This window comes from Magnolia sinica, chromosome 4 (assembly GCF_029962835.1).
Source record: "Magnolia sinica isolate HGM2019 chromosome 4, MsV1, whole genome shotgun sequence".
In the NCBI taxonomy this organism is placed as follows: Eukaryota; Viridiplantae; Streptophyta; class Magnoliopsida; order Magnoliales; family Magnoliaceae; genus Magnolia; species Magnolia sinica.
In genome coordinates, this window is record NC_080576.1 from 22503904 (window position 1) to 22648082 (window position 144179).

The following is a 144179-nucleotide window of genomic DNA, read 5'->3' on the forward strand; positions in this document are numbered from 1 at the left end:
TCACAAATCAGATTCACGATTTTCAAAGTTTAGTTCACGAACTATCAACGGAAGGAATTAAATTGGATGAAGTGTTTCTTTCAGGAGCACTAATAGAAAAATTACCGCCCTCCTGGAAAGAATATAAGAATAGAATGAAACATAAAAAGAACGGTGTTTCTTTGGAAACCACTATCGTACACATACGAATAGAGGAGGCCAATAGAATCAGGGACCAAAAAGAAAATAAAAATGAGATAAATTCAAAAGCGAATCTTGTGGAATCAAGTCGGGCAAATAATAAGAAAAAGGGCAACTGTCATAACTGTGGCAAACCTGGACATTATGCAAATGAATGTAGGCTCAAAAAGAAGAATGCAAATAATCAATTCAAGAAAAAAGGAAACTGCTACAACTGTGGAAAGCCTGGGCATCATGTCAAAACCTGCAGGCTTAAGAAAAACAAAGATAAGCCGCAAGCTAATCTTACAGAAACAGACAATGAGTCTGACATAATAGTAGCTGTGGTGTCAGAAGTCTTCCTTGTAAACAACTTGGAGTGGGTGCTAGACACTGGTGTAGCTAGACACGTGTGCAAGGATCGTAGCATGTTTACCTCCTACCAAGTATCAGGAGATGATGAACAGGTGTTCATGGGTAATGCTAGAACGTCTCCAGTTGTAGGGAAAGGGAAAGTACTTCTGAAACTCACTTCTGGAAAGACTCTAATGTTGAATGATGTCCTACATGTGCCCGGCATTAGAAGAAACTTGGCCTCTGGTTCACTCCTCAATAAGGCTGGTGTTAAGTTAGTATTTGATTCAGATAAGCTTGTAATGACTAAGAATGGAACTTTTGTTGGTAATGAGTACTGTAGCGATGGTTTATTCATTACAAATGTATCCAATGATGATAATAAGAAGACATTCAGTTCTGTTTATATCGTTGAACCTTTTTATTTATGGCATAGTAGATTAAGTCATGTGAATATAGCATCTTTGAAGAAAATGAAAAGATTAGGTTTATTACCTAATATATCTAATGAAGAATTTGACAAATGTGAAACATGTGTCGAATCAAAATTTATTAGAAAATCCTTTAAACAAATAGAAAGATCATCTGTTCTATTAGAGTTAATACACAGTGATTTAGGTGATTTTAGAAATCACATGTCTAGATGTGGAAAAAGATATTACATAACTTTTGTAGATGATTACTCTAGGTTCACTAGAGTCTATCTGTTAAGGAACAAAGATGAAGCTTTAGATGCTTTTTCTAAATACAAAATTGAAGTTGAAAATCAGTTAAATATAAAAATTAAAAGACTTAGAACAGATAGAGGAGGTGAATATGAATCTTCTCAATTTAGAGAATTATGTGAAAAGAATGGAATAGTTCACGAAACTACAGCTCCTTATACACCAAAACAGAATGGAATAGCAGAACGTAAGAATAGAACTTTAAAAGAGATGATGAATGCTATGTTAAATAGTTCAGGCTTACCCTCAAATATGTGGGGAGAAGCAATTTTATCTGCTTGTTATATTCTAAATAGGATTCCTTCTAAATCTTCTGAACAAACACCATATGAACTATGGAAGAATCATGTTTCTAGTTACAAATATATTAAAGTGTGGGGGTGTCTTGCTAAAGTAGGATTACCTGAAACTAAGAAAAGAAAGTTAGATCCTAAAACGACCAACTATGTATTTATAGGTTACGCACAAAATAGTGCGGCTTATAGGTTTTTAGTTTTAAAAACTAAGGATAATATTCTAGATCCTAATACAATTATAGAAGCTAGGGATGCAGAGTTCTTTGAGAACATCTTCCCTATGAAATCTAAATCTATAGGAATAGAGGAAGTCAATGAATCAGATATTGCATCTACTAGTAAAAATGCATACGAGAAAGTAGTAGAAGAGATACAACCAAGAAAAAGTATTAGGGTTAGAAGAGAAACTAACCTAGGAGATGATTTTTTCACTTTCTTAGTAGAAGATGATCCTACAACCTATATAAAAGCAATTAACTCTCCAGATGCAACCTTTTGGAAGGAAGCAATAAATGATGAGTTAGAATCTATTATATCTAATAACACTTGGAAAATTGTAGACCTACCACCTGAAAATAAACCAATAGGTTGTAAATGGGTGTTTAGAAAGAAACTAAAACCAGATGAGACTATTGATAAGTTTAAGGCTAGGTTGGTAGCGAAAGACTTTAAACGAAAAGAAGGAATAGATTACTTTGATACATACTCTCCTGTAACTAGAATTACAACTATCAGGGTCTTAATAGCGATAGCCTCCATATATAAACTGGTGGTACACCAGATGGATGTTAAGATGACTTTCCTAAATGGAGACTTAGAAGAAGAAATATATATGGAACAACCTGAGGGTTATAAGATATCAGGAAAAGAAAATAAAGTATGTAGACTAATTAAATCATTATATGGTTTAAAACAGGCTCCTAAACAATGGCATGAAAAATTTGATGGTGTTTTAAAATCAAATGGTTATCATATAAATGATGTAGATAGATGTGTATATAGTAAAATTTCTGAAAATGATTATGTCATTATATGCCTTTATGTTGATGACATGCTTATTTTTGGAACTAATATTAAATTAGTTAATACAACTAAGAAATTCTTGTCATCTAAGTTTGACATGAAAGACTTAGGAGAGGCTAGTGTAATCTTGGGTATTGAAGTAACCAGGAAAAATGATGTTATTATATTATCTCAATCTTATTACATTGAGAAGATATTGAGAAAGTTTAACCATTTTGACTGTTTACCTGTCAGTACTCCTTATGATTATAGTGTGACTCTCATGAAGAATACAGAAAATAGTGTCTCAATTGGAGTATTCCAGAATAATTGGTAGCCTTATGTATCTAACAAACTGCACTAGACCAGACATTGCTTTTGCAGTAGGTAGGCTAAGTAGATATACACATAACCCTGGAAAAGAGTATTGGAATGCTTTGTCTAGGATTTTGAGATACTTAAAAGGCAGTATAGCCTATGTTTTATATTATAATGGTTTTCCTGCTGTATTAGAAGGATACAGTGATGCTAACTGGATTAGTGATTTAGATGAGACAAAATCCACGAGTGGATATGTCTTCATTTTAGGTGGAGGAGCAGTCTCTTGGAAGTCTACCAAGCAGACATGTATCGCTCGGTTTACTATGGAATCCGAGTTTATTGCCTTGGAAAAGGCTGGAACAGAAGCCGAGTGGCTTAGAAATCTCTTAGCTGATATACCATTGTGGCCAGAGCCTGTATCAGCCGTATCTATTCATTGTGACTGTCAAGCGGCTATAGCGAAAGCAAAGAGTAAAATATATAATGGAAAGAGCGGGCATATTAGACTCAAACACAACATAGTGAAACATATGTTGCGTGATAGAGTCATATCTATTGACTTTGTGAGGTCAGAAAAGAATCTAGCAGATCCTCTGACTAAAGGACTATCTAAAAGGTTAGTCAATGATACATCGAAGGGAATGGGGCTGAGCCTAATATATGAGCTGCCAGTGTCGGCAACCCAACCTATACAAGTGGAGATCCCATGAGATAGGTTCAATGGGTAAACAACAAGACACGAGGTAGACGATTGCACTGAGTTGTATGAGCCTCTTCTATGGTGTACAGTGCGAGCAGCAACGCAGAAGGATGAGTTGTTAGAACTCTTAATGAATCCATAGCCATATATTTGGTGGTATATACAGTTGCTGCATACACTTGATGAAATTCACCTATATGGGTGTGGAGGTGGAGACCGCTTCCTATGAGAATCTAGGCGAATTCTCTAGAGCACTCATGAAATCTAGGTTATGGTGTATGGCTGAAACACACCGAACCGCAGAATCACTTGCAGAGGAAGAGTTGTGTGAGTGGCATGTACTTGCGATCTACATTAAAAGGATTCAGGTTCAAGACTATAGTGTCACCTGATTCCTGTAGACCTGTCTTGCTTACTCTAATGTCGATTCAAGTCTATGGTGACACCGGCACCATTGCACAACTATTACGCTTTAATCCGAAAGGGTTTATTTTAAAACATGTGGGGGATTGTTATATTTTGTTTTAAAATAGTATTAAAATTTGAATTTTCAAATTTTCGGTAATTTTCTTCCAATTTTGAAAAGTTGTAGTACTTTTGAGTTGTAGGTTTTATCCCACATCGGATTTGACATAGTAAACTATCTTGTATATAAGATAGTCTTTTTGCCTAGGGTTTGAGCCTCTTTCAGGGGGCATGTGAATTTGGTCCTGTGGGGGGCTATGCCAATAGCTCTAATCTATGCCATTGACCACACGCGCGCGCGCTGAGCCGAGCGGTGCCTTGCCGTGCCGAGCCGAGTCCGAGTCCGAGTCCGTGTCCGTGTGCGCGTGCGCGAAGCGACGCGACTGGACAGGACGGGATGGGCTGGGCGTGGGCGTGGGTGCGGGTGCGGTGTGTGTGTACTCGTGTGGGTGTGTGTATGGGTACTCGCAGGACTGTATGTGCTGGAGTATACTCGCATTTGCGCTTTTTCGTTTTAAACCAGAGAGATGCGTCCCTTTCAGTTGGTCGCACCTGTTGGGTTTAAACCCAACGGACCTAACCTTTTATAAAGGGTACTTATGCACCACTTCGGAGTCTATATAAAGACAACCGATTCCAGTTTCATATATACGAAAAAATTCATCTCTTATAAAACGCTCTCTGATATTCGGTTTTAAACATTTTCTACTGAGTTCATCGCTGAGTCAACTCAGCACTTTCGGTTTAAACTGTAAGTGGTTCGAGCCCGTGTACAGTGAGTGCACCGCTGGGATCGGGTCATAGTCGTTATATCCTGGAGGTCGATTGCTCTGGAAACCTGTTGCACTTGGGACGCTGTCCAAGGGGAGCAAATTCGATTTCAAGCCGAGTGACTCAGTCACGCCTCGACTCAATTCAATAAGTTCTTCTTTCTCAAATTTTTTTTTTTTTTTGGTTCTCGATTTTTAATAGTCTATTTAATTCAACTAAATATTCCAACATGGCTTTCACTCCTCGGTGGGCCAGAATGTACAGATTCAGATCTCCATTGAAGCAAAATTTTCTAGCCGCCTATTTGAATTGTACGTTATGGCCCACTAGAGCTGTGAAATGTACGATTGTTAGGCCAGAAGATTGAAGTTATATCTGATCCCACACACGTGTATCATGTGGTAGCGTGTGTAACCAACAAACAAGTTTGGATGGTTGGCTTTCACTCCTTGGTCGGCCAGAATGTATAGATTTAGATCTCCATTAAAGTAATTTTTTCTAGCCGCCCATTTGTTGCAAAAAATATTGATTTTATAAATATATATTTTAAAATAAAAATAATATAATATATAAAAAGTATTTGAAAAACACCTTTTTGTAGGCTTTGGGAATAGTCCCACATTGGAAAAAGAAGAGAAGAAAAGTGGTTTATATGAGAATGGTTTAGTATTATAATGCTTACCCGCATGATCCAAAGGAGAATGTACGCACTGGAGCACCCGTGCGCGTGCGCTCAAGCTTTGTACGAGGGTGTGGGCATGTGAGATAGTGCGGTTGTAGAGGCGCTAGTGGCACACTTTGCACATCCGCATCATGTCGTTCCTTCGCAGTTAGAAAACGACCATAAAACGGCTAGTTTTCTCCAACAGCTAGAAAACGGTCATGTGATTTATTTCCTTGGACCATAACCCCAGCCTATATAAATAAGGCCTGAGTGGGTTTCCAAACCATCTCACCACACTCCAGCAATACCAATACGAATCAAAACATCTCCTCTCCTACAAACCAAAATATCAGCAATATAGCAAGGTCAGTCAGAGCCATTGTTCGAAGAATAGACCAACGGTGTGGTCTAGAATAGTTCAACTGAACCAGTGACTGAAGAACTAACCAGTGCAGTGGTCTAAAATCACATATTCTCTTCTCTTCTCTTTTGGAATTTTTTTTTATTGTAATTCTATCAGATAGTATGTAATAGAGTTCCATTTGGTGGGCTGTCGTGTTTGCTGAACGTAGACTCACACCAGGCTCGTCGTATCCTAGAAGCGGTTTGTCTGTAACCTATTAGCATACTCAATCTTTTGAATAAGGGCAAATAACACTTTAAGGACAACATCTCAGACGTGTTTCAGCCTGTCCTTTGTGCAAATCATCTTGATTTTTTGGGTTCCATATTTTACAGAAATATTATTAGTCTATATAATTTTCAACACCATTTGATTTGTACGTTATAGTCCACAAGAGCTGTGAAATGTACGATTGTTAGGCTAGAAGATTGAAGCTATATCTGATCCCACACACGTGTGTATCATGTGGTAGCGTGTGTAACCAGCAAACAGATTTAGAAAAGAAATCAAAATTCCAAGTTTTTAACTATACCTGCCGAGTTTTCCTCACCGAATCATTGAACAGTTACAAATTTCGTCGGTGCTAATTTCTTGGCTAGAAAATTTATTTGAATATTTTCAAATTTTGAAATTTTTCTCAAGATATTGTCAATAAATCGCCAAAAATAAAATATTTGAAAGAATTTAGTGTAAACTAATAAATAAATTTCAAAATTTAAATATGTATTGATATAACAAAATTTTGAATTTTTTTACTTTTTTTTTTTTTTGTGATAAATACACGGTATTTTAAAATCTGCCAAGATTCTAAAAACATGATATTGCAGTAACATCGTTTAGAGATTTTTGAATGGCCGGGTTTCGGGCTTAATTTCAAAACCGTTTTCTCTAGCGTAACACAGATGGGTCACCCAGTCAAGAATTTTGTTGTAGCATCTTATGGTTGAAGTGAATTTCATATAATTATTAGGATGAACTTGTAAAAAACAAATGTAAATGTCTTTCTTAACTATTCTCTTTGGTTTAGCTAACTTGAATTTGCATTGAGCATTTTGTTTTATTTTTACACCCGTACTCACACCCATGCACTTACATAATGCAATTTCACCACAATGGGTACTTGAATCCATGACCTCATGTTGAAACTCTGAGCCTAATGGTCTGAGTGAATTTCACATACATCATGATAGGCACGTAAACATTTAAAGGCAGCAGTTATTTTTCTAGTTGATCCTTTAAAAGTATAAATTTCTACTGACATATTTAAAAAAGAAATTTGATGAGATGCCTACCCTTAACTTTTTTTGGAGCTTACTTTTATGTGTACGTGAAATCTACCTTCTAACCATTAAATGTGTAACATGCTAGGCCCAAGGTCAAAACATTAGATTGACCAATGATTTAGGTGGGCCACACCAAAGCTAACATCTAGAAGAGTGCACCCACATTTAATTTTTAAAATGCTTACGGGATAATTTTATGAAATCCACTCCAACCCTTAAATGCTCTAGGCTATGCCTAAGGAATTAATTTGAAGGGTGAGAGTTGTCTTATACATTATTTCCAATCATGTGGTCAATCCTAATGATGAAGGGACTGATTTATGGCTTTAGCCTAGATTACACATTAACATCATGATGGGCTCAGTTGATCCTCCACTCCTTTGGTCTCACAATAAATCTAATAATGAGATGGTATGATAATAATTATTTAAATTAATGAACATATAAGATAAATCTAATAATGAGGTTGTATGATGATAATATTAGAAATGGAAGACTCTTTGCACGAAGAGAATAGCGAAAAAAGATAATGACATAATTAGATCTATCGAATTCAAAAATTACTTAAATAGCCAATATCTCAAGATAGAAATAAAAATCCCTTCTCTTATCATTTGACTAAACACTTTGTTTATAAAAAAATTTAATTATCAATGTATTTATTTACTCATTAAAATATTATTTTTTTTGAAAATTATTTTCTTTTTATTTTAAAAACTATAATAAATAGTTATTTAAATTAATGAAATAGTTTATTGAAAACCTGAAGATTAGTAGTTCGTGGTAAAATTCATTTTTCAAAATCTGGGCCGTATTTGGCCGACTGTCACCGAAAGCAGCCGTTGTAACGTGGTGCGTTCCCTTGGGCAGGTATGCACCTTGGCCATTTTGAATATCGTAGGGAACTGAATTAACTTGCATGAAATCTACACCGTCCATCAGCTGCATCACCCCTTGTTTATGCTGTATTCTATTAACTATGTTAGTTCAAAAGTTATATAGGCCACATCGTAAATTTATATCGCAAAGCCTTTAAATTCACGTGGTATGGCTCACATGAGTTTTGGAATAATTTTTTTATTATTTATTTTTGCTAATTCTTTGGTATCATGAGTCACGCGAGATGAATGGATTGAATGGCATGTAAAAACCAATGTGGGCCCTAGACAAGACTAATATGGTGCAGACTACCAGAGTTCTGGTTTTAATTTTTTGGTTTTAACGTATAAACGTGGCAATCAACTGATGGACGGCGTGGATCTCATGAAAATTACATCCACGTGGCTCTTGAAGCACGAGGCACATGGGGAGGTATCCAGCCCTGGTCTTTTCCTTACCACTCCATAACGTGCGTGGATTAGGTGAAGGATGGGTAACGGGCCCGTTTGGCCGGGTGGATTGTAAGGGATTGAATGGTACTAAGGTGGATGGCATGGATTTCTAGGTAATGATGATGTTGTCAGTGGATTGTCTTGAGATCCATGGGATTGTTCTATCCCTGGATTGCTATATCCGGCCTGTTTGGCACGCCCGGCCAATCCCGGGATTAAACCTTCCCATCCCTTCCAATCCTTCCAACCAAACACGTCCAAGGCAAATTTGAACGGATTAGGGTGAATTGGATGGGATTTAAAGGTAATGATGGTGTTGTCAGTGGATTGTCTTAAGATCCATGGGATTGGGATCAGATCACCGACTCTGTTTGGCACGCCCCACCAATCCCGGGATTTAACTTCCGATCCCTTCCAATCCCTTCCAATCCGACCGGCCAAACGGGCCCAATCCGTTCAAATTTGCCTTGGACGCGGATAAGCTCCTGCGGTGGGAACCTATGTGGGGCCTACCATGATGTTTTTTATAAATCCACCACGTCCTTCCGTTTTGTGAGCTCATTTTGGGACCAGAGACTAAAAATGAACCGGATCCAATACTTAAGTAGGCCAAAAACATGAGAATTAAACGTCCACAGTTGAAATATTCGTGGGGACACAGAAATTTTGAATGAGGCTTGTATTTTTGTTTCCAGTTCATCTCAGTAGGAATGACGTTATGAACGGTATGGATGGCATGTAAGCATCACTGCCGATCCCACGGAGGTTTCAACGGTAGGAATTTCCCTGTCCACCTTTTCCTTTACTGCAGCCCACTTGAGTATTGGGTCCGGTTTATTTTTGGACTTTTGCCCTAAAATGAACTCAAAGAACGGATGGACGTTGTGGATTAATCAAAACCATCACGATGGGCCCACGTAGGTTACCAGCGGAGGAGCTTCCTGCGAAAGCCTGCGAAATCCGCGTCCCTGACTCTAGGGCCACTTTGATTAATTTTTTGTATATCCATGCCGTCAATTCGTCTTTCCATCTCATTTTAGGTTGTTGAACTAAAACTGAGGCACATCCAAATCTCAAGTGGACCGCACAAAAGTAAAACATGGTTGATTGAATGCTCACCGTTAAAAACTTCCTAGGGCCCACTGTAATGTTTATTTTCCACCCAACTTATTAATTAGATCACACAGACTTAGATGAAGGGGAACACAAATAACAGCTTGATCGATAGCTTTTGTAGCCCCAGTAAGTTTTTAATGGTAGGAATTTAATAACTAAAGTGTAGTCTATCTAAGAATTGGACATGCCTCATTTTTTGTACCATGCCGTAAAATAATCTATTAAAAGGATGGACGGTTTGGATATACAATACAGCCATCGAAGTGGGCCCCTCAGGATATCAGCCACTGAGCTGTTACCTGCCTCACCTTATCCGTCGCCTCATTTGATAGTCTGGATGTATGTCATGATTCACATGAATGCCCTCATATATTGGACACGTGGCCTATTCTAACTCAGATAAACCATAACCCAGCACTCAAAGTGGCGGGACGATCCTGAACGCAACTTGGGTGACACCCGGAACCAGCGATGTAGGTGAAACCCTGACTGTAGGGTCCACTTCGATGTATGCATGGCATATCCACTCCGTCCATCTGTTTTTACAGCTTATTTTAGGATACTGTCCCAAAAATGAAGTAGATACAAGTTTCAGGTAGACCTCGATACAGTACGCAGTGGTCATTGAACTTCGACCCTTAAAAGCTTCATGGCCTCCACCGTAATGTTTATTGACCATCCAACCTATTGATAAGGTCGTGAAGATAAGGATAAAAGGAGAAAATAAATATCAGCTTGATCTAAAACTTTTTGGGCCCACGAAAGGTTTTCAATGGTCATTAACAACAGAAAATCTATAGTGTGGTACACTTGAAATTTTTATCTCCTCCAGTTTTTAGGATCATGGCCTAAAATAAACTGCAAAAAAACGATGGAGGTGGAACTTTACTGTTAGGTTCTCACCCACGTGACCGCGTCACTGGTTACGGTCTCACTCAGTTGCGCTCTACCATCGTAGTCTCTGTATTAATGGACATTTATTTCGTGGATACGGACCATTGACTAGTTTTCATTTAAAACTAATCAGCCAGCCATTAAGCTAGTTCAGTGCAGTTGTGGGTTAAAGACATATCTGGTTTAGTTACACGGCTTCACAGTGAGAGTGCACTAATTATTAATTTAGAGCTGGGCATCGGACCGAGTCGGATCAAATTGGGTCCAACTCGATTCGGTTTGAAATCTACATGAGCTGATCCAAACTTGATTCGATTCAGGACCGAGTCCGGGACATCTGACTCGAACCGATCCGATGCACATTGGTCCGACTCGGTCAGGCAAACCGATTCGGATCGCGTTACGATTGATATCGGGTTGGGTAAGATTCGGATCGAGTTGGGTCTGTGGGTCAAACTATGAGGTATGTGTTATATCCAAACCGTCCATCCATTTGTAGAGTTCATCTAAAAGCTTGAGCCGAAAAATAAGACAGATGTAAAGAGCAGTTGGCCCATGCTGCAAGAAACAGTGGGGAATGAATGTTTACCATTGAAATCCTTTTGGAGATCATGGAAGTTTTGCATTAATATGAAATTTGTTTTTCCTCTTCATCCATGTATTTTTAACCTTAATAACAGATTAGATGGAAAATAAACGTTATAATGGGCCCTACGAATTTTTTAACAGTGAAAATCATCATTCTCGCTACTCTTTGTGGTGTGGTTCAGTTGATCTTTGGACATGATTCTTTTTTTATATATATAATGCTCTGAAATGATCTCGAAATATGGATGAACGTTGTGGATATAAAAAATACATAACTATGGGGCCCATGTAACTTTGATTTCATTTGAGCCGTTCGTACAACTTGGAGCTCGATGTGCATCTCTGCTCATCTTTGCATGACACGTATCTAAACCAGCGTCTTGACGTGCTAGGCACGAAATGGTGACACAGATTAAATACTAACAGGTTGAGTTGGCGTCACCAAGTTTTGTGGGCCCCACTATGATGTATGTGTTATATCCACACTGTTCATCCATTTTTAGATATTATTTTAAGGTATGAACCAAAGAATGAGGTAAATAAAAATCTATAGTGGACCACACTAAAGAAAACAGTGGGGAGAGTGATTTCCACCGGTGAAATTATCCCAAGGTCCATCATAAAGTTTATTTGAAATCCAACTTATTAAAAAGTTAAAAAAAGACATGAAATGAGGGAAAACACAAATATCAGCTTGATCTAAAACTTTTGTGACCTTTAGAAATTTTCAATGGTGAGCGTCACCGTCCCACTGTTTTCTGTGCTGGGTTCCACTGGAGCTTTGGATTTAACTCGTTCTTTGGATATTGCCCTAAAATGATGTCTCCAAATGGAGGGAAGATGTGGATACAAAACATACATCATAGTGGGGCCCACAAAACTTGTTGACATCACTTCAGTAGCTAGTCTCACTACTCAACTTGTCACTGACGTGCTGTGCACGCAAGTGGTTGATGTGTTGTGCACGTCTCTTAGTAAACTCTGGTGAGGCCACTGTGAATGCATGTGGTTTGTCCACGCCATCTATTCATTTTTCCAATTTAGTGGTTGAACCCAAAATTGATGTATATCCAAAGCTCAAGTAGATCATACCATAGGAAAAAAGTAGAAGTATTGATTTCCACCATTGAATCACTCTGGATCGGATCCATTCGGTTCAGATCGGTCCAATTTGACCATGATCCAAATTTGACCCGATGAACGATCGGATCTGACTGATCCAACTCGAACTGCACCGATCCAGGCCTTCGGGTCGGATCCACCGGATTGGATAAAAAATGGCCAGCTCTAATTATTATACTCTGCCAGAGTACCATCCAACCGACATGCACTGCTTGCTTGCGAGGGATGCAGATTGCGTCCTACCCTCGCCCCTCTCTAGCTCAGAACGGGCAGTTTTGTGGGCGGGCCCACCGTGGTGTATCTGTTTATCCAAGCCATTTATCCCTTTTCTCAAATCATTTTAAGGCATGAACAAAAAAATGAGGTAGATCCAATGCTCAAGTGGACCACACCAAAAAATAAACTTAGTTGCATTAAATGCACAAAACATTAAACGTGAGTTGCATTAAATGCAAGAGTCACCTGGGATGTGGTCCATTTGAGCATTGGATCTGCCTCATTTTGTGCTTATGCCCTAAAATGATCTATAATAGGAATGGACGGCTTGAATAAACATATACATCACGGTGGGCCCGCCCACAGAACTGCCCGTTCGAGTCTAGAGATGGCGGGGGTAGGAAGCAATCCAGCGTATTGAGTAACTCAGTACACAATCCGATTTCCACGACAATTTAACAATTGGGCCCAGCTTTAGTGGACCTCTAGCTGTGGGCCCCAACGAGATGTATGATCATTACATTCATACCATCCATCCATTTTGACAGCGCATTTTATGGCATGCTCCAAAAACGTTGGTGATTGAATATCAACCATTAAAAACTTCTCGATGCGGCCAGAATTTTTATCTGCCATGCAACTTGTTGATAATGTCAGAAAGACCTGGAAAGGGCTACACAAATATCAGCTTGATCTAAAACTTTTGTGCCCGCAAGAAGCTTTTAATGGTCAATCATCGCTGTTTCCTGTCGTGTGGTCCACCTGAGATTTGCATCAACTTCATTTTTTGGACCATGTCCTAAAATGGATGTAAGGCACATGCATCACGATAAGCCCCATAGTCGGTGGATCCACTGAAGCCACGCCCTAACAATTGGTACTCACCTGCCACGTGTAATGCGAAAACTGGCTTAGTACCGGAAACGGATTGGCTACTTCCCCTGCCACCAGCCATGATGTATGTGTTTCATCCATTCGGTTCATCCATTATTACAGATCATTTTAGGCTTGATCACAAAAATGAAAGGGATATAAATCTCAGGTGGACCACACCACAGGAAAACAATAGTGATTGGATATCCACCATTAAAATCCTCCTAAGGCCCACTGTACTGTTTATTTGACATTCAATCTGTTGATTAGGTCATACAGGCTCAGATGAAGGGAAAAAACAATCATCAGCTTGATCCAAAACTTTTATGCCACCCAAAAGGTGTTTAATAGTCGACGCTCACTCAACACTGTTTCCTGTAATGTGGCCCATTTGAGATTGGGATATATCTCATTTTTGGTTCCATACTGTAAAATGATCTGAAAAAATAGATGGACGGCATGGATGAAACACATACATCATGGTGGGGCCCACAGAGCACCGACCACCAGCCATTGGCTAGTGGCAGGGGAGTAGCTAGCCAATCCGTTTCCCCCTATTACCTAACCGAGGTCTGTGTATGCGGGGTACAAGTGGGGTCCACGGTTAGGTGACCATGATGTTTACCTTGTGGACCTATTTTGGTCGCGGATGCCCAAAATATTTTAGAAGGTTCCAGCCGTCCAATATTTGGACTTTTCAGGACAATTATTGTATTTTTCTCTTGGCTGTCTTTTTGTTAGTCATCGATTGTAGGACTAGAAACTTCTAATCCAGGAGGTATTCAGGACATCGATTGGAATAGCCTACAACACGTTTTAGGTTGCGTGTAAAAACCCAAGCTCTGTGGGCTCCACCGTGTTGTATTGCAACATCCACTCTTTCTATCGGATAACCGTACCTAGAAAGGATCATTTCCTCTAGAAAACTGTAGAGCGACGTAGATGTGAGCTATGTTACATAGGGAAGCGGATTGCGTCCTACCCCCGAGCAGAGCTCTGTGGGGTCCACCTTGATGTAAAAATATTATCCACTCCGTCCATCACTATTTAAAGATCAAAGATCATTTTACAGCATGAAAAAAAAAAATGAGGCAGAAAAAAGGCTTAAGTGGACCACAAAGTGGAGATTGAACGATCACCATTAAAAACTTCTTGGTAGCTTAAGAAGTTTCGTATCAAGCTGATATTTGTGTTTTCACTTAATCCACGTCTAAATGACCTTATGAATGGGTTGGATGGTTTAAAAAAATCACAGTGGCCCTTAGAGAGGTTTCGATGATGGATGTCATTATAACTGCTGCTTACTTTGATGTGGTCTACTGGAGATCTAGATCTTCTTCTTTTTCTGGATGATGCCGTAAAATTATCTGATAAAAGGTATTAACGGTGTGGATAAAACCCTTAAATCACGGTGGATCCCATGGAGCCCTGCCCGTATGGATTACCGTCACGGTGAGGTGGGACGCAATTAGCTTCAGTAAAATATTTGCTATTGTGAAGGATTAGGTGGGCTGGGATTTAAAAAAAACGTAATTATTACTTATGGCATGGCAAGAAGTGTCCCTCCTTACTGTGAGATAAGCTTAATTTCATACTATGTTTGTAATACGGTGGTACATTGAATGGATATACCCACCATCATTTGAAACTATTGAGAATAACACGTGTGTTATATTTAAACCATTCATCTATTTTGTAACCTCATTTTATGGCACGGGCTTAAAAATGAGGCACACAACTTGCTAACATTGAGTGAAATATGCACAGGACCCAATGCAATTCCATCTAATCTAATTCCAAGCTTTTCCTTTCTTTGCATTGAGTGGAATTGGTGTCAGTACACACTGCACTGTTAGCCACCCCCACTAGGGATTGATACCAAGACCTCGAGTGTTGAAACGAGGTATCTCCACTAAGTCTACCAGTTGAGCTATCGATCTAGGTGTGGAAGTTAACCTAACTTACACTCGTTTTAGAATCAACCCTTGAATCCCTTAATGTGATCATTTAAGGTAATTTAATAAACTCTAAAGAAATACCTAAAGGAAGATATTTAGAAATTAGACCAGCCCAACTTAGGCCTGAACAAAACCAAACCTAGATGTTTGGAAGTATGTTGGGGAACTAATAATCATCATGACCTAAAAAGTTGGGGAACTTGTTGTTGCCAATTCAATTAAATAAGGCCATGCTTATAGCGAAGGCATGGATTGGTTGGTCATGTGAGAGTAAGATACACAGACATGCCAGAGTGTACTCAACTCAAAGTTTTTGATTGAATCACTAGTGTCCTCTATGTTGAAATGTTCATATTGGATGTTAGATCGAGCTCCAGCTATCCTCTCAACCTCCAATTTGCATTCCATTCAGGTGATTTGTGAAAGGGTAGGAGGTAACCACTCTGAATGAGTTATTTTTACCTTATGGACAATAGACGTGAGTTTACAAGCTTAAAGACTTTTTCTTTCACTAGTATTTAGAGTTGTATGCCTCTCAAATGAAAAAGAATGTATAAATAAATAAAATTGGGCCAAATAATGTCGCTTTATTGATATTTAAAATAAATGGTCCATTACAATCAATAAAGTAATAATCAACCAGAAATATAAACAAAACAAAATAAAGATAAATACATGATTCGTTGATCGAACTTAAGGGTTGACAACCCCAAGTACAGGGCTGCGATGTAGTAATAACTTAGTGAGGTCGAGGTCGAATTCTCAGAAAATGGAGAACACGACTTAGAACTAATATACAACTAATGATTTGTCTGGATTTTTAATCCAATAAGATAAGTTAAAGGATTTTTAAAAATAATATAACAATAAAAAACTAATGGTACATGAATTTACTCATAACAATCACAATATCTTGTTCATTAATTTAATATATAACTCAATTGAATCGAAATTCTATCATATCCAATCAGAAAATAATTTTGTTAAACCAATTATCTGTTATTGCACTTATCTATGCACTTTATTTGTCAATCATGTGAGTCCTTATATCATGTAGTCAGTTGAACCCTTTGAAGTTGAAGACTAAAGACACAAGTGAAGGTGGAGTTGTGTGAGTCCTATCGTGATTTGTGTCTAACATATATCCCATCAATCAGATGCACCATTCCATAGTGGGCCATAGGCTTAAAAATCAATTCAATTCATGACTTGAGTGGGCCACACCACAAACAACAGTTGAGAGGGGCCACACCACAAAAATCAAGTCAATTCATGACTTGTGTAGCACACAATATATTTAGGAGAGAGAAATCCACTGTATCTTGTTAGAAATGGACCAATGAAACCCATTACGTTCAAGTTAGGTCGAGCAACCAGAGACCCCAACCAGAGCCTGACCGAAGTTTTATTGGGTTGGTGTTTGCATAGCCCAAACCTCAGACAGAATAAACCCGCCCGACATTCAGCCCTACCCCTCGTACTTTATACCAGTAATGTTCACATTATACGAACTTCCACACAACCTTTCCAGAAACTGTGTCACTTGTGGATAACAACCTAACTGCGCTAGAGGTGAGGCAATCATGATGGTGCGTTGTTAACGGACTTTTCATGGTTTGGCTCACACATGGGGTCCATCTAATGAGTGTATTTTTCCAAATTTAGCTCTACAGAATCTTTATAAGTATACCCCAGATTTTGCATGGACTGGGATGTACAGGCATGCATTTGATCGTGGTGCAGACCAAGCATACAAGCGTACGTGTTTATGTTCATCTCTCTCTCTCTCTCTCTCTCTCTCTCTCTCACACACACACACAAACATGTTACCAGAGACTACATGCCATGTATTGAAAGTCGGGGTTTGGCAGTTCCCTATCAATATTTTCAAATTTTACAAAAAATTAACAAAAAAAAAAAAAAAAAAAACCTTACATGTACTGAGAAACATGCATGCATGCCACTTCCAAACATGGTCCCCAAAAAAGATGTAATGATCTCCATACATGCAGATATAATCCAGGCGTGTACCATCAAAGTGACACACCATGCATGTCTTTCTCTCTACTCCTTCATAGATACCTCCAGTTCTCCATTTTCTTGGTGCGTTTGGATGTACACCCAAATCAAAATGTGGTCGAAAAAGAAACTGAACTGAGTGTGGATTATCAGTGGCTGGTTGAAACGAATGAAATTGAAATTGACTCTCCCCGCCTGGGATTCCTGACGTAATTCCAAATGTAGCCTTTATTAATCACAGGTTTCTGTGAAGTTTTGTAAGTAGACCACCATGACTGTTATATCATCCTTGCAGCCTCTACTTGAAGAAATATCTACCAGCGTTTTGCAAGATTCAATGGAGTTTTTGTGTCTCATCACCACATCAACTGCCTCCTGATTAGTTACCTGATTAACCCAAATTAATTAAAATTAGATACTTAAACGCATCGAAAATGAACGTCTGCATGGAACGTAAGGATGAGTTCTAGATCATTCGTACCTTTTCCCACAACCCATCAGAAGCAATTATCAAGAACGTAAGGATGAGTTCTAGATCATTCGTACCTTTTCCCACAACCCATCAGAAGCAATTATCAAAAACTCGCAATCCGATGTTAGCCGAAGCTGATTAGTTTCTGGCTCTGAAATTATCCAGTCCTTTAAATGAACATCTCCGATCGCTCGAGAAACTGCGAGTGAACCTTGAACTCTCCAGACACCATTGCAGCAGTTGACGTAACCTCCCTGAAACAGATTCATGCACAATGTGTTATTATTGAACTAATGCAGAGAAAAGAATGTGGTTGTTTGTAGAGATCAGAACCATTGATTTGCAGGGCTAAGATATGTATGGACAATATCCCGAAAGGCCAAGGTGATGGGACTGGTGCCCATATGATCAATGGCCTAAAATTGACAGTTGATTCAAAAATTAGGCCATTATCTCACAACAATCAATTGTCGGAGCTGTCCAATGTTCTCAGGGTGGCCCACCAAATCAATGGTTCCTGTCACTATGTACATTTGTCACATTGATTGTGAGGATGATGGAATTTCATAGAACTGTATCAAAGCACCCTCGTCATTCCCATCACTCGAATCATTTCTGAAAATGATTTTATGGATTACACCAAAGAAATACTTGTGCAAAAGCCTACCGAGTTCTCAATCCGAATCCGCTCATCTTCACTCTCGGGGCGGTGGTCCCTCGTGAGTGCATTCGCTATGCCATTCCTACTCAAAACCACTCTACAATCACCGACATTAGCTACATGTAACTCCCCATCCTTCAGAAACACAGTGGATGCGCAAGCTCCACTACTCACGCCCTGTTAACAAAACCCAATCAATGTAAATCACGTTAATCTTTCAATGATAGAAAGTAAATCTATCCATCTTAACCATGCCCCTTGAATTATGTAGGGAGTGTTTGGATGGTCAATTGAACCAAATTGCAATTCACTCAACTTGTTACCTCCCAAAAGAAAAAAAATAAAATAAAATGGGAGTAGCATCATTTTAATTCATAATTGTAAGACAAAGAAAGAATTAGAAATGAATACCTTCGAGGGAACTTAAAGAGTAACACCAATATATAGGTAATAAGATGGGGGAACATAGGCTTTGACAATTTCTCATGTGCAATTGTTGAAGGATCTAAAGGGCAAGAGCAAGGCACAAAAGGTCAACCATGGAGGTTGCTCAGAAGGCCTAACTGAAGTTATGGCCCTTAATAGAGAGTGGAACAACGAAACAAGATTTATGTAGCCGAACCCAACAAGCCATAAGGCTTAGCTGATGCTGATGCACTTGTTGATCATGATTAATTGAAATTTCCAACTTGAACTTTAGCAACCACAATTGGGAGGCTAACCCCACTTTGGTCATTTACTCTAAACTGATTTTTTTTTGCGATTCAATTCAATTGATGATCCAAACACGTTCAATTCAATTGCAAAATTAATTTCTTTAAGAAGTTGAAAATTTCAAATGGAGTTGGTGGTTAGGTGCCATACCTGACTAAGAAACTCCTTATCTGTGGTCAAGTAGCCTGCCCTAATTGCTTGTTGTACTTGGTCTTCTGCCTCTTCTAGATTCCTAATAGCTGTTATAATATTCTGTCCCAGCTTCTCAGTGACATAGTCCACGGCTGCACGCCCTCCGTGCCCGTCAAAAACACCAAAAAACGCCTGGTAGAAAATTCCAGAAAACTATTAATATAATTTTCTAGTAATCCATTTTTAAACGTTAGGGTGTTGTTATAAGACAAAATCCACAATAAGATTAAAAAATGTTGTGTATGAGAAAGAAAGGTCGGTTTTTCCTTTTCTTTTACCCTTCACAGACCTAACAATGGTAAAAAAAAATAAAAAATAAATAAATAAATAAAAAGAAGAAGAAGAAGAAGAAGAAGAAGGTAACATAATCCACAAATGCATTTCAAGAGAAATTTGAGAAGGCCCATGTGAGGAAATATCACACGTTTCTACAATTACCGGATATTAATCAAACCCCACAATAGAAATTGAAGTACCTGTGTGACACACACGTCTCGCATGGCACTTTTTTATTTTTTTTTACATGCCTCATGATCCACCTGATGAGTGGAACAACTTGATTTCTGGGCCAGGGCATCTAGATGGTACAGCCCACCTGTTGAGCTGCTTGGATCGAGTAACTCGAAAATAAACTCAGCATGTCTAGACCCAACTAGCTTTCCATGAATTCTTATTTCTCATTTGGGGTGTGTTTCGTTGAATCAAAATCATATAAAACTTCATGATATTTTGCAGCCTTAGTTAGAATTATGTTTGATAAAAATAAAAAGAAACCAAGATATTATATGCTTTTCTCTTACCTGTTTGGAGTCTCCTAAAACATCTGTTATAACACCATAGCCATCTTCCATGGCCTTCCTCCCTCCTCTCCTAGATACCATATAGAAATCTCTCCCTTCAGCTTGAAATTCCTTCTCACCCAAATCTACACTCACTTCATCAAAAACTGAACTTCGGTAAGACTCTGGTATGGCAATCCTTGCCGGCCTTTTCCTCACCTTGCCGAGGACATTAACTTCTACCACTTTGCTTGTTGCCGGAGAATTAAATCCTTGAGGCATAGAAACCATTTTCTTTCGTGGACACTCGCTTGCTGCAAAAGTAGCATCATCTCTCATGGAACTCTCCTCTTCGTGGCTTCCACAATGTAAATTCTCTTGTTGGTTTTTCTCCGTGGCGAAAGTTATACCTCCTGCCACGTGATCGAGTGGCCAGGAACATGAATTCTCTCGCAGGCACTTCTCAGAACATGATACAAGAACCGGGCCTCCGGAAGCCAAGGTGGGTAGCTCAAATCTCGAATCCTCAATTGGGTTTGTTTCTTTACCTGAACTTTCTTGCTGGCGATTCACAGGTGCGAAAATCACACTTTTCGGAGCGAACACTGGTGATCGAAGGCCTGCCCATGAGAAAGTAGGAGAAGAAGATGATGAAGAAGCAGAACTAGAGCTTAGAGCCATGGAGACAGCCTCTCTAAGGACTGGTAGAGTGTGCAAGATGAGAGAAATGAGAGAGAAACTCCATAGAAATTCAGCCAAATCTATCATCTTGGGAAGTCTTCCTCTCCTTCGTGCTCTCTCTCTCTCTCTCTCTCTCTCTTACTAGCTTTGGTTTTTTGGGCTCTCTCTCTCTCTCTCTCTCTCTATTACTAGCTTTGGTTTTTTGGGCTGAGAAGTTTTCAGACTATGGTTTGGGTTGTTAGGGTTTTTGTTTTTATAAGGAGTGGGAAAGACCCGTGAAATCTTAATCATACTGAAAAGGATTGGAGAAGGTATGGTTTGACTGGTCAACGGTGAAAAGATCATGAAATCCAACGGATTTTGAATCTGTACAAGACATGAATACTTCCATGCGAAGGAATTGGTCGAAAAGCAACCCTTTCTTACCGCTCAAAAAGGTTATGTCCTTCTCCCTCGCCGACTATTTGCCGATTATTTGAGTGCTCTTAATCTCTCCTCGCCGTACATGGCGACAGCTCGGATGGGCTGTCCCACCGTACACGTGGCATTTATCTCCAATCCGAACCGCCCATATAGTGGGACCTGCTGGAGATTGGGTTCGTGCTCAAAATGAGATTGACTGGGCGATAATTCTGGTTAATTAGTGGTTGGTTATCTTGTTGAATTTGGACCGTAAACTAATTTTCACAAATCAACCGGTTTAGATCATGTGTGGGATTTTTAGCTGTGTATCATCTAAAGTAGGTCGTACTATTTGGACGGTTTGGATATGATGGGCAAGCCGCGTGTATGGTTGGACAGGTCACGTGTATCCTCGCTAAAGGAGATACCATGGGCCTGGTACGCTGGGAACCTAGGTGGGGCCCACCGTCATGTTTTTGAGAAATCCACTCCGAGATTATTTTTTTTGAGCTCATTTTAGAATATAATGCCAAAAATGAGCCGGATACAATACTCAAGTGGACCGAAAACGTAAGGATTGAACTTCCACAGTTGAAATATTCGTGGGGCCCAAAAGTTTTGAATCAGTCTAATATTTGTGTTCTCAGCTCATCCCAGTAGGAATGGCGTTATGAACGGTATGGATGCAATGTAAACATCACCTTCCACCCTAGGGAGGTTTCAACAGTAGTATTTTCCCTACCCATCTTTTCCTTTAGTGCGGCCCACTTGAGTCTTGGATCTCTCTCATTTTTACTCTCAACACTTAAAATGAGCTCAGAAAACAGATGAACGGAGTGGATTTCTCGAAAACATGACGGTAGGCCCCACATAGGTTCCCACAGCAGGAACTCCCCGCGAAAGGCTTTGGACCAAATCCGCGTCCCATTGCCCAGTATGAATTTCAGGCTGGTCCATTCATCTTGCATGCGTTCACATCTAAACATTCAATCCAGTCCCTGGATAATTGTTTAAGCCGTCCATTTTTTTATATTAAATGTACATAGGTGGACCGATCGACTGATGGGCCACCTTGTAATGAGCAGATAGTTAACAACAACTGCCGATATAGGCATTTTAAAATCGTTCGATTAAAGATTTGTCATGGACCGGACAAACATTATGCGATTGATTGAATAGTTATCAACATCCGATTGGTAATTTTTTTGGATGGCTTTGGCTCATCCAAAAGTGGCCCACTAATTAGACGGATCAGATCCATCCTAACATTGCAAAAATTAAGGGTTTTGTACGGGTGATGCATTGTATACTACATGGTACTCCCAAGCTTTGGATCCTTAACCTCAGAAATAAATTATAATACAGTTTCGGGTATCAATCGTTGTCATTATTTTCAGATCTAAGAGCGTTTCATTTGTCTTTCGCATGCGAGTAAGGAGGCTTATTATTAAAGAAGGCATGAAACACGCATTGCATGGAAATATCGAAGGAGTCTTAATGTGAATGGAATTCAATAGTTGATACATATGGGGCCCGTAGTTTGGTGAACTAGACCATTGAACTCGTGGCTCCCCTCATGGGCGGACAATGCCTAAAGAATCTCCTAGATCCAAAAGCTCTTAACCATTCAATTGTGGGACCCACGTGCATGATCGAGAGTGTTCCTATAGATCTATAGCCAGTAACCCATGGTTAGAAAATTATAAAGTAGGTTCTACGGGCCTGTTTGGCCGGGCGCATTGGAATGGATTGGAAGCGATTGGATGGTAAAATCCCGAGATATGCCAAACGTGCTAAACAGACCTGGTGAACTTGTCCCGGGATATAGCAATCCCATGGATCTTAAACCAATCCACTGACATCACCATCTTTACTTAAAAATTGATCCCATCCCTCCTAATCCCGTCCAAACGTGCCAGGGGCTTGTTTGGTTGGACGGATTGGAAGGGATTGGAAGGTAAAATCCTGAGATATGCCAGGCATGCCAAACAGACTCGGTGAACTTGTCCCGGGATATAGCAATCCCATAGATCTTAAATCAATCTACTAACACCACCATCATTACTTAAATCCATCCCATCCCTTCCAATCTGCCTGGCCAAATAGGCCCTTAGGAAAGAAAAAAAAAGAATATAAAATTCTAATGGTTGATTGATAAATCTTATGGTTTTGAATTCGGTTGCATGTTTGGTATGAGTTATGCATGCTAGAGACGACAATGACTCAACTCAAACTGAATGCCTTATGACCTCAGGCACTAAAATCAATATATTAAGATCGGATCCGTGACAGTCACCATGACTAGTTAACCACTAATTGCTTAGAATCAAGCAATATGTGAAGAAGAGAGTCAATACTTCTAATGAGTTCTTTTTATCTTTGGAGAAATAACTATTAATTAAGCACGTTATAAGTCACACTCTTTAATATAAAGCAAATATAAGTAAAATTAATAAAACTAGGCTAAAACTGATCAATTAAGTAAATAAGTTTTAACTATGGTCAGTTGAAAAAGTAAATGATGAAAGTTAATTTTTAAAAAAAAAAGGATAAATGACACCAATTTGTTCATAACAAGATGGTTGTCACGAATAACTATAAATTCATATCAAGAAAGTCATTGAGCACAAAAGCTGGATCGTCTCCTCAACTAACTTCATGGCTAGACATAACAAGAAAGTCGTCAAGCATGAAAGCTATATTTCATGTTCAACGGGCTTCATGGTTAGATAGTTGTCAATGACGATAGTCCATTCATCAAGGATTGAGCTTCATTATGCAAGACAATCATAGTTCGTAAGAAATGGTGGACGTATGTTCATCACACGGCTAGCTTGGCGGCTGGACAATTGTTATGACAACTGCCTATTTGTCACAAAGGACCAAGTTCCAGGGCAAGACTGTCGTGGCAAGCAGAGATCTTTGATTGTTGTTGGAAAATGACAACCTTCTTACTTCAATCAATGGAGTGACAACCTATTCATTGCTTCGAATCCTCACTTCATGGTGACTAGTCATTGGAACGACTATCTATTCATTGCTTGGATCCTGATTCCATAAGCAAGGATGTCATGGAATAGCTATTTGTTCGTCGCTCGACTAGGTTTCATGGCGCGACAGCCATAGTTAAACGACTACCTGTTTATGGTTTGATCGAACTTTGTGGTGAGATGATAGAGAGAAATTTTTAGGCCCCCAGTAAGATGACCTCGCTAGTCATTCATTTGAGATGTAGAGATCTTCCTAAGTCCAACGACATGAACATGGGCCGAAAGTCTCTAGCTATCATATTTTAATCCAATCGATCCTTACTGATTTGCAGCATTGTGCTAGTTAATAGATGGGGAGTTGGATTGAAGAAGAAGAAGAATGGTAATGATGATGACAAATGTCTATTGTAAACAGAGGAAAGGCAAATTTGGAGTCAAATAAGTAATGTTGTGTTGTATTAGAATATAGTGGGCCTTAAGCTCTTTATTCTCCGTTGAATTTATGTGTAAGGCGGTTTGTTAGAGACACCATTTAAAATTAGCCTCCAAAATCTTCTCTTGATTAATTGGCCAATTAATAGATGTGACTGATTGCACTTCTAACTCAAGATAAGTTTACCAGATTTTCTTCCAATCAGTTAAAATCCGGGCCTATACTTACCTTGGCCAAGCCTCCGACATCCCTAATGGAAATGGCTTGTAATAGGAATCTTCATCTGACCCTGACGCCATGTAAGCCAAACATAAAACCTGCAGTTAAACGTAGCTTTCGTGAAATTTTGCCCTTTTCATCCCGCCTACAGCCACATTCATAGCTTTTTTCTTTAGCCATGCAAGGGTCGTGGTCCACCCTTCAACCATCATTTCTAGAGGTGAATTACTTGCCACCCCATCATGAAAGTTAGACTGGTGGTCCAAAGCTAAGTGGGACCCACTGCATGTTTGTGAGAAATCTACTCCATTCATCTATTTTGCTAACTCATGTTAGGGTATGTGCCTAAAAATGAAGCCAATCCAAAACTAAGTATGCCACGCAACAAGAAGATGGTGGGGATTGAACGCTCACCGTTAAAATATTTATAAGATTAGAAATTTTGTATCAAGATAATATTTTTATTTTCAGTTTATATTAGTGGTAATGATGTTTTAAGAAGTGGACCTTGGAAATGTTTCAACGGTAGTCATTTCTTTCCCCACTCTTTTTTTTAATTGTGTGGTCCACTTGAATTTTGAATTTATCTTATTTTTTTACTCACTAACATAAGCTGGCAAAATAAATAAACGGATTGGATTTCTCACAAACATTGCAAGCAATCTAAACCCCATTGCTATATGATCATTTAATCTTAAAAATTCTTTTGAGCGTACCCGATCCACAGATATACCCATCATGTGTTTGGTTTGGGTTGGTGAAACATGACCATCCAACGGTAGATTTCCAACATAAAATAAAATAAAATGGAAAATCAATACGTTGGCGTGGATCGTATCAAACGAGAAAACTTCACCGATGTATTCCGATGACTGACACACTTAAAAGAATCGCCGACCAATAGCGCGAATAGAACGAGAACATAGGAGCTGACCGGATCCTGTCTTTGTCAGCCTATTTCCTTTGAGCTGCTGACGTTGCAGGTTGAGTTCCTGATAGCTCCATGTCGGCATCTGCAACGGCCCCATTACGCGAGAGAGAGAATATGTTGACTTGGTCGGCCACATGATGAATTGGTCAGGCTCCTCTACTTTTGATTTTTTCTGAAGGAATTACTTCATAGTGTTTTGTCGCCTTCGGACGCGGATTAGGTGACCATGCTACAGGTGGAAACGGATTGGCATGCTCTGTGGGGCCCACCATGATGTATTTGTTTCATCCATGCCGTCCATTGATTTTTTCTAGATCATTTTATGGTATTGGAGAAAAATGAGATATATAAAAATCTCAAGCGGACCACATTATAGGAAACAGTGATGAATGAACTTTGACCGTTTAAAACCTTTTGAGGGCTATAAAAGTTTTGGATCAAGATGATCTTTGTTTTTTCCGTTCATCTGGGTCTGTATGACCTAATCAATAGATTGGATGACAAATAAACAGTACAGTGGGCCTTCGGAGGTTTTTAATGGTGGATATCCAATCACTATTGTTTTCCTGTGGTGTGGTACACCTGAGATTTATATCCGTCTAATTTTTGGGATCAGGCCTAAAATGATATGTAAAAATGAATGAAAGGAATGGATGAAATACATATATGATGGCAGGGCCCACAGAGCACCGACCATCAGCCACCGGGCTGATGGCAGGGGGAGCAACCAATCCGTTTCCGCTGGCGGTGGTATGTTGAGGACGTGGATTTGGTGGTGTTGCCTGTGGTGGTGTGCGATGTGTTGGGCGTTGTGGGGGCCAGTATGATATGATATATTTTATATCCATGCCGTTCATCTATTTTGTAGCTCAGTTTAAGGACTGGTCCCAAAAATGAAGCAGATCCAATTGCAGGTGGACCACACCACAGAAAATAGTGGTCATTGAATGCCCGCCATTAAAAACTTTTTAGAGCCCACGGCAATGTTTATTTGCCATTCAACCTAGTTTTTTGGATAAAAGGAATATACAAATATCAGCTTCATCCAAAACTTTGGTGGCCCATAAAATTTTCAATGGTTTTTAAGTTTATGTCCTAAATAACCTGACAGATGGCCCACTTAAGTTTTCGATCGACCTCGTTTTTTACCGTATGAGCTTGCAAAACGGATGGACGGAGTGGATTTCTCACAAACATCTTAGTGGACCCAACCACATTCACAGGAAATCCGCGTTTTTTGGTGGATTGGAATATGGCTCAGAGACTGTGGTGAATGGCAAGACCATCTATCACGTTACCCCTACTGACCACCTGTCACCATCAAGAAATGAAAATGACAGGACAATTCCAACCATTGGATCAGCAGCCTGTGTTCAGATAGAAAGTAAAGAGCAACACACTACATTTTCTGCTGTTCACATGTTAAGTCGTTCACTGACTGAACTTTTGGCTAAAATCCATTTACAGCAGGGTTCAATCAAGGTATTCAAAATTGACTACGTAATTGAAATGGTCATAACAATTATTCGTCACGGGATTGAAACAGCTCGTGACGGCCATTGCGAAAAGGAAAAAATAAAGTAGTAATGATCCGTGACGGCTCGTAATAACCTGTAATAGCGCATAATGGTAACAGTGGTGGCCGTAACGGTTCTTAATAACATGTAACGGCGCATAATGGTGACAGTGGTGGCCGTAACGGTTCGTAACTCGTAACAGCCCATGATTGTAATAGTGGTGGTCGTTACCGCCACCGCCGCCGTTGCGATCTGCAAACATGGTTTCATGACTCAACCCAGTTAGTTTCTAATGCAAGCCAGGCCTATCTAGCTTGCCGCCTTGAATCTTATAGCAATGGGTTAACTCGGCTGACCCAGCCTGACTCGGATGATTCAGCCAAGTTGACCCATACGACTCGTCTGGCCAAGAAGTCATGGTCAGCTGTCATGCAGAACCCATATGGGTGTGCCTCGATGAGTTACTAGTTCTGGCATGTGGGGCTTATGGCTGGGCAATCCAGACCATTGATATGTTATGGATAGCTCTTGATGGACCATGCTCCACATAATTTCCAAACTGAGATAATATACGTTGATAGATTGTTCCAAGCTGAAATTTTTGATGGGCATGCTCTGCCGAAGGTGCAAATCAACAGATCAATGGTCTGGATTACCAAATCATTGGCTTTATTTGTAAGAATTGGCCATCAGGGACGAGTCACACCCTACTCAACCGGTATAACTCGGCCCAAGACCATATGACTCAGTCCGAGTCACTAAGTCATAGAGCCATGGGCGAAAATGCTCCACACCAGACATTGCCTAGCATTTGTCGTCGTGCTTGAGTCCGTTGGTCACAACTTAGGCTCACCACAACCCACATTCAGAATGGTCCGGTGATGTTGAAGTGTGCATTTTCAGCTACACTGTACATGAGTTGAACTGAGTCGAGCTTGGCACAGCTCGACTCGGCTCGGCCACTAGCTGACCTTAGCTCGAACTCGGCTCAGCTTGGTCCTCGAGCCTAACTAGTCAGCTCGACTTGGTTCGATCAGCAGATCAGGCCAATTCATTCTGAGCTTGAGCCAAGATTGAGCATGTGCAGCATTTTCTCAAATTTATAGTGCAACTTCAATTTCTCACTGTTTTTGTAGCAGTTTATAGGTATTTCATCAAACGCTCCGTAGGCAACATCAAAATCAAAATACAAGAGTATTTGTTTCATATCTATATCTTCCTCACCGCCAGACGACACTTGGTTGAGTCATTTCATCAAACACGTAGTGAGCAACATCGATATTAAAATAACCGAGTCATCGAACTAGTTTGATTTGAGTTCGATTCGAGGTGAGGTTCGATCCTAGTCAATTCGATCTCGGACAAATTCAAAGCTCGAAAATTTTCCAAGCTCCAAAAATCAGCTCAACTCAGCTCGAACTCAGTTTCAAACCAAGTTGAATTGAGCTTTATTAAGTCGAGTCGAGCGAGTTAACTAAGCTAACTGGGTTCATGTACAACTCTAATTTTTAGGCACTACACTGGATAAACAGATGATATGATCATCCACCGACCGTCACTAATAAGTAGAATTGAATGTGGGCCCATGAAATTAAAGTTTTAATGGATCAGATTCAACTCCTCAAATCAATGGTCTGGATCATCCTTTCGGTTAGATTATTTAAGTTGGTCCCAAAATCTCCTAGATGGAATCATGATAGTTCCAACCATATGTGGTCGCTACGGGGAGATGCATGGAGAACAAACTCATCAACATCGGACGAGACTTAGCTGCCACTCCAGATCCAACTATGTGCGTGCGACCCTGAGCGCAGGGCTATATATCTACGCCGTCCATCCATTTTGCCAACTCATTTTAGTGCATGAGCCCAAAAACGAAGCAGATACAAATCTCAGGTGGACCACACCTGTGGTTGATCTTTGATCATAGTTGAACGGATACTATGTTCAATCATCACTGTTCCTGTGGTGTGGCCCACCTTAGGTTTGGATCTAAATGAGCTGGAAAAATGGATAGACGGTGTAGATAAAAAAACATACATCATGGGAGCCCACAGAGAGCTTATCCAAAGCCCACGTCTCTATCGAATCCGAGTCCAAAAACGTGAAGCGTTGAAAGTGAAACAGTCATCCATGAATTAATGCGTTGGAATGGGTTATCCTACACAACACGTCTCAATAAATAAACGGCCGGAACGAGAGTTGAAACAGTCTCAATGAATTAAATCGGCTGAACTGTGTATTCTAGTATGGACATGGACCTGTTTGTTTACTCTGAAAAATCATACTTGACGTGGAATTGGAAAAATGCTCAGTATTAAATGTTGTTTGTTAAAGTAGAATTTGAAAAGCACTACGATTTTTCATTGAATATTTTCCGCAATAGGAGTTTTGGCTTAATGGTGAATACGGAGTGCCTTTCATAAATTTTTCTATATTAAAATAAATAAATAAATAATTGCTTCCAAAATTACCTATATTCAAGTTACTACGGAGATTTTGTATCTTTGAATTGTTTGCCTAATACATAACCAACTTTTAACATGTGAAACTTTTTTATGCCCCATCAAAGTTTATGTGTTTGATCCATACCGTCTATCAACTTTTTTAGGTCATTCTAGAGCATGAGCTCAAAAATGAGGTACATGCAAAGCTCAAGTGGACCACACCATAAAAACTAATGAAAATTGAATAACTGTTATTGAAACTTTCTAGAATCAAATGTGATGTTTATTTCCCATATAACCTTTTCATAAGGTCACACGTACCTGAATGAAAAAGGAAAAACATAAATTTCAGCTTGATCTGGGCCTTCTAGCCAACTTAGCCTTATATCTACATCATTTTTTATTTTATGCCCCCAAATGATATGAAAAAGTGGATAGCCGATGTGGATAAATCATATACATCACCGTAGGCCCCGCAGAGCCACTAACACGGACACCATTCTCTGCCACCATCACTAGATTGCGGATGGACACGGATTTCCTGCTAAAGCCTTTCCCACGAGGTTCTTGGGCCAGGATGTAAGTGGGATCCACCGTGATGTTTATGAGAAATCTAACCCGTCCATCCATTTTTCGAGCTTATTTTAGGCCATGAGACTCAAAAAGAGGAGGATCCAAAACTCAATTAGGCCATTGGAGATGAAACAATGAGAAAGGAATGCATCTAGTTGAAACCTTCTTACGCTCCACCTTGATGTTTATATGCCATACAACCCATTTATAAAATCATGTTCACTTAGATGAAGTGAAAACACAAAAACTGATATCGATACAAAACTTTTGTGGCCATATAAATATTTCAATGGTGGTCACTAATCCTATTGTTTCCTCTCGTGTGGCCCATTTGAGTTTTGGATACTCCTTATTTTTAGTCGCATGTCCTGAAATGAGCTCCAAAAATGGATGGACGGGTTGGATTTTCCACAAATATTGCAGTGGGCCCACCTAGAATCCTTAGGTTGAAACTTCTTCTGAAAGCCTTTTGCATGAAATCCGCATCTCATGCAGATTGCACATTCACTCTGCATGAAATCCGCATCCCATGCAGATTGCACATTCACATCCCACACTATTCATATATTTTGAAAGATCATTTTAGGACATGATATCAAAAATGAATTTAATAATTTCAAATTTTATTTTGTATGGTTAAAATTATAACTTGAAATTTTGCTAAAAATGTCATTTGTTTTTATGTAGATAAATATTATTCGGTTGATGCTGCTTACACTCACACAAAAGGATTTATGGCACCATACCGTAATGTTCGGTATTGGTTGAGTGACTTTTATAGTGGTGAGCAGCATACTAAGAAAGAAAAGGTTTTTAATCATATGCATGCGAAGTTACTAAATGTAATTGAAATGGCTTTTAGCGTGTTGAAGGCGCGTTTTGCAATTTTGAAGTAGATGACACGATATTCCTTCCCGACGCAAAGAGACATAGTTATTACATACATGACACTATATAACTACATCAGAAAAGAATCCATTTCCGATTCTCTCTTCCAACAATATAATGATGAAAATGTTCTTTTGGAGATGAATATCAAATCAAAGAAGGATATGCCCGAAGTGAGAGTATTAGGAGACTTTGAATAAACTATTATGTCTAGTATGCGATAAGAAATTGCCACCACACTTATACATGCAAATCATTGATTTTTTATTTATTTTTTATATAAATAATGATATTTTAATTTTCTAATAAGTGCTTTATTTTATTTAAATTAAATATACTAATTATATTTCATTTAATAACAAATAATTTATTTTTAATGTAAAGCATTTCCAAACAGTAGATGGGGGCAAATGTGTCAAATTAACATATTTTAGACATTTTAGATGTTTGTTAACAAATAGGTTGTTTCAAATTCAGTACTTATTTTTCAGACTTCAGTCATAATTACCAAACAAGTATTTTGACTTCAGATTTCAAATTTTAGATTCAAGCTTCAGATTTCAGATTTAACAAACGGGGCCTAAGTCATGGTTTCAAAATTAGATTGGTTAAAAAATCTTGACCGCTTATTCGTGGATTTGTTAAAATGTGACCGTTGGATATTTCACATTTTTAATTGTCCAATGTCCATCAATTAGAGGGTCATCTAACCAAATTTTTTTAACTTATGGTCCATGATAGCAAATTGCATTTGTGTGGTGTGTGTGTGTACCTCCATCGTGTGTTGATGTGTCAAAGTTTTATGGCCCCACCATGATGTATGTGTTATATCCGCACCATCCATCCATTCTGAGAGATCATTTTAGAGTATGAGGCAAAAAACAAAGTGTATAAAAAACTCAAGTGGACCGTCCCATAGAAAGCAATGGGGATGGAATGCCTACCATTGAAAACTTCTTAGGAGCTATGGAAGTTTTGAATCAAGCTGATATTTGTCATTTTCCTTCACCCAGGTTTGTGTGAACTTATGAACAAGTTGGATGGCAAATAAACATCACGGTGGGCCCTATGAATATTTCAACAATGGGTAGAGCTGGACAGAATCTGACTCGATCTAATCCGAACCGAAGGCCAGGATCGGGTCGGATCGAGTAGGCCCACTCAGATCCGACCGTACATCAAGTCGAGTTCGGATCAGTGGTCAATCCGGACCAATTCAATCCGCACAATGTTCATTCAACACTATTTACTATAATGTTGTCCACTTGAGATTGGGATATACCTCATTTTTTATTTAATACCATAAAATGATCTAGAAAAAATAGATATATGGCTTGGATGAAATAAATACATCATGATGGGGTCCATAGAGCACCGACCACCGACCATTGGCTGGTGTTAGGGGGAGTAGCCAATCCGTTCTCTCACTCGTGGCTCAAGGTGCATCGAGCACCGAGCTTTGAAAGGAAATCATATTGCCTACTGAGTTACTCATTATGCTCCTATTGTACTGAGTAAACACTGTTGGGCCCACCGTGAATGTACGTGGTTTATCCATGCCGTCCATCTGTTTTTCCATCTTATTTTAGCGGTTGAGCCCAAATTTTAATCATACCCAAAGATCAAGTGGACCATACCATAGGAAATAGTTGAAACAATGATTTCCACCATTGAAACCTTTTTAGGGCCCACAGTGATGTTTATTTCTCATCAAACCTGTTCACATGATCACACGGACATGGATGAAGGGAAAAAAACAAATACAATCTTGATCCAACACTTCTGTGGCCCCCAAGAAATTTTCAACGGTAAATGTTCAATTCACATTGTTTCATGTGGTGTGGTCCACTTGAGGTTTATATACACTTCATTTTTATGCTCAAGCCCTAAAATTATCTGTTAAAATGGATAGATGGAGTGGATAAAATACATAAATCACGGTGGACCCCACAGAATTTGCACAGTACGCTTAGGGTACCGAGTTACTCAGTACGCAATCCGCTTCCCTCTTATAGACGCCGATTTCATGCAAAAGCCTTTCGCAGGAAGTTCCTGCGTAGGATGCTAGGTGGGTCCCACCATGATGTTTGTGATAAATCCACATCGTCCATCCATTTTGGGAGCTCATTTTTGGACATGCAGCCAAAAATGAAGTGTATCCAAAACTCAAGTGGCCCTTACAAGAGGAAAGTGTAGTTTTAGTGACCGCCATTTGAAACATTTACATGGCCACAGAGTTTAATTGCAGAAGAAGTTTTTAGTGTTTTCACTTCATCCGAGGGGGAACGACCTTATAAACGGTTTAAATGGCATATAAATATCAGGGTAGATAACAAGAAGGTTTCAACGGTCGGAAACTCTTTCCTCAGTTTTCCCTCTCGTCCGGCCCACTTGAGCTTTCGATCTACCTATTTTTTGGTATGTCCTAAAATGAACTCCCATAATGGATGGTGTGGATTTCTTACAAATATCATTATGGGCCCACATAGCATCCCAATGCAGGAAATCCGCGTCCCAAGAAAAGAAAGCCAGAGGCAGATTGGCAAGTGTACCACGCACCAGGCCAGCTAGTCTGGTGTATTGACATCAACAAGTTTTGTTGGTCCCATCACGAGGTATGTGTTATATGCAAACCGTTCATCCATTTGGCGGGCTCGTGTTAAGGCTTAAGCAAAAAAATAAGACAGATCTAAAGATCAAGTGGACCACACTGCAAAAAACAGTGGGGGTCGAACGTCTACCATTGAAACTCTTTTAGGGTCATAGAATATTTGATCTGAACCGTACCCAACCAAATCCGACTCGGTTTCCCTGACCGAATCAGGCTAGCAGTGCAACGGATCGAATTGAGTCAGAGGACCCGGACTCGGTCCCGCATTGAAAATTTCAGACTGAGTCGAGTTGGGCCCAATCCAGTCCAACTCGACTCAATGCCCACCTCTAACGATGGGCATCATTTTCCTCACTACTTTTTGTAGTGTGGTTCACTTGAGGGTTAGATCTACTTTATATATGTGATCCTGCCCTAAAATGATCTTGCAAAATGGATGGACGATATGGATATAACACATACATCATTGTGAAGCCCACATAACTTTACCACATCAACACACCACGGATGTTCGGCACACCACGAAGATCCACTTCCCTAAATTGCTACAAGTAACTTGAAGAGTTTAATTTGAATGACTTGTATGTTACGTGTCTACGTACTCTATTAGAGAATTAATGTTGTTTTATTTTCAATCCCTATCAAAATGTTTTATTATTGTTAAATAAAATGAGATAAAAATCAATTTTAAGTGGCAACCAAACATGTCCTCATGCAGTTTTCACAATGAAAGATTGAAGAAGTAACTCCATCCAAAATCCAAACTCTACGGTTGACGCACTTGTCTAAGATCCTGGCCATTCATTAGGTGAGCCCACCCCCAAGCATTCCTTGATTTTTTATTTTTTTTTTAAAGGCCACTCTATCCTTAATTAGACCGAGGGCGCCAATTAAGGTAGATTGATGGTTGTTTTCTCCACATCTACCATTTTTCTCAAATAGTAAAAGATTATCACTCCATATATAGCTTGGTGATAGAAAGACTGTTTCAACACTTAGATCATGAGATGGAATGTCCATGTGGTGTGGGTTTTATAAATAAATAAATAAATGCTTCTTTGTAAGTGGTTATTTTTACTCTATATATTATCTTTTACAATAGTTATATATGCTTATATATAGACAATTGGGATTCATAATTGTTTATGTTTTTACTCGTTTTCAGCTGGAATCGCCGACCTTATTTGACTACTTTCCCACACAATTGGATTTATCCTTGTTATTGCGTGAAACGTTCTCATTTGAGATAGAGACCTTGATCAACTATTTAAGAGATAAAATAAGATCATATGGCCACACACATGTACATGCATACATGTGTGGCCCACCTCATCAATGGGCTGGCCAGATATTGGGCAACAAAATGGTCAAGGGTCAAGGTAGCCTCGGCTGATGTTTGGACGTGATTTCACACAAATATTTTGGTATGAGTGCATAAAATCAATTTTTTTTTTTTGGGGTTAGCTTGTTAGTACACACCCATGTCAGTACACACACTCCATGTTAGCCACCCCCACTAGGGATTGATACCAAGACCTCGAGTGTTGAAACGAGGTATCTCCACTTAGTCTGCCAGTTGAGCTAATAATCTCATTTAAGTGTCATACAAAAATCATTTTCATGCAAATCAACTTGGTGAAGTAGAGCTAAGTCAACTACAGTAATCCCATTTGGCATGCAAAAATCATTTTTGCAAAATAATTTTGGAATTTTTACCCCAAAATGCCTATGTGATCATACTTTTTCAAAGGAGATTTACATTACTGCCTTTGCCTTTCTTTTTCTTTCTTTTTTTTCCTTTACATAGTGGAGAATTGAGAATTGTTGGGTCCATGTGGTTTGTGTTTGACATACAAAGCGTCCAACAGGTTCACACCAACATTATTATTAGGTGAACCAAAAATTTTGGGGATCCGATCACAATGTGAGCCAATCCAAAAAGAGAACACACACAAACCACTCAAATACAAATTCAAGTGTGGCCCATCTGATAATTTGATTGACCTGGATTTTTGTTAATGCCATCATCATGGTGAGGTGCATATGTTAGATCGCTTGGATGCTATACATACCACTTGGTCCCAAAAGTCTCGACTTTTACTAATTTTTTAAAGAAAAATGGGATGAAGACATTTTTTGTAATTTCCTTCCAAAAAAGTTGCATCTACATAATTTCTAAAAATCAGAGGCATTATTTGGTAGAATGTTGATTCCTAATGAATTTGCCAGTAAAATTCCCAAAAATTTTCATGAATTTATGTGTCATGAAAAAAATATTTACAGTGTTTACAATGTTGAAAGTCGAATCCCTAATTAGAGTTTTAACGTTGAATGTTGAGCTCCTAATTAGAGTTTTGCGGTGTTGAATGTTAAATTTTCAATTAAGATTTAACAATAGTGAAACTAATTTGGAAATTTCAATTTTCAATCCCTAATTAGGGCTTCTTTGATTTTTTAATTCCCATATAATTCACTATAAATGGATAATAATTATTTCCATTTATAATTCTTGATTGTATTTGCCTCTAAATTTGAGGTAGAAATGCATAAAAATTGTGGAGCCCAGCATGATGTATGTAACCTATCCACGCCATCCATCCCTTCTGCCAAGTGCCAGCTCGTTTTAAGGCCTGAGCCCAAAAATAGGTCAGATCCAAAGCTTAAATGGACCACACCCCAAGAAACAAATGAGATAAATTCTTACCATTGAAACCTTCTTAGGGATCCAAAACTTTGGATCAAGTTGGTATTTTTGCTTTCCTTTTATCCATGTCCATGTGACATTACAAATAAGTTAGAGGACAAATAAACATCATTGTGGGCCCTAAGAAGAAAACAACTTTCAACAGTGTATGTCTTTAGGGCCACTATTTCATGTGGTGTGGTCTACTTGAACTTTAGATATGCCTCATTTTTTTGGCTCATGCCCTTAAATGTGCTAGTAAAATAAATGGGTAGCATGGATAAGTCACATAGATTATGGTGGGGCCCACAATTTAAGTTAAACTCGACAACTCCCTTTTCGAACTGATTTTTAAGGCGAAAATGTTAACCGATTTTCATTTCTTGCAAACATCGAAAATGAGTTATTATTATCTTTTTAGTTGTATTTACCAAGACAAACAAAAAATCAAACATGTCTTGATTTTGTAACGTCAAAACTTTAATTAGAGATTTAATCCTTATACAATGTGGTTAAAAAATGGATTAGAAATTCAAAACTGAAAATCCTTAATTATGATTGAAGATGTAAATCATGCTTAAAGAAATTTAACAGCGTAGATCTCGCACAAAGACAGTGGCTTATCCTGGGCTCATATTAAACAAATAGCACGGCTGCATAATGATCATGAGTTAGGCTTGGGCCTATTTGTTTTGGCCCGTCATAGGCTTGGGCTAAGCTTAGGTCTACGTCTTACTTTGTGAGCTAGGCTTAGACGGACTTTAATCTAACCTGAACCTAGCCCATTGACAACCATAATTCTATTTGCAAATGTGAAAAATGGCCAATGGTGAATACATTTGTGAAATCTGATGCTTGATGTTTTCTTAAGGATTAAGGTAAGTGAATTATAGTAGTGTGGGTGAAGTGAAAATGTATTTAGTGTCATATGATTTTTGTGTATCTATGTAATTAAAGGAAAATTTTAATAAAAATTCTATTATTTAGGCTCTGCTTATATAGTACATGTTGGTTGTGGTTTATACATATTCATAATCTATATTGTTAATTATGTCAACTAGTAGTTTAGATTCCTATTTAATAATCTATCTATGCATTTAACAATTCATTTAGAATTATTTATATTGTCTAATCATTATAATAAGCTTGTGTAACTCAAATAAATTTGATGTACAAGAATATTTTTTTAATATATTTATTAGATTGAAAATACTTGTTTTATATGAATTCTTAAAATTTTCAAATTTGTGGATAATTTTATAATATGTGTGTGTGTGTGTGTGTGTGTGTGTGTGTGTGATATTATTTACCTTATTTTTACATATAATTAGATATTCGACAAATCACCCCTTATATTTTCCTAACATATAGTTCTTTACTAATTTAATGCCCCATCAATGAACAATAAATTATGTTGATGTCAACAAATCACTAGAAAATTATTCATATATTTAAAGAATTATAAGAAGTTTCTACCGAACGTACCTAAATTGTATGAGTACAATACATAATATGTTACTAAATGGAATAAAAAGTAAAACTAAATCCATAAAGATATTAAATAATTAAATTCCTTCATGCATATTATATATTTCAAGTAGTTTATATTTGAATGATTTAAATGCATTTTATTTTTTAATATTAATTAGGAAAACGAATGATAATACCTTAGAAAGTCACGAATTTTCTCTATCATGCTGAAGTTTAGAATTCAATAATGAATCAATTATCAAAAAGCAATTTAGTAAGTAGATGATCAAGAAACAAGTGAAAACGTATCGGTCAATATAAATAAGAAGTTAGATGATTAATAACCAAAAGTAAGAATAGAGTTTACTTCTAATAAAAGTGCATTTGAACTTTACAATAAGTATATATACTAATAAGATAGGTTTTAGTGCTCGAATATCTTTATAAAAAAAAACATATAATATTATTGTTATATGTGAGAATATATATTACAATAAAGAATGTATGTATATATATATATATAAGAACAAATAAATTGTTTAGTTAAAGGTTATCCGTGGGATTACAAGAACTCAATATCTAGTAAGCATGGAAGTTAAGCTTCAGATAAATGAAAAATACAATGTAATTAAATTTGTGATAGGATATAATTATAAGATTGCTACACCAATAAAGACCCACTTGTTAATTTCATATACTGGCTTGACTATACTCCAAAAAATTAAACAAATATGAGAGATAATTTAAGAACAACACCTAAGTAGCTATAGAATTTTTTAAGCATACAATTTAGAAGTTGAGAGAATCAAAGTTTCTTATCCATTAACTATAGAAACTATTTACAAAAAAAATAAAATGAATAAAAGTGATGGAAAATGATGATGTGAACTCATTCTAAATTTTTAGAAAATAAAGGTAGAGGATCTTTCTTTCTTTTATGTGATACAAGTAAATGAAGATGATCAAATATTAAGCATATTACGAGTATATGAAAAGTTAATGGTGGATAGTATTTTTTGAAACATGGTTTACTTTAATACTGTATACATAATAAATAATTACAAACATTCATTTGCCCCATTTCTAGGGATCGATCATCATAAAAAACTGTAGTATTTGATATGACGATGCTATACAGTGAAATAATAAAAAATTTCAAATGGTTATTTTAAACATTTTTTAATGCAATGTCAAAAAAATAACCAAAGACAATCCTAACATACGAAACTGTTGTAATAACCAATGCAATAGTTATAGTTATGTTGGAAATATGTCACCGTCTATATATTTAGCATATCTACCAAAAACTCCAAGTACCTTAGCCATATATTTAAATGTTTAAAACTTTGAATTTAATTTTAATATATGCATATATAATTATGAAGAGTTTATAACTGCGTGAAATAATATGTTTAAGAACTATAAGTTAATGCAAAATAAGTAATTACCTGATCTACTTGAAGAAAGAAAAATAAACTTTACTTTATCAATTAAATACATTTTGTGCTAATTTAAAAAGCCAATAACAAAAGTAGTGGTTGAACAACAATATTTAAAATTCATAATAAATTTCATAACAAGGCAAAGTACCGCGATAATTTCTTAATGCGAAAATATCAAAAGAAGTGACAAAGTTGTATATTATAAAAATGTTTGAAATATTTCAAGATGAGTATAAGAAAACTCTTAGTTCTTCAATTTTCAATTGTAGTGAGTTTAGTATGGTTATAAAGTTTTGAATTGTAGTATATATGGTTATTGAGTATTCCCTTCAGCAATCCCACCATTATCAAATTTATGTTAAGATTTATTTAAAAGAATTGTCATCTTTAGATAATGAATTATGTGACATCTTATTTAGTAAAGTGTAAATTTTTTATACATTTATTACCACTATCTAATAACAATATACCGATGGACTCCAAAGACAGTCATCTATGTTCAAGTAATTTAGGAGAAGTATTGAATAATGAAAATACTTACATTCATTCATTTTCACCCAGGTTATTTGGACCATTAATTATTCTCTCTATATGGCAGGAAAATATTTGGAGGTGACAACGATAATCCTCTATTTTCTATTTTCTTATAAGAAAACTAGTTGCAATACAACTTTAATACATCAAATCAACTGCAATATTTTGAAAACTATGAGATATCTTAAGAAGCAATTACTCAAGTTTGTGTTGTTGTTCATGTCGCATTATTGATCAATTGACAATTACACTTCTTATTAGTTTTACATTGGACCATGTATCGGTTAGTAACTTGTTTCGCTGCTAAGACATTTAACACCTATTCTTAAGCAATACTTTAGTTATTTTTATTAGTCTTTTTTCCTTCTTATTATTTAAATGTGGTTAATGTTTCATCGTGGTTGACATTTTCCTGTATATATAGTTTTGTGTAAATTGGGGCCTAAAGCTACAATGGTTACTAAAATATTTATACTTAATTTTTCTTTTGCTTCAAATCATTCATCAGCACTCTCTTACTTACTTTTGATGACTATTTATATAGTTGAAAGCACTATCAATTTATTTATTTCTTTATTTCATGGAATGGAAATTTTTTTAGCCTTTTATAAAATTTTCATGTATTTTTTAAACCATTTATATATATATATATATATATATATATATATATATATATATATATATATATATATTCTTATTTTTACATAACTTCTTATAATTTATTGGAAAAAAAATCAATATAAGCCTACACCATCCAGTGTAGATTTGTGTGGTCCAAAACACCTTATTGGATTTGTTAGGATTTTATTTTTTTGTTTTCTTGTTATTTTCATGAAGTTGTGTCTTGTGCAATTAATCTATTGTAAATAGGAAAAAGTGTAAAATACTAATAATAAATAGTTTTTCTCATTTTGTAACATTTCACTAATTATACTGAATTTCTCCCAAACAAATTGTATATAAAATTTTTGAACTATATTTTATCATTTTGCATTTCATGATTTTTATATTATATATATTTACTTTAAAAAGCAACTAAGTTATGAAATTTTATTGTCTTTTTAATTTAGAAGAATTTCTTTTGCCTTCTTAATTTATTTTTCTTTTTTCATGTTTGGATCCATTATCTGTTTTGATTTTTCTGTTAGCTTGTCTCCAATAGTATAATGCTATTGAGCTTGACTATTTGATTGTCATTATTGTTTTTTTTTTTCTTTCTTTTTTAATTTTACAATATTTATTTGTACTATCTATTTAAAAAAATAGTCCTCCACAGTGATCTAAAGACATGTGTATAGACTGAACCACACATTTTAAGATGGTGTCATGCCACTTGAGTATAATATTATATCAAGTATAAATGCAAAATTCACATATCCATTTGTCACGAGTAAGTAAGATCAATAAAAAGCAATTTAGATTTGTTAATAGTGTGAACTATCTTCATTATCATTCTTTATCTTGTTCATTTTAATTTGTTTACTGTATATCTCCTGATATGTTTAGAGATTATACCTCTGTATACTTTTTTAGGACCGATTCTTTATTTCATCAATTTCAACTATGTTGCAATTCAAGTCGGTTGTAATACCGATTCAATAAACTATATTGGAAATGGTATAGCTCTGCTTTAAATAGGTCAAGCAAAAGTATCAAAAAAATAAAAGACACATCTACTGAGAAATAATTCTAACCTTTAATGGAGTGAACACTCCATGTAACTCCCCCCATACTTTAATGTGTATATGTCGTTATTTATCCTTTGATTATGGATATCATCTTGTAGACCAGTAACGACATTTGCATTGTCTATACTTTGTGCATCTAAACTTTTCATGCCACCATCATCCACCTGGTAAAATTACTCATAATCCCTCTCGCCCTACCAATTTTATCCAACCAACAATATTATATTAACATTATAGAACTTTTGCAACACTTTAACAAATATGACATTAATTAATATAAAAAAAACACCTACATTAGGAGTTACACAAGTTCAAAATCTCACATTTAGATTTCATGGTGTCTTCAACTCCAGATGCACTCATACTAAATGATGTCATTACGAATATTACAAAATCAACCTTCATAAAAGTAAGCAACACATGATACTAGTTATGTCAAAATAGCAACCCAAAACATGTCATCTTTACTTAAATACTAACAAAAAACCAATCACCCTCCCAAAAATTAAATAATAAATCATACTAATTCAAATTCCAACCTTTAAAATCAATACAACCTATCACGAACATAATTACTCAACCTTTAAGCATGATTTACATATTTAGTTCTTAATTACGGATTTTTCATTTTAAATATTTAATTAGGATTTTTTACTTTTGAATTTCAAATTCATTTATTTACTACATTAGTTAGGGATTGAAAATTGCAAATTTCCTAATTGGGGATTTGACATTGCAAAACTCTAATTATGAATTAAAGATTGAAAATTTTCAATTAAATTCAACATAACAAAATCGTAATTAGGAATTTGACATTCAATACTACAAAACCCTAATTAGGGATCAAAAATATAAAATCTTCATGTGGAACCCTGACCAAGGAGGTTCTTATGGTTGGAAGCGAGGTGGGGCCCACTATGATGTTTGTGAAAAATCCACCATATCCATCTAATTTTCCAGCTTATTTTGGAGCATGAACCCAAAAATGAAGTAGATCTAAAACTCAATTGTGGTAAATGGAAAAGGTGGGGATTGAATGCCCACTATTGAAACATTTGTGGGGCCACAAAAGTTTTAGATCAAGCATTTTTTGTTGTTGTTACGTGTGTTTCCAGATCATTGCAGTGTAAATGTCCTTACAAACGGTTTTGATGGTTATAAACACCAAATTTGACCCTACAGTAAGTATTTTCCACCCCACTTTTTCATGTTGTGTGGTCTGCTCGAGTTTTGCATTTGTTTCATTTATTGGATTATCTCCTAACATGAGTTTGCAAAACAAATGGATGGGTGGATTTCTCACAAACATCACGGTGGGCCCACCTAGCTTCCGACCCTAGGAGCATCCTGCATTGGTGGTTGCATGTGACCTGTGACCATTGCTTTCGATTGATATGGTCATGGCTTTAGTGGATCACCAACATCGATGGATCCCCAACTCTGGAGTCGACCGTCCACCGTTATGTACGTGCTTTACGTATCCTTTGTCCATCCATTTTTGACATCTTATTATCGTATTTAGGGTATGATCCCAAAAATGAAGCAAATCGAAATCTTATCTGGATCACCCCCAGGAAACTGTGGTGATTGAATACCCACCATTAAAAACCTTTTAGGGGCTACCGGAATGTTTATTCACCATCCAACCTGTTGATCAAGTCACAAAGACTTGAATGAAGGGCTACAAAACCATTGGCTTGATCCAAAACTTTTGAGGCCCAAAAAAAGTTTTTAATGGTCAATCACCACTGTTTCTCATGGTGTGGTACACCTGTTTCCCGTAGTGTGGTCCACCTGAGATTTGGATACCCTTCACTTTTGGGATGGTGCCCTAAAATAAGCTGTTGAAGCTTTGCTGGGACCACATAATGTTTGTGTTATCTAAACATATTGGGGAGGTCACATGGATATGGATTAAGGAAATAGCCTATTCATAAGGTTTGATCAACATGGATGAATGGAAAATATAAAGAGCAGATTGATCCAAAATTCATGTGGCTCCCAAGAAGTTTTAACGGTGAGTGTTCAGTTCCCACAGTTTCCTGTGGTGTGGTCCACTTGAGCTTTCAACATGCTTCAATTCTAGGCCCATGCACTAAAATGAGCTGGAAAAACGGATGTGCGGCGTGGATAATTCACATACATCGCGGTGGGCCCCACAGAGTTTACTCAGCACACCCTTCAAAAGCTTCTCTTAATTCACATACAAACGGATGAAGTGAAGCTCGCCCACCAGTGCCAGAGCTGCAGCCATGAACTCAGAAAATCCCCCCAGAGTCCGGCCATCAAAACCTCCAAAACGCCTCTTATTTGACAGGCGTTACGGTTGGGTGTACTCTCTCTCTCTCTCTCTCTCTCTCTCTCTCTCTCAGGGTTTCTGATAAACCCTAAACTAGGTTTCTGATAAAGCTATTTCCTTTTCTTTTTTGTGTAATGGCAGGTTTGATGAATGGAAGGAGCCTTCAGAAGAAGCTTTATCCGGTGGCAGAGGAATGTAAGGATTTTCCTAGCAAAACTCAAGAAAAATCTTGAATTTTCTTCATTTTTTTCTTCTTTATCTGAAGCTGAATTGTTTTTTTTTTTTTTTCCCTTAAATTGTCTTTTTTCATTTCTTGAAATAGGTTTTGCATTTTACCTCTTGCGAAGGCATTGGTAAAGATCGCTACACAATCGGTATGGATTTTCAGTTCATTGCGTTCTGATTACATGTGGTAGAATGCAGAGATGGAGCATTTTGTTTCAATTTTCTTATGGGTAGAGCTGGTATTATTAATGCGTATGAGTTGCAAGGGTAGATTAGGATTTGGCATATTTATTTGGGGGGTTTAGAAAAACTACATTCTCAGTCATTCTGAAGTACAACTCTCGAATACAGATTGGGATTCCTAGTCTAACATTGATAGTTCTATGCAATGTCATTCCCATTCTACTGCTAGAGGAAATTTAGAAACACCTTATCTCTCCTTGAGAAATGCCTTAGGGATCGTTTGGATGCCTGTAAATGGTTTAAGCTCCTATCCTGCTTGTATTTATGCTGTAAATGATTTACAGGTTAATCATTGTCTATGTTTGGATAGCCAGCCAAATTTTCCATTTATAGCCAGTAGGCTGTAAATGGAGGGCCTGTAAATGAAATCCATACTTTTTCCCCGTAAATGAGATGGGGGTAAATGCTGTAAATCATTTACAGCATGTAAATGATTTTCAGGCAAAAAAGGCCATCCGAACGCAAAGTGTAAATGATTTACCTTTAAGTCATTTACAACATGGCCCATTTACAGCCATCCAAATGACCCCTTATTTACTTTTTGTATTATTCTTGATGTGTGTGTGTATTTTGAAGATTTATTTTCTTCTAATGAATGGAAATTTCTTGAAAACGAAGAGAAAAACCCAAGGCATTCCATAACAGTAACGGTGACCGTAATGGCAAAGCCGTTACATTACAATACTGTCCGTACTGGCTCATTTTATTTTTTGAAAAAAAAATTTTTATTTTGACCTTGTAATGGATCATTACAGGGCTGTTATGGGCCATTTTTTCTATAATGGCCATTATGACCCCTTAGCGCGTAACGTGTACCACCATCACCGTAACTGTTTTGGAATACCTTGGAAAATGCAGCAAGTGAAAAAACTAATGCAACATGAACAGCCAACCTTCAATGCAGATAACACAATCCACCCACTAAGATAACACAATGATGTAGAGCGGGTCGCGAACAGTTTCATGGCCAAGATGGATTAGAAAAGGCCCGGTCGATGACAGAAGTGATCCAGATTGTTGGACCTTAGATCGGGCGTATCGCACAATCCGAAATGAGTTATCGGGCGTAAAATATATGATTTTGGGGTAGAACGATCTACTTTAGCCAGCCAGCCCAGCTACGCCGGGTTGCACAAGCCGGATTTGCGAAATACCCTCGGATCAACGGTCGTTTCCCTATTTTAATTTCGTTTTAACTATAAATAGTAAGTTTTAGTTTGATTATAACTCTTCATCTGTCGGGCTTTAGGAGTTGCGCCCAACGTGAAAAGAGCTTAGAATAATTAGGAGGACGGTTTGGTGAAGCCAAATAGGACACTTACTATTTTTGGCCGAAAACCTTGCGCACTAGTAGACATCACGACCGTCTATAAATAGTAAGTTTACTATTTATAGTAAGTTGCGAATCCTAGGAGTTTTAGTTGTAGTTTGCTTCTGATTTTTCTCCCATTGCTTGGTATCCCTATTTAAAGGGTTGTGAACTCGTTTATTTGATTCATTAATCAATTTCAAATTTTATAGAATTTATTTTCTATTTTGCTTGCTTTCTTTCTCGTGGATTCGAGAAGCCTCTGTGAGGAGTCCAGAGAAATTCCGTGGATTCAGAATAGTTATCCTCTTGAGGAAGATGGTGCTCGACCTCATCACGTTCATCCCTGCGTCACACAACAATAGAGCTGGCCATTTGCAACTTTGCCCGAAACCACAGCCCCAGACTTGTGAACTCTCCCTTTAGACAAACCGTTTGCATGTGAATTCGCATATCTATGAACATGGGAGAAAACAACCAGGAGAGAAGCATAAATTTATGCTGATCCGTCAATCAGATTCGTGGGTCTCCAAGGAGGAGAACCTTCTTTTATCCATTTGATAACATTTATAGAATTCCCATAGGTTTGTAGAGGGCTTAGACTAGACTTAGCAATAGCTCCCACTCCATGAAGACCAGTTGTTGTTTCAGTGTAATTGAAGTCATGAACTCCCAATGGTCCTTAAAAGACCAAAACTACAGACCACAATCATTCCTGGTCAACCTTCGAAATCCAACTGGACCAGGATTGCCAAACTAACAACCATCAAAATTAAGCTTGAACCATCCAACTATTCCAACTAGAGAGGGATGATCATCTGTCCATTCCTTAAGTGATTGATCGTGAGTACTTGTTTGTACCAAAGAGTCATGCAAAAGCCAAGAAGCACGGAGGCCTCAAATACTTCAAAATGTATTGAATGGGATTGGGAACTCCAAAAGGGGAAGGCGGGAGAAGCATTTAACTGAGAAGGGCAATAATTTAATTGATGCTAATTTGTGTGCATATAAATTTTTTTGAAGGGTGTTTAGTAAGAGGTGTCAAGTCCAACTAACTGGACCACAAATATTGGTCCACCCAGAAGATAACTTCCAACCTGTTAAGTGCATGTGTGATAATGATGGCGCGACGATGGTGTGCGACGATGATGTGCGACGATGATGTGATGATGACAGCGACAACGATGGTGTGACGATGACAGCGACGATGATGGTGCAACAGTGGTGTGCAACGATGATGGTGCGACGATGACAACGACGACGATGGTGCTACGATGACGACGGTGACGAGGATGACTCAGTCAAAGAAAACAGGGAAAGATAAGGTTTCGGTAGTGGAATCGGAAAATCAGATTGAGAAAGATGGGGCACTCTCACAAGATGCTGAGACTGAAGGATCATGGCAAACCATGCACAGGAGAAACCGGAAAGCTTCATTAGATAAAGGCAAAGGGTGGGATTACTCTAGATATCCCACTCTTTGTGAAGGGAATCCCAGACGGATGGGCTCCTGTAAATTTTGCCAGAGTTTTTGGTCGTGCAGGGGCTGTGATGGATGTTGTGAGACCAAGGGATAGAAAACTCGGTTCTTACAGGGATTTCGCTCTGGTTAGAATGAGTTCTGAAGAAGAACTTATTAGAGCAGTTTGGATGCTTCACAGCGAGAGCTTTGGAGGTGCTAAACTCCTTGTCCAGAGAGCTAGGTTTGGACCTGAACTCAAAGTTAAAAAAAGCCGTGGAGAGCTCCATTTCAAAAAAGATCATCGAGCAAGGCCAGAATTGAACGCAGCAGGAAAAACCGGCATCATTCAAAGAGGCGTTAATCTGACCTATTGAGATAGCTAGGAATAAAAAAACTACCACCCTCTCTCGGGGGATCGACATAGGTAGAAAATCGGTGGAGAGGAATCAAGGCCCCAAATCGGTTCTTTGCATTAATCAATCTTGTATTGATCAATCCAAAAATCATCTGGCAAACTCAGTGGTAGCGATAACCAGAGCTAACGTCTCCATCCCCCAAATCAGATCCTGGATAGACGAATGTTGTAGAGTTACCCCGGAGCAATATAGTATTCGCCCGATCAGATATAGCGATCTATGGATCAAACTAAACCTGGGCATTAATTCAGATATCCTAGTCTGGGCAGGCGCTCTGCACAAAGAAGGCCTTGTCCTTCGTATCCAATACTGGGAAGATTTCTCTCTATTCGGCTTGGAAGAAGTGTGGATTCTCATATGGTCGGTTCCTCTAGAGCTATGGTATGAAGAATTTTTTCTAGAAGCTGCAACCACATTAGGTAACCTCATTGAGATGGATCCAAAGACCCTTCTAGGCGAGGAGAAAGGTGTAATCAGAGCAAAGGTTAGACGCAAGAAAGGAGATGTGCTGCCACCCCACATCCTAGTGGAAGTCGACAACAAAATCGTCTCTCTTCCGATTTAGTTGGAGAAGAAAGATGATCCATCCCCTCGTTGGGGAGATCTTTGGAGATCTAGGGAGCTCCTCCCTCGGCTGCTGGAGACGACGATAGCCATGGATTCCAATGGCGGAGCACGAGACTCATGCTCCTCTGGAGCTCCATTCTGATCGCTCATCATCCTTCCAGAGACAGTTGTCCTCGACTGTCGAGCAGCTATGGCTTCGACGAAGCAAGCGACACGTGGCCTCGAGATTCGTAAAGATTTCGCTCGTGACTCTGATTGGATCTCTACGCAGAACCTTCGTATGGATGTGAATCGTCCACGTCGCCCTTCCGATATGGGTAGAGACCCGATTAGCTCAGCGACCCGATTCGAGGTGTCTCATCCTCGTCGTCCTCCCAATACGGGTAGAGACCCGATAAACTTAGCGACCCGAATTGAGGTGTCTCGACCATGTCTCCTACCAGAAGTGCACAGAGACCCGTGTCGAGAGATTCGACTTCTTAAAAGGTCATGTGACCCATCTATTGCTCAAGTTGACGTTCCGATAGTAGCTTTCGAACCGCAGGCAGAGTTGACTCTCCAACTCATCCCAGTTCCTCAGGTATTGGATCTCCCGACCCCAACTAGCTTCGATTTAAACCAATCCCTCCCTGTCCCTCTTTGGTGGATAAATCCTCACCATCCATTAGAGACGATGCCTCTCTCTGGGAATCTGAAGACCCTCCTGAGCCCGATCTCCGGTCATCGAGTCCAGAATCTCTGGCTTCTCCCTCTAATCCTTCTTCTCCGCCCCAATCCCCCAGAAGCGGGATCTCCCAGCTGGCCCTAGCTACTTTATTCCGTGAAGATAGTCCTGCAGGCCTGATTGAAGCAGAACCCCTTCAGATTTGGCAGGAAGGTAACCCAGATATTACAGGAAACTCTCAACTATCGCATCTGGATCCTGAATCTCAAAGGGCAAATCTGATCAAAGCTATTCAAAAAAAGAAATGGGTTCGAGATGCGATCGGTCAGGCAGATCTCTTGGACTGTCTTTCGGGGACTGTCTGGAAGATTTCATAGCCCTGTTTCAATGCGTTGAAGATAGGGGTCGCTCGCTTCTTGGTACCAAATCCCCAAGGCAGCGATCTCCCTGATCTCGTAGCAACAGAGAACTGCACAATCTCTCTTCGTCTCTCAACCCTTCATTCGGCTTATTATCGGGAGTAGGAAACGTCATTAACCAGGGTAGCTCAGTTTCCCTATGAAGATCTTATCGTGAAATGTTAGAGGAGTGGGATCGAAGCAGAAAAGAAGATTGATAAAAGATACTTGCGGGAGGAACAATCTGGACGTCATCTGTCTTCAGGAGACAAAGGTGCCAGTATTCTCCAATCAGTTGATGGACTCTCTATGGAACACCCAAGATGTTAAATGGCCTTCGTTGGATGCCAGAGGTAGTGCGGGAGGAATTCTCGTGGCTTGGAATTCTTCTAAATGGTCTCTGGAATTGAGCTGGACAGGGGAGTTCTCTATTTCAATTATTCTGAAAAATTATTCTCTGAATTTTCTTTGTCTCATCAGTTCTGTTTATGGCCCTACTGCTAATAGCAGCAAAGTCAATTTCTAGGCGAAGCTCAATGCCTCTAGATGCAGGTTCAATGGCCCTTGGTCTGTTTGTGGAGACTTCAATATCACTAGATATGCTGAAGATAAATCCCATGCTAGCAACGTCTCTCCTGCAACGAGGACTTTCTCCTCCTGGATCAACGATCAAGAGCTGGTGGATCTCCCCCTTTTTGGTGCCAGATTTACCTGCACGAATGGGAGAATGAAGCCGACCTTAGCTAGACTGGACAGATTCCTCATTTCTACTGAATGGGCTGATGTATTTCCTTTCGTCTCTCAATCGGCCCTTTCGAGAACCACCTCAGACCATTCTCCTCTCATCGTCTCAGCTGATAATCATAGTTGGGGTCCTAAACCTTTCAGATTTGAAATCTCCTGGACAAAGATTCAAGGATTCTCGTAACTTGTAGAAAATTGGTGGGCAGAATTTGAGGTTGAAGGATTTGTTGGATATAGGCTAAGCTTCAAGCTGAAGCTTCTGAAGGAAAAGATTAAACAGTGAAGAGAAAAAGAATTGGATACAAGGTCAAAGGAAATGGAAGCCTTATTATCAGAGTTGCAATCTATCGATATGAAAGCGGAAGAAGGAACGTTTTCTCCTGATCTGATCTCAAATAGAACTCAGATTGTTCAAAATATTTCAACCAGAGTGCTTGAAGATGAGATTGCCTAGAGACAGCGGTCGCGGTCTAAATGGATTAAGGAAGGGGACAAGAATACTAGCTTCTTCCACAGCATCGCTAGCGCTCGGCTTAGGCTCAACAAGATCAGCAACATCGAGGTTAACGGCTCCATAACTGAAGACAGAAAGCTTATTGAATCAGAGGCCATTAGTTTTTTTAGCAATCTCCTTCAGGGAGAGAAATGGATCAGACTGGGATTAGACTTCTTGCAGTTAGATAGGCTAGCAGCTGCAGATGCCACCTGTCTTGAAGCCCCCTTCTCGTTGGAAGAAATCAAGGCGACGGCGGACTCAGTGAGGGGGGACAGGGCCCCCGACCCTGATGGCTTCCCTATTTTTTTCTCCCAGAAATTCTGGGATACTATCAAGGTTGATTTCATGGCTTTTTGCAGAGAGTTTCACGACAGAGGCCGCCTCTCTAAAAGCCTCGAGGCTTCTTTCATCGCCATAATTCCCAAATTCCAGCGGACGTCAAATTTCAAGGATTTTAGGCCGATAAGTCTGAGTAGTGGGCCATACAAAATTTTGGCAAAAGTGTTGTCCACTTGGCTGAAGAATGTGATCGTGAAAGTCATCTCAGATAATCAAATTGCCTTCATCCCGGGCACGCAGATTATCGATAGTGCTCTTATAGCGTTCGAATGCTTAGATTCCATTCACAAATCCAAATCTAAAGGCATCTTATGTAAGTTAGACCTTGAGAAGGCTTATGATCACGTCGACTGGGCCTTCCTCCAGTATATGCAAGCTCGTATGGGATTCGAGGAGAAATGGATAAGATGGATTGGAGAGTGCGTCGGGTCCGCCCATTTTTTAGTCCTCTTTAACGGTAGTCTGAAAGGTTTCTTTAAGAGCTCTAGAGGTCTTCTCCAAGGAGATCCTGTATCTCCTTTCCTGTTTCTTATTGTGGTTGAGGCCCTATCCAAAATGATTATCAAAGGCCAAGAAGAAGGAATTCTAAGCGGCATCAGAATAAAAGGTCTCGATAATCCGATCTCTCACATCCAATTTGCCGATGACACGTTGCTTTTTAGCGAAGCCAATCAAGATAAGTTGAGTAACCTTCGTACTACAATTCGCTGCTTTGAGGCAGTTTCCGGTCTTAGGGTAAATCTGGCCAAATCCAAACTGTTTGGGGTGAATATGGATCCGGAAGTCAGCAGGACTTATGCCGATTTTTTTGGTTGTTTCGAAGGCAGATTCCCGACATCTTTCGTTGGTCTCCGTTTGTGCATGGGTCTTCCCCCTAAATCTTTATGGGATAAAGTCATTGACCGATTCGAAAAATATCTGGCTAAATGGAAGTGTAGATACTTATCGTTTGGGGGTCGCATCACTCTTATCAAATCAACGTTATCTAATCTCCCTCTATACTTCATGTCTCTATTCAAATGCCCTGCTTCAATTCTGGCTACCCTTGAGAAATTGAGACGCGACTTTCTATGGCATGGGAAAGAGGAGAAAAAGAAATTCCATTTAGTTGAGTGGAAGGTAGTGTGTCAGCAACATAAAGATGGTGGTGCATGGCTAAAAAGTCTTAAATCTATGAACAAAGCTCTCCTTGGTAAATGGACTTGGCGATTGGGGAACGAAAATGGGCGTCTTTGGAACAAGCTAATCAAAAGCAAGTATGGTAGCTCTTGGGGCGGATGGTGGTCTAAAGATTCCTCTTCTTATAAAGCATCGGCTTTATGGAGGGGCATTCTTTCTTTGAAAAAAAAAAGGTTCTTCAAGGGGTTGATTTTGCTATTCGTAACGGTCGCAAAGTCCGCTTTTGGGAAGATTCTTGGGTGGGAGACTCTCTCCTCAAAGATGACTTTCCAAATATCTATCGTATTTCTCATAATCAGAACTCTTCAGTTGCTGATTTCTTCTCTGTTTCCGATGGAAATGTGGTCTGGAACCCAATTTGCAGGAGGAATCTCCAGGACTGGGAGGTTTCCGAGTTCGTGGCCCTCCTTGAACGGATTTCTAAGAGCAAACTGAACATCCTAAGTGAAGACAAAGTAACTTGGAAAGCTGAAAAAACAGGTCTCTTTTCGGTCAAATCCTTTTACAAAATTCTGGTAAGCTCTCGCTCCCTTGAAGATGATATCTCTACAAGCCAGATTTGGTATCATGCGGCCCCTCCAAAGGTTTCTTTCTTTGGGTGGTTGGTTGGTAAAAACAAGGTTCTTACTATCGACAACTTGAGGAAAAGGGGCATGATCCATCCGAATATCTGCCCTTGTTGCATGGCGAACGAGGAGATGGTAGATCACTTGTTTATCCACTGTCCCTTCATCCATCATATCTGGCCTCATATCTTGGGTCCCTTCGGCATCAATTGGTCCTTTCCTTTCTCCTCAGCCCAATTACTTATGGCGTGGCATGGTGTCAGCCTAGGTAAACAGAGGACCCCTATTTGGAGACTAGCCCTCCTGGCTACCTGGTGGACAGTTTGGGAAGAAAGAAATGGAAGAATTTTCAGAAATGAATCTAAGTGGAGCGAATCTCTTGTTTGAAGAGCTAAACAGTTGATCATAGATTGGGTTGTTAATGTTGATTCTCTTAAGGGTTGTAATGTTTTCTTCTTAGGAGACTAGGTGGTTCGCTTTCTCAGCGTCCCCTCTCCTTTTGTCTTGTTTTTCTTTTCTGCTTTTAATGAAATCTTTGTTATCCTTCAAAAAAAAAAAAAAAACCTGTTAAGTGCATGTGATATACAACTCTTCCAAGGGTTTGGCCCCACCATGGGGATTTGCAAAAATCAGCCCCATCTACTCATATGGTGAGGCACCATTGAAAACAATTTCTAGCCATTTGATAAATAGCAAAATACAAGTGTGCCCACTCGATGAGTATATGTGGCTGATTTTTGCATAAGATGATCCTCATGATGAGGCCAACCTATTGGATGGGGTAGCTGTCACACACACTCGATAAGGTTCGTAGTTATGCACTGGGTGGACCGTAACTTATAGTCCAACCAGTTGGAGTCATTAGTTGATTAATGCATATTATTATGGCTAAAACTAATTTATTACCAATTGGGTACTGTACTGCATTAGGTACCCGACTTGACTTGTATTAAATGGGTCAAAAAGAGTTGATCCAAATCCGATCCAAATTTTTAACAGGTCTGAAAAAATGGATCTGGTGCATTGGCTTTTGCATGTTTTTTTCCTAATTCCATTGCATTGCTAACAATATCCTTCATTTTCATGTCCATACTGACCTCATCCATCTAGACGAGTGGGTCACAAAAGGTTTTCGATGTCTCTATGGCTGGTAATTTTTGCATGTTGTGTATCAGTCATCGTTTCCAGGTTGCTGGTCTTACAAGTTAATGATATTTAGGTCGTACCTTGTTTTTGTCTTTATTTGTTTCCCTCGCTCAGGTAGATTTTGTTCATCATCCTAGCCATGCCCCAGCCGTTTGTAGTTGGCTTTGCAATTTCCTGTTTTCCCATTTGATGCCCCATCCTTGGTTTCTGAATGAACCTTCATATCTCTCCTCACCATGACCCCTTAGGTCCTACTCTCATCCTCCGAAACTCCTCCCCAACATGACTTGTATTGAATGGGTCAAAAAGAGTTTATCCGAATCTGATCCAAATTTTTAATTGGCCTAAAAAAAGAGTTTTTTCCCACTATAAAATTCACTTTTAACCCACCAACTTTTTTTAACGTCGAAAACTTTACTTTCCAATTCTAAACTGGTGTTGTACAGATTGACTATTTTTAGACAAAAATACCCTTGTTTTTTGGGTTATTTTCCTTTCATTCAGATATACCCAAAAACCTAAAAACCCATCTTCTTTTCTTCGTTTTTCTTCCTGAAATATCCAGTTATTGTCATTTTACATCTGCAATCTTTCTCAGGGTTCTATTCATTGCTTCAAATCGGTCGCATTGATAAACTTGGAATCTTCCGGGTTTTGTCCATAAGGGTTTTCTTCAATCTTTCAAAGGGTTCTAAATCATGTTTCACTTCAATGCACTTTTCTTCTTTTTCTTCTTGAACTTGGGTTTCATTGGTATGGTGGCTATGGGAGGTAAGGAAGAACAATTAATGTATTTTTTTCGCAGTTAATGAAAATTTACCGAGTACATGTGCAAATTCACCTAGTACTCGGTCAAATTCACCTAGTAATCAGTCAAATTCAACTAGTGATTCTCCGAGCACTCGGTCAAATTCACCTAGTACTCGTTGAAAATTGACTGACAACTCGCTGAAATTGACCAAGAACTCGCATAAATTAACTGAGATCTCATTGAAATTGATCGAGAACTCGGTGAAATTGACCGAGAACTCGTTGAAATTGACCGAGAACTTGCTAAAATTGACCGTGAACTCACTGAAATTGACAGAGAACTCGAGAAAATTGACCGAGAATTCACTGAAATTGATCAAGAACTTGGTGAATTTCACCTAGTAATTCACCAAGTAATTGGTCAAATTCATCGTACGCTAACGTGTTTGTTCTCAGTTAATGGCTGTGATAATCATCATCTGCTCTTATGGTAGGGAGTTATATGTGAAAACAATGGATACATGTACAAGGGTGGAAAGTCAAAAAGTATTGCTTTGAGTGTCGGGACTACATATGAGGAGCATCTATCTAAAATGTATATGATTATTAAGAGTACACCGAATGATTATGATATTAGGATGAAAGTATTGTACCCTTGCTCAAACCAATCAATCTCTCCATTTAAAATTGAAAACGACAAAGATGTGCGAGTTTCTTGGCAGCATAGTTGGAACATTCAGATACATACATCCAAATGTGAATAGATGGCATCACCTTTATCTACAAGAGTACATGCGCCTTCATCATCCACCACCGATGACAAATGTGTACGTCTAAGTGACATTCCACTGCTCGAGTTGCCTTGAACATCAAACTTCATGATTGGTTAAGTTAACGTGCCTTTCGAGGATGATGCATTCATCAATGCAGATCTGTCAGAATATTCGGATTTATTGGATGACCTGATTGAGATAGTCGTTGGACAAATGTTTAAGTACAAGAGACAGTGTTAGTGTGTTTTGAGCCAATATGCAATTTGCAAAAACTTTCAATATAGGATCTTATACTCGTCATCAAAGAGATTCACTGTGTTATGTTTCGAAGATAATTGTGAATGGAGGGTTAATGCATCTAGGGTGAATGATGCGGGGATATTCAAAATAAGGACTTACATGTCCTAACACACATGTGGCATGTCATGGATGAAGAGCGATCACCGGTAAGCAAGTAGTAAGTTAGCCAATGAATTGGTTATTAGTCGTATTGAGCAGCGCATGAGATTAAGGCCGAGTGACATTATATTGGCTATGCATGAGAAATATAATATTCTTATCAGTTATAAGAAGTCATGGAGGGCTAAGGAGATTGCAATCAAGCGCGTAATGGGATCTTATGAAGACTCTTACAATGAACTCCCTTCCTATTTGCATGAGTTGAGGAGGGCCAACCCGAGGACGGTGACAGCCGTGCTTGTTAACCTAGAGACGAGCAGGTTCGAGAGATGTTTTATTGCTCTTGGACAATGTGTTAGAAGTTTTCAAAATTCTTTACGAAGGGTCTTGGCTATCGATGGGACACACCTAAAAGGTAAATACAATGGCGTTCTATTCGTTGCTACAACCTTGGATGGAGACAATCATATTTTCCTAATGGCCTTTGGCATCAGGGAATCAAAAAACAATAACAGTTGGAATTGGTTTCTTACCCACCTCAATTGTACGTTAGGATCTCTTCCGAGTCTTGTCATTATATCAGACCGCCATAAAGGTTTAATGAAGTCTCCGAAGTCTTCCAAGATGCAATCCATGGATACTGCGCATACCATATTTACAGAAACTTGGTTGACACATTTAAAGGCAAGTCGTTGGAAATTTATTGTTGGCGGGTTGTAGAGATGTGCAGGAAGTTGCCTTCGAAAAGTTAATGCATGATATCGAAATAGCCAACCCCGCGATACATGCATGGTTGACAGAAATAGGATACGAAAGATAGACATCTTCACACTTTCCAAGAAAAATATTCAACTTGGTCACTACAAATATACTGGAGTGCGTTAATGCTTTGTTCAAAGAAGCTCGAGAATACCCTGTGACTATACTGATAAAGACGATCAAATTTAAGATATAAGAAATGTTTTACAAGAGGAGAATCTGCATCATCATTTACTGGACCGTTGACTCCATGGGCCAAGGAACAATTAAAGGGTCTTATACCGAAGGTGCGAGATGTCCGTTGTCATGCAATTTCTCGAAACGAGTATTATGTTGTGGGAGATTATAATGATACAATTAAGCTCAGTGAGCTTTCGTGTACATGCCACGAGTTTGACATCAAATGGTTCCTTTGTTTGCATGTTCTTTCAGCATGTATAAACTATAATCTTCCTTATTATACCTACTGATCCCCATTATATACGGTACAAAATTACCAAATCACATATAGCGAATCAATGTACCCAGTACGTGACAAAAGCCAATGGGAAATATCAAACGAATTCAGAAACTATTGTGCGAAAATTAAACCCACACAACTTAAGAGGTCAGCAGGAATGCCAAAAAAGATAAGAATTCCTTCACGTGGAGAGGAACGGAAAACAATAAAGTGTGGAAGGTGCAAACAAACGGGGCATAATCGATGGAGGTGCAACTTTCCAATAGCAGAAGAATAATGTATTTTGTAATGTATTTTATGTTTGAATGTAATGTGATGGTGAATGATTCAATTACAAGACGTCTCTAAAAATGATTGAAATTATGGATTTACTACTACAATTGAGACTTGGAAATAAAAGTAATAATCATGAAAGGGGATATTGACCCTGAATATGACTTTGACGAATATGAGGAAATCAACCCATATTCCTTTTCCTCATCCTTCACATAGATCGACATGTTTTATTTGCCATGAGAACATTGAATGATTCTTTCAAGAAGTCACGCATTGCAAGTATAATCGAATAAATTCACCTTTGTAAAACCTAAACCCGATGATTACAAGTACTAAGTCAATTTCATCGAGTTCTCAATCAATTTCACAGAGTTCTCAGTCAAATTTAGCGAGTTCTCGGTTAAATTCACTGAGTTCTCGGTCAATTTCACCTAGTTCTCGAACAATTTCATCAAGTTCTCGATCAATTTATCCAAGTTCTCGATAAATTTCACCGAGTTCTAAGTCAATTTCATCGAGTTCTCTGTCAATTTCAACGAGTTCTTGGTCAATTTAACAGAGTTCTCGGTCATTTTGACAGAGTTCAAGGTGAATTTCACAACGCCAAGTGCAAACATCCATTTTGATCTCACAATTCAAGTAAAATTTGTGCAATTGAAGTGAAAAACAGGAAAGTGCTTCATTAACATTAGCAAACGTGTCTATTACATTGTTTCCTTACAAAATAACCCTGGTAACACCTAAGCTACAACACGACAATACATGAAAGGAAAAGAAACACTAACTCCTAAACATCATGCGAAGAGTGTATTTAACATCAAACGACCCCTAAGATCTACTGATCGGCGGAGTCAGGCGAGGGAGGGGGCGCACCTTCCTTTTGCACGCAACACAACGCCGTCTTTAGTGTGCGGTACATCTTACACACCTTGCACTTCAGGTACTGCTAATCCTCTTTCATCTCGGCCACCTTGGCCTCGAGTGCACCTAGATGCTCCTGTATGCCCCGAGGTGCAAGTGGCCCCACGTCTTCTCTCTCGACTTTAGCTCATGTCTCATCCCCACCCTCTTCGTCTTCACCTTCCTCTTCTTCCTCACTCTATCCTTTTTCTTCATCTATCTCATCCCCAAATTCTTTGATCTGTGCCCTCTGTTGCTTGGGGCCACATCCCATGCAGTTCAATGTATCTTTGATTACCAACTTAACCGGTTCAGGTTCACTGCTGGATCCCTCGAATCCATGCTGTCGGGCCATCCTGCAAACGAGGTGGCCAAATGAGAGGCCCAACCCATCGCGATGCGATGCTGGGGCCGTCACAATTTCGTAAAGGATAACTAAGGTAAGGCACACATCCTCCCCCCGCCCTACCTAGTAGAGAAGCTCTACCATGTAGGTGAAGCACTCCGTTTCCTGCTCTTGGATACACTTTATATGTGAAGATGTGGTGGAGCAGTCGGTGCATTATTGTCATACATGAGGCGAGTATGCTACTCTCTCTCCTCCACTCAACTAGCTTGCCACACAAACTCATCGTACGCTCATTCCAGCGTTGCATTGTCTTCAAGTTCTTCATGCCAATCTGGACTCTTCCCCATGGCATGTTAAGTACTTGTCCGATGGCTTCTACGTCGATGTGGACTGCTCGCCCACCGTAGTTAATGTCAAATCCCAGAGGGTCGAGCTTTGGATTTCGGATTTGGGTGTAGAACAACCGTACTTATCCCGCATCGGCCCGATAATTCCCTTTAAATATGGGTGCCCAACCGAGGTGCAAGAGTCGGTCTAGCACCTCGTACTCGCCAAATAGACTGTTGTCCACTGTGACTTCGAAGACTACTTTTCGGCCCTGATATTGACCCGCATCCACTACGGGCTGAGCCGGTTGATCCAACGTAGCTCTCGGTGGGATCCACAACGAAATCCCCGCTTGCCGGTCATTGGCCCTTTTCGTCCCCCTTTCACGGCTCGGCCCCGCCTCATCGGGGGCTGCTCTCTTCTTCCCCATGAGGGAAAGAATCAAAGGAATGACCAAATATGAGAAAAAGGTTGCAATAAAACCCATTTTCTTGCTAGGGTTTTCGGATTTTTGGTGAAGAATGAAAGATGGAGTGGTGGGGAAGGAAAAATGAGCTTGGGAAGAAGAAAGGAATGCATTTGACAGTGGTGCCGCTGTCATCTGACTCTTTCTAACGGTGGTGCCGCCGATCCGGCGATGACACCTCCGTGCGTCTGTGCTGTTTTGGCAGTGTGCTGCCAATGGAGCCGTGGTGCCACTGCCCACTGTCTAGTTTTGGTCTATTTTGGGGTTTTTGGCGGTGGTGCCGCCGACTTGGTTGAGATCTTAGTCATTGATGCCCATATAGGCATAACAGGCGTCTGGAAGAAAGAGTGGGCAATGCTGTAAGGCAGTGGCATAATTACATTGCATTGCTAACAATATCCTTCATTTTCATGTCCATACCGACCCCATCCATCTGGATGAGTGGGTCACAAAAGGTTTTCGATGTCTCTATATCTGGCCATTTTTTGCATTTTGTGTGTCAGTCATCGTTTACAGGATGCTGGTCTTACGAGTTAATTATATTGATTATACCTTGTTCTTGTCTTTATTTGCTTCCCTCGCTGAGGTAGAATCTGTTCATCATCCTAGCCTTTCCCCAGCCACTTGGTGTTGACTTTGCAACTTCTTGTTTTGCCAACCAACCCCATTGAAGGCCCCATCCTTGGTTGCTGAATGAGCCTTCATATCTCTTCTCACCATGTCTCCGTATGTCTTACTCTAATTGTCCTTTCAACCCCCTCAACCCTGTTCGGTGTTCACCTTCTTGCTGTAGCTGTCTCTAGTTTTCATTGCACATGACTAAACTATCTAAATATCCCCTCCATTTAATCTCTTACTGGGACTGCTCTTAAGCTGCTATGGATGATTTAATCCTTATCTTTGTAACACTGAAGTACTCAATCCCTGTTCATGCTACCTTCTAACCGCTCAATCCTCCGTATACAACTAAGCCTGTCAAATGACTTTCTAATATAATTTCATTTAAGTTTCATAGGTATTCCATGATCACAAAGCACTTCAGAGGCACATCTCCACTTCATCCGCCAAACTATATGCCTATTGGAAGAAGCAACCTCATTGATGTCTTTTTTAATAGAGTAGGTAACAAAATATATTGCATTGAGGGATTTCTTGAATTTTGATTTCAACTGTAACTGTTCCTACAGCTTTCAAAAAAAAATGTAACCATTCCTGCTAAAATTGCATTCTAAATGTTCCATTTGGTCCTGCTTTTTTTATTTTTATTTTTTATGCTCTAGATTCTGGAGCTTTCTTCCAACCTCCTATTTAGCATTTATCTGCTTCTATGGTCTCATCAACCAAAACCCCATGTCATATGCAAACACTGTATATCATGTGACTTGATCCTTCACATTAGCAGTTAATTCATCCATATCCATAACAAGTGCAAAAAGGTAGGGGGGCTTAACCTTAATGTTAGCCCTAGATGAAGACCCATGGCTACTGGGAACCCATTTGTCTCACCAGGGCCTGTTCTTACACTTCCAATGGCACCGTCATGCATATGATGTCGATATGTCCTCTTGGGACCCTTTTTCTCCACATCACCTACCAAATAACCTTTTGAAGTACTCTTATCTTCCGCTTTCCCCAGCTGTATAAAAACCACATCTTGATTCTTCCTCTTTTCTCTATACTCCACAATCAATTGTCCAAGTAGAAGAATAGCTTCAATTATTGCTCTCCCTACTAGAAAGACGAACTGAGGATAACCTTATTTCTTGTCTTAATCTTTGTTCTACCTCCCTCCTTGAGGTCGAATTTAGTTCTAAACTTGAAATAAAATGCCCATAGAGTGTTAACTTTGTTCCTGCCATGTACACTAGTGAAGCGACCTTAATAAATCGATTAGTTGCAATGGCATGTGCAATGTATGTGGAGACACTTCCCTGTTCATGCACCCCTAACTTAATAAATCGATTAGTTGCAATGGCATGTGCAATTCCAACAAGCACACAAACTGTACACAGACATTGTGTTCTCTATGTCCTGGCACCTTTACTTGTTTTGATAGCATAAATCTTTTCTTATTGTTCGAATTTCATCTCTAACCCTTATCAAGTGCATTAATGCTGGGCATTTGAGCCTCTGGGCATTTGAGCCTCTCTCTCTCTCTCCCTCTCTCTCAATTTTCCATCTATGTTAGGTGGCATCTCTCGTCTAATGATAGGACCAGCGACATCAATAGTCTGGGTCACAGACACAGATCAGGTGGTGTTGCCCAACACCACCCCCAGCAATGTTGTGTCGATGTGTTGTGCACCATGGGGCACAACATGATGTATATGTTTTATATCAATGCCGTCCATCCTTTTTGGCCCCTCATTTTAGGGCATGAACCCAAAAAATGAAGCAGATCTGAAGCTTAAGTGGTCCACACCACAGGAAACAGTGGTGATTGATCAGCCACTATTAAAAACTTCATAGGGGCAACAAAAGGTTTGGATCAGGCTGATATTTGTGTTTTCCCTTCATCCAGGTCTGAGTGTCCTTATCAACAGGTTGGATGACAAATAAACACTACAGTGGGCTCTAGCAAGGTTTCATCAGTGGGTGTCATTAACCCTACTGTTTCCTGTGGTGTGGTCCAGGTGAGCTTCGGATCAGCTTCATTTGTAGATTCATGCCATAAAACAAGCTGAAAAAATGGATGGGAGGGCATGGATATAAAATATGTATATTGCATTGGGCCCCACAGTGCCCAACACATCAACATGCCACTGTTGGGGGTGGTGTTGGCAACACCACTTAATCTGTGTCCCCGGATCCGCCCACTTTTTTAGAGTCCTGTGTATCAGCAAGATATACGTTTGATGAGGCTGAAGACCCTATGAGATTTCCCACATCTGGAACATTTTCTTCTTGATTTTACATTTAAACACCTGTGCAGGTCAATTTTGCAGTGGTCTCTGTGGACCAATTTCTCAGAAGGCCCAAGCAGTTCTCCCCTCAGGCGTTGAAAGTGGCTCTAAATGATCAGTTTCAGAAATTCATGTGCTCCATAAAAAGAACCAATCTCAACTTATTAACCCCCAAAGGGAACTCTTCCATACTCTCCGAGGGTTCCATCCAGCATGTGCATCTGAAGAACAATGGTTCAGAAAATGGGTGAAGTATGGCTGTTGGAACAGCTAGTGTATGATGGCATGGTCTGGTTGAAGTGGATCACGGAGGCGTCTTGATGCCTTGTTGCACGAGCTATCCTGTATGCTAATGTACCGCAGTAAACCCATCCAAGTGTAAGCAGTTTCACAAATGTGATATGTTCAACTACAGAAATAGTTATGTTGCTAGCTCAAAAACCACCGTTTTGAAACCCAAGTTTGGGCCTGTTTGATGGGAACTAGCGAGCTTCCTTGCCACCATAATCAGGATTTTGGAATGTTGAAACAGCTGAATTGGCCATTCCATCAAACCAGAGTGACAATGGGTGGAGTATGAAATATGATCTGTTATTCAAGTCTTTTAATATGATTTTAACATGGTAGTTAAAGGTCCTTTTGGATGTGCCCCAGATCTCCATTTGAGCAGATATCCATGGGTGAAACCACATCCCAGCGGGGTGTGTTATACCCCAACTTGAAATTATCGGAACACTGGAAACTGCAGAAGATTACACTCATTCCCCGGTTTTAACTTGCTCAATGTGAAATCGCAACAGTGCTCAAAGCAAAAATTGGAAACCTGGGTTTATTTGTTCAACTGATAAACCCTAGGCCATTGAGGGGATCCCTGCATGCTTCCGCTCTCCGCTTTGTGAATGCACTGACAAGTGGCCCCAATCCATTGTCATTATATTCTCATTTTGGTGCTGATTTTGCTTAGTATTGCCTTTAGAAAAATCTATTTTATTGGTCTGGGTTCAATCTTGTGTCGCATGTTAGGCTGTTAACAGGTTGGGTCCTAGAGTACTCATACGGGGAGTGATTGGATCTGGGTCCTGTAAGGTTGGGTCTCATTCTGTAAGACCTGGATCTGATGGGTCATGGGTTCCTGTTGGGTATCCATTGGGTCTTTGGACCTTGGTTTAAAGTTGGGTTCTCTGGATCGACAGGCAGGCACTTAGAAATTGCACACATCAACTTAAATTAAGCCATCTGAATTGTGGGATCCACCAAAAGTCAGGTTTGTTGAACAATTCTGACCTTGGATTAATGGGCATTTGTGTGTTGAATTCATGCAGTTGAACATTTTTATCTCGGCCATCCACTGAATATTCACAAATCAGTTAGTTTTGGAATAAAATCAGTGTGATTTTTGGTTTGCAGGCCATCTAAATCGGGTCCCACAACTTGGACAGGTATATCTAAAGATGCCAACATGCTGCGTCCAAATGGTCATGCCACTCTGCTGGAGGTGTCAAAGCTTTTCTCTCTTTCCCACCCACGTCCATGTCTAATGTAATGCGGTGCAATGTTCTTACTAAAAACTCAATAACAGCCATCGGCTAGGGCACACACGCCACACTTATGCCTGAAATTAGCATCCAGTGACTCATTAAAACCAGTAGGTGGGCTTGCACATAGATGTAGACCCGAGTCTTTATGGCCTATGTGCTAACTGGCTTAGTTGTCACCGCCTTGACTGTAAAGCCATTTGAGACAATGAATCACTGAGCTATACCCATTGCATGTGGCTCTAATTCCCCACTATGGTAGAGTTTATAGTGGAGATGTACACGAACCAAGTTAGCTTGGTTAACTTGCTTGACTTAACTCAGCTTGAAACTGAGTTTGAGCCAAGCCGAGGTGATTTTTTGAGCTTGAAAAAATTTCCATCAGAGTCCGAGCTAAAAAGAGCTCGGCTCGACACAGATCGGGTTCACTTAATATAAATATTTTGTAAATATTTATATATTTAAATAAATTATATTATATTATATATTATATACTTTAAAAACCCTAAAACTTAAACTCGAACTCACTCGTAGGCTCGAAAGATCGAGTTCATGCTCGGCTCGAGCTGGCCCAAGCTACTGACCAAGTCGCCGAGCTCGCCAGTCAGGTTCAAAGACTGTAGAGCCAAGTTCAAGCTAGGATAGCCTGCTGGCTGAGCCAAGCCGGGTCAAGCTCGGCTCAATTTGGCTTGTGCACAGCTCTAGTTTATAGCCATAAGCACAGCTTGTCTTAAAATTTTTGTAGCAGTCTAGGCAATGAACAAAAGAACCAAACCATTTCAAAGGAGATGATTGCATCACATGTTAAGTATTTGGGTAGATATATGAGATGAAGATGAAATGGCATATCATTGACAATCAGATGTAGCAACGTACAAGGACGAATGTAATCAGATGTCCGAGTTTAGGATAAGTTCCAACCCACATAGGTGTGATGTTTCTTACATCGGAATAACCCCATCATCAAACAGTCCTATAATATTATCCATGCCGGTTGCACTACCAGATCAAGCAAAGTCACTATTGCTTGTTGTTTGCTCGTATAAGAATGGGAGAGAGAGCAGTATAATATATTCCCATTGAGAGAACCATTACGGTTTCTCGTTAACCCACTTTTTAAGCTACAAAATCTGGTTTTCAGAAAAGAACATTTATAAAGATGGACTGAGTCAAGAAACATTACAAGAAGTTAAAAAAAAAAAGCATGTGTACTCTTTCACTCGTGTGCACATTCACATGCTTGAGTTCGCACACACATGTGAGGATCTAGCTTAACACATGGAAAGGCGGATCGTCTATGTATCAATAATAAAGATTCAACACAACAATCTTAAGGCGTATTTGATTGGGAAGATATTCCCGATGCCTTAATATTGCTGATGAAAATCTTGCTCTTCCACACCTCACACCTCTTAGTAGAATTAGGGTTTTCTCACTTATGTGGGTGAGTGGAGCAAGACATCTATTTGTAGAAAAGATTGCTAGAGAAGCTTACACATCATACTTTTCTTTTTTTAGAGTCTCCACACCATAAGTTTCTATATCCAGCTTAATAACCGTGTATCGGGACCATGGTTCAGGTGTCTTGTCCCAAACCTATTAACAATGATTACAACCATAGTGGGTTTCACTGAATCGCTCAATCTGAATAATCTAAGGGTCAAATCTAAACATGTGATCACGTGTGGTCCGCCTTATAAAAGTTTTAGAAAATATAGTCATCATATAATTAGTTCAATATTTACGAGTTTGTATATTTCAAAATATAGGCAAAAACTTTTTGGCAATCGAATTAATAATCGACATCTATTGGTGGAAGTTTGAAGGCAAAAAGTTTTAGGGGTCATTTGAATGCTTGAAAAATCCGGCTTTTTACATCATTGAAGCCAGTTGGATGTTTGTAATTGCCTGTAAATTCATTATAGGCTGTAAATACATTATAAGTTATGGAGGATTTTAAAATCCTGACATTTTATGATATTTTGTATTACAAGTCATCTGTTTACAAACTCAACCATCTCTTCTTTATTTATGTTTTTTTAATAAAGAGATTTGCAGCTGGTGGCCTTTCCCGTCACCCCATTGGTTGCAGCCAATAACTAGTTATAAACGCTTTACAACTAAGTTAAATGAGACAAACTCTGCACACTTTATACTCGAAAAGAATTTTAGGTGTAAAATATTTACAACTTAAAATTTTATAAGCATCCAAATGAATTCTTCCCTAAGTGAAGATATCATTTACATAAAAATTACTAAAAAAATGAAGGATTTGGAGAAATTATGAATTATTTTAATGCACTATTTGATTAGGTGTGTACGTTATTTATTATTCATGTTTGTAGATAACTTTCCATTTTAATTAAAATTTGTATTTTAATCTTATTTATATGCTACAATACCACCAGGATGCATGCACACACATTTATATAGTTGTAGTTTTTTCCTCTTTTTTTTGAGTCAAAACTATATTAAACCCAAACCTTTCATTTTCCCCATTTTCAACATTTTCATTGTCTTTATGAAATTTTGACACTCATTTTTAAACTTTACAACTTCGAACAAAGCACAAAAAATCCACGGATGGTTGTTTTGTCATAGAACATTTCGTAACCTAACCCATTATCGAACGGCAATGTCCTGATTTCTCCCCTGTCAATAGGCTGCTAATGCCCTAGTTCTCAGCTCGGATTTTGAATTGTTTTGCTCAGGAATATTCAAAATTTTGATTTTGCTTGGCCTGAGATTGGCCCATTGAGAGCTCTACATATCAATCAGTCTTGGCAACGCGATGAATTGTAAAACGAGGGATCAACAACCAATTGTCTAAGATTAGTGGGGTCCAAAATTGGATGGTGAGGATCCTCTGATGGGTGAGATTTTCCATCATGGGTCCCACCAAATGAATGCTTGCAGACACCCGGAGGGAGGGGTTCACGTAAAAGCTAAGGGCGTGTTTGGCCGGACCGATCCCACGGTAATGGGTGGGATGGGATTCAAAAAACATCATTATTACCCATGGTAGGGACTGTTCCTTGCTACCATGGGATGAGCTTAATTACCTTTTTTGTTTGTAATACGGTGGTACATTGAAAGGATATACCTACCATCATTTGAAACTATTGACAATAACATACATGTGTTATATCTAAACCGTTCCGTTGTTTTGTAACCTCATTTTATGCATGAGCCTAAAAATGAGGCAGATTCAAAACTTATGTGGCCCCAAAGAAATTTTCAACGGTAAGTATTCAATCCCCATTGCTTTCTATGGTGGGGTCCACTTGAGCTTTAGATCTACCTGATTTTTTGGCCCATGCTCTAAAATGATCTCAAAAAATGGGTGGACGGTGTGGATATAGCCCACACATCATAGTGGGACCTACAAAACTTTCTAACATTGAGTGATATTAGCACGGGACCGATACGATTCCATCTAGCCCACTTCCAAGCTTTTCCACTCTTCCCAAACATGAAGTGGAATTGGCACAGGACCAGATGCAATTCCATCCCACCTAAGCCCATCTAATCCAGCCGGCCAAACAGGCCCTAAAAGCTTTCATCAAGCATTGGATATTTCTTCCCACAAATGGGGAGCCTATCACGTGTTACCTGCAGTGGGTGTTTCCCTGACCGTGGGGCCCACCTTGACGTATGTATTTCTTCATCAGTTTTTCCACCACATTTTAGGACAAGGTCCCAAAATGATGCAGATCCAAATCTCAAATGTCTGCACAGAAACAGTGGTTATTGACCGTTAAAAACTTTCTGCGGCTCCAAAAGTTCTGAGTCAAGCTAGTATTTATGTTTTCCCTTCATTCGGGAATAACCTTTTTTATGGTGGGGCTTAGGGAGTTTTTAATGGTGGACGTTTAATGACCACTGTTTCCAATGGTGTGTTCCAATTGAGATTTGGATCTGCTTCATTTTTGACAAAATGTCTAAAATGAGCCGAAAAAACTAATGGACGGTGTGGATATATAACACATAAATCAAGGTGGGCCCCACGGTCAGGGAAATACCCGATGCACCTAATCCGCTCCGCATCCCCACAAATGTAAATTTATTTATTTATTTATTTATTTTTATTATTTTATTTTTATTTTTTTTGTGGTTAGCTTGTTAGTACACACCCATTTACAGTTCACACGAACCATGTTAGCCACCCCCACTAGGGATCGATACCAAGACCTCAAGCGGTGAAACGAGGTATATCAGTCTGCCAGTTGAGCTATGGATCCGGGTGTCCCCACAAATGTAAATCGCAGGCTATCCAGCGAGGTGGGTGGGACCCTGACTGTGGAGCTGACTGTGATGTATTTGACTACATCTACGCCGTCCATCTGTATTGAATGCTCATTTTAGGGCATGATCCAAAAAATGAAGTAGTTCTAAATCTCAGATAGGCTATAGTACAGGAAACAGTGCTGATTGACCATTAAAAACTTCTTGTGGGCCACAAAAGGTTTGGATCAAGATGATATTTGAATGGCCTTTTTATCATGTGTTTGTGACCTTATCAACATGTTGGATGGCAAGTAAACTTCTCGATGGAATTCGTGAAGTTTTTAATGGTAGGGATTCAATCATGGATGTTTCCTGTGGTGTGGTCCACTTAAGATTTGATTCAACTTCATTTTTGGGATCATGCCCTAAAATGATCTTTCAAAACGGTTAGACGGTGTGGATTTAAGACACATACATCACTGTGAGCCCCACAGTGAGTCTCACCTAATCCGCTCCCTAGATCACGACGCGAATACGTAACTCATATACATGCCACTTGTCAACGTTGACTTTCTGCTCAGGGACTCAGCACACCTCTTCACATGTTTCCCACGCGAGGGTCCGATAGGGACTGGAATGGTCTACAGCAACTGTTTTACGTAGCTGTGTAAAACACCCAACCTCTGTGGGGCCCACCCTATTGTATATCTAAATCCACTCTGTCCTTTACTTGAGAACCCTAATTTTAGCCGTACATACAAAATATCAACCAGATAAAAAACTCATATGCACCACACCAATTCGAACACTAAAATTACTCCTAAAACCTTTAAATCGGTGTGGCCAACCTAAGTTTTGGGTCAGGGTTGTTTTTGTATCTTCACTTAATCCTCTTTAGCTACACCTGATTAACGGGATTTGATGAGAGATAGACCCCGTAGTGTCCCCACGCGCAAACCTATGGTAGGCATTCCATCTCTATTTCTCCCCCTCGCGTGTTCGACCTGGACTGTGGATCTAAATGAATTTTCTCTCCGGAGACTAAAATAGAGTATAGAATCCGATGGACGGATTGGATTTTAAATATAATATTGTGGGCCCACAGAGGCGCTGCGAAAACAGGTATTGTAGAGAAAGAGCCGTAGCGCAAAATCGTCACCCTCCACCTGTCATATCATGCAACCAAATGGGGAAGGAATGAGCCTCCCTTGTTTAATAAATGGAAGTTAGGTGTGCGAATCACATGAAAGTGAGCACAAGTTGCCACGAGACCGTTTGGACATGCAAGTCAGATAATTCCCAATTGTCAGCGTGGCACGTGGCAATTAGTAATATGGCATGGCCATGGTTTCACGGAAATCCCAATCCATCTTGAAAGGGAAGAAATGCAAAAAAATCCCATTAATGCTTCCATCCAATCGTGTATAAATGTAAGCACAAGAACTCCATTCACCATTGTAGTGCTTCCTTCATCTGAGTTTTCCATTTCATGGGTTGGTCTCCTGAATTGGCTATGAAAGCCTATCTCCACGCTCTCAAGCTGGTAATCTCTCTCTCTCTCTCTCTCTCTCTCTCTCTCTCTCTCTCTCTCTCTCTCTCTATATATATATATATATGTGTGTGTGTGTGTGTGTGTGTGTGTGTGTGTTTCTATGTGATTGAGCTCATGGGAACTTCACATAGGGTCGAGCTGTGTGGGCCCCACCTTGATACGTGTCGAACATCAACACCATGCATTTGATGGGTTCCCTTTAAATTATGGGATATCCCAAAAATGAGTCTTATATTGAACTCAGGTGGGCCATATCATCTAAAATCATGTGAAGACATGCCTAAAACATGTAAAAGTTGTTTTAATGGAGGGTAACCCCTCTCAACTTTTGTATGTGTTGTGGCCCACGAAAGTCAGGGATTGACTTGATTTTTAAGCCCTAGGCCCACCATGGAATGGTGAATCTGACTGATGGGGTAAATGTTCGACACGCATCACGGTGGAGCCTGCACAACTTGACCTCATGGGAAGGTCGAACTTGATTTTTAAGCCCAAGGCCCACCATGGAATGGTGCATCTGACTGATGGGGTAGATGTTCGACACACATCATGGTGGAGCCCGCACAACTTGACCTCATGGGAAGCTCTCATGAGCTCGGCCGCATAGAACCTTTTCCATATATATATATAAAGGCCCGTTGTATAAACAGTTTGAATCATAGAAATATGACCCTGAATTTTTAGCCTCGACATATACGGTAACAAACCTTGATTAATTGGATAATCTTACATTGAATAAATCATCATTTTTTAAGGGTGTATTTGGTTGCACCAAATATCGTGAAATTCCATAACTAATTAATCTAATTTGGTGCAAAGCCTCATGTTATTTCATGAATAATCAATTTGTTTTGGTATTTGTTGCAAGAATCTGAATCCTCTGCTTGTGACAAGCAAGAAAATCCTGCTTTCTTGCATGGTGATTGGTCCAAGTCATCATTAACATTGTCAGCACTAATAAATTAAATGCATTGTGTGACGATGTGGTCCAATTAGATTACAACAAGCAGGATTTTCATGCTTCTGGCAAGCAAAGGATTTGTATTCTTATTACAAGAACCATTTCGTTTTAGTTTCTATTTTTGTATAATTAATGATGATTAGTTGGGATTGTAAGTCTTATGCTTTGTGATTCATTTGTATTCCAGTTTAAGGATTACTACAGCCAGGACTGCACCATCGAGAGCTTGCGACTCATCGAACCCAAGTGCATGGAGTACATTTCAGCCTTGGCAGCGGGCAATCAAGCTCACCTGATGGTGGAGATTGCCTCTAGAGGCATCTCTCCGATGACGATCGCACTAGCGGTGGCCGCAAAGCACACGGGTGGCCAACTTATCTGCATTCTTCACAAGCAAGAAGTCCTCCATGAGACGACGACCCAAATCGCAGTCTGCGACCTCGAAGATGTCGTAGAGATTGTGGTTGGTGACCCATGTGAAGTGATCAAGCATTATAAGAACATCGATTTCGCTATCATAGATTGTAGAATGGATGAGTATTTGAAATTGTTCAAGACCATTGATATGAACCCAAGTGGGTCAGTTGTGGTGGTGAACAATCTCTTCCATAGAAAAATTAAACCATCATATGCCCAAGTTGTTAAAGGGAGGGTTGGGATTGAGTCTGTGACCCTACCCATTGGTGAAGGAATGGAAGTGACAAAAATAGGATGGAGTTGTAAACATGAGAATAGAGCATCCAAGAGAAGTCATGTAAAGGTTGAAGGGATTGTGTAATGGACTGTTCATATTGGCAATGTACCTGAAATATGAATACTTTAGACCCAGTGCTCCTACTTGTATAGGATGGACAGTCCGACCGGCAGATCTGGACTGTCCATTAGGTCTAGAATACAATACATGTGCTCCCAGATAAACTTCACACCAAATGGGCAATTCTGACCATCTGATCAGTATCCTATAAACCGACGGTGAAGATCAATATTTGTGGAAAGCCTGATAAATAACTAAAGCCATCTGTTTATTGGTGCCTGGAAAATGGAAAGGTATAGAAAAAAAAAAAAACTCATAGAAGGATCAGACCATGTTGATATGTGCCGTATGCACTAGGTAGTCCGGATCCATCTTTTGCGGCTGTGTTTTCGTTTCAAAAATCAGTTCAAAAAGGACTAACTTAAATTTGTCGGCCCCACCATGATGTATGTAAGATATCTGTTTATCTGTTTTAACATTTCAGGGTATGAGCCCAAAAATGAGATAGATTCAAAGCTCAAGTGGCTTACACCACAGGAAACAATGATCCTAGACTTCTACTGTTGAAATATTTTTTCTTTGTAAGGCTCAGAAGACAATTTATTTATCATCTAACCTGTTCATAAGGTAACACTAACATCAATAAATGAAAATTTTAAATATCAGTTTGATCCAAAACTTCCAAAGCCCTCCAAATTTTATTAACGGGGGGCCTTCAATTCTCACTATTTCTTGTGTTTTGGTTCACTTTTGCTTTAGATCTACCTCAAATTTTTGGGCTCATGCCCTAAAATTAGCTAGCAGAATAAATGAATAGCATAGATAAACCATATTCATCACAATGGGCCCCACATGAAATTCACATTCAACTTTGATTTTAATGTTCAAAAAGCAAAATGTAAACTCTGCCTTGAGAATTGTGTTGTAATTACCTTGAAAAATGATTAACACCTATTTTTGGGTTTTACAATAGTAAATTAGAAAACAAACAACCCCTTAGACATGCATCCAAAAAACACTTAAGAGTGAAATATATCCCATTTGAGACTAGGCATATTCACAAATTTGAGAAACTTGTGGATTTGTTCGAATTTGAATTTGGTGATCAAGATGTAAAAATCTTGAATTTGGGAAGCTTTTATTGCGACTTGAGCTTTATTGTATTGAAAATAGTAATTTTGCCAATTGATAAATTTGACTAATTCATGAAAGTAAGCTATAATCCCAAACAAACCCATAAAAGGAGGGAAAAAAAAAAACAGTCAACCCTCAACGTTCTATGGGTGCACCCCAAGTCATTTTTTTTAAAAATGTTAGCCAGTCAGGTTCTTTGGGTGCACCCAAGTCATTTTCTTTTTCTGATGTTGCCCAGTCAGGATCTTCGGGTGCACCCAAGTCATTTTCTTTTTCTAATGTTTACCGGTCCGGGTTCCTTGTGCCTAATAGTGAGCTTTCCATGATATGCACTGAGTTTGTACATGTGGGACCCATCTCGACCCGTCGTGGATAGGCTTGCCCCGTAAACCTCTCAAATTGGAAGATCCTAAACATCAACTCTTTGATCTTTCCCTCTATTGAATGTGGCTAGTTGGTGCATTTCTTCCTTATTGTGTGCATGTCAACAATGAAAATATTAGAGTTGATCAGATGAGATCTTTTAGCATAGCCCATCCCTAATGATGTCCATCAGATCAATGGCTTGGATAAATCAATTACCAAGAGTATCACCTGCAGTGCACCACATGCAAGTTCTTTCATTGTTGCAACAAGGAACTTGCTCAACATGTTGTTTCTAAGAAATATTCCAAGGCATATACAACAAGGCCAATAAAAATACTGAGTCCAGATCCAAGCAAATCTCTGTACATTAATCTCATAGAATAAACGTTCCTCCAGCTATGTTTCAATGCATTTAGTTGTATCTAGGAGTCTAGCTAGATACAGTTTGTGTGTTTTAAGTTCATCTAACTGCCATATACTTAGATGCAGTTAGACCACATTTAAATACAATAAAATGCATTTAGACACACTTAAATACACTTAGACATTGTACACCTACAAAGGTTGTATCAGACAGGGCCTTTTATTTATTTAAGCCACAATAAAATAGATACATGGATTGTCACAAATTCATGTGCTTGAACCCAATAATGTTACTTATCAAGCATACAACAAGTACATACCTATATAAATACATCCACCCATGTCTAGACCCTTCCATACACAAAAGTATCAGTGTATAAGAGCAAAGGTTTCAAGAGGAAGTGAAAGAGCTTGAAAGTGGAGCAAGAGAGGGAGAGAAAGAAGACCGAATAGATGAGTCTTGCATCCATGGCTGCACTGCTGATTGAATGTGAGTCATATAAGCTATTTAAAGGCCTCAAAGATTGGGAGGTTATAGTAGGATAAGATAACCATTGATCTGTTGGGTCCCACTTAGATGGCTATGACCCAAGTAAGATCTTAGGATTTGGATTTTTGGGATGCATGGATGGTGAAGAAGAGAAATGCAATAACTGTCCATGTCCAACTGAAATGTTATGAGAATGATGCTTGAGATCTTCCAATCCGGGAGATTTTTAGCCCATGGACCTTCCATGGGTAGGGACAACAGACCAATGGTCCTGATTACCGATCCGTGGGTCCCACTTTTCGGAACAGTAAACCAGTGTATGGTATGAAAGGCGGGTCGCCCATAGTGACATTCTCTGTGAGATAAGAGCAATGGACTTCCGGGCATAACTAACTAACCGTATTTCCTTATCCGTTCCACCATACCGGACGCGGATTGGGTGAGGCGGGGGTAACAGCTTAATGGGTGAGGCACTGACAGTGGGGCCCACCTATTTGTGTTTTTTTGTATATCCACACCGTCCATCTGTTTTTTCAGATTATTTTAGTGAATATCACCAAAATTGAGGAATGTCCAACTCTAATGTGGATCACACAGTAGGGATTGAATTCTTACCACTAAAAACTTCTTAGGGGCCACAAAAGTTTTAGATCAAGCTGATATTTGTGATTTTACTTCATCCAGGTCTATGTGACGTTATAAACAGGTTGGATGGAAAATAAAAATTACATTAGACCCTAGGAAGTTTTTAATGGTGGGAATTAATCGGTACTTTTTTCCTGTGGTGTGGTCCACTTGATATTTTTATCTGACTAATTGTTGGAAGAATTCCCTATAATTAGATAGAAAAACGGATTAACGGAGTGGATATACAACACATATATCTATGTGGGGCCCACGGTCAGGGCGTTACCCAATAAGCTGTTTCCCCTCCCTCACCTAATCCGCGCTCCACCGTACGGGGACTCTTCCCGGGAAATTATATGATTGAGGCGCCTCCATCGTATCATGACAAAGCCTCTTTATTGTACACGTGGCAAAGGGATGCTAAATCATGACCGTCCACCTTGTGGGATATTCCACCAAAGTTCCATATGTCAAAAATATCATTGATGGGACAATCTAACCATTTATTATCCTCGATTTCTATTACTCATGTCACTTCCCATTCCTTGGGTAAAGGTTACCAGACAAGAAGAATTATACGGTGCTTTGCTGAGCCAACACACGTGCACAAGGCTGCTCGTGTACACAACACACGTGTACCAGCATGCACATTAGTACAAGATCCAATTCATTCACTGTTTAGATGCTCGTGTATGAGAATCAGGTTAGTCCAGTCATTGGGTGGGCCCCACTTTACTAAACAAAGGAAACGCTAAAAAATGTTATACTAAAGTTTGCTAACATCTTGGAACACCCACTTAATTAATCAAATTTATTTACAGGAGAACATCAGTCACTAGCCCGATTTGGTACTTGACATGTACTTTAGACCCGAGATTTACATCCACTGAGTATACTTAAACCATTAGATATGCTTATATAAATTTGTCTAAAAATTCTACCATGTATTTAAATTCCACTCATACTTAGCTTTATCTCATTAATAAGAAATTAATCATTCATTTTAATAATCATTTATTAACATAATTAAGGACCATTTTATTCGAGATCTTATGAAATGAAATAAATCTTTTTCTAACAACTTAAAAGAAATAATTAACAATTTAAACACGTTAAATATAATTAAAGTAATAATTATATTTAGTCTAATATTATAATTTCTTCGTCTGTCAAGTAAGGTCACGTATCCCTTAAGTCCTTTTTCGGCTCAACCACGTACTCCTATTCTTGAGTCACCGGCTCACCCTCAATCACATTTATACAGTTTTACATCAATATAAGAAGTAAGTGGGCCAGACCTAGTAATATTTCCCGATATGATTCTTCACATCAAATTCAGAAAGAAAATTCAAAATTTATACAATGCATGAATGCATCAAGTGAGAATCCGTCCACTTGCCTAAGTTGGAAACCTATCAATCCACATATGCACATTGGCAAGCTTTTACCATTTGGTAGGCATAGGCAAGGCCCACATATACTCCTTGAGTAGGCTTCCACTAGTATAGTAAAATTATGGTAACAATTCTATCAGGTATACCATCTAAGGAGGTCCTCCAGTGCATGAAAATGATAGATGCAAAAACATATCGAGTAGTCATGAATTATGCATTGTAAAGATCATTTAGATTTTCAAATTTGAATCAACACATTCCTATACTATTTAGTTATATCAGTATGTCATTCAATTTATGTCTAATTAATAATTTAATATCAGTGTACATTTCCACGTGGATGAATTAGACCTACACAATGGATGTTTAATTGATACAATTCGTTCAATGTGTAAATCAATGCCATATTAAACTACTATAAAAAGAAAACAAATAAAAAATCATTATACTAACCTGAATAGATGAATTCCCAAAAACCTCCTTCTCATTTTTCCTTTCGTTTTTTCTTTTCTATGAGTTTCTTTCTTTAGTTCTTTGAGTTTTCGTAGGATTCTCGCTCTCACACGCTCCCTTTTTAAGAGAGAGGGTTCGTTGGGAGACTGCGAGATACGAGGAGAATTTTGAATAAAGAGAGATAAAAGAAAGGATAATGAGATCGGAGGATATCTTTCTCAATCAAAAATAAATTTAAAATTTTTAATTTTTAAATTTTATTTTTAAAAAAATACGGGTGTTACAACATTTAAATGATGAGACCCACCTAATGGACAGCTTGGACATTGCACTGTCTAGTTGGCACATGTGGTGGCATGTACATAAATTGCCTTGTACACGCGAATGGGGTTAAGCAAAGCTCAAATTATATGATCCCGCATCTTTGAGATCTTATTAGTAATCTGAGTCATTGCCTTGTAGTTTGTAGTTTGTATAAGCATACCTACAGGATTTAAAATCGGTGTATAATATTGTTTATCGTTGATATAGGTATGTGGTTGTACGGGAGCATATTATTCCGTGTACATAGATCACATGTTTGGCCAATGCAATTCAAGTGTCACATATGTGCACATATGCCGATATCGATCATTCAAGTGCCCAACATGTGTTTCATGTGTTGATAGCACATTTACTACAAATGTTATTATAGACACCCCACCCAGGCTAGAAACTTGATAAAGTATGGACGATCCTTATGAACTAAACCTAAACCCTGAACCCTACTTAAAACTTTAGCCATTTCTAAGCCTAACCCAAACCCTAGCCGAACCCAAGCCATTATCCCAAATCCTAGTCGAACTCGATCCATTACCCAAGCTATCACCCAAAGTCGAGCCATATTTGAGCCATCTTAAAACCGAATCTCCAAAGATTGGCCCTTAGCCAATCTCCGGGCTCAAATAAGTCCATTGGCTAAACCACGAAAGCAAACAGAGAAAGGCGATAATTGGATTACCGCTGGACTGAATTTCGAACAAGTACACTCAACGGCGGTAATCCGATTGCCTCTGCCTCTCAAAAAATGTGCACCCCCCCCCAGTTATAGCTATTGCTCCCCTCAAAAGTCAACTATATTGATCTGTTTGATCCTAGAATTCCTCTTATTTACCATTTTACCAAGCCTCTTAAACCTATAAGGAAGTGTCATGTGGCACCCCCTTTCCTCCACCAATCCTAAGCCGACACATCATCATTTACCCTCCATAATCCCTAGAATTACCAGAAAATCATCCCAAAAGGCTATAAATGCCCCTCACCTCTCCTCATTTCATACCAACAACAACCAACCAACTACCAAGTAAGCCCCCACCAAGAAAAGGAGAGAGGGGGGGGGGGGGAAGTGAGTAAGAGTGAGAGAAAGTGCTTGAGTTCCCAAGCTCCCATCTGTTTAGCCCCACTCTAGCATCCTTTAACCATCTATTAGCCTTACGGTCCTACTTAGGTCAATCATCCTTAACCACAGTGCACCCAAACATCCAAGTCATTTCAAGTGCAAGCCAAAAATCATGCAATCATCACTAGCATTCATATTTTATCAATCGCATCATTACTTCCCTTCTCAACCCCTTGCTTCTCTAGATTACCATTAAATGTATGCTATGTGACTTGTCGGAATTCAAGATCCGGTCACATCAGAAACTCATGGCAGTCTAGTCCTCTTACATAACATTCTAACATTATCACATCTCCTCTTAACCTCATTTCTGCTCTATGCATTTTCTAGACGTATGCTCTACGGTTTACCGAAATTTCGAACCCTGCTATATCAAAAATTCAAGTTTGCCTAATCTCATTTTAGTACTTCATATCCTATCATTTTATCCCATATGATTAGCCTACTACACAAAATAAAGACCGTACGCCTATATAGGCAGAGGGGGTGCCTAACACCTTCCATATCTATAGATGATGTCCTTTACTCAAAATCTCAAGTTGCAAATTAGGAGTCAACTTAAAGCAAGAGAGTCCTCAGATTCTTTAGCTTTTACAGATTTTGCAGGTTCTAGCCGGTTGTGGGATTTTGAGTTAATTGGCTACTGGCGACTCCAAGTTTTTTTTTAAAAAAAGGAAACGAAGATTTAAAAAAAAAAAAAATCCAGAAAAGAGAGGAAAAAGTCCACTGAGATAGTGAGCTAAAAACTCCCTGAATACAGAAAAAACAGAAAAAAAAAACTAAAAGGAAAGCCATCAAAACAATACTAAGACCAAACAGACTCCCCACAACAAAATGCAGCCCAGCTACATCCCACTAAGCTGATGATCAAAGAGAAGAGGATTCCCACTAATGTTAATGGTGTTGCAGGCCCATTCAATGACTAGATGTTGAAATCTCGTGATCACATAGGTCACTGGATGGGAAGCATCTCTGAAGCAGCAGTTGTTTCTTTCTTCCCAGATGGCCCACCAAGCAGCTAGCAGGGTCATTCTCCAAATCGAGGATCTGCTCTTACTAAGAGAAACTCCATGCCAGGCTGCGAGGACATGATTCGTGGAGCTAGGAAAGGGCCAGGAGATAGCAAAAGAAGACAAGATGGCCGACCAAACCTGGTTGAAGAAAGGGCAGTGACCGAAAAGATGGTCTGTCGACTCTTCATTAGACATGCAGCAAACGCAAATGTTGGTTAATATCATACCCCTTTTCCTCAGATTGTCGACAGTGGGGACTTTTCTCTTCTCAACCAGCCACCCAAAAACAACAATCTTAAGAAGGACCTTATATTTCCAGACTCCTGCAGTAAACACTTCCTCCGAATTTTCTTTCTTCGTATTGAGAGATCGATAAAGGGACTTCACCGAGAACAGGCCCTTGCTGTCTAAAGACCAAACTAACTTCTCTTGCTGCACAGGATCTGGATGGCAATTTCCAATCTGTTAAAGAAGGCTCTTGTAAATTTTGACTTCCCAATCGTACAGATTCCTTCTACAGGGCGGAAGCCAGACCACTACATTGCCTTGAACTGAATAACAATCAACCACATTAAGGAGGGGGTTTGGGGCTAAGAGATAGATAGCTGGAAACTCCTCTTTTAGAGCATTAGAGCCCACCTAAATATCCTCCCAAAATCGAATTTTGTCCCCTTTCCCTATGGAAAATAAAACGCCTCGCCAAATAGCAGACACGCTGCTATATGACGCACCTTTGGTCCACCAGCCTTCAGACGATTGCCCATACTTACATTTAATCAGCTTATTCCAAAGGCCCCCCTCCTTTGCTCCAAGCCTCCACCACCACTTGCCAAGGAGGGCACGATTCATAGATTTGAGGCCTCTAATTCCAATACCTCCATCTTGAAAATGTTTGCACACATCTTTTCAACCGATCAAATGAAATTTCTCCCTCTCCTCGTTGTTGTGCCACAGAAAATCCTGCCTGAGCTTTTCGAGAATAGATAAAATCTTCGCTAGGCATTTGAAAAGGGAGATGAAGTATAAAGGAAGATTTGAGAGCGTTACTTTGATCAAAGTGAGCTGGCCCCCTAGCGATAGGTACGTGCATTTCCACCTAATGAGATAAGATTCGAATCGATCGATTACTTTGTCCGAAAGTGCCACCAGGGGCTTGCCAATACATAGGGGTAGCCCAACAAAAGTGGTTGGGAGGGAGCCCGACGCGCAGCCAAAAAATTCAGCGAACCTACATGTCTCGGTCTCGCTGATGTTAACTCTTATGTCGAGTTGCTAAGATTTACTTTAGGGCTTGAAACCACTTCAAAGCAACGGATAGCGGTACGAAGGTTACCCACTTTATCCCATTCAGTTTCACTAAACAGGAGAGTGTCATCTGTATACTAGATGTGAGATATGAGTTGGTCCATATCTTTGATTTTAAAGCCTTCTATAATGTCTTTCGTCTACCTTTTTCTCAACAAACGTGCAAAAACCTCTACAACAATAAGAAAGAGAAATGGGGATAGCGGATCTCCCTGCCGAAGACCTCTAGAACTTCGGAAGAAACCTTTAGGAGACCCGTTAATGAGGACCAAGAACATTATTGAACCAACGCACGCCTTTATCCAAGCTAACTATGTAAGACCCGTGTCCTAATCCGTACCATTCTGTTAGCTTCCGAGGTCCTTCCGGTCAAATTTCGGCAACCTTCGTACCGAATTCGGTGTTTGCGCACGATCCTAAGCCAGGTCCCGCGCACCGACGTCGGCTCGATCTGAAACTTATGTCTTGACGATCGCGTTGTCGCCGCGGTTCCAACGCCGTGACTTGCGCACCGAACCGGTACCCAGGTAAGAAGATGCCGATCAGCGTTTATTCCGAAGAAACACCGCGCGTTGCGGATTTCGAGGGAATCTCTACACAATTAGTCCCACTAATTAACCATAAATGCAACCATACCTCAAAGTACTTCACCCATTCCCTCTTTTTCCAAAAGTCCACCATCTTTCCACCTCACCATTCCTCTTTTCTCATTTTCAACCTCAACCATCCCTCTTCTCCACCAATTTCAAACTAAACCATACCTCTCATCACTCCTTTCTTACAACCATCACTCCACCCATCCCTCCATCCATTATTTCTATCTCTCCCTCTCATTCTCTAGCAATTTTTCCAAATCCCATGAGAAGTTTCACACATCCAACACACACTCTCTCAACTTCAAGTGTGGCCCACCCTCTCATCTCCAATCTCAACCATTCATCTTTCATCAACCTCCATTAAAAGTGAAGGTAAGGAGCTAAGGAGTCCAAGGGAGCAAGGAGAAGGAAGATAAGGTGGGTGTTTTTCCATTAATTTAAATTTTAGGGCCCACTTGTTGGTGGGACCCATTTGGATGTATGTGATTTAATCAAGAGGGCCCATAGTGGCGGGGTTCCTCTATCTCACCGTGTATCTCTCTCTTTATCTCTCTCTCATTCTTTCTTTGTAATGGTGTGGATCCCACCGATAGGTGTTACATCTTCTCCGTCCATCTACATCAGACGGTGTGGCCCACTCTATTATAGGTGATGATCCGCACCCTCTACTGTTGGGATGGGTCCAATGCATCTTTTTATATGTATATATATATATATATATATGTATGTTATATTTTATATAATATATATATATATAATATATAATATAATATGTACTTATATATATATACAATATAAGGTAAATATTAGATGTATATGTGTATATATATATATTGGTGGGCCACATTCACGTGGGACCCACCACATTCTTGTGAATATATACAAACCGTCCAGCGTCCCTGGACGCTGGACGTTGCAACAATGGATTTTAAAAAAAAAAAAAAAGGAAGAGAAGAAAGGAGTGGTGAGCCACTCATGCAGGCCCCACCTTGATGTATATGTAAGATCCGAGCCATCCATGTTGTTCCTCAACTCATTTTAGGCGTTGAGCCGAAAAATGAAGTTGATCCCATTTTTTGGCGGGCCGTACCATAGGAAACAGTGTCCCTACCTTTGATTTGCTCCCTGATGCTCCTGTACATCTGAAAAAGCTCAATATTGGACTCTGTGGGTTGGTATCAAGCCACAGAGACCAATGGATGGAGTGGATCGTACTGAAGCGGGCCCCACCTAGGAAAAACCGCAAAAAAACCATTTTTAAAAAAAAAAAAAAAAAAAACAAGCAACGGCAACTTTCATTAAAAGAGGGGAGGAGAAAAGAAAAGGAGAAACGGCCCCAGTTGTGGACCCCACATTGGTTCCTTTCGACCATCGACTGCATTTGACGGTCCCCTACACGTCCACCTCAAAATCACCTTATACGGAACTCGGGGGCCACACCATCTAAAATCATATGAAGACATGTCTAAACATATAAAAGCACTTGGTGGGGCCTACCTGAAATTCGGATGCGGCTGAAACTTGGTCTGTACCCTCAGTCAAGTGGGACACACATAATGAACGGGCTGGATTTGTGGACCACATCACAGTGGGCCCCAAATCATGACCCTATGAACGTTTTTTTTTAATAAAATAAAATAAAATAAAATAAAAAGAGGGTTCCGTGACCCTGTGGCAGGTTGGATGGCAGCAGACATCAATGTGGGCCCTACCCTCCTATGACCTTATGAATAAGTTGGATGGCAAACAAACATTTCAGTGGGCCTTACCCAAGGTCCAAGTGACCTTATGAATAGGTTGGATTTCAAATAAATATTATGGTGGGCCCTAGGCCCATGTGATGGAGCCATATTGATGTATTTATGGCCGTTGGAGAGGCCCACCTTGATATATATATATATATAAGGCCCATGAGATTAGGCCCATTCGACGTATTGGTGGCCCGTTGTCGAGGCCCACTCTGATATGTATAAGGCCCATGTTACGAGACCCATTGTGATGTTTTCAAAGGCCCATGGGGTATGACCCATTGCAATGTACATGAGGCCATTGATGCGGCCCACTTGACTTATATAAGGCCCACATGAGGCAGCCCACTTAATGAACCTAAGGCCGCTGGGACGAGGCCCAATAAGATTTATGTGATTCATGGAAGGCTATTCCTTGGGAGCAGTGTTGGTTTGACGTCCACATTGATAATGTTGGTTAAATGTCCGCATTATAGCTCTCCCTAAGGCCCACCGATAGGCCCAAAATTATGGTAAGAAGGCCGCCTAGGGCCATCTCCATTATATCCAGAGCCCATCTCTTTATTCATGTTTAGTATAGATCCATGATTCATGATCATTCGCACCATATGTATGCCTGATGTAAGGAGTGACCGATCATAGCATATGCCTTCGGGTGGACTGTTTATGGGCTCCCTGATAGGCAGAGTTGCCCTATATAAGTGCATGGTACACGCAGGATTGTTGCATGACTGATAGTGTAACTCATGCACTTGCATTTGTGTGATTGTAGTTACTGTATGCCCTAGTGACATCAGGGCCATAGCCTCCGTAGACACATCGTGGATGGCTGGGTTGGATACCGAAAATATTTGGTTCTAGCATACGGGCGCCATAGACGTCCCTGGGTGAAAATCCCTAAACCCGATGGTACCAGAGGATGACTCCAACGTCGAGACCGAGTGGATATATGAGCGCATGAGGGCCGAATACCAGGAGGCCGCGTCTCCCACTGTGTCGTGGTCGGTTGGAAAGGAGTGTGGCCTTACTCGCCCGAGGGTAGGGGGCAATACTAGGCTGAGTTTGACCAGCTCGTGAATGGGTCCGCTATCGACGTGCCGGATAGGTATTGGCAGACTATTGATCAGGCGGATAGTGAGGTTTCTTACGCTTACTTGGACTGTGCGGCTAGGAGAGCGACAGTGCCATTTGGAGTGTATTGGACCCCGGTGATTATCCAGAATGAGAACTATGTTGAGGTTTGGCATGCTTGAGTTCATCTTGCATCGCATGGCCGTGTTATGGCCGATAGCATTCATATCTTGCACTGCATAGCCTTGGTACGGCTGATTGCATTCATGTGCTCATCACCATGATTCCGCATCACTCTGACCTTGTATTTTGAGCACGTTTATATTGCGCACACACTTACACCACCCTCTAAGCTTTCCATAAGCTTATGCACGATTGATGCGTGCAGGTGACGCCAGGACGCAGTCGCAGCCATAGTCTCGCCGTAGTTGGACCGTGCAGACGAGCTTCTGGAGTTTTGTTTCTTTTATCACATTGTATTTTCCTTTTCTATCGCATTGTACTCAAAAGTTTTTGATCATAGTGGATTTTGTGGTGGTGTTCTTGTGGTTATTGTTTATGGGTTATGCTTTTGTTATGCTCATTATAAATCAGACTGATGACTTGAAATCCTCCTTGTAGTATCCCAGGATCGGAACCTGGTGAATGGGTGCCGGGACCTGAAAATGGGGTTCTACGGAGGCTGTCGGCGCCGGATTCGGCGATCGGGAATTTTGTGAGCCCGGTTTCCGAGTTCGGGGCGTGACAAACTACCTGGGACCAAAACCCATCTTCTTTAGCATATACATAATGAAGTTCCAATCAACATGATCGTAGACCTTCTTTAAATCAAGTTTGCATAGGACTCCTCTTAACCCGGATTTGTGATTGGAGTGTAGACATTCGGAAGCCATGAGCGCGCTATCTATAATTTGTCTTCCTGGGATAAAAGTACTTTGATGGTGAGATATGATCTTGTCCATAACCCCTTGGAGACGATTGGTGAGAACTTTATTTAGCAAAGATTTTATATGGGCTGCCAAGGAGACTGATCGGCCCAAAATTGTGAAGAGCGTCAGCCCCCTGCATTCTCGGGATAAGAACGATGAACGTAGCCCCTATCGCATTTGACAATTGGCCTCTTTCATGAAATGACAAAGGCCAAGATATCCCCCTACAGCAACTCTCAGAAATGCTGAAAGAATAGGATAGGAAAGCCATCGGGACCCGGAGCTTTGTCCTCAGCCAATGACTGAACAACATTTTTAATCTCATCAGGAGAGAAGACAGCTTCCAGGGCTGCGACATCCATCTCTGAAATGCATTCCATAGGTAAAGAGTCCAAATTGGGCCTGCGGTAGGCATCTGACTTAAGGAGATTGGAGAAAATTTTGATGGCTTCTTCTGAAATTTGCTGCTTGTCTTCAATGTGCTCTCCATTTATCGAAAGGCAGTTTATCTTATTAACTCTCGCCCGAGCACTCACAATGGCATGAAAGTAGCGAGTATTTTTATCACCTTCCCTTACTTTTTGCTTCCAAGAAATCTCGTTTTCAAGGACCCTAGCTAAATAATCTTTGACAAGCTCTGCATGTCTAGACCACATATTGCTGTCAATCGGAATGTCTTCACTCGCAACATCAATGGACTAGATATGATCCAGAATATCTTCGGTTTCAGCCTGCCATTTGTATAGAGCATTTGACTCCAAGTTTACAACATCTCCAATTCAAATCAGCCGATACAGCCCCAAAACAAATATAAACTAGCGTGGGCTCCGATTTCCAGCATTCACAATTACCTAATATATTACCATTCATCTTCACTTCCCTATGTGTGCCTCGCTCTATCCTTATTCCTTAAGGGCTTATTTTGGTTGTAGGATTAAATGGTATGGAGTTGTATTAGGTGGAATTAACACTGTTGTTGCACAATAATTATATTTATGAAAAATACCATGGTATTTTGACCGTCCAATTCCACATTTAGGATCAAATTATTCCTTTGAAAAAAGTATTGCATTTAGTGAAACCTGTGTTCAGTGAACCATATAATTATAATCAACATATCAAATTTCACAACTAATACCAACCACCTATATACATATGCAACTCACTTGTTTCCTGTAAGGGCACATGTAGATGGATGACATTGATAAAAAAAATGCATTAACATGGGGCCCACATATGTAGTGGATTTTGAAATTCGCCAGAAATCCTGCGGTATCTTCTGTTAGGACTGGATGTATGATGCGTCGATTAATCCAATTCTTCTGATTGTTTCCAAAAGCTGAATGGAATTAACATTGGACCAAATGTAGTTCCGTGTCACCTAATCCTATGTTCCAAATAGGCCCTAAAGTGTTTGACAAACAAGAAACGCAATCACACTTTTAACCATCTTACAAGTTTTATAAGACTCATTTGAATCTACTTAAACTCAATAGCACTTGATTAGTTTTGTTCTCACGAGTCATTTGTACCAATCATCCCTAATTTAAGAGAGTTGACTTGAATCATCTCCCACTAAGTGAGTTCGCGACTCCTCTCAAGGTGAACCAGTGGGTCCAAGTAGCCAAATTAATGTTTTAACCATGAATAAAATAGTCAAACACAACCCTACGGAAGATATCATGACCTAAAATAACCCGTACTAGCACAACCTTGGTAGTGGTCCATTTGCCCATTTAACATTAAGTTAATCATTCGGTGGCCCACGTTAGATTAGCCATAGGCCTGCTTGTTTTGGCAAGTTCCACGGTAAAGAAGTGTAATGTATAGTACATGAGTAATAATTATCATCACCACAATAGTCGGAAGTAAACAACTTTTACTACCATACGCAATACATCTCTTATGGCTCCGCATCCAAACATGTAAAGTATTTCTCCCGATTGGATGCACTTATATGTAATTTCATCAGTACATGTTATATCCACACCGTTCATCAATTTTGTAATATTATTTTAGGCATGTCCCCAAAAATAAGAAAGGTCCAAAGCTCACATGAACTACACCGCAAAAAATATATATATTAGAATAATGATGCCCACCATTAAGACCTTCTTACAGCTCACTAGGATGCTTATTTGTCATCCAAGTTGTTCATAAGGTCAAAAAAACCTAGATGAATGGAAAACACAAATATCGACTTGATCCAACATTTATATGGACCCCGAAATGTTTTCAATGGCATGCATTCAATCCTCATTGCCAGTTATGGTGTGGTCCATTTCCGCTTTGGATCTACTTCATTTTTTTTTCTTATACCATAAAATATTCACACAAGATGGATGGATGGTGTGGATATAATACATACATCATGATGGGGCCAAAAAACTATGCCACATAAACGTTAAACATTTTTTTGTTAGTCCATGTCTTGTGTGATTAGGAAGGATTACAATGATTTGACAATTGACAATATCTAATCACAATAAAAATGTAATGATGCGAGTTTTACTATACATTACTGTAGTAGTCCACAAAAACAAACATGCCCTTATCATATGGGGTCATCATATAGATGATTTGACCAAATTTCAAATTATTCTTTGGAACAAGTGTGGCCTACCTAATGGTTTGACTAGCCTGGTTTCTAGTCCAAACCATTTACACTGTGGCCCCATCTAACAATAGCTAGAAAGTTCTTGGCATGTGTGGCTAAGTAGAGGTATGTGGAAAGGGTGGATGTGGGCCTAGAAAAGCTCCTCATTAGGATTCTTCTTGCAACTACGGGTCATATGACAACTTTTATCTAATATAATAAAAGTTTTTTAAATAAGAGCTATTATAGTAAAACCTTTTATTTTAGCTCTTATTTTACAATAAGCTCATTTAGTAAAATCATTTTTTCAAAAAAAAATAAAAAACTCTTATTATGAATTCGATCATACGTATTATGTATGCATATGTGAGTGTGTCGAGTTTGTCAGGGCCAATAGTGGCTTAACTCAAACCTAACGCATAGTGATCCCAATCACTGAAATAGTTGGTTTATCATTGGATCTAGGAAGATCGATGGACTACTCAGCTACCAATTACACAGAATCAGATGATTTACAAGGAGGGGAGGTTCATCCTTTAATTGAGTTCTTTTTTACCTTTTAAACAAGGACTTTAATTTTGATTAAGTATGTAATTCACTTTACACCCTTCAACAATAAAATATATAATTAAAAAGAATAAACGAAACTAAAGCCGGTCAATCAAATAATTAAAATTTAATTGCACTCGGCTGTAAAGAATATAAAAGAAAATTATAAAAAAGAAAAAGAATAACTAATAACAATTCTTCCACAATATGTCCATATCAAATATGTCATTGAAAACGATTATTTGGTCAAGACAAGAAGGTTTTTAGGCACAAAAGCTAGATCACGTGCACAGTTGGCTTCGTGGCTAGACAATCTTTAAAAATGACAATATATCATTTCGTGATGGGATTCGTTATGCGAGTCAATTGTAAATTAGGGGAAGGGGTGGACATTTATACATCCACCGACTAACTTTATAGTTGGACAGTCGTTATATGAACTGTCTGTTATTTGTGTGGGATCGAGTTCAATGACAAGACTGTTGGTGCACTTATTTGTGCACTTATTTTTCCAATCACGTGAGTTTGTATGTCACGTAGTCGATTAAGCCCTTGGAAGTTGAAGACCGAAGACAGCTTAATCAAAAATACAAGAGGACATGATCATCAGAGAGAAAAGAATAGATAAATGAGGTGCCTTGGGGACCCTAACATTGACCCAAAACAACCTTAGCTTCTAGATGATCCTATGCTTTATAGGTAAACCTTGATTGATTGTCGCGTAGCCTTAGGAGCCAACATGAAGCATGATAAGTTGGGCTAAAAGAGGTGATAAGTTGTTGTAAAATTCATAGCCCAAAACAGCAATTTTCGAGTGGTCATCGATCTTACTGACACCCTGTCGATGGGTCTCAATAGAATCGAAGACCGTTTTGATGTGACCAAAGAGATGGTCTAACAACCTAACAGAAATATTCTTGAATTTTCTTGATGGAATCGAATAACAATTTGATTCTATTGAAGGATCTTTGATCCCATCGAAGTGTCATTCGATCTTATACCAATAAAACTATTAACCGGTCGTTGCAACACGAACTCTATGGGCATTCTGTAACACCCCGAAGTTTTCAATACCCGAGTATTGAAAGTTCTCGAGTGTTACCATAAAAATTTAACTTATTATGTACATGTGTATGATACCAATCTAGCTATCCTAACTTTACATCTATTCTCCAACATGAATCTGACCATTGGGAATAATCTTCATTCATATATCAAGCAATCTAACCGTTAATTTTAAGATATGATCATCATATACCCAAATATTTTTACTTGTCCATCATAACCAACCGCTCAATCAAATATATACTGATAGATAGAGACATCTAGTCGTCCACTTTGATTTTGGACCACCCGATCGTAGTAAACTAGTTACTTGATCTCTACATCCGCCCGTACACACATCAAGTTGAGATTCTGATCTATTCATCTTATTCATCACCTATGAATATGCTTAACCCACGATTAGAACTACAATCTGAGAAACTTACATATGTGAACGAGACACTCGAATCTAAGATACACATGTTGTACCCCCTAATCACTCTAGAAACCCACCTTGTGTTCATTCATTTATAAAACTGACATTACAGTCACCTAGATACATGACTAGAATATTATCCATTAAGTCTTTCTATTCTTAACATGTCATTTGACTATCTATTATGTTGGTTGATATATATACACTCCCTTAATTAATTTGATAAATAATTTTTTATTCATAATGATTTGGATATAAGTTCATTTGTAAGAATTACTTATAAACATTCATATAACCATGTGAAACCATTAGATTTTCCAAAAATCTCATATCAGCAATAATTACGAAAACGCCATTAACCTATACCCCAGAATTCTAGATCACATGGTTCCCACGATCCGTTTGATGTGAAATTTTATATCATGCATATGCATCATAAATTAACCATACATGTCAAATTTTAGCCCTTAAATCATTGTAAAAAGACCCAATTTATAAATCATTCCCTTAACCATTGATTTTTGTGTCCATCGAATGAAGAAACTTCTTATATAGTCGTAGTATAATATTTTTCTTCATATGAACAACTTGGATTGCCCATAATATGGACCCAGTGTAAAATATGAAAACCCCACTTCGGTTAAATTTTCCTTAGGCACGAGTTATCCTGTCGAGGCCTACCGACTTCTTATAAATCTGGATATTCCGATTTAACCACTTTCTTCTGTCTATCGCAACTCAATTTTGGACCACACTCTAGTCTTATATGACTACGAGGTTATACAAAATTTAGGCCCCGATTTATAATTCTACATCGTTGAAGGTTGAAGACAGTCCTTCCTTTTGGTACAAAATGTGAAAATTTAAATTTAGGCTTTTTCCACCATCGATCAACCGCCAAATTTTTTCCAACCGTTTGCCTATCCTGACTACACGTTTTTCTCAAAATTGGGCTCTGATTACTAAGTGTAGATCGTTAATTGAGATCAAGTTCGTTTTATGCACCCATTAGGAGAATTTTCAAAATAGGCCACTATAAATTTTTAGATCACCATGAAAATCATATAACCCGACTCTATTTGATGACCCTGACACAATAGATGAATTAGATTTAAAGAAAGATCGTCATAAAAGGAAACATTGAAGAAACCTAATCCAAGTACAATGTGAAACACACCCCTCTCACACGTGCGTGCATTCCCCTCTCCACTCATATGCCCACCTCTCAAATGTTCAAGGAGAGAGAGAGAGAGAGAGAGAGAGAGAGAGAGAAAGAAAGAGAAAGAGAAGTCTAGACGTTCATCATCTACTTCCTTCTCCAAATATCTGGTGTCTCCCTCTTGCTCAAGCGATGTCGTGATTGATGTAAAAACTTTTCATACATAAGTTTTTCTACATGAATATCTACCTAGCCTTTAAATCTAAAGCTAAGGTGAGGGATTTTCTTTTAAGCGTATATTAATTTACGTTGGTATGATTTATTCTGTTACATCACATGCTTTGAATCCTCCTTGCAAATATTTAATTTACCACCACCAATTATTTATCATTTGAGAATAATGGTTAATGTATGATGTTAATTATATATGACCTTTCTGAATTTATACAAGGTTTATTTTCCTTTAAGTTTACATTAATTTAAGTTGATTTGAATTATCATGTCTTTTATTTACAATTGTTTAATTTACTACCAAGTGTTATTTATCCATTGAGATTATGGTATGAGGTTAATTACAAGAGATCTTTACGAATTAATGTGGGGCGATGGATATAGGACTTGTTCTTGCCTTTATCAATTTGTTGAGTTAGCCCCTACTACTTTTCTCTTTATTGAGTTGGTCATTGTCACTCTCATTGTTATTGAGTTGACCATTGTCATTTTCCTATTTGTTAAGTTAACCATTACCACTCTCCTCTTTGATAGGTTGGCTATTGTCACTCTCCTTTTTGTTGAGTTAATCATTGCTACTCTCCTCCTTATTTATTTAGCCTTGTGCTATCTACCTTTATGGCTTGGGCATGTACCTTAGATTTTCAAAACTCCCATGATTCAATTTATCTCTCTATAAGTGCAAGTGATGTGTTAAGAGGTATCACAACTAGTAATTCAAATATTTTATGATGGATGTAATGCGCTCTGGGTAGATACCCTCTTGGTCGACACGTAATTTCATGAGTTTTTGGGTAGTGGTGCACAAATCGATATAAGTAATTTTGCAATGCGTGTTACATCACTTTCAGGATTGGATGTTGCAAATAGTCACTCCATGGACAAATCGTGTCACATAATTCATCTGACTCATGTTTTGTGCCTCCTCGAGGTGTTCACGTAAATTCACAATAGTGTTGGTCATGCCGGCGAATATCCGTAATTATGAGATGTATGTCAATTTGAGTTTTCTATGAATTATATTCACATTGTGATGATCACTACATATGAAAAGTCGTACACACTTTGCTAAGCATGCATCTTATATAGGTTGTTTATGCATGCTGATGCCCCTCGTGATAGTGGAGTATGAGACATATCAGAACCCTTACATTACTTTTATGAATCTCTTGAATTATTATTAATCTTAAATGATAACTATCACTATAAGTAGGGTATTGACCCTTTCCAACCGTATAGATGATGCATGTGATGTACAGATTGAAAACTTAAATGATCATCTCCCTATAAAAGATTATACTAAAAGAATAAGAAGATAGTTCTATTACTTAGTCATATATTTTTGTTGCGCATTTTGATATTGTAATAAGCTTCCATTGAACATGCATTTGATTATTTGTTGAATTCTTTTACTCTAATAAAATAATCAATGAAGTCGATTTTAATTCTTATGAATGTTACCTTTACAAATGTATCTGGATGTGATCCAAATAAAAAATAAAGTACAATTTTTAAAGTATCCAATTTATACATTATTAACACCCTGTTTTCTCGAGCACGAGTACAAGCACAAACTCTGGTCATGAAAATTCGAGATGTTGCAAATTTAGTTTTTGGGCATTTGAATGGATTTTTTGTGCATTTAGAACTCAGGTGATTCTACACTCATATCCCTAATTATATTACTCTAATCACATGAGATTCAAATCATCTTCCTTGAGATTACAACTCTAATGAGGATTCCAAACCTCAATTATGAAGATGCTCTTGATCTTTATCATTCTCTAGAGATTAGACACTAAGCTTATTGGTATATCATTGTCTAAATCCTATAGGAGGCCCATCTAGGTGAATCTCATAGGAAATCAACTATCCATTAGTTGTAGGAGATTCCACCACCTCTCTTGCCTTGGTCACCTCATTGGCATATCACATGTAAGGCGAACGTTCATAGGAACTGAAGCATCAACATCAACAATCAGGGGAGTAATTGAGAAGTCGATTCATGCACGAGAGAGCATTAAAGAAGCATCTCAAGCATAACACTGCAAAAATCGGCTCAATTTGATGAGTAAGTTATCATTTATAAGAGTCAACATATACTTATTCCTTGTGTAAGATTGAATGTAAGAGTTCATGACCCGAATTCGAATATGTTTTTATGTAGGACATAATCTCTTATGTACAGCCGAATTCACCAATGCAGGTGTGTTCGTATTAATCTTTGTTCGAGTCTCCGACGGGAGTAAATATAGGTCCTTGGATTATGACCGAGATTGTTGGTTAGTTAATAAAAAACTAACTATATTCTAAGAGAGCCTTCAATGAAAGTGTACGTTTAGTTTCATGTGTATGACTATAAAGGTTAGCGGTGAACATATTGAAGACTCCTAAGATAATGAATACTAGTAACTTCGAGGAGAGTGTGTCCGCCGAGAGTGGATTAGGAAAACCAAACCATTATACATTTTTATGTTTATGATTGTGAATGTTTATAATTCTAATTCATGCTTATGTATTTGATTAAATTAAATCATATGAATGCTTAAATTGAGTTATATGTTAGGCACTTAATTTGTAAGCATACATAAGCTCACTAGATCTTCTATAGAGTAGTTGTTTGATTCATATATCATTTGTAGTCTATACGATTGGACCTATTTTGGCTTGGAAGTCTCAGTGTTAATTGTCTTACTTAGTTAAATTGATAAATTGTTTAAATAAGTATTTGTGTTTTTATTTATAAAAATTTAAAATTGGTCCTAATCACCCCCATTTAGGACATAGTTATAATTATATAGCTTCATTAAACTTTCACACACATCGTAGTTGACTATCTCGCTACATTATTTCAAAGATGACTGATGGCGGAGGCATCTTTAACATTCCATTCATCACACATCATGATTTCGTAGTGAGGCGATCATTGGGAAACGACGGTCCATGAGCTTCATGGGCAAGTTCGTCATTGTTTTGACGATTGGCGATTTAACACTTAGTCACGTTCCTTCATAACAGGAAGGTTGGTGGGGTGACAATATATCCGTCACTTCAGGTCCTCACTTTGTGGCAATTTATTACTTAGATCCTTACTCCATAGGCAATGCTATCATGTGACGATTACCTATTCATCGCTTGATTAGGCTCCATATACAGTGAGACAGTTGTAGTTAAACAGTAACATATTTGTAACTTGGTTGAACTTCATGGCAAGATAGTCAAACGAAATTTCTCGGTACATGACAAGATGACCCTATTTGTCATCCAATTGAAGCTTAAAGATCTTCCTAGGCCTAACAACGTAGTCGCAGACATAGGGTGCCTAACTAACTTATTTTAACCTACTCAATTTGGGTTTGTTTTGTAGCATCGCGCTAGCTTATAGCGAATGAGTTAGATTGAAGAATAATGATGACGATGATAAATTTTCACGACGGACGAGGAATATGTAGCATTAAGTTAAAAAGAGTAATGTTGTGTTGAATTGGAGTGGTGTAAGCTTCGAGTTCTCTATTCTTTACTAAAATTACAGATATGTAAGGTAAACTATTAGAGACTCGTATTGAAATCAGCCTCTGTAATATTCTCTTGATTGATTGACCAGTTAGTAAATGTAGCTGATTACACTTCCAATTCAAGACAAGTTCGCAAGATTTTCTTCAAATCGGTCAGTCGTTGAGTAAGCATAGTTAATCATGTTTATATTTTAAGATAATCTTCCATAATTTATGGTAATTAGATTGCTTCCGAATGTGCTTAGCCAATTATGTCATCCCATGTGTCTTTTTTAACAATCATCTTAATTAATCATGTGTATTAAAGCTCTCTGCTAATGACTTCACATGTGTGTAGCCACATACCTTTTGGCATGTGTCATGAGAAGCATCACCACCATCTAAAATAGTGCACGTGACTTCTTTTATGGGCTACTATGAAATGTATGGCCTCTCTTGTAGTGCCACATGTCTTACTAGTTTTTTCTTGAAGTGTAGTAGCACACATATCTCGTAGCAATAATGTTCCTTATGCTTAATGATCTCCTCCTGTCGATCACATTGGCTGCTATGATTGTCTTAATCCTCCTTATATTGGTGTCATCATGTATCAACTTACTATCTGTCAAATCAGGTGTAAACAGTAAGCATGTTTGTTGAAATATTCAAATAAGATTTTTTTTTTTTTTAAAGTTAGTTTTTGTTATTTTTAAAAATAACATCTTTATTATGATCAACGTGGATTATTTTTTTTTGGCTTATTGATTGGATGGCTAAAATCATCCAATCAATAGGATTTGGTAAAGATAGAATATGGTGCCCAGCTTTAATGTGGATCATTCCTCATGTCGGCTCACCTATGGGTCAACCTTCATGATCTAAAAAATTAGCTACGATGCTTTCGAGTCTTCAAGAATTTGGATGTGTGATACATATGACACATGTGCAACATCTGGGTTTGTTGGATTTTTACATACGTTCTCGTATTGTTTTGTTCCTTCCATCACAGGCCAAATGTCAATTGCGTGTTGATTAATTAAGTGCCCTACAATGCGCTCAGTTAACTCTGTCTTGTACATGTCGTCCGTTCATTTTTCCAACTCATTTTAGCGCATGAGATCAAAATTGAAGGATTTCCAAAGCTCAAGTGGAACATAAAACCAAAAACAGTGGAGTAATGATATTTACTATGAAACTTGAAATTGCGTGGTAATTTAGTACATTACCACGATAAGCGGAAAGATTGCGAAGTTTATAATTATGGCTAAGTTCCAGAGAGAGGGGGGGAGGGAATATGATTGATTAAAATATTTACCAATTATCACAAATTAATCCATAAGGTGAATTAGGTCTTAAAATGTGCCATGGTCTACTTTATAATCTAAGTACCTAGCATATAATTTATTTCATGCATTCATATAAATAAATCATCCATAAGTATAAATAAATTTGTACATACATAAACAATCGCAAATATAATGATGTGTAGTGGTTCGGCTAAATACTCATTCCACTCCTAGTTGAGGTACTCAAATCCGAGTGTATCATATTTCACTATCTCAATGGTTTTCTATAGGCTTACCATTAACCTTTATAATAGTTTTCAATAGGGTCACCACAAACTTACATGTATGCATTTGTGTCAGTGTCTCATTCAGAAACTCATATTGTTTTCTATAGGCTAACTAAGAACTTATGCAGTGCTATACAAGGACTTATGTAATCTTCCGTCGGAGTCAATCCTACACGTATACACCCATGTTGGTGACAATTTTACATAAGAACGTACATGTATGCACCTGTGTTGGTGGCTCCCTCAGAGATTTTAAGGGTTTTTTATAGGCTCACCAATAACCATCGATTAGTCCTACGCAAGAACTAATTTACGTACACTCCCACGAAAGACAATCCTACACAAGAATCTATTTGACCGTGCATTTCAAACTTGATGAAATGAAGTTTAAACCTTACACGTTTTGGATGAGCTCCGTTGACAGCATCTTCTTGAGATGCTTGATCAATCTTGATGTAACTCTTCTCTTTTGCACTCCCGATCTTTGATGTGGATCTTCTTTAACTTTGATGATCGGCTACCTTGCAATGATGTACCTATGTGGATACAAATGTAATGGGATAGTGGTGGAATCTCATGCAACTAAGGGATAGTTGGTTCTAATTGAAAATTTACCTATATGGACATTCTAGAGAATAATAGATAATAGGTTTACCTATAAGGTTAGTGTCTAATATCTAGAGAATGCAAAATAACATGTTCATATATTAAAGAAAACTTGAAATGTTTATTAGAGTAATGAATCATAAGAAAAATAACACAAATCTTTTTTAAATAGAGCATGGAGTAATGTGAATGAGTGGGAAACATTAGGGCTTCTAACAGTTCGGTTCAACAGAAAATAGCTAGGCAGAGTCCAGAATGCTATTGGACAAAGTTGGCTAATTTCGGTTAGACCGAATTCCTAATTTGGTCTAATTGAATCGAGCTGAAGATTCCCAAGTTGGAAAGAAAATTGCACAGACTTCCGTTTAGCTTGTTAAACGGTTTGGACCATTTTCGGTCAAACCGAATATAGTTGAGGTTGAACCGAAAAATTCATAGAATACCTTTAATGCTTAACTAATTTTGTTCAAGTTAAATATCAAGGCTTGAGATGATCAATCAAGTGTTTAACTGTTAAGAGAATGATCATCTAGATGTATGTTGTTTTGGAACATAAGGGGTATAGAGCTAGTTTCACTGAGGCACCTCAAATTTATCCCTTGTCTTCAAACTTTGATGCTACAAGTTTGTGGTCTTCTAATATTTTTCAATGGGAACTTAACCAACTCAAGAAACACTAGTATACGTGATTAACAAATCGAAAGCCTAATAAAATCGTCCTAGGGGCCATAGTAATGTGTATTTGTCACCCAACCTATTCACAAAGGTCTTATAAGCTTGATCCAATACTTCTTGGCCCTTACGAAGTTTTAAACTTCAGGCGTTCAACTCCCACTCTATATTATAAATTATTTCTTGTGCCATGGTCTACTTGAGCTTTGGATACTTTACAATTTTGGGCCCACACCTTAGAACCATGTGAAAAAGAAGGATGGGCAGCATGGCTAAGACAAATATCCCACGGTGGGCTTAACATGAAGCCGGACATGATGTTAGTGGATCCTTGACTATGGGGCCATTGTAATGTATTTGTTTTATATCCATGCCGTGTATTCTTTTTGCCAGCTTATTTTAAGACATGAGCTCACAAATGAAGAAGATCCAACCAAATATTAAGTGGACCATGCCGTAAGAAAAAGTAGTGATCGACAATTAAAAACTTCTCGTGGGCCATCAAAGTGTTGGATCAATATGATATTTGTGTAGTCACATAAGCGAGGTCTTTGTGACCCTACTAAGGGGTTGGATAGCAAATAAACATCTCGGTGACCCCAAGAGGTTTTCAATAGTAGACGCTCAATCTCCTATGGTATGGTCTACCTGAGATTTTAATCAGCTGCATTTTCTGGCTCATGCCCTAAAATGTGCCGGAGATGCGTTTTAACGGCCTGGATATAAGATAAATATATCACGGTGAGACCCACAGTCAGGGATCCACCAACCTCAGCGGATCCGGGGTTCCCCCGAAGCGGCGTCCCATGAAGTCGGAGTTTGCTGGCAAGGGAGATCTACACCTCTCATCCAATATCCTCGCCATCTCTGCCTCATCAAATGATGATCTAGGCCGTTCATCTAAACTATCGGTGGTCTAAATGTGAAGAGATTCCGCGACAGGGGTTCATTCCTATTCTAAGATGATCCAAAAACTGCTTTTCTGGACCAATGCTTTCAGCTCGCTTTCCGCGGATGATGATTTCTCGACCGATGGAGATTTTCTGTAGAGAACCCATCTACGGTGGGGAATCCTAGATGAACGGTTTGGATCTTCGCAGAGCCAGCCAGAAGACCGAGCAGATTTTGCAAACCTCTAGGCCCTTAAACCCTACACCCGGGAGCTAGTACGATGGATCCGGTCGACCCGGAATATGGTAGAGCCGTTTCTCCACTTCGCACGTGGGAGATCGAGTAATCATCCAAACCGTGAACCGATTTGTTCATAAAATTTTATAGCAGCTGGTTTAAAAAACAGTCAGATTGGATGACCCTCTCCATCTGATCAGTATCGTAAAAAGACCGTAGGCAACATTTTTTTAACGGTTGTAATTCAGTTTTAGAAATCGGAGAAAAATGATATTTAGAATTGTCAGATAGAGGCAATTACAGAAACATCTACAATCCATCACAGTGTTTACAAGATGAACAATTCCGATTGATACATCATGTGCCACGTGTACAGTAGAGATCGCTCTATTGTATATATATCACACATGCTCACGACTCTATCGTATCACCTCCCTCTATATTAATTGCACCACTCTCACCGTTTCCACATCCACAACCCTCGCATCATCTCCTTACGACCCTTCGTTTTCCCCACCTTTTCTTTAACAGACGATTCCTGTATTCTCTCTTGAATTTAAAAAACCCCCATGATTCAATTTATCTATCTATAAGTGCAAGTGATGTGTTAAGAGGTATCACAACTAGTAATTCAAGTATTTTATCATGGATGTAATGCGCTTTGGGTAGATACCCTCTTGGTCGACATGTAATTCTATGAGTTTTTGGGTAGTAGTGCACAAATCGATGTAAGTAATTTTGCAATGTGGGTTACATCACTTTCAGGATTGGATGTTGTTAATAGTACTCTCTGAACAAATCGTGTCACGTAATTCATCCGACTCATGTGTCGTGCCTTCTCGAGGTATTCATGTAAATCCATGATAGTGTTGGCCATGTCGGCAAATATCCGTAGTTATGGGATGTGGGTCAAGTCGAGTTTTTTATGAATTATATTCCACATTATGATTATCACTTCATATGAAGAGTCGTACACACTTTGCTAGGCATGCATCTTATGTACGTTGTTTGCGCATGCTGATACCCCTCGTGGTAGTGGAGTATGAGACATATCAGAACCCTTACATTACTTTTATGAATCTCTTAAATTATTGTTAATCTTAAAGGATAACCATCACTATGAGTAGGCATTGACCCTCTCCAACCGTATAGATGATGCAGGTGATGTACAGATTGAAAACTTAAATGACCATCTCCTTATAAAAGATTATACTAAGTGAATAAAAATATAGTTCTATTACTTAGTCATATATTTTTGTTGCGAATTTTGATATTGTAATAAGCTTCCATTGAATGAGCATTTGATTATTTGTTGAATTCTTTTACTCTAATAAAATAACTAATACAGTCAATTTTAATTCTCGTGAATGTTACCTTCACAAATGTATCTGGATATGATCCAAATGAAAAATAAGGTGCGATTTTTAAAGTATCCAATTTATACATTATTAACACCCAGTTTTCTCAAATACGAGCACGAGCACAAACTCTGGCCGTGAAAATTTGAGATGTTGCACATTTAGTTTTTGGGCATTTGAATGGATTTTTTGTGCATTTAGAGCCTAGGTGATTCTATACTCATATCCCTCATCCTATTACTCTAATCACATAAGATTCAAGTCATCTTTCTTGAGATTACCACTTTAATGAGAATTCCAAACCTCAATTATAACGATGTTTTTGATCTTTATCATTCTTTAGAGATTAAACATTAAGCTTATTGGTATATCATTGTCTAAATCCTATAGGAGGCCCATCTAGGTGAATCTCATAGGAAATCAACTATCCATTAGTTGTAGGAGATTCCACCACCTCTCTTGCCTTGGTTACCTCATTGGCATATCCCATGTAAGGCGAACGTTCATAGGAACTGAAGTATCGACATCAACAATTGGAGTAGCAATTAAGAAGTCGATTCATGCACGGGAGATCATTAAAGAAGCATCTCAAGCAAGGCACTGTAAAAATCGGCTCAATTTGATGAGTAAGTTATTATTTATAAGAGTCAACATACACTTATTTCTTTTGTGATATTGAATGTAAGAGTTAATGACCTGAACTCGAATATGTTTTTGTGTAGGACATAGTCTCTTGTATACAGCTGAATTCACCGATACGGGTGCGTCCGTATTAGTTTTCGTTGGAGTCTCCGACGGGAGTAAATGTAGGTCCTTGGATTATGATCGAGATTATTAGTTAGCTAATAGAAAACCAACTAAGTTTCTAAGAGAGCCTCCAATGAGAGTGTACGTTTAGTTTCTTGTGTATGACTATAAAGGTTAGGGGTGAATATATTGAAAACTCCTAAGATAATGAATACTGGTAACTTCGAGGAGAGTGTGTTCGCCGAGAGTGGATTAGGAAAATCGAACCATTATATATGTTTATGTTTGTGAATGTTTGTAATTCTAATTCATGCTTATGTATTTGATTAAATTAAATCATATGAATACTTGAATTGAGTTGTATGTTAGACACTTAATTTGTAAGCACACATAAGCTCACTAGATCTTCTATAGAGTAGTTGTTTGATTAGTATATCATTTGTAGTCTATATGATTGGACCTACTTTGGCTTGGAAGTCTCAGTGTTAATTGTCTTACTTAGTTAAATTGATAAATTATTTAAGTAAGCATTTGTGTTTTTATTTATAAAAATTTTAAATTGGTCCTAATCACTCCCTTCTAGGACTTAGTTATAATTATATAACTTTATTAAGCTTCCACACACATCGTAGTTGACTATCTCACTACGCTATTTCAAAGATGACTAATGGCGGGAGGATCTTCGACATTCCATTCATCACACAGATGATTTCATAATGAGGCGATCATTGGGAAATGACAATCCATGAGCTTCATGGGCAAGTTCGTCATTGTTTTGATGATTGACGATTTAACACTCAATCACGTTCCTGCATAATAGAAAGGTCGGTGGGGTGATAATATATCTGTCACTTCAGGTCCTCACTTCGTGGTGATTTATTACTTAAATCCTTACTCCATGGGCAATGTTATCATGTGACGATCACCTGTTCATCGCTTGATTAGGCTCCATATACGGTGAGACAGTTATAGTTAAACAGTAACATATTTATAACTTAGTTGAACTTCGTGGCAAGATAGTCAAACAAAATTTCTAAGTACATAACAAGATGACTCTATTTGTCATCCATTTGAAGCTTAAAGATCTTCCTAGGTCTAACAACGTAGTCGTAGACATAGGGTGCCTAACTAACTTATTTTAACCTACTCAATTTGGGTTTGTTTTATAGCATCGCGCTAGCTTGTATGGATGAGTTAGATTGAAGAATAATGATGACGATGATAAATTTTCATGACGGACGAGGAATATGTAGCATTGAGCTAAAAAGAATAGTGTTATGTTGAATTGGAGTGGTGTAAGCCTTGAGTTCTCTATTCTTTACTAAAATTATAGACATGTAAGGTAAACTATTAGAGACTCGTATTGAAATCAGCCTCTGTAATATTCTCTTGATTGATTGACTAGTTACTAAACGTAGCCGATTACACTTCCAACTCAAGACGAGTTCGCAAGATTTTCTTCAAATCGGTCAGTCGTCGAGTAAGCACAGTTAATCATGTTTATATTTTAAGATAATCTTCCATGATTTATGGTAATTAGATTGCTTCTGAATGTGCTTAGCCAATTATGCTATACCATGTGTCTTTTTTAACCATCATCTTAGTTAATCACGTGTATTAAAGCTTTCTGCTTATGACTTCACATGTGTGTAGCCACATACCTTTTGCTATGTGTCATGAGAAGTATCACCACTATCTAAAATAGTGCACGTGACTTCTTTTATGGGCCACTATGAAATGTATGGTGTCTCTCGCACCACCACATGTCTCACAATAGTTTTTTCTTGAAGTGTAGTAGCACACATATCTCGTAGCAACAATGTTCCTTGTACTTAATGATCTCCTCCCGTCGATCAGATTGGCTGCTATGATTGTCTTAATCCTCCTTATATTGGTGTCATCATGTATCAACTTACTATCTGTCAAATCAGGTGTAAATAGTAAGCATGTTTGTTGAAATATTCAAATAAGATTTTTTTTTAAAGTTGGTTTTTGTTATTTTTAAAAATAACATCTTTATTATGATCAACGTGGACCTTTCTTTTTTTTTTTGGCCTATTAATTGGATAGCTAAAATCATCCAATCAACAGGATTTGGTAAAGATGGAATATGGTGCCCAACTTTAATGTGGATTATTCATCATGTCGGCTCACCTATGGGTCAACCTTCATGATCTAAAAAATTAGCTACGATGCTTTCGAGTCTTCAAGAATCTGGATATGTGTGTTACATATGGCACATGTGCAACACCTAGGTTTGTTGGATTTTTACACACATTCTCGTATTGTCGTGTTCCTTCCATCACAGGTCGAATGCCAATTGCGTGTTGATTAATTAAGTGTCCTACAATGCGCTCAGTAAACTCTGTCTTGTACATGCCGTCCATTCATTTTTCCAATTCATTTTAGCGCATGAATCAAAATTGAAGGATTTCCAAAGCTCAAGTGGAACATACAACCAAAAACAGTGGACTAATGACATTCACTATGAAACTTGAAATTGCGTGGTAATTTAGTACAATACCATGACAAGCGGAAAGCTCGCGAAGTTTATAATTATGGCTAAGTTTTAGGGGGGGAGGGAATATGATTGATTAAAATATTTACCAATTATCACAATTTAATCCATATGGTGAATTAGGTCCTAAAATGTAAATTATAAAATACACAACTAATTGTGCAATGAGTCTATGTGGTGAGATAAAAAATTACCAATTGTGTGTGTTCTAATCTAAGTACCTAGCATATAATTTATTTCATACATTCATATAAATAAATCATCCATAAGTATAAATAAATTTGTACATACATAAACAATCGCAAATACAATGATGTGTAGCGGTTCGGCTAAATACCTATTCCACTCCTAGCTGAGGTACTCAAATCCGAGTGTACCAGATTTCACTATCTCAATGGTTTTCTATAGGCTTACCATTAACCTTTACGATAGTTTTCAATAGGGTCGCCACAAACTTACATGTATACATCTGTGTCAGTGTCTCATTCAGAAACTCATATTATTTTTTATAGGTTAACTAAGAACTTATGCAGTGCTACACAATGACCTATGTAATCTTTCGTCGGAGTCAGTCCTACACGTATACACCCATGTTGGTGACAATTTTACATAAGAACCTACACGTATGCACCTGTGTTGGTGGCTCTCTCGGAGATTTTAAGGGTTTTCTATAGGCTCACCAATAACCATCGATTAGTCCTACACAAGAACTAATTTACGCACACTCCCACGGAAGACGATCCTACATAAGAAACTATTTGATTGTGCATTTCAAACTTGATGAAATGAAATTTAAACTTTACACATTTTGGATGAGCTTCGTTGATAGCGTTTTCTTGAGATGCTTGATTAATCTTGATGTAACTTCTCTTTTGCGCCCCCGATCTTTGATGCGGATCTTCTTTAACTTTGATGATCGGCTACCTTGCAATGATGTATATATGTGGTTGCAAATGTAATGTGATAGTGGTGGAATCTCATACAACTAAGGGATAGTTGACTTTAATTGAGAATTCACCTATATGGACATTCCACAGAATAATAGATAATAGGTTTACCTATAAGGTTAGTGTCTAATGTCTAGAGAATGCAAGATAATATGTTCATATTCAAAGAAAACTTGAAATGTTTATTAGAGTGATGAATCATAAGAAAAATAACATCAATCTTTTTTGGATAGAGCATGGAGTAATGTGAATGAGTGGGAAACATTAGGGCTTCTAAATCATAAAAAACTATCTCTTTTACCAAGGTCCTAGTGCCCATTTTATAAGAAAAGAGAGAGGCTACAATGGATCTATAATGGCTAGTTATTCGGTCGGACCGAAAACAGTTCGGTTCAACAGAAAATAGCTAGGCAGAGTCCAGAATGTTGTTGGACAAAATTGGCTAATTTCGGTTAGACCGAATTCATAATTCGGTCTAATCAAATCGAGCCAAAGATTCCCAGGTTGGACAAAAAATTGCATAGACTTCTGTTTAGCTTGTTGAATAGTTTGGACCATTTTCGGTCAAACCGAATATGGTTCAGGTTGAACCGAAAAATTCATAGAATACCTTTAACGCTTAACTAATTTTGTTCAAGTTAAATATCAAGGCTTGAGATGATCAATCAAGTGTTTTCCTATTAAGAGAATGATCATCTAGATGTAGGTTGTTTTGGAACATAAAGGGTATAGAGCTAGTTTCACTAAGGCACCTCAAATTTATCCATTGTCTTCAAACTTTGATGTTACAAGTTTGCGGTCTTCTAATATTTTTCAATGGGAACTTAAACAACTCAAGAAACACTAGTATACGTGATTAACAAATCGAAAGCCTAATAAAATCGTCCTAGAGGCCATAGTAATGGTTATTTGTCACCCAACCTATTCACAAAGGTCATATAAGCTTGATCCAATACTTCTTGGCCCTTATGAAGTTTTAAACATCAGACGTTCGACTCCCACTCTATATTATAGATTGTTTCTTGTGCCACGGTCTACTTGAGCTTTGGATACTTTTCAATTTTGGGCCCACACCTTAGAACCATGTGAAAAAGAAGGATGGGCAGCATGGCTAAGACAAATATCCCACGTTGGGCTTAACATGAAGCCGGACATGATGTTAGTGGATCCTTGACTATGGGGCCATTGTAATGTATTTGTTTTATATCCATGCCGTGTATTCTTTTTGCCAGCTTATTTTAAGACATGAGCTCACAAATGAAGAAGATCCAACCAAATATTAAGTGGACCATGCCGTAAGAAAAAGTAGTGATCGACAATTAAAAACTTCTCGTGGGCCATAAAAGTGTTGGATCAAGATGATATTTGTGTGGTCACGTAAGCGAGGTCTTTGTGACCCTACTAAGGGGTTGGATAGCAAATAAACATCTCGGTGACCCCAAGAGGTTTTCAATAGTAGACGCTCGATCTCCTATGGTATGGTCTACCTGAGATTTTGATCAGCTGCATTTTCTGGCTCATGCCCTAAAATGAGCTGGAGATGCGTATTAACGGCCTGGATATAAGACAAATATATCACGGTGGGACCCACAGTCAGGGATCCACCAACCTCAGCGGATTCGGGGTTCCCCTGAAGCGGCGTCCCTTAAAGTCGGAGTTTGCTAGCAAGGGAGATCTACACCGCTCATCCAATATCCTCGCCATCTCTGCCTCATCAAATGATGATCTCGGCCGTTCATCTAAATTCTCAGTGGTCTAAATGTGCAGAGTTTCCGCGATAGGGGTTCATTCCTGTTCTAAGGGGATCCAAAAACTGCTTTTCTGGACCAATGCTTTCAGCTCGCTTTCCACGGATGATGATATCTCGACTGATGGAGATTTTCTCTAGAGAACCCATCTACGGTGGGGAGTCCTATATGAACGGTTTGGATCTTCGCAGCGCCAACCAGAAGACCGAGCAGATTTTGCAAACCTCCAGGCCCTTAAACCCTACACATGGGAGCTGGTACGGTGGATCCGGTCGAATCGGAATACGGTAGAGCCGTTTCTCCACTTCGCACGTGGGAGGTCAAGTAATCATCCAAACCGTGCACCGATTTTTTCATAAAATTTTATAGCAGCTGGTTTAAAAAACAGTCAGATTGGATGACCCTCTCCATCTGATCAGTACCGTAAAAAGACTGTAGGCAACATTTTTTTAACGGTTGTAATTCAGTTTCAGAAATCAGAGAAAAATGATATTTAGAATTGTCAGATAAAGGCAATTATAGAAACATCTACCATCCATCACAGTTTTCACAGGATGAACAATTCCGATTGATACATCATATGCCACGTGTACAGTAGAGATCGCTCGATTGATATATATCACACATGCTCACGACTCTGCCGTATCACCGCCCTCTATATTAATTGCACCACTCTCACCGTTTCCACATCCACAACCCTCGCATCATCTCCTTACAGCCCTTCGTTTTCCCCACCTTTTCTTTAACAGACGATTCCTGTATTCTCTCTTGAATCTGTGAAAACCTATTTCAGATTCTCATTTTCCCATCTGAGATTTTCGTTTCTCTTTCTCTCAACATCTGAAAATCAATGGCGGAGGAAGAAACAGTTGCAGCAGCAGCTGCTGCTGCTGCTGATACAAGCCCTGCTGATACAAGCCCTCCTTCGTCTGACCACAAGCGGAAGCTAGAAGATTTGGATTCCGAGGCGGCTCCAAAACCGGAAATTTCCAGCCCTCCGTCTGCCGAAACCCCAGCCGAGCAGACCGGTGATGCGATCACTGACGTTGCTGAAAACGGCGTCCAGAAAGAGGAGGAGATCTCGAATTCTTCCCCGGATGTGAAGCGGCCGCGTATCGAGGAAGAAATCAACGGCTCTGGTATTATCTACACGCTCTCTCCCTTCCCTCCTCCCTTCCTCTTTCTTTTCTACATTTATATATCTTATTGATTTCTTTCTCTAGGTTTTAGTGTAGTTGTAATTTTGATTTTTTTTTTCTTTTTAATTTTTGGTCTAATGCACTTGAATAGATTTTTATTGGATAACCCAGATGGGTTTTCCGGAAAAACAGTAGTCTCACATTGATTAGGGTTTGATTTACTCAGTACAAACAAGGGTTTTTTAGGGTGTAGGGAGTCCTAGTCCTTGGTTGATTGACGATGGAGGGGTCTTTAAAGAATCTCCTCTGTTGTCCGTGTAATTCCTTTCTATTTCGAAATGCTGAAAATAATGAGGAAGTTTGGATGTATTGTGGTGTGAATTGTACTGATGGGCCCGGTTTATGTATTAGGCCTACTTCAGTGTGCAAGCATTTGTTATGGTGGGCCCCCCTGTTGTTCAAGGCCTCCACAAAAACTTCCAGATTGGAAGTTCGTATTTAGCCAGTCCCAGGCCCGGTTAAAAGAGGGTTGATGTGAGATGGGCAGACGGGGCCAATCAATCATGAGAATCCTGTGTTTAAAAAATGGGTAAATAGGATTCATGAAACAACTCCAGTTTGCTGGGAAAAGGCTATGACAACGGTGATGATAGGAAGATCACACACGCATATTATGTATACCACCTTTGACTTTCTCTTTGGAGTTTGGACCATGGTTCCTTAGATGGTGGGTAAGGGTGGCAATTGTCGGGCCTCTAGAGGTCACATGCCTGAATTTTGAACTGTAGGTTCGGGCCCATTTAGATTTGTCATTTGCTCAGTCTGCGGCTCTGCGCCTGGTCCATTGCCAGCATTAGCAGTGATGCACATCAGATGACTGGTCGATTCTTAACCATGGCCCCACTTGTATGGATTAGAGCATCAGGATATCATCCAACTTTTTGATGTGTCAGGGTCTTATAATCCATCTAACTCAATTACATTCAACTAAAAAGCATGGATCACCAGTGACCTTTCCTTGTAGCTCAAAACTTTGAGAATCTTTCTAAATAAGATGGTTAACATGAACGTGCATGCAATGGTTTAGTAGTATTACACTTCTTATTGCTTTCACTATAACTAAATCTCAATATAGTTGGGCTGTCAGGGAACAAAATTCGTTTTTGGGATGATAAATGGTGTGGTACAAGAACATTTGTAGATGAATTTCCTATTTTGGCTAAGGCGACAGTGGAGAGAGACATAACAGCTGATCGGTGCTATTTCTCTAGCAATGGGCGGGTGGTTTGGGCTCCTCGTTATTGGAATTTAAAAGATGTAGAGATTGATGAATACACTTCATTAATGACTCGGCTTGAGTTAATCGTTCCTAAATCTCTTGAAAAGTGACTCAATGGTTTGGTCTGCTCATACTTCAGGGCGGTTTTCAGTTCACTCCTTTTATTCTTTGTTGCAAGTTTCATCACATGATCACCAGCTTTGTTTCCCTTATCATTTCTGGTCATACGGTGCTCCTCGAGTTGCTGCTTTCGTCTGGTTAGTGGGCAGGAAACGGGTTTTAACAGTGGATAACTTACAACGGAGGGCTCTAATTCTTCCAAATGTTTGTTTGATGTGTGTGGGAGATGTGGAATCAATTGATCATTTATTCATCCGCTGTAAGTATGCAAGATAAATCTGGGAGCATTACTTTAATACTTTGCCATTCTAAGTATTGAATGGGTGATGCAGAGATCTGTTTGTGATTTCTTATGGGCTTGGCATGGTGGGGGGACTGGTAAATCTACAAAGGCATTGTGGCGATTACTCATCATGGCTATTTTTTGGGTAATTTGGTGAGCTCGAAATGACCGTTGTTTTAACAATAGGGAGGTAACAGTATTGGATCGTGTTCGTAAGATCAATTTTTGCATATCAGGTTGGGCAAATGTTGTAAATATGATAGATTTTGACCAGCTTCGTTCCATGATTCATTTGTAAATTGTTTGTTTTGTTTTCTTTGTATTTTTGCTCGCTTCTTGTGAGTTTTCAATAAAATTTTGATGTTAATTTTCAACCAAGAAAAAAAAAGTCGGGCTATTGATTATGGAAGGGGATTTTCATAATGCTATTGCGTGGGCGTCAGGTGAAAGTTTGATCTGCTGAAAGTTAGCCTTCTTACTTAACGAGTTTAAATTGTAATTTCTTGCATGGAGTGATATTTAACAATGTCTCAAGGGAAGCCAATCCCGTTAGCTACTTTTTAGCTCAAGGAGGGGTCTCAACATGATGATTCGTTAGCAATTCGTGCCGGTTCTCTTAGGGCTTTGTTGATTCATGGAAAGCATAAGAAATGAAATAATGTTTCTCAGAAAACCTTATTTCCAAGCAACTGTGGGAAATGAAACATTCTCAAAAATAAAATATTTGTTCTTAAATTTATAATTTAAGATATAAATATTTATTTACGTAACAAATTCCTTTACATTTTTTACATTTTTCGAGTTAATAGCGTGATATTATCACAGTAAAAATGTGATATTCTAAAATCTGCCGAGATCTCATTTGTGATATTGTCACGAGATTTTCCAAATCCCGGTGATATTTGTCAAACTGTTTATGTTCAAAGTGATTAGGAAGGTCCATTGCTACAGTGGCGTTGGATGTATGTTAACTGTAGATATATTGAGCATCCCTTTTTATTTTTTATAGAAGAGGTAGGTCCTACCATTAATAAAGTTTGCTTTGCCTTAAATGAAGATATCCATTTAATCTATAAGAAATAAAATTCTAGAATGGGGTTCTGGTTGTATTCAGGGTGTGGGTCCCCTGTTTGTAGAGTTTGTGTTCTCTTCTTCCATTCTGTTTCTGTTGTTGTTGTTTCTCTCTCTCTTGGCCCTAATAATATATTCATCTTTCGAAAAAAGTTAAAAATAATAATAATTCTAGAATGGTCAGTGGTTTACATTCCAGTCTATTTTTTCTGATTGTTGGGGTCACCTTTATAGAAGAAGAGCAGTGTCCTCAGCCTATCCACAGTGGGGTCTACTTTTGCAAGTGGGTCTTACACTAACCCATTAGGCCCAACTGACATGTGGTGATTCATTTCAGTAGTTTGAGGACCAGCTTTTGTCGAATTAGTGTCTTCCTCCGTTTGTTGCTCTCTTAAGAAATATTTACCGGGCATTGTAGTGTTTCTACAGTCCTGTGATATTAGTCTTGATTGACATGTATGTGATGTCTGCTTTCACTTGTGAGCCTCACCATGGATTAGCCATCACTTGAAAATTCCTGCAATTGGAATACCTTTAATCGATGCTAATTGAATTTAAACACCTTCAAAATTTTAACCATCCATTTGTAGGCCACTGATTGACAGTTAGTATTATCTGACTGGTGCAATTCACAAATTTCTCTAATCTATGGTATGACCCACCAAGTGAATAGTTTGGATTATGGTCTCAAAGTATCATTCAATTTTATTTAATTATTTTGGATAATTCACGTTGATCATGGAACTCTTCACCTCAACCTAAAAATAGAAAGGAAAAAAATACATCAAGTCAGCCATTCTCAATTGAAACTGTCTATTGAAAATTGTTTATGCAATATTGATTAGCAATTGACATGTTTGGTAAACACACTTTAGAAAAACTTCAGGCCAATCCAAACAACATATGGCCACGCCAATCCAACCATCTAAGATCACCAGGTGAGTTTGGAGGTTTATGGATGGTTGTCAAGTGTTTTCTTTGGTGGGGCCCACTATATTGGGTATATGCCACCCAACCCATGCTTAGCATGAGCTTTGCCATGATGATGGGATTACCCAAAAATAAGTCATATATAACCATAAAAAGCAATGGACATCCAATAATCCTGTATCAACAAACAGGTGTCCATGAATCAGAGGTTATGATTGATTAACCACTTTGATTTTGGGATTATTACTTAGGGCCTGTTTGTTAACACTAAATTTTTGCACTTAACGCGGAATTGGGAAAATGTTCAGTGTTTAGTGGTGTTTGTTAATGCGTTGTTAACACGGAAGAAGGAAAGCGCTAAGTGGTTTTTCACTGAATTCTTTCCGTGATAGGAGTTTGGCTTAATGGTGAATGCGGAATGCACTGCGTGAATTTTTCATTAAACAAAAATTTTTGCTTCCAAAATTACCCCTTTTCAAGTTACTGTAAAATTTTCTCTCTAAATTGTTTGCGGAATACAAAATCAACTTTTAATGTGTGAAACTTCTTTATGCCCCACCATGATGTATGTGTTTCATCCATTCCATTCATCCATTTTAAAAGATCATTTTAGGGCTTGATACCAAAAATGAGAGGAATATAAATCTCAGGTGGACCATACCATAGGAAAACAATAGTGATTGGTTATCCACCATTAAAATTCTCCTAAGGCCCAACGTACTGTTTATTTGACATCCAATCTGTTGATTAGGTCATATAGACCTAGGTGAATGGAAAAAACAAAGATCAGCTTGATCCAAAACTTTTATGGCCCCCAAAAAGTTTTTAATGGTCGACGTTCATTCAACACTGTTTTCTTGTAATGTGGTCCACCTGAGATTAGGATATACCTCATTTTTGGTCACATACCATAAAATGATCTGGAAACATAGATGGACGGCATGGATGAAACACATACATTATGGTGGGGCCCACATAGCACCGACCATCAGCCATTGGCTGGTGGCAGGGGAGTAGCCTGCGGACGCGGATTGGATACTGGCATGTTGAGTAGCGAGACTGGCTACTGAAGTTACATCATCAAGTTACGTGGGCCCCATCATGATGTATGTTTTGTATCCACGCCGTCCATCCATTTGGAAATATAATTTTAGGTAAAGATCCAAAGAATGAGTCAAATCCAAAGCTCCAGTGGACTTCACCACAGAAAACGGTGGGAGAGTGACACCCGCCATTAAAAACTTAAATGGACCACAAAAGTTTTTGATCAAGCTGATATTTGTTTTTTCCCATCTTTCATGTCTGTGTTAACTTGTGAACAGGTTGGATTTCAAATAAAAATCACGGTGAGCCTTAGGAAGGTTTCAACGGTCAGCATCAATCTCGCCACTGTATTTTGTGGTGGGGTCAACTACATATTTGGATATGCCTCATTCTTTAACTCATGCTCTAAAATTAAATCTCCTAATAGATGGACGGTGTAGATAAAACACATACATCATAGTGGGCCCACATATATAATAGTGGGCCCATGGAACCTGAAGACGTCACTTCGGTATCGAATCTCGCTATTCAACTGTCATTAGCTAATTTGCGTCCAAGTAGGATGCGGATTGGTTGGGGTACCTCACACCAACTATATAGTTGCTGTACTACGTCAGCAAGTTCAGTGGGTCCCATCATGAGGTATGTGTTATATTCAAACCATCCATCCATTTGGCGAGCTCATATTAAAGCTTGAAACGAAAAATAAGCTGCAAAAAGCAGGGGGGATTGAACGTCTACCATTGAAACCCTTTTTGGGGTCACAGAAGTTTTGGATCAATATGATTTTATTTTTTTTTTTTACTTCTTCATACATGTATTTGTGACCTTATGAACATATTGGATGGAAAATAAACTTAAATAGGTCACAGAAGTTTTGGATCAATATGTTTTCACTTCATCCAATTGGGAATGACCTTATACAATTGGGAATGACCTTATAAACGGTTTGGATAGCATATAAATATAAAGTGTGCCTTATTTGAAGGTTTTGTTGCTACTGGTGTTCAATCCCATACAACACATAGTGACAATCTTCCCGCTAAGAGGAATTGAGGGCCTTATGATGATATTTTAGTTTTTTGTTAAGTATTTTAGTTTATTTGAATTGAATATAATGATTTTATTTTCATTTAATAAACAATAATTTCTTTATAATGTAAAACATTTCCAAACGAGAGATAGGGGCAAATGTGTCAAATTAACATATTTCAGACATTTAAGATGTTTGTTAACAAACAGTTTGTTTCAAATTCAGTACTTAAGTTTTAGACTTAGCCATAATTATCAAACAAGTTTTTTTACTTCAGATTTCAGATTCAGGTTGTAGATTTCAGATTCGGTCTTTAGACTTCAGATTTAACAAACGGGGCCTTGGTGACATTGTCTTCAACAATTTAGATGGTTACTTCAAGTTAATGTATGCCACATGTACCATTTGAGGGTGCCTGTATATCAAGCCTTATACTCGTCCTGAGTATCAAATAGCTTCCGATTTCATAGCTGATCAAATTGGGGAAGTGAGGATGGTTTCTCTACAAGTCCTAGAATACCCCTTTTCTACCATGTTGTGATGCATGTGGGGCTCACAAGTCTTGTGTGTGGAATCCAATCTGTCCATCAAGGTAGGCCCACCATGAAAGTTGGTTGCCCTGAAAATTAGGCAGATTGAAGCATCTTGTCTGCCAACACTTGAACTTTGAGCTCTTTGGATGGTTGTACATTGTTCTTTTTATGGTGTGGTCCACCTAATGATTTGTATAGGCCTGATTTTTGGGGCATACCATCATCATGGTGGGCCTTAGGTAATGCACGGGTTGGACGACAGATACACAACACGGTAGGCCTCGCCATAGGAAATAGTGGGCATCTATTAAAAAACATCTAAATTCATGCACCTGATGGTTTGATTGGAAGGGTTTTTGGGCCATCCAACTTTCATGGTGGGCCCACCCTAATGGACAGGTTGGATCTTGGATGTCATAAATGCACCCCATCAGGCCATGTGCATCATGCACAATAACTATTCCCAAAGCTCTGAAAACTTAACATGCATGAAAGCACGGTGTCGATCAGGTCTATAAAACACCTTGTTTAGCCTTGATCCCCAAAGCAGGCTAATTCAACACTCAGGTGGGCCATCCCAAAAGAATTATTACATAAAACCTCTAAATTCACATGGTATTGCTCACACGAGTTTTGGAATAGCATGTCTTTGGGTAAGTGGTTCATCTTCACATCAGGTGAATGGATCGGATGGCATATAAACACCATGAAGGGCCCTAGCCTTACACAGAACTGATGGTGGGCATTACATCCTAACTGTTTCATATAGTCTGGCCTACCCAGATTATCATGATTCTTGGGTTCAATGGTTAATATGAAGTGGTGTACATGATGGATGGGGTGGATCTGGTGAAGTCAAGCCCATGATTTGGTGACTCCTACTGCCGATCTCATAGGCCAAATTATGAACATGGGATGCCTAAAACCTCTCCCAATTCCAAATTCAAGTATTGGAATACTTTGGGATGGATTAGAGCAAACTTCACAAATAAAACAAAGCTCCCACTCCATGCATTTTGGGAGCCCTGCATCTCCACCACATTCAAGAGGGTGATTGCGTAAAATACCCAAGCACTTACCATGCTGATGTGCCATATCCACTTCTTCCATAAGGTGAAAACCAAAACTCTTGTATTCGATGTACATACAAAAGATCAGTGTCTTGAATGACCTCTACTGCTCTCACGTGGCATTGAGATTCTTTGGAATCATTCTTCTATTTATATATACTTTACATCAAAACATAAGCTATAGCAATAACAGAAATACAAGGAAATACATTACTTATTAACTGAGGAAAGAACCTGAAAGGGCTTGGCAGTTATGTGGGTATTCACGAGATAAACAAAATCATTTTCCTGTTAATAAGTTAGGTTAGTGTAAAATCTGAAACTTGATTTGCTAAGAAGCAGTATAGTAATTTCATAGGGGCACCAAAAATGTTACGAGACTTGACTTTTATGAGTAGTATAGATTTTCATGGCTTCCATTTTAATTTTAATTTTTTCCTTTTGAAAATTTACTGTGCAAAAACTATGGAAAACAAGTTTCAGTTGTGTTAAAAAGATCCTCAATCTCTGTGTAAGATACTGTAATGTATCATCTTGGCCACCCTGTAAGCTGATGTGCACTGCATGTTTTGCATTTCTATTTTTGGAAAGAACCATGGTTTTAAATCCTGTTTCAGACTGCAACTCATTGTGGACTGAAACCGAGTGGAAACTATCTTGGATGTATCAAAGCCTAGAGTGGGCTGAAAATTACTGATGCAAGCCTTGGGATGCTTGTTGAAGACAAAAACTGGGTCAACTTGGACACGTCATCTAGGCCTTGTCTGATATTTAAAACCTTGAATGGAATGCTTTGTCCCCTTTTCTGGTGATGGATGCATTCATGATATGTTATTGCGACCTAAAGACCGATACACAGCAGTTGATATTGTAATTGAACCTTTTTATGATATGTTCTTGCCTTTCAATTTTTGAAGATTTTTTTATCATGTAAAAGTTTGGAAACCAGATTTTCAGTTTTGTGTTAAAGGATTATCCTTTCTTTTCTCAGCTTCAGACTTTGATCAACAAGCTGAGAAGGTTGTGGCACCTCCAACAGAGAATTCTGAACACCCACCTCCGGAGAATATCCAGCAACCTACTGCAGGGGTTCCTGGACAAGGTGATATTTCTACAGGGGTTCCTGGACAAGGTGATATTGCTACAGGGGTTCCTGGACAAGGTGATGTTGCTACAGGGGTTCCTGGACAAGCTGATATTGCTACAGGGGTTTCTGGACAAGCTGATATTGCTACAGGGGTTTCTGGACAAGCTGATATTGTTACAGGGGTTCCCAGACAAGGTGATATTGTTACCGGGGTTCCTGGACAAGGTGATATTGTTACCGGGGTACCCGGACAAGGTGATATTGTTACTGGGGTTCCTGGACAAGGTGATATTGCTACAGGGGTTCCTCAACAAGGCAATCTTCCTCCATCAGAACAGCGTAACCTTGACCTTCAAACTTTGACCCGTAAAATTGAAGTCCCCAATACCAAGGTGCAGCAATCAATGCTTTTTTGAAATTCTATTGCTCATCAAAATCATTTCTCAGGTTTACTTGGTCGATATGCTTAATGCTCATAATATTCACATTCATTCTCCATTATCTTCATTTAATGTCCTTCCAGAAATAGATTTTTTTTTCGACCTTGATATCATGCTTTACTTAGTTATCACCAAAACAAAAAAGAACTTTAATATTATTTTCTTACATAAATATATAAAGAGAAGCAGTGTGGGGGCACGTGCATGTTTTCTTTTATGAAGTTACAAGAGAAGTTGTATAATATCATTAGTTTCCTATTAATTCAAAGGTTAATTTGTCATTCTGATGTTAAATTTAATTTGATGACATTTAATGCCCCCATTGACCCTTTTAATTCTTTAAAACCCTTCCTTTTACATGATCCCTATAAAATTAAATAACCACAATGTTTCCATTAGTAGCTGGAATTTCTAAACAAAGAACTGATCACCTATAACTGGTCATATGGTATGACCTATTTTTCATGCCTTCTAAATTTTGTAACCACTTTCGACCTTGAAAAAAATTGTCTTTCAAGGGCAAAATGCTTGTACCTTAGGTTAGCCTAAGGCTGTTTGAAGGCAATTGCTTGTCTTTTTTGTTCTTTGTGTGTGTGTGTGTGTGTGTGTGTGTGTGTGGATAAGCAGCGCAAACGTATAGAGAACCATGAGAAGCAGCCTCTTTAGCAAGAGCATCCACCCAAGAGTTGGCCTCCTCAAGGGCAAGATTAAAGGAAACAACAAAACTAGAAAGCGAAGCTTTGATTTCTGTTGCAATATAACACTATTCTCGTGGCAGTGACTTGGACCTAGAAACCCAAGAGATCGAATTTTTTGAATCTCCTTCAATAACAATATGATTGGCATCACCCCTTGCTTCTTCCATATCTTTAGTCCAGTCATAGCTTCCAGCTCAGTCACGGTTGGATTCACTGATCCCCATGTCCTGAGAATCACAAATTTGATCGCCCCATCCTCTTCCCTAGTGATTCCCACTACAGGTTGCCTATGCTTCCCCATAGAGCTACCATCAAGTTTAAGCTTTCACCACCCCACTGGGGAGGACACCATTCCACTTCTTTTATCAGCTTTCTGCTATGCCATTAGTGACATGCTAATCTCTCAGAATATCAGACATAGAAACCCCCCTTAAGGATACTTTTGAATATTTATTTGATATCCTTTGTTTATTCAAATCAATATTACTGTGCATGTTTTTCTTATCCTGCATCCCACGGGCTACCCTACTTGAGCCCGGTGTGAAATGCCCCTGCATTAATCACCCCCGGTGAGGAGTCTCGAACACGAGACCTCCCCCGTGGGCCCCAAATCACATGTGTCACCCACCTCGAGTATGTCCCCACATCCCACGGGCTACCCCACTCGAGCCCGGTGTGAAATGCCCCTGCATTAAGTGCTTTCAGAAATATATGATTTTCAATAGCATCCTCACTTAGATGGCTAAAATGTTTTCTGATTTAAATATCAATTTGGAAAGTCACCTGTTATTCTATTTCCTCACGAGGGTTGCCAAGCTCGGCTACAGAACAACAGAAAAATCCTCAAAATCTTAAAAGATGACAACAGCATTAGTCAGTTGTTTGAACTGCCCTTTTCAATTGTTGCAATTTACAAATATAACTGAAACCTTATGTACACTTTGAAATGATTCTGATCAGTGAAACAGTTCAAACTTGAGATTAAAACAACTTCTGGAGTAAAAGTGTGTAGACTCACTCAAATTCATCCATGATTTGATTGAATACAACAGCTACTCGTATTTCAGCTTGTAATCAGATCATTAATCAACAATGTAGCTACGTTTTGCCTTGTTCTGTTTTTTCTGTTTGCTTAATAATATTTCACCTTTCACACACACACACACACACATATAATGTTGTTACAAGGCAGTGTTTAAACGGATTGCTTGTGAAACTCTTGGCACAGGTTGGTGTTCTCATAGGTAAAGCTGGCGATACAATAAGGTTCCTGCAATATAATTCAGGGGCAAGGATTCAGATCACGAGGGATGTTGATGCTGATCCATATTCTTCTACAAGACCAGTCGAATTGATAGGGACATTGGAAAATATCAATAAGGCTGAAAAACTGATAAAAGATGTTATAGCGGAGGTCAACTGTTGTTTTTCACACGTTTATTTACCGTAGTTTGATGCACTTAACATTTTTCTCTCGTTTCTTTTTTCTTGTGGATCATTATATATCCTTGGCAAGTGATCTTACTTGCATCTTTCTGCAGGCTGATGCAGGGGGGTCACCTTCGCTTGTGGCAAGGGGATTTGGTACTGCACAATCTGGCTCAGAGCAAATTCAGATCCAAGTCCCGTATGAAAAGGTTAATTTTGTACTCTCTGTTATCTTTGCCCCATATTTTGATATTCTTTTCTGGAATCTGGACCATCTGCTTTATGCACACATTTATTTGCAGGTGGGTTTGATCATTGGGAAAGGAGGTGAGACCATTAAGAACCTGCAGACCAAAACTGGAGCTCGCATTCAGGTAGTTGGTGTTCCTAGATTTATGTTGAGATCGATGTATGGAGATCTAGATAATGTGCTTGAGATTTGCATTCTTTTTGAATGCTTATGTTATCCATATGATGAAGATCCTCTTCTGTCATGTAGGTGATACTGCAAAATCTTCCCGAGGGTGACATGTCCAAGGAAAGAACTGTACGAGTGACTGGCACTAAAGAACAGATTGAGACCGCCAGAGAAATGATCAAGGAAGTCATGAGTCAGGTTTGTATGTCAAGCTCATATACTTTTGGTTGTATTACTGATGAGTATCTGTTAATGATGCCTATTGTGACTTTTTTGAATATGACATTCAATTTTGCTAAGATTAGTATTTAAATCTGGGAACATATAGAGAATGGTTTTTCTTCATAAAGGGAGATACTTTTTACCTTTTCTTTCTTTTCTTTCTTTTTCCTTTTTTGGTATGAATATGCTATCTAGAAGGTAGTCTGTAGTTGGGTCTTCTCTTCCACTGCTACATGGTGAAAAGTTTGAATAACATTCCAAAGGACACTTGAGGTATCCTGCTTCAGAAGGACTTGCCAATTAAAGACTCTGGGATGAGAATAACCTGGGTTTATTCTTATTTTATTCAGAATACATGTTGCATCGGTGGAACTTGGGCACTTTATTTCCAAACATGCTAGGAATGTCAAGAGATGACTCAAGTCTTTCTGTTTTTGTGCACATTACGTTCTACAATATCTCATTCTTGTGTGTCAATGCAGTATTTGGTCTGGTATTTATCAGTCATAATATTGTACTCCACACTAAACCACATTTTAATAGGCATGAGTACTGTGAGATGGAAAAGTGACTGTTTTTTGGAATTTGGATCACATGGGCACAGAATTGGGCTTGTTCATTTCATCTAATACTTTTGCAGTGGTTCTATTGTCCCAAACCTGCCAAGGAGCTAGAATATAATTTCGCTCAAGTTGTTTAGACTAAAGCATTCATTTGCAGTGATCCGTAGTCTAGTGGCTTGTTTTGTAAATCCCTCCTTCCCAATTCTTGATCCATCATGTTACTCGGTTGATTTACTGCCTATCTTGATGCAAATGTGAGGAAGGTTGGTCACTGAGGCCTAAGACATCCTATAATCTTTCCTTCTTAAATTCCATGTTCAAATGTTTTAAATCTTTATATAACTAGAGCTGCTGTTTCCTGACATGCACATAAAAAACTTGACGTGATTCATGCAATCAAAGCAACCTATAGGCCTAATGTGCTACCCCTTGTGCCCCATGATCCTTGACATAGTTTCAACTGTGGTCTTCATGTGCGTCTTTCAAACAGGAATGTTCTTGTGACCTAGAAATGCAAATTCACCTTTCAAAGAATTCACTCTGGAGGGTGCATGTAGCTAGCTGAAATTTTTTATGGTGGACCTTTGTAAGGGGAATCCTCTCTTGTCAGCGGCCTTTATTTCTTGCCCCAGATTCTGCAAGGAGCTGTGCATGCTTCATCCATTTGATCATGTATATAGTATTTTCATAGTTCAACTGTGCCAAACAAGAAAGAATATAATGAATGGAGCATCCTTGCCATTTTTATGATATATTCCAAGTATAGAAATATCAGTTGGATGATATTTTCTATTCTGATTTCATCTTATCATCTTGTTGGTTTCATCATTGCCACCAGCAGGGAAGTAACATAGATATTCTAATGGGCTTAGAAGTTAATACAGGTTATCTTTTTCTAACCAAATCCTGTGGCTGAACTTTATTTGTTGAAACAGCAACTCTTTGGTATATTGCTGCCATGCTGCAAAATAAAACTAGTGAATTTGATAGTATGCCCATGCTATGTGGGTTCTATCTTTTTTCCCCATTGGCATTTTGTAATTACTGACAAGGAAAGGTAGATAAGGTTAGGATGGTGTCGAAGTTAGTAGTATCAAAATATTTTCATAGTCATAATTTGGGATCTTTCTTGCAGGCAGTGGTCAAAGTATCTTGATCATTATATGTATGACTTGAGACATGGAAATATGTATCAATATTGTCTATAATATCACAAATACCAGGGAATGTATTGCTGATTGAGGGAAACATTGGAGAAAAGGAGGAATTTTTCAATGAAACTTCAGGAGATGGTAAATGACACATGTCTATACATGGAATATTGGTATATTACAAAAAGCAACCATGACATAGGTTTCCATTTTGTAGAGGCTAGAACCATGTGTTGTCGGATAAAAGCAATGCAATTATACCAAAATGAGTTCATATCATTCAACTATCATAAAATGCAAGTTTTAAAACACAAACAATACATTAAAGAACTAAAGAGAACAAATATATATACAATATCATTTTTTTAAAGAGAGAACTAAATTTTATTAGAAGCATGCCAAAAAGTGCGAAAGATTTAACTGCCTTTACATAAGAAGCCCATCCCAAGACACTAGTAATTTTTCCCTGATGACCTCTTGATGCGAAGAACTCCTATTCCGAAAACAACTCCTATTACATTCCCTCCCATATGGACAAAAAAAAAGAAAAAAAAAAAAAAGAAGCAGCAGCCAAAATAAGCAATCTCCACCCAACTTTCCCCACCCCTCATCCATGCCAAGCCTACAAAAGATCTGCAACGGCATCACCCAGGTGGTATGAAAAGCATCTAGGAAGTGCTTCCACACTTTTTGACCAAACAAGCCGTGAATGAAGAGGCGATTAGTCAACTCTGCATCTCCATACACATCAAGTAGATGCTGGGAAGTACAGGGGATCTTCTTTGTAAATTATTGGTGGTTAGCACTCTCTTTCTTCCCACTAATTAGTCGAAAGCTGCCAACCCTTGGAGGGGGTCCATAGCATATGAAACAGAAATGAGTAATTTGAGTATCTTATCAATGCCTTATCACAATCAATTGGGGTTGCCTACATGTATCATGTTTTGCCATTCCACTCTATCAAGGGCCATGCCTTTAGTTAGACGATAGGTCATTAAGTCTTTTCTCATTACCTTCATCCACATCCTTTTGGGCCTTCTGCCCTTTTAGTGCCTTCAACTTGTACCAACTCATTCCTAACCATCGCGGTTCTTATTCTTTGTTGCACATGACCTAACCATCTAAGTCACTTTCTCTCATCTTATTACCTATAACTGCTTTTACTGAGTTAATGCATTAATTTCTAATTCTATCCTTTCTCGTCTTGCCACTCATCCATCGCAACATCCTCGTTTCAGCTACAGTTTCCCTTTGAACATGTTGTTCCTTAACTGCCCAACATTCCGTCTCACAAAGCATGGCTGGTTTTTTGGCTGTCCTATAAAGTCTCCCTATCAATTTGAGTGGTACACGACAATCACATGAGATTGTAGAGGCACATCTCTGTTTCTTTCACCCAGCTTGAATTCTATGGTAACATCCTTCTCAATGGCCCCACTCATCAATTCTTGACCCAATGCATCGAAAGTGCTCATTTTAGGACACTTCTAGGCCAACAGTCTTAACTAATTCCTCATTTTCACTCCTCTTGTAACCTAAATTGCATTCTATATTCTTTGTTTTAGTCTTTGACTAATTTTAAAGCCTTGGATTTTAAAGCATCCCTCCATGAATCGATTGTTGTGTTTACATCTACCCTCAGTGTGTAAATCAAAACTATGTCATCTGAAAGCAACATACGCCATGGGATCTCTTCTTGCAAATGCCTCGTTAACTCGTCCATAATCAATGCGAAAACATATGGGTTTAATGCCAACTCCTGATGCAAGCCTACAATAATTGGGAACTCGCTTGTCTCGCCACTAGTAGCCCTCATAGTTGTTACCACTCCCTTATATATATCCTCTTGAAACTTTTTTCTTTCCTGATAACTACTAGATTAACTCTCTAGGGATCTTTAAGTTAACAAAGACCATGTGGAGGTCCTCTCCCTATATTTCTCTATCAATTGTTTGAGTAGGAAAAAACAGCAAATTCAATAGTAGATCTCCTAGGCATGAAACCAAAGTGATCCTTTGATACATTTGTCTCATGCCTTACAACCTTAGTATTTGCTCAATCACTCTCTCCCAAACTTTTGTAGTATGGCTCATATGTTAAATCCTGGGATAGTTAGTGTAGCTTTGTATGTCTCCTTTATTCTTATTAGTAGGCATCATGAAACTTTTCCTCCTTTTTGTCTGGCATTTTCTTCGAACTTACCATCTTGTTCAACAACTCTGTCAACCAAAATAACCCAGTATCTTCTATGTACTTCTAAACCCCTTATGGTATGCCATCTGGTCCGAAGGCTTTTACCATTTTCATCTTTCCCAAAGCTTCTTTCACTTTAGATATACTAAATCCTACAAAAGCATCTATGGCCTCTAACTTCATTTGAGTTTATGGTTCCTTCTATCCCTATGCTCTTAGAGTGGTTGTCTCTTAACAAGTTCTGAAATTGGATTTTCCACCTTTCATTGATCTCATTACCTTTTACTAATACCTCTGGTTATTGCTCTTAATTCATCCACATGCACCCCTTTTCCTTGAACTCACATAGAATTACAAGGGGCTTTAAGTCATATTCTCCCTCTCCACTTGAGCAACCATCTTATTTGCAGTCCATGCATTGACTGTACTGTGCCCGAATCATCGTAGAATGGTACCAAATCATGTACTTTCTCACGTATTGTGGGTACTCTGTCACATATCAAATTACAACACTTGCATTGAGGAAGTTGAGATTTGCAGATCACAACTCAAAATTTAATTCCTTTTTCACATATCACAACTCAAAATTTAATTCTTTTTTTTTTTTTTTAAATTTTAATTATCCAGCTCAAATCCATATACATGCATGAGAATTATGCATAGACATGAATTTCTATTACAATCCATCGATGCTAACATGTGTAAATAAATAGCATTTCCTCGTCTTTTTTTCCCTCACCTTCTGAGTTCTGGTCCATTTGCTCTCTCAAGTCATGATTTCTCCCCTACATCTGAGATTTGATTTCGAACAACTTAAGAATTGTCCAAACAAACCTATGAAGAGGGGAAACAAAAACTTTTTCTATTTTTCAGATTTTTTTTCTTTGATTTTCTGTTGATTTTTACAGTATTTATGCACATTGTATCGATATCGAGATATTGATATTATTGTCAATACACTAGATTATAGTAAGGGAGGTAGCCGATATTTTAGCAATATTCGTACGTAGCGAGATATCATCAATTTATCGATAATATCGACCAATACAGTGTAAATTTTAAATTACACCCTGTATTGCATCTGTATCACTGACCTGGGATTATCAATAATATTGGCCGATTGATGGTATCAGCAATACTAGGAAGTAGGAACACTGCCTGCAGTTTGAAACAACCTACAACATATAAAACTAGAACATGCATGAAACTTTTGATAGTCTATTAGTCTAGCTGTTTATGCTCATGTTTTTTAATCGATATCCATTGCAATGTTTTTGTCAGTCAGATCATAGAATGTGGCCTATGAAAGTTCTATTATAAATACATGTGGCTAGGATGGTAGAGCAATTCAATCCAAAAGGCCAATAGGTATAGATCCTGCTATTTAAATGATTAAAGCTGTTTTGTGTTTATTATTTATCAAAGCAATATGCGATTGTTGTACAAATGGACTATAGCATGGCTTCCTCCCAGGAAAAAAAAAAAGGCATGAATGGATGTAATAATATCTTTGCATTTTTGTACTAAACAACATTCTTTATCAGTGAAGGAAAAATATTGCACAAATCCACCATGTATGGAGAAATGAGAGCTTTTTTTCCTGAATAAGACTTGACAAACGATTGCCCTATTCATGCATGATCCATGTAAAACTCACTTGAATGCAGTTAGGAAGATCTTACATTCGGAATAAGATGCCGGTTGCCATGGTTTATTCATGTTGAAGGTGCCAATATGGAATTGGTTGGCTGTCATAATGCAGATCTGGCTACACCTTTCAAATGGGGTCAACTTTGGTTTCTTGGTGTACCAATAAACAACCATTCTTCACTCTCATCCACGGAGGATGGATATCAGGCCTTAACCCATGCCATTGCAGAATACTTGTAGTTGGTAAGATTGCTTTGAGACTCAACAATCAAAATTCATAATTCAGTATCATGATGGCCTTAGTGCTATTTAGTGGACCCAATGTTCAATACATGCGCCATGTTGTTAGAAAGTAATGTGTCTACCTAGTGAAAGTCATTGTGTAATGTTTACATGGGTTCGATATCTTCCTCAGATTTTCTACCTGATGCTATGTTGAAACATTCAAGGATATGTTTTGTATCTCCTGGAATTGTTACCTAGGTGTAATAGAAGTCCTGAAAGAGTTGGTGTCACCTCAATTGCAAGCCTCAAATTCATGAAACGCATCACTTCAGCAGTTAACTGTACAAAAATGTCGAATTTCATCCCTATTTCACCTGAAAATACATATTTTATCTAATTATATGATACTCTTGTTCGAAACGATGTCAGCCACATTTGCACTTTGTTGGGTGATGCACATCCTGTGGTTTTTTTTGTTCTAATTTTCTAATCATGTTATGTTAAGTGTCTTTCTCATATTTGTGTAGTCTGCAAAGTTTAATGCTGCAATTTCTACATTGTATGCAATGGGAGATCCATAATTCAGAACCACTTATGCTTCATGTTTAGAATGTGTCTAACAAATTGTTCATTGTGCTATCCTTATCATATTTTTGTTTATCATGTAAATAAAAAATAAAACGCAGACCAAAGATTAGTTGGAGGGTGAATTGTTCTTTGCACAAAGATGGAGAGTTAGCAGAGCATTCCAAGCTTCTCAGCCAATACCAAGAAACACCTAAGTTTCTCTCTCTGTCATCAATAGTACTTGCTCCATCCAACTAAAAGTTGCTTGAGGAAGCCTCAAATTCAATAACAGCATGCGATATCCACACTCGAACATACTAGCATATACTCACTGTCAGATCTGATCTTAATGGCATTGGTTGACAAATGGTGAAATATATGTCTATTTTACCTGTGATTTGGGATGCCTTTTTTACCCAGTTCGACCCTTGGCTGCAGGAGCCTTCTGCTAGTTGAACTTGCGCTCCTGCTCCCTCTTGGGTTTTTCACCTTTGGTAACATTTCAAATAGATGCTTCCCATTCCATCACCGGAATCCCTTACCCTCACGCTTCGTGCCACTAAGATTTGACTGAGCCCTTTTCATGCATCCCATTTTCTCTCCTCCCAATATACCCATTTGGGTGTTGTTGGGGTGCATGAGTCTCCAGATTAGTAACATAATGAACTCTCTTTTTGACTTGGATCACATTTCATTAAATTTAATAGCTTTTAGAGAATCCTATGCATATTAGTTTTTGCTGATTGACTGTCTAGCAGCATATGCTGACAATGCCTATTTCGTCATAATAAGTAATAGCACTTGCCAATTATTTCCTTGTCCGGGTGTGAGCTGTGTCATGTTGTCATCTCTTTGAGATGGTAATGCAAATTTCACCGCTGAAATTATATATTCTGTTTGCATTTTTTGCATAGACCTGGTGTTAATGTTGATCAGCAGTTCCACATTCATCAGCATCTTTCCCATCTAATCATTTTGGAAGAAGATTTGCACTTATATTTCATTTTGCCAGTTCTAATAACTTTCTTTGCTCAGAACCCTGTAAGGCCTTCGCCTCTTTCTGGTGGTTATAGCCAGCAAACCTATCGTCCACGCGGACCACCTGGTCCACCTCAGTGGGGGCCTCGTGTTCCGCCACCTGCACAGCCGACAAGCTACGATTATCAGCAAAGAGGTATGTATCCTTCTCAGACTACTCAATACCCATCCCAAGCATACAGTGGCTATCCACAGCAACAGGCTCCGAGAGGCAACTTTATCCCGGGGTGGGATCAAAGACCTCCAGCTCCCATGCAGACACCTCCCCAAAGCGGCGGGTATGGTTACTATGGACAAGGAGGCGGCTATGCAGCAGATGCCCCATCAGCTGCAGCTTCTGTCCCTCCTGCTGGTAGTGCTGCTGCCCCTGCCCCTTCTCCTGCCCCTGCCCCAGGCCCTGCTCCCAGTCAAATAAACTACAATTATGGCCAACCACAAGGTCCCATGCAGCCCACTACTTATTCTCAACCAGCACCGCCCCAACAGAGCTATGGGCATGGATATGACAACACAAAATACGAAAATCAAGCCCCAACTCAGCATGCCTATGGAGGACATGGGAATTCTCAACCAGGACCTTATCCGCAACAAGTCGGCACTGATTCCGGCTATATGCAACAGTCATACAGTAAGCCAGCTTACGGAATGCCACCGCAGGGCCCTCCAACCCAATCGTATGGGCCACCGAGGACTAGTCAACCAGGAGATGTGCCATATCAGGGGCCAATTCCATCGACTCACATGCAAGGGGCAACTGGTCCAGCTCAGCAGCCATACCCTTACGCATCAAGTGGGCCACCGCAGCAGTCGTATCCATATGGGTCAGCACCAGTCGCTAATGATGGGTATGCTCAGCCAAACCCAGCTCCTGCACCTGCACCTGGTTATGCCCAACCAGGTGGACAGCAAGCACCTGTTTACCCCCAACAAGGTGGACAGCCCACACCTGTTTACCCCCAACAAGGTGGACAACCAGCACATGGCTATGCTCAACAAGGTGGACAGCCCATGCCTGGTTATGCTCAACAAGGCGGACAGTACCCATCTTCCCAACCTGGTTATGGTGAGCAGAACAATGCGAATTATGGGTACCAAGGGCCTGCTGATGCCAGTTATAATAACATGCCTGCTCCAGCCTACAGTGCACCGGCAAGCGGTCAGGCTGGGTATGTGCAGCCTGCCCCAAGCCAGCCAAACTATGAACAGACTATGCCACCGTCAGGTTATGGTAGCCATGCAGGAACTGCACCCGTTGGCTATGGAAAGAGCTTATCACCTCAGCCCGGCTACGCTCAGTATGAATCAGGCCAAATGTATGGCCACCATTGAGGGTTTCGTCGTCCATGATCCCCTATACGGGGCACAGGTATTCTGATAGTCTGATATATCTTTAGCAGATTTATTGCATGGATGGCTTTAAGTTGGGCATTATATTCTTCCATTTGACATGCTTATGAGCATACAAGTCTAACATGCACATGGGTGCAGGTGGGGTTTTATCATTGATGATGGGTCTGATCTGAACTTCCTGTAGTGTATTTTGCTTTGTTGGAAGCTGCTTTAGAAAATGCATTTGGTAGCTGTGGAAGGCAACGCAAACGGTAGAGGAGAAATTTAGCTTAACTTGCGAATGCTATGGAATCTAAATATTATCAAGATGAAAGTAGCGTAGCCTGCTTTAGACGCAGTAATTCAATTGGGCCCTATTTCCTTTTAATGGTTGTTTGGCAGTGCATGCGTGTGAATGCCATTCCAAGGGACTGATATCGACACCCAGCTCAGTGGATAGATGCATCCTCGTTTTTGTCATACTGGGAATACAAATCATCTTGTTTTATTACTTTGCATCCATCAGCCAGGGTTCGGTACTCCCGTGTATCTCCAGTTGGGTGGGTGATGTGAAATGCTTTCTTGCAGCTTGTGTCATTGAGGCTTCTCGCAGTTCACATATGGAGTCGGACATGCAGACTTGTGATTGGATGTCTGAAAATGGTGTAATATTTTAGTCCTTTTTAAGTGGGTGATGATATGATGTACCTTCTTGCAGCTCGTGTCATAGAGGTTCCATGTGGTTCCCATTTAGGCAGCCGTGATCGGATGTTGAAATGGTGTTTTTTTAAAAAAAAAAATTTGGGCACCTAAAAGGGCTGCATTATGCCAAAATTTTACTTGTAAAACATTTAACAACCCAACAGGTTACAAATGATAATAATAATAATAATAATAATAGAAGTCAAAGAATAGGATAGCTGCACTGTCAATGGGCCGGCCTCAGGCCAGTGGGTTCAAACAGTTCAAAATAGCTGGCCCCAGGGAAGAGGAGTCACAGGTGGTAGCTGGGCCCCAGAGAAAAGAAGATCAGGAGTGGTATGATCACATATTGATACATCGTTTTCAGTCGTTTGCTTCAACTAATGTTTGAAGTAGTTGATCTTGGTTCCTAGAATTCATAAATTACTTTTCCAACATTTCTGGGGATCGTCCATCGACTTGACCCACCTTTGATTGGGTCCATACATCATGTGAGGTTGACCGTTCATATCCATCGCAAAGGGCTTATTTTTAATGTGGACCGTTTACTATGTTGGACCCACCGAGGCCCTATTTCAGTGTTACGAGCCCATTTGCGGGGCGTACCTTCAATGTGAGCTGCTGTGCAAGGCTCACACTTGACGTAGGCTATCCATCATACGGTGCCAAAAATGGATGTGGGCCTTCCATCATGTTACATTCGGATGTGGGTCATCTATCATGTAGGGCCGACCTTTAATGTGGACCATCTATGCTCCCCCCCCCTGGATGTGGGCCATTCATATTGAGTCTGGCCTTTTGATGTGGATAATCCATTTTGTGGGGCCCCACCTTCCATCATGTAGGGACAACCATCGATGCTAATTCTCGACTTGGGGCTGTCTTCAATGCCACCGCTTGATTTTGCTGATTTTTCTCCATGACCAACAACAGAGGATAGAACCTGATGGAATGTTGTCGGCCCCCACAAATTGGGTGTTTTCGTGGCATGTGGACCTCTTGCAATGAACATATACAGTGATCAGGACCATTGGTCTAGCAGGCCGTGACATGGATGAGGATGAACTGTAGGCAAAGATGTATATAATCTAAAACCTACCAAATAAATAGGGCTGTTAACGCGCCGGGCCTGGGGTTGGATCGGCCCATATTTTAATCTGTACGGGCCGGGCCTATTCACAATTCCGATTTTGGCAGGCCCAAGCCCGGCACATTGACACCCCTAGAAATAAATCTAATGGTGTGGAATTCCAGCATTCCACCAGTACCTAATTTTATAAGAAACTGTCTACCGGTCCGAATGATGATTTTAATAAAATCGAAAGCAGATTTTTGCAGTCCAATCCTTTTGCTTTCTTAACTAGCAGGGGATCAGTGGAGCCCACCGTGATGTATAGGTTTTATCCAAGCTATCCATCCATTTTTGTTATATCACAATGACGCCCACCGTTGAAACCCTCCTAAGGCCCGCCCACCTTTATTTTTATCTTAGGACCAGATGAGGGGAAAACACAAATATCAGCTTCATCAAAACTTCTGCTGCTCCCGTTCAATCTCCAGTGTGTACCTCAGATCCAGCTCATTTTTGGGCTTCATACCGGTGTGCATAAAAACCCATTCGTCACAGTGGGCCCCTATACATCCCCTTCCCTGCAATCGGCTTCCTCTTTAACCAAACGGAGGAAAGAAACTCAAGCAAGCAAAAACAAAAACAAATGATACAAAGAATCAAGATCCTCAAGCACACTTTAACTAAGCTTTATCTTGGATTTCTGCGATTGAGAAAAGGGAAAAAAAAATCTCCATCTGCTAACATGCACAGGCATCATCACCCAACATACATAAGCATTTCTCTTCGTCTATTATTTGTTCAGCAAAGGTAAGGTCATTGTCCATCAAAACCAAGTCCACCGATGGCTGACAATGGGATGGTCATAAATGATAGCTCCCCACTACCATGTCATTAATCATTCAAAAAATGCAATTTGATGGAAATGATTATTAATTGTCCAAACAAATGACAAAATTAATCCCCCAGACAGTCAGTAGGGGCTAAGTAATTTCTGAGACATTAACAGGCTAAGCATCATCAAGAGTTCCCCATTCACAAACAAAATTGAATTGGAGAACCTAACAGCTCAGAACCACATTGCACGGGATTTAAACAGTGAGATTCACCAAGAGTTGTAAATTGAGTCAAAATTAGAACCAGTTGAATTGATCAGTGCAGAAATATGTCACAAACATATGCAATTACTGCCAAATTTGAATGCATGAGAAACAAGAGTTGCATGGGACCCCATCATCTGCTGAGGTCTTATTCCATAAAAAATAACTAGTCTCTTTTCAGACTCTTCAACAGACACCTCCAGTTGCCGCAAAATAGAGGATAGAAAACAGAAAAGAACATTACGAGGATGTGGCTTGCTTGAGATATGCAATGAGATCTGCACGATCTTGTGGCTTCTTCAGACCTGGGAAAACCATCTTCGTTCCTGGAATATACTGCATCCAAAAGCAAAGGATACATATCAAACACCAGAAGCGAAGTGACAAAAATCAACATGAACATTTCCCAATTCTCCATATGCTGGAGTACCTAAAGGCACATTTGGATACAAGGAAAACCATGGAGATGCAGGGACATGGCAAAGGTTTTCAATTGATATTTACCTTTATTTACTCAATTGATAGTAAATTAAATTGTGGATTCCACCCAGCAATCATACCCTTTTACATCAAGGTTTTCAAAATCAGTTACATGATGGCTGTAACATAAACTGTTAAGCATTACGGGGCTAAAATGGCCATAACAGCTGTTATTATTTTATTTATTTATTTAAAAAAAAAAAAAAAAACAGCAGTAGTGGCCTGTAACAGTCCAATTTTTTATTTTTTATTTTCAGAAAAAAGGCTGTAAGTAATGGCCGTAACAGCCCACATCATAATGGTAACAGTAGTGGCTGTTATGGCCACCGTTATCATCATGGAACACCTTGTTTTCCATAGTTTGAATTCTCAAGCACAATATACAAGGTGACCATTGAGAAAGGAATACGGAGATTCCCACTTCTTGCATTCCAAACAAAACTCAATGAGAGAAGGTAAGAGTATGATGCATTTGAACCACTGTATGACATTTTTATATTATCTTCTCTCATGTGTTGGTATCTTGAAATGACCTCATACGCCCATGCCATAAAATGCAAAGATGTGCTTTTTCAGAAAATCAAACGGTGAGAAAAAAAAGCTTTCCTTTAATGCAACATTATTTTTTCTATTTTTAATGGTAGCACCCGGATTGAACCTGGACCACTCGCACACACTACTGTCTCTACCATCTCATCCAACGAGTGGGATACTTTGATGTGCCATTTTGAATGGCAAAATCGGAGGGGAGGGGGTTTCCCTTTCTAAGCTTGCAACCCAACCACATTCAAAATGCAAAGGAGAAGCATTTTCCAGGAATTTTTTTCAGCAACACAAGTAAGTGCAAAGGATTTGTTTCTTCTCATGCTGATGTCAGTTTACTATCAGCTTATGTCACAATTATGATTCCCTTGCATTCCTCTAGTTTACCCCCAACCAAACAGGCCACATCAAAATATCGGATGTCAGAGTGAGGTCAGCAAGCATGCCCACTTACATGTGAATACTGAAACATGTGCCATTATGTGAAACCATGTGTTTACAAAAGCATGCATCTACATGATCAATATTTAATCATCCATATATAATTTAGAGCGGTAACTATCAAGACATACCTTCTTGGGATTAAGCAGGTAATCATATAGAGTTTTCTCTTCCCAGTTCACAGCCATGTTCTTGTTAGCAGCAGAATAGGAGTAACCAGGAGTTGTGCCAGACTGTCGTCCAAAAAGACCATTCAAGTTGGGTCCTACAGAGTTCACCAACTTCAGTTCTCAAAGCAACAAAGAGATTTCAAGAATTGCATGATCATTTTCAGTCAAAATTAATAATAAGTAGAAACCACATGAGTGCATGTAAAAGGCAGATATTTCAAAAAAAAAAATTCAGTCAAAATTAATAATAAGTAGAAACCACATGAGCTCTCTCTCTCTCTCTCTCTCTCTCTCTCTCTCTCTCTCTCTCTTCCCTGAAACAGATGGCAATGGACATCCCAGACATATTTCTCTCCACCCAAAGCCTTTGTTATGAGGAACCAGTATGATGCAAGAGTGTTCCCAGATAAAACACACCATATACTCAGAAGACAAGTGAGGAAACAGTCTGAAACAAGAGTTCCTAGATAAAACCCACCTTTCAGGTTTTTTTTTTTTTTTTTTTTTTAAATATTATATATATATATATATATAATTTTTGATGACGACAGGGTGTCCCTGCCCCTTTAAGGGAAGACTATTCCCTGTGGATGCACGCAATCATCCACCAACCATCCACCAACCACGTGCATTAGGTAATCCATGGGGAGAGGAATAGAACTCATGTCTGTGGGAAGCAAACCCAGGACCAAACTGATCAGGTTATTGTTATGAAGTTCAATGCTCATACAGAGAATAAAAAGGTGAAGGAATTGTAAAGACCCTCAACGAAAATATTGAACTAAAGTGCAAAGTGCATCACTTCAGGAAAAAAAAAAAACACCAAGCTTCTAAACAAAATGGAGAGAGGAATGGTAAAGATCATCCAAAAATCTGAACTTATTAACCTGAAAGAATCTGAAAGACCCAGATTACAAGTATCATTCGAAAATAAAGAAAGAAAGAAAAAAAAGGAATCATAGTGCAAAATGGTCTGCCAAACCCTGCCACACACTTGCACAAGGGAAGGCTAGTACATGACATGCTATGTGGTATAGCAGATACATCTGAGATCCACGACATCCATCAAGTGTCCCACGTTGTACATGAACCTCCCCAAAAGTCAGGCCATGCTGTTAGAAAGAAGCCACTGATCAGGCCAATCCACCCATGAAACAGGTCATAATGTTAGAAACAAAAATATGGCTCAGAACAATATGGCTATATTTTTTGGCCATATATTTGTTTCATACATTGTATCTCAACTGGCCACTGGATAAGTCAAACTTTTTGCAGAAGGCATCTACATGGTGGCACCCATCTTATGGATGGCTTGGATCTTGCACATGTGAATCGGCCAAACAAAGTTCTGTAAAAGAGATAGATAGGTATAGGTATAGATAGATAGATAGATAGATAGAGAGAGAGAGAGAGAGAGAGAGAGAGAGAGAGAGAGAGAGGAATGAAAGAGAACAAAGCAACACAAATGTGCAAGTTGCACAAATCAGAAAAAAAAAAGAAAAAAGTTCATGGTGAGGAACTAAGACAATTTCAGCCATTGTTCGTAATCACAAAAAGAACAGTTGCCCCAAATGCTGGCATTTTCCTCTGATGCTAAAAGCAGCCAAGGAAAGCTGTACCTCTGAAATTTTGAAAGCAAGAAAGCATGCCTAGTCAAGATTTCTGCATTTAAGGATCATTCGTAACAATACAAAAGCAATTTTAACCACAAAATAAGTTGCTTGCAGGCCCTGACCCCTCCCCACATGCACACAGCACATGAGCCTGGATGGCAAATGTATAGGGCATCCACAATGATGATGACCTGGCATTTTCTGCCTGTAAGCGTGCTTGGAGGAGTGCATGTGGAGCTACAAATCTCATCAAATAGATATAAGTTCTTTAATCATGTATTTTTATCTATGAAAGCTTTGCATTATCAAACAAAACAATTTGACTTCTAGATTTCAATAAATTGTCCAGAACATGCCAACAACCAGATTGGCAGGATTTTATTTTATTTTTTGGAAAGGTCCAGATTGGTAGAATCTGATCTGCAACAATATTAAAAGCCACCAAAGATAATTATGGTGAATCTATCAAAATCAGACCACTGTTCTTCAACCGTAACAAAAAAGGTAGGCTGACAAAAATGGAAACATAGTAAAAAATGGTTAAATCAAAATTGATGCATCTAGCCATACTAGCTGGTCAATCTAAGATCAGGCCCACCCAAGGGCTGTGATCAAGGATGCAAACTATACAACCATCTAGATTGAAGATTTGAACTACTTTTTAAGGGTTTGGATTGATCTGATGGAAGATCAAAGTCCTATTGTGCATTATTGAGCACATTAGTAGTCATTAACTTGGCTGTTAAAGTCAGTTAAAAATGTTTCAATTCATCACTTAATTTGTGTCATTTTTCAGGTATCAAATAAACTTCTAAGAACGACATCAAATTGGTCCTGTTTGAAAGCCTACTGAGTTATTACAAACAAGCCCAAGTTTATGCCATTTCAATATCAATTGCTTGATTCAGTGTTGTCATGTGTGACCGCATATGCGCATATCCATATGCGATCGCATATTGGCCATGGCACCTTAATTTTTTATTTTTATTTTTTGAAGAAAAAAAAAACAACTTTTTGCCTATAAAAAGACTTACAAACCTCCTCCATTTGCAATATTCTCACCCCAAAACTCTCTTACTCTCCTCTTCTCTTACATTTCTTAATTCCAAGTGGTCTCTCTCTCTCTCTCTTTCACACACACACACACACACACACACACACTCTTCCTACTTCTAGCTTGTTGATTTTCTACAATAATAAATAGATTGCTTGTTGATTTTGTTGTTACTTCTTACTTGCTAACTATATTGTTGAATGTTGATGACTTGATGTTTAATTCATTGTTTAATTGATTTTATTTCTCCCAAATGTATTTTAAATATGTAGAATTAGTTATCTATTAACTTAGGAAAGTTCCCCTTAGTTTCTTATATATATTTTTCTTTTAAAAAAAAAAAATCCTATTTTTTTTAATTTTTCAAAAAAATAAAATAAATATGTGGTTGCATGTGTGATTGGGCGATCGCATATGTGATTCAACAACATTGGCATGATTACAACCGATTTTCAAAAGGCATGCATGGTTGTAACGGGGTTAGGGATATTGATAGATGGTTAGATTAGAAGCAATGAAAAACTAACATTATATACAGTTTCCTTTGCTTTAAGAATAAGTATATAAACATGTAAAGACTCTTTTTGTGAATGATTTTGAAGGTTATCTGAATAAAAAATTTTAAAGCATGAGTGGCTTGGGCTTGTAGTGATGGTGGAAGAAGAACAATGGAATATTGTGCTTATTAGAACAACATATAGTGGGTTGTTGGATATTAATCTAGAACCCTTTTCCTTCTTTTTCATTGCATCTTTGGAGAAATTGAACAGCTTGTTCTTCGAGGGAAAGGTAAATATCTGGATCCAGATTTTCCTTTACCAATTTGGTTGTGTCGAAACTTGATAGGCATAAAAGCTCATCAAAATGAAAACCACAATTTCAGATAAATATTTTTTTAACATGAAATGATATCAGTCACTCAAAGCCGTTATTCAAATAATCCCAGATCCATAATTTTCCAACATAAAATATGGCTAGCAAAACAATCACACAAACCACCACATACAAATGAATACATCTCTAAATAAGCATATGAAAACATCACCACGGAAAAAAATTGAAGAGAATATAATCCAAAGTAAAAATTTGGAGATACCAATTATCCAATTTCTCACAGCAGCAAACATAGTAGGGAGAAATTTCAGCTCTACATCCATAGAAATCAATCAAATCAATAAAAAGGGATATCAGGTCCCAGTTCAGTGTAACTTCACAACTTCTCAAAAGAAAATGAGAACTTATGAATTAAAGAGCAATAAACAACAAGATCCAGCTACTAAAGAAACAGATCGAACAAATCAACAAAAAATTGGCAATCGCCAGCAAAAATCGCCATTTCTTACGAGAATAAAACGAGAGAGAGAGAGAGAGAGAGAGAGAGAGAGAGAGAGAGAGAGAGAAGAAAATGAAGCCGTTTACCACTGAAATCTAAGAGCACATGGAAAATTCACCACATCGGATCAAACGCAAATAAAATCAAGAGAAGAAAGCTCAGATTCGCACAGAATCATATAAAAACTCACCAGATCTTCAAAATAAACAGAAAAAAAAATGAAGAAAAATACAATTTCTACACTGAAAGAGAGGGAGATGAGATAGGGAAAAATCCAACCTTGCTTGTGTCCTGCTCCTTTGTCGACCGTATGGCATTGAGCGCACTTAGTCTTGAAGATCTTCTCTCCTACCTTCGGATCGCCTGGTGGAGCTTCCGAGAACGACGCCATTTCCCTCAAAAACCCTAACTCGAATTAGGATTTCTGCTTCTGTATTATTTTTCAACCTTTCCAGGCTGAGAAAAACGAAGCTGTTTTCTAGGGTTATGCCGAACTCTCTCCGTAGCCAGACGAGATATGAAACGAGGGTTCCGCAAAGTCATGTGGGTTTTATAGTGTGTGAGTTGGCGTCACGTGCTTCGCTAAATGACCGAAATACCCCTGATAGAGTTTTTCATGGACAAAAAAAATGTTATTCGTGGCTGCAAAAATCTCTGATACTCTGCCAGAGAGTGATGAATGATACGCAGGAACTTTTCACATGCGAAATTCGTTCTAAGCTTCATTTTATAGTGTGAAGAAAAAATGATTATTTAATTAAATTGCATCACCGTCTGCTCAACCTTGATTCCTGTATTATGTATACATTCTGTCCATCTTTTCCCTATCATTTGGTGGCATTATCCGAAAACTGAAATTGATACAATCATGAGGTTACTATAAATTAGGAAATATTGTTAATTAACCATGACTACAAAAGTCTTATATAAAATTGATACTTGTTTTCTACCGTCATCCAAATTTATAAAACCTTATCAACGGGTTGATAGTAAATAAACATTGAGTCTTAAGAAGTTCTCAATGGTGGGAAGGTAAATCACCGGTGTCTCTTGTGGTATGGTTCACCTGATAATTGGATCAACTTCGGCTTTTGAATAATGCTCTAAAATAATATGAAAAAAAAAAATGGATGCCATGGCATGGATACATAATACACACATCAAGGTGGGCCCATGATAATTGCACCATGCACCTTGGATTAAGAATCATCTAATCCGTGAGTCTGAGAGTGGGTACCAGCTTAGTGACTTGGATGTGCATGATACATATCTGGTTTGTCCATCCATTTTTCATATCATTTTAGAGCATGGGCAAAAATAATAATAATAATAGTAATAATCCAAATTTGAAGGAGAGCACACTGCAGGAAACTGTGTGGATTGACCATTAAACATTTTTTCAAGCCACACAAGTTCCGAACAGGTTCGTATTTGGATTTTGATGATATTTGTTATATCAATACGTTGGATGGCTGATAAGCATTACGGTGGACTCTAGGAAGTTCTTAATTGAAGACATTCAATGACCACTGTTTCCTATAATGCGGTACACTTAAAATTTAAATCGGCTTCATTTTTAGGTCCATGCCTTGAAATGAGTTTAGTATGTACATTAAGATGAGGCCCAATGTCAGTGAGTCACTCACTCAATCATTCTGGGGACTCACCTAACCCGCTACCTCTATTGGACAGTTAAAAGATTTTTTTGTTTTTGTTTTTTTTAAGAGATTTTTACCTGAAAATTTTTCAGAAGACGATTTCAGCTTTTATGTATTACTGAAACATGCTTATGAATCTATTAATGAGGATGAAATGACTCATATACCCTTATTTTTTTAAAATGAGATGGAAACCGCAATAACCATCTTAAAGAAAAACTAAGAGCTTAGTTAGGTACACACGCATGTGCACTAAATGTCACATATGTAAGAGATCTAATCCATCCATTAGACTAGATTGACCTTGTATGTGTTTTCCTATAAAGAAAAACTGATTTCATTAGCATGCGGGCCTCGATATTAAAATATATGTGGATGGGTTTAAAAAAATCTCATCCAAAATATTTTAAGTTGTATGTTTGTTTAACAAACCTTATTAGCCCACTCAATAGGTATATCAACGTATTTCTTAAGTTAGGGCATTGATATGATGGTACCATTTTGATGGATGGATTGGACCTTGGGCCTATTATGCCATGTCGGCACATATGTAACATGTACATAAGTTGTATTATACATGCTTGTGAGCTTAGCAATGCTTCAAAATTAAAATTTTTAAAGAGGTTGTATGATACTTAGGCTGCATGATAATCAATAAGTAGGCACTCATACATTGTACAAGTGACATATATTAATTCAAATAAATTTGACTAGATTGAACCCTCTATAGACCAGTCACAATCCCGTGGATTGGTTGTACCAAGTAAAAGGGAGAAGAATATAGAGATTTAATGTGGAAAATCTCTTTCGGGAAAAACCACGGTAGAAAGCGACAGATATCATTATGAAAGCAGAAATTGAAAACCCCTTTCAGGATAAACCACGGCACAAAGCGACAGATATCATTATGAAAGCAGAAATTGAAAACACCTTTCAGGAAAAACCACCGCACAAAGCGACAAATATCATTATGAAAGCAGATATTACAAAGAGAAAGAGATTACCTAATTCAAATAAACTCGAATCTCACCTTTGCTACACCCTTTGAAACCTTAGGACGATTTAGAAACTCTTACAATACTTTGCCTTGGAAAGAATCCCAAATGAAATTGGAAACAAATTTCGTAGATCTAGCGGATTCGCAAACTTCTGTGCAAAACGTTTGATGTCATCGAACACTCTTCGATGTCATTGACACTTAAACTTTAATGACGTCTATCAACAACAATCTTCACCATGCTTTCAATATTTAAATGTGTAGCTTATTGACTTATTTTCTTATATCTGCTTCGCATTATAGCTCCATTAACACTTCTCGTGCACACTCCGTCTTCCTTTTACGTCATCACCAAGCTTAGAGAAGTTATACAAAACTTGAACTTTTCTGCAGGAACCACATTGGTGAGCATGTTTGTCGCATTCACGCTAGTGTGAATCTTCTACAGAGTCACGTCTCCTTCCTCAAGCACTTGTCGGATAAAATGGTGATAGACATCAATGTGTTTATTACGGGAGTGATAAAACAAAATCTTTAACCAAATCAATAGCGCTCTCGCTGTCATAATTAATTGGCACGGCCTCCTATTGAAGCCCCAATTGATTTATCATGCCTCTCAGTCAAACATCTTCTTTAAACGCTTCCGTCACTGCCATATACTCAGCTTCAGTTGTGGAAAAAGACATCACGAACTAAAACTTCGATATTCAACTAATCGCTCCACCCGCTAGCATAAACGAGTAACCTAAAGTTGACTTTTTGGAATCTGTACTACCTACGTAGTCTGAATCCACATACCCTACCAACTTTGCTCTTGTCTTTTCAAAATTTAAGATGCAATCTTTTGTACCTCGAATGTATCGAAGTAATCATTTCACCACTTCCCGATGTTGCTTGCCGAGGCTTGACATGTATCTACTCACAACACTGACTGCCTGTGAAATATCCGGTCTCGTACAAACCACGGCATATATTAAACTACCAACGACATTCGAATAAGGCACATGAGACATAACCTGCTTTTCCTCATTTGATTTACAACATTGTTCTAAAGAAAGCTTAAAGTGAGCTGCATGAGAAACGCTCACCGGCTTTACTTAGTCCATCTCATGCTTGATCAACACATTTTCAAAGCATTATGCCTGTGATAATCAAAGTCTGCTCCTACTCCTGTATCTATGAATATCTATGTCAAGAACCCTCTTTGCAGCTCCTATATCTTTTATCTCGAATGTCTCTGATAATCGAGTCTTCGGTACATCGATTTTAGATATGCCATGACTGACGATCAACATATCATCAACATACAATATTAGGATGATAAATTTTTCATTACTTAGTGTCTTATAATAGACGCAATGATCGTATTCACTCCTGATAATTTTTTGACTCAACATAAAAAAAATCAATTTTTTTATACCACTGCTTAGGCGGCTGTTTCAGGCCATATGACGACCTTATTAACCTGTAAATTTTGTTATCTGCCCATTTAACTTCATAACCATTTACTTACTTCATGTAGATCTGCTCTTCCAACTTCCCATGCAGGAATGAAGTTTTGACATCCATCTGTTCCAGCTCAAGATCATATTGGGCAATCAGCGCTAACATGAATCTGATAGACACATACTTAACCACCGGCATGAAAATCTTTGTGAAGTTGATTCCTTCTCTCTGTGCATAACCCTTCACTACCAGCTTCGCTTTGTATTTATCATGTTTCATTTTAAACAACCACTTGCATCCGATTGCTTTTCAGCCCACTGGAAGCTCCACTAGCTCTCATGTGTAGTTTTTGCACAAAGAGTCCATATCATTGTCCATAGTTGTCTTCCACTTTTTGTATCAGGCTCATCAAGAGTCTCCTGAATAGTAGACGGGTCCTCCTCATCTGTAATGAGGGCATATGTGATATTAGAGTCGTCTCATCTCTATTTCTTGCTAATAGCCTACGATCATGTGGTGAGATTCTTCTTATAGTCGTTCTGTTATGTTGTCGGTGAAGCAGAGACCATTCTGGACATCACCTCACATTGCCTATCCTTGCTCGTAACGGATTTAACCTTCTCTGGTACTTTTCTATAGTAGTAATCGCGTATTGTCGATGTAATCCATTAATTTAGAAAAGAAACAAAATCAAAATAAAAGGTTCCGATATCAGACACTGAATTCCTCTGAAATAGAAGAAGTACCATTTCTCGCTGATTTTAAACACCCGGACTTTAAGAAGTTTAATGGGGACGGATCACTAGAATAACATATGATGCATTTTATAATAATGATGAGAAATCTCTCTAAAGTTCCTCAATATTGCTTACAATTATTCGGGTCATCTCTAATGGGGAAAACCTTTAGATGGTATTCAGTCTTGAAAGCAGAAATTAAGAGATTACCCTATTTGAACAACCTTGAATCCTTGCTACACCATTTGAAACCCCAAGATGATTTAAAAACTCTTAGAATACCTCATAATCCTATTTATACGCAAATATATAGCCTTAGAAAGAATCCTGAATGAAATCGGAAATAAACTTTGCAAATCCGTAAAATTCTGTGCAAAACGTTCGATGTTATCAAACACCCTTTGATGTCGTCGACGATTAAACTTCGATGACATAAAAAAAAAAAAAAACCAAAACTGTCCAGAGACAAAACATGTACTATCCGAAATTTTTCGATTACTCGACCTACGTTGATGGCATCGAACGCATCTTCGATGTCATCGAATACTCTTCGATGTCATCAAAAAATGGCACCAATATGACCAGCAACCAACGAAGAAAATTTGAAAAATACTCGATGGCATCGAACTTGTCATCGACAAACTATCGATATTACAAATTTAAGACATCTATCAACAATAGGTGACTGCATATCCATCATAATTTTCCAAAGTATCCAAGTTTTTCTAATTTTAAAAAGGGAAACTTTCTGAGCCCCAAGGATTGGTCGTGTTAGAGTGGGATTTGGTGTTGATCACTGTTAGGGCATGTTTGGCCGGTTGCATTAGGTGGGATTAGAAGGGATGGAACTAAGTGTAAGGTAATGATGTATGTTGTCGGTGGATGTGAAGGAGTTCCACCGTATTGCAATATCTCGGGACGATTTGGGATATCTGTTTGGATGGGTTGCAATATCCCGGGATGATCTGGAAAATGTGTTTAGATGGGCATGGGATTCGACAATCTAGCAGGTGTAATAGAGGGGAGTGTTTGGAATGGCAAAAGTTTATCCCGGGAGTCCTGCTTCAGGCCAAAAAAATCCAAGCTAAGGGCACGTTGGATGCCCGTTATCTCAGGAAAACGGTCTACTCCTTGCCGGTTTTCTTCCACCTTGTACAAAACTGCATCTCCACAAAGAAGAAACAGAGGAAGAAGGAAGAAGAAAATGGAGAGAATGAGATTTTCATTGCTCTTCCTACTCTGTTATCTTCTCACATTCAGATCAGCAAATGAATTGGAGAAAAAAGACATACATCGTCCACACATCCAAATCCTCAATGCCATCGAGATTCAATCAACCCCAGCTCTAGTACGACTAGTCCTTGAACTCAGTCTCCGATTCGGCCAAGATCATCTACACTTACGAAACCATCATCCACGGCTTCTCGGCTCGGCTCATTGAGAAAGAAGCCCGAGCACTTGAAACCCAGGAAGGGATCCTCTCCGTCCTGCGAGGTGTTGGTAGGTCTACAAGAAGAGCTTCTCTCACAAGCTCTGCTGAAATCCGCGATGTAACTGCTGTCTGCAAATGGGTATTTGTTTATATGTGGGATGGGATCGATAATGGCCAGTGACCGGGTGATGAATCCAAGAAGGGATTTCGTAATCCATCCCTTTTCCTCTGAAATCGCCAAGTCCGTGATGCGGACTGATATCCACCGCCATCCAAACAACCTAGAGATAGGGTTAAGAAGGATTTTACAATATTATCCCTCCTAATCCACCTGAATTCCGCAGGGGCGTGTTTGGCCGGTTGCATTAGGTGGGATTAGAAGGGATGGAACTAAGTTTAAGGTAATGATGTATGTTGTCATTGGATGTGAAGGAGTTCCACCGTATTGCAATATCCCGGGACGATTTGGGATATCTGTTTGGATGGGTTGCAATATCCCGGGACGATTTGGAAAATGTGTTTGGATGGGCATGGGATTCGGCAATCCGGCAGGTGTAACAAAGGGGAGTGTTTGGAATGACAGAAGTTTATCACGGGAGTCTTGCTTCAGGCCAAAAAAATTCACGCTAAGGGCACGTTGGATGCCGATTTTCTTTGGAAAACTCCTCGCCAATTTTCCCCCACCTCGTACAAAATTACATCTCCACAAAGAAGAAACAGAGGATGAAGGAAGAAGAAAATGGAGAGAATGAGATTTTCAGTGCTCTTCCTACTCTGCTGTCTTCTCACATCCAAATCAGCAAATGCATTGGAGAAGAAGACATACATTGTCCACACGTCCAAATCCTCAATGCCATCGAGATTCAATCAACCCCAACTTTGGTACGACTCGTCCTTGAACTCAGTCTCCGATTTGGCCAAGATCATCTACACCTACGAAACCATCATCCACGGCTTCTCGGCTCGGCTCACTGAGGAAGAAGCCCAAGCACTTGAAACCCAAGAAGGGATCCTCTCCGTCCTGCAAGGTGTTGGTAGGTCTACAGGAAGAGCTTCTCTCACAGGCTCTACTGAAATCCACGATGTAATTGTTGTCTGCAAATGGATTTTTGTTTATATGTGGGATGTGATCGATGATAGCCAGTGAACGGGCGATGAATCCAAGAAGGGATTTCGTAATCCATCCCTTTTCCTCTGAAATCGCCGAGTCCGTAACGCGGATTGATATCCACTGCCACCCAAACAACCTAGAGATAGGGTTAGAAGGGATTTTACAATACTATCCCTCCTAATCCACCTAAATTCTGCGGGCCAAACACACCCTTGGTACTCCGTTGGAGTGGGATTGGGCGTTGATCACTGTTAGTACCCTGTTGGAGTGGGATTTGGTGGTGATCACTGGGTTAGGACAGAGCTAGTTGGTTCTCTATGAACATATTAAGCATGTGTTTTATCTAAGCCATCCATCTAGTTTTCTTGCTCATTTTAGGGAACCAGACCAAAGATGAGGCAGATCCAAATCTCTAGTGGACCACACCAATAGATGGTGGCAATTGAATGGCCAATGTTGAAAAGTTTATAAGGCTAATTGTAATGTTTATTTGCCATCTAACCTTGATTAGAAGACTTGGAAGAATGGAAAACACAAATATCAACTTGATCCAAAACTTTTGTGGCCCCGGGAAGTTTTTAATGGCAAGCATTCAATTGCCACTATTTCTATGATGTGCTCCACCTAAAATTTGGATCTGCCTTGTATATTCTATTGTGCCCTGAAATGAGTTGGAAAAATGAACAGACGGTGTGAATAAATGTAACACCCCATACTTTTCAGTACACAAGTATTATTATGGAAACTTAACTTAGTGTAAACATCGACCAAACCTACGTAAAAGTTCCACTTCATGCTAGCTCGAATCCAACCGTCGTGTATAGTTGTCACTCATAGACCGAGTCATCCATTCATTAATCCCCAGGATGAACCATCACACAATCTAAGAAAAATTATTCATCAGACCTTAATCTACTTGATGGATAAACTAACCATCTGTTTCAGATTATCAAACCTAATCTATAAGATCCACCATCTGTTAGGTTATAAACAACCCACATCAAACATGAGATGACTTATTCGACGATTACACGAAGTTAACCGTCAAATTGAAGGATTAGTCATTGTACATGACAGTTGATGCCTAACGATGGTCACAAGACCCCAAAGCAAAAGATCTGACCATTAGATTATTTAAAATTGCCAGTAGATGATCAATTCGGAGAATTTTGATCCACCTGAGCTTTGGATCTGCTTGATCTTTAGGAAATTAAGTTAATTTGGACGCCCCAAAGTAAATGGATGGAGTGGATTGCACTGAGAGGTACGTGGACCCAACTTCCAGACTTGTGCGTGTACACAAGACGTGCACACCTGCGGTGCACTGGAACGCACAGCTCAGTCAGATGACGCTGACCCGACGCTATTTGAGAAAGAGAAATTTCTCTCTCCTTTCCCTGTTTTCACCAGCGACGGACAACCGTCCATTGTGTTGATTGGTTGACCATCACCACCACTCGTCTGGAAGATCCAGACCGTCCATCGTGTAGGCAGGCCCGTTCTAACCAAAACCCTAACATTTATGGCTGAGCATCCTCACATCTGCACACAAACTCAATGAAAATCGAGTTGCGCATGGTGTTTTTCCAACAACAGAAATCAGTTTCTAGCTGTTAGGTTGGCAATCCGTGTACTTCCACCCCTATCCATCCTAGTCGTTCATTTCGAAGGATCTCAGCCATCGAAACCAACCACGTGGATTAGGGTTGAGTAAGAAACTGGTGTTGCATATAAATAGGAAGTTTTCAATTTCCTTCCCCCTTCTCTTTCGAAAATAGAAACCCTAGAATCCGTCCTAACCATTCCAGTTCAATCCAGATGATATTGGGATGCCCAAACAGCCATCCGAGCCACCCGATTTCGTATCTTCTACAGCAATGTATGACACATTGAGAAAATCAACCGATAGCTTCAAACTCGTGAAACACCAGGAAAACCATCTCCAAGCTTCAAAATCATTGGTCTGGAGGCTTCATAGCTTGAATCTGACTCGTTCAGAAGCAGTGGAATCGAGAAAG

At 38.9% G+C, this 144179-nt stretch overlaps 6 protein-coding genes and 1 long non-coding RNA gene across 10 annotated transcripts; 4 read left to right on the top strand and 3 right to left on the bottom strand.

Moving 5' to 3' along the window:
• Nucleotides 1-17083: 17083 nt before the first annotated feature.
• On the bottom strand, nucleotides 17084-20902 carry LOC131242768 (probable protein phosphatase 2C 74). Its single transcript, XM_058241631.1, has 5 exons — nucleotides 20100-20902; nucleotides 19258-19431; nucleotides 18400-18570; nucleotides 17807-17986; nucleotides 17084-17647 (listed from the first exon to the last, which is right to left on the bottom strand). The coding sequence occupies exons 1-5, from the start codon at nucleotides 20844-20846 to the stop codon at nucleotides 17492-17494; spliced, it is 1428 nt and encodes a 475-aa protein (XP_058097614.1). The 5' UTR covers nucleotides 20847-20902; the 3' UTR covers nucleotides 17084-17491.
• A 22866-nt stretch (nucleotides 20903-43768) lies between these two features.
• On the top strand, nucleotides 43769-62638 carry LOC131242770 (uncharacterized). Its single transcript, XM_058241635.1, has 4 exons — nucleotides 43769-43919; nucleotides 44028-44081; nucleotides 44209-44260; nucleotides 62032-62638. The coding sequence occupies exons 1-4, from the start codon at nucleotides 43840-43842 to the stop codon at nucleotides 62251-62253; spliced, it is 408 nt and encodes a 135-aa protein (XP_058097618.1). The 5' UTR covers nucleotides 43769-43839; the 3' UTR covers nucleotides 62254-62638.
• A 702-nt stretch (nucleotides 62639-63340) lies between these two features.
• On the top strand, nucleotides 63341-71105 carry LOC131242769 (uncharacterized). 2 transcript variants are annotated; one of them, XM_058241634.1, is made up of 2 exons: nucleotides 63341-63497; nucleotides 70465-71105. In XM_058241634.1, exons 1-2 carry the CDS (start codon nucleotides 63462-63464, stop codon nucleotides 71053-71055), a joined length of 627 nt encoding a protein of 208 aa, XP_058097617.1. In that variant the 5' UTR covers nucleotides 63341-63461; the 3' UTR covers nucleotides 71056-71105. The 2 variants fall into 2 exon arrangements, with proteins under 2 accessions (XP_058097617.1, XP_058097616.1); XM_058241633.1 differs by lacking the exon at nucleotides 63341-63497 and adding an exon at nucleotides 68963-69307.
• Nucleotides 71106-78141: 7036 nt separating this feature from the next.
• LOC131244080 (uncharacterized) lies at nucleotides 78142-79073 on the bottom strand. The gene is made up of 2 exons (XM_058243739.1): nucleotides 79041-79073; nucleotides 78142-78771 (listed from the first exon to the last, which is right to left on the bottom strand). Exons 1-2 carry the CDS (start codon nucleotides 79071-79073, stop codon nucleotides 78142-78144), a joined length of 663 nt encoding a protein of 220 aa, XP_058099722.1.
• Nucleotides 79074-105445: 26372 nt separating this feature from the next.
• Nucleotides 105446-126992, top strand: LOC131242771 (uncharacterized). 3 transcript variants are annotated; one of them, XM_058241637.1, is made up of 8 exons: nucleotides 105446-105903; nucleotides 114258-114745; nucleotides 116720-116905; nucleotides 117033-117128; nucleotides 117222-117293; nucleotides 117419-117535; nucleotides 124944-126312; nucleotides 126435-126992. In XM_058241637.1, exons 1-7 carry the CDS (start codon nucleotides 105615-105617, stop codon nucleotides 126273-126275), a joined length of 2580 nt encoding a protein of 859 aa, XP_058097620.1. In that variant the 5' UTR covers nucleotides 105446-105614; the 3' UTR covers nucleotides 126276-126312; nucleotides 126435-126992. The 3 variants fall into 3 exon arrangements, with proteins under 3 accessions (XP_058097620.1, XP_058097621.1, XP_058097619.1); XM_058241638.1 differs by having other exon boundaries at nucleotides 117419-117543; nucleotides 124955-126992; XM_058241636.1 differs by having other exon boundaries at nucleotides 124944-126992.
• Nucleotides 105912-107959, top strand: LOC131242775 (uncharacterized). Its single transcript, XR_009169715.1, has 2 exons — nucleotides 105912-107561; nucleotides 107635-107959. It is a non-coding gene; the product is annotated as an uncharacterized LOC131242775 (long non-coding RNA).
• Nucleotides 126993-129168: 2176 nt separating the features above from the next.
• Nucleotides 129169-135307, bottom strand: LOC131242774 (cytochrome c). The gene is made up of 3 exons (XM_058241643.1): nucleotides 135060-135307; nucleotides 130742-130875; nucleotides 129169-129482 (listed from the first exon to the last, which is right to left on the bottom strand). The coding sequence occupies exons 1-3, from the start codon at nucleotides 135169-135171 to the stop codon at nucleotides 129387-129389; spliced, it is 342 nt and encodes a 113-aa protein (XP_058097626.1). The 5' UTR covers nucleotides 135172-135307; the 3' UTR covers nucleotides 129169-129386.
• Between the last annotated feature and the right edge of the window lie 8872 nt (nucleotides 135308-144179).

What these genes read in the sequence shown, in the direction of transcription:
- LOC131244080 (XM_058243739.1), bottom strand. Translation starts at nt 79,073, where the DNA reads ATGGGCAATCGTCTGAAGGCTGGTGGACCAAAG. An exon ending in TGAAGGCTGGTGGACCAAAG is followed by an intron (nt 78,772 to 79,040) that starts GTGCGTCATATA and finishes CTTCTTTAACAG; the next exon opens with ATTGGAAATTGCCATCCAGA.
- LOC131242771 (XM_058241636.1), top strand. Translation starts at nt 105,615, where the DNA reads ATGGCGGAGGAAGAAACAGTTGCAGCAGCAGCTGCTGCTGCTGCTGAT. An exon ending in TTGAAGTCCCCAATACCAAG is followed by an intron (nt 114,746 to 116,719) that starts GTGCAGCAATCA and finishes CTCTTGGCACAG; the next exon opens with GTTGGTGTTCTCATAGGTAA. An exon ending in AAACTGGAGCTCGCATTCAG is followed by an intron (nt 117,294 to 117,418) that starts GTAGTTGGTGTT and finishes TCTGTCATGTAG; the next exon opens with GTGATACTGCAAAATCTTCC.
- LOC131242774 (XM_058241643.1), bottom strand. Translation starts at nt 135,171, where the DNA reads ATGGCGTCGTTCTCGGAAGCTCCACCAGGCGATCCGAAGGTAGGAGAG. An exon ending in AGGAGCAGGACACAAGCAAG is followed by an intron (nt 130,876 to 135,059) that starts GTTGGATTTTTC and finishes TGAACTCTGTAG; the next exon opens with GACCCAACTTGAATGGTCTT. An exon ending in ACCTGCTTAATCCCAAGAAG is followed by an intron (nt 129,483 to 130,741) that starts GTATGTCTTGAT and finishes TTTTGGATGCAG; the next exon opens with TATATTCCAGGAACGAAGAT.
- LOC131242770 (XM_058241635.1), top strand. Translation starts at nt 43,840, where the DNA reads ATGAACTCAGAAAATCCCCCCAGAGTCCGGCCATCAAAACCTCCAAAA. An exon ending in GACAGGCGTTACGGTTGGGT is followed by an intron (nt 43,920 to 44,027) that starts GTACTCTCTCTC and finishes GTGTAATGGCAG; the next exon opens with GTTTGATGAATGGAAGGAGC. An exon ending in TTATCCGGTGGCAGAGGAAT is followed by an intron (nt 44,082 to 44,208) that starts GTAAGGATTTTC and finishes TTCTTGAAATAG; the next exon opens with GTTTTGCATTTTACCTCTTG.
- LOC131242768 (XM_058241631.1), bottom strand. Translation starts at nt 20,846, where the DNA reads ATGATAGATTTGGCTGAATTTCTATGGAGTTTCTCTCTCATTTCTCTC. An exon ending in ATAAGGAGTTTCTTAGTCAG is followed by an intron (nt 18,571 to 19,257) that starts GTATGGCACCTA and finishes TTTTGTTAACAG; the next exon opens with GGCGTGAGTAGTGGAGCTTG. An exon ending in CTGATGGGTTGTGGGAAAAG is followed by an intron (nt 17,648 to 17,806) that starts GTACGAATGATC and finishes TGGGTTAATCAG; the next exon opens with GTAACTAATCAGGAGGCAGT.
- LOC131242769 (XM_058241633.1), top strand. Translation starts at nt 69,254, where the DNA reads ATGGGTTGGTCTCCTGAATTGGCTATGAAAGCCTATCTCCACGCTCTC. An exon ending in ATCTCCACGCTCTCAAGCTG is followed by an intron (nt 69,308 to 70,464) that starts GTAATCTCTCTC and finishes TTTGTATTCCAG; the next exon opens with TTTAAGGATTACTACAGCCA.